The 144,179-nt window shown below is 39.4% G+C and overlaps 2 protein-coding genes across 4 annotated transcripts; one reads left to right on the forward strand and one right to left on the reverse strand.

Annotated features, from left to right (window-relative positions):
- Positions 1 to 23,626: 23,626 nt before the first annotated feature.
- bcam (basal cell adhesion molecule (Lutheran blood group)) lies at positions 23,627 to 109,154 on the forward strand. 3 transcript variants are annotated; one of them, XM_047360980.1, is made up of 17 exons: positions 23,627 to 23,944; positions 79,761 to 79,885; positions 80,008 to 80,224; positions 88,388 to 88,461; positions 91,024 to 91,120; positions 91,212 to 91,400; positions 92,302 to 92,423; positions 92,526 to 92,667; positions 93,187 to 93,302; positions 94,557 to 94,698; positions 96,901 to 97,025; positions 98,344 to 98,485; positions 100,821 to 100,835; positions 101,385 to 101,417; positions 104,262 to 104,400; positions 104,615 to 104,711; positions 106,932 to 109,154. In XM_047360980.1, exons 1-17 carry the CDS (start codon positions 23,881 to 23,883, stop codon positions 106,932 to 106,934), a joined length of 1,842 nt encoding a protein of 613 aa, XP_047216936.1. In that variant the 5' UTR covers positions 23,627 to 23,880; the 3' UTR covers positions 106,935 to 109,154. The 3 variants fall into 3 exon arrangements, with proteins under 3 accessions (XP_047216936.1, XP_047216937.1, XP_047216938.1); XM_047360981.1 differs by lacking the exon at positions 101,385 to 101,417 and having other exon boundaries at positions 23,628 to 23,944; XM_047360982.1 differs by lacking the exons at positions 100,821 to 100,835; positions 101,385 to 101,417 and having other exon boundaries at positions 23,631 to 23,944.
- Positions 109,155 to 133,885: 24,731 nt separating this feature from the next.
- On the reverse strand, positions 133,886 to 143,601 carry LOC124865390 (trypsinogen-like protein 3). The gene is made up of 6 exons (XM_047360412.1): positions 143,248 to 143,601; positions 138,049 to 138,105; positions 137,816 to 137,954; positions 137,269 to 137,522; positions 134,358 to 134,491; positions 133,886 to 134,219 (listed from the first exon to the last, which is right to left on the reverse strand). The coding sequence occupies exons 2-6, from the start codon at positions 138,086 to 138,088 to the stop codon at positions 134,034 to 134,036; spliced, it is 753 nt and encodes a 250-aa protein (XP_047216368.1). The 5' UTR covers positions 138,089 to 138,105; positions 143,248 to 143,601; the 3' UTR covers positions 133,886 to 134,033.
- Between the last annotated feature and the right edge of the window lie 578 nt (positions 143,602 to 144,179).

The raw sequence follows: 144,179 nt of genomic DNA on the forward strand, positions 1-144,179 counted from the left end.
GAGGAATCTGTTTTTACCTCAACAGTGGTTGGTGCAACGACGTGACAGTGATTCAGCAGCACTGTTCTCCAGACCTGGAATCCTTCATCATAAACTGTAAGCCTTTCTATTCCCCCCGTGAGTTCGCTTCGTTCATCCTGGTCGGTGTTTACATCCCACCGCAAGCTAACGTGCAGGTCGCACAGCGCATGCTCGCCGACCAGATACTGAGTGTGGAGCGGACCAACCCGGACTCCTTAGTAATCGTCGCTGGTGACTTTAACAAAGGTAATCTGACCCACGAACTCCCCAAATACAGACAGTTTATAAAATGTCCGACCAGAGAGGACAACATTCTGGATCACTGTTACACCACCATCAGAGACGCTTATCACGCCGTCCCACGTGCTGCACTGGGCCAATCCGACCACATCATGGTCCACCTGATTCCTGCATACAGGCAGAAACTTAAGCTCTGCAAACCTGTTGTGAGGACGACAAGGAAGTGGAGCAGTGAGGCTGTGGAGAATCTCCAGGCGTGTTTAGGCTGTACAGACTGGGATGTGTTCAGGACTACTACCAACAGTCTGGACGAGTACACAGAGGCTGTGACTTCCTACATCAGCTTCTGTGAGGACAGCTGTGTACCATCATGCACCAGGGTGAGTTACAACAACGACAAACCCTGGTTCACAGCTAAACTCAGAAGGTTAAGACTGGATAAGGAAGAGGCCTTCAGGAGTGGGGACAAAGACATATACAGAGAGGCAAAGTACAAGTTTGGCAAGGCAGTGAAAGAGGCCAAACGACTGTACTCTGAGAAGCTCCAAAACCAGTTCTCAGCCAACGACTCTGCGTCTGTCTGGAAAGGGCTCAAGCAAATCACCAACTACAAGCCGAAAGCCCCCCACTCCATCAACGACCGACGCCTCGCCAACGACCTGAACGAGTTCTACTGCCGCTTTGAAAGACAAAGGGACAGTCCTGCAACCATCTCCCACGACGCCCCCCAACAGCTGCAGCCACAATCCACCACCCCCACCTCCCCAACCTCAAGAGGGGCCTTGGCACCTCCAATCCCCACCCTGAAGTTCCCCCCCACCAGCCCCCTACCCACGCCGAGGACGGCTCTTTCCATCCAGGAGAGGGACGTCAACAAACTCTTCAGGAGACAGAACCCCCGGAAAGCTGCTGGTCCGGATTCTGTTTCACCAGCCAGCCTGAAGCACTGCGCTGATCAGCTGTCTCCAGTCTTCACAGACATTTTTAACACCTCACTGGAGACATGTCATGTGCCAGCCTGCTTCAAGTCCTCCACCATCGTCCCTGTTCCCAAGAAGCCAAGGACCACAGGGCTTAATGACTTCAGACCCGTCGCCCTGACCTCTGTGGTGATGAAGTCCTTTGAGCGCCTTGTGCTCTCACACCTAAAAGACATCACCGACCCCCTCCTGGACCCCCTGCAGTTTGCCTACAGAGCCAACAGGTCTGTAGATGATGCAGTCAACCTAGCCCTTCACTTCATCCTCCGGCACCTGGACTCCACAGGAACCTACGCCAGGATCCTGTTTGTGGATTTCAGCTCTGCCTTCAACACCATCGTCCCAGTTCTGCTACAGGAGAAGCTCTCCCAGCTGAGTGTGCCCGACTCCACCTGCAGGTGGATCACTGACTTCCTGTCTGACAGGAAGCAGCGCGTGAGGCTGGGGAAGCACGTCTCTGACTCCCTGACCATCAGCACCGGTTCCCCCCAAGGCTGTGTTCTCTCTCCTCTGCTCTTCTCCCTGTACACCAACAGCTGCACCTCCAGTCACCAGTCTGTCAAGCTTCTGAAGTTTGCGGACGACACCACCCTGATCGGACTCATCTCTGATGGTGACGAGTCCGCATACAGATGGGAGGTGGACCATCTGTTGGACTGGTGCAGCCAGAACAACCTTGAGCTCAACGCTCTAAAGACAGTGGAGATGGTTGTGGACTTCAGGCAGAACCCAGCCCCACCTGCCCCCATCACCCTCTGTGACTCCACAATTGACACTGTGGAATCTTTCCGCTTCCTGGGAACCATCATCTCCCAGGATCTCAAGTGGGAGCCAAACATCAGCTCCCTCATCAAGAAAGCCCAGCAGAGGATGTTCTTCCTGCGGCAGCTGAAGAAATTCAACCTGCCAAAGACTATGATGGTGCACTTCTACACAACCATCATTGAGTCCATCCTCACCTCCTCCATCACCATCTGGTACGCCGCTGCTACAGCCAAGGATAAGGGCAGGCTGCAGCGTGTCATTCGGTCTGCTGAGAAGGTGATTGGCTGCAGTCTACTGTCGCTCCAGGAACTGTACACCTCCAGGACCCTGAAGCGGGCAGGGAAGATTCTGGCTGATCCCTCCCACCCCGGTCACAGACTCTTTGAGACTCTCCCCTCTGGCAGGAGGCTGCGGTCCATCCGGACCAAAACCTCACGCCACAAGAACAGTTTTTTCCCATCTGCCACCAGCCTGGTTAACAAAGCCCGGAAACCACACTGACACTGTCCCTTTCCCCCACACCCCCCCTTTTTTTGCTGACAGGACACCTGTAACCTGTAACTCTATGCGTTACATTAACGCTCAGCTTGGACTCCTGCTTACTTGCACTGCTTTACTTGCACAATGATCACCTGCACTGTTGTATTGCTCTTGCATCTTATACTGCTCTATATTTACTCTCACTCACTTAAAACTGTGCACTTATATTTATATTATATTGTAGATATGTTTGTACTGTTTAATTTGTATTGTATTGCACCGACTACGCCAAAACAAATTCCTTGTATGTCCAAAAACGTACTTGGCAATAAAGCTTTTCTGATTCTGATTCTGATTCTAACACTCTGGTGGTTCTGCACCGTTTGGCTGATGTCAGCATTTCAGAAACTTCATGGATAGGATGGGTGGAGCCTTTGGATTTGTTCAGTGCACTGCTCCTGCAGCAGTTCTGAAGCACATCCTGGACAAAGCATAAGGGCACTCTATTGACCTTTCTCAGCCCCCCTTACTGTCTTCTACAGGACCCTCTTGTCTGTCATAATGCAACTAGAGTAGAACACTGTACTTAGAACCCTAGACTTGGCAACAAATTTGAATCATTGTATTAACACTGCAACTTCGGACAACTTATGACAAGACTACTGCAATCTGCTATGAACCAGTTTAACTTTAAAAAAAGATTTTTCAGCAGTCCTCTGGGGCTTTATTTTTCCAGTATTTCTGAAAGTAGGCAGACAGAAATTAGTGGTGGAGAGAGAAAAGACATGCGGCAAATATCGACAGGCCGGGGCTTAAACCCAGAACGGCCAGGATGGGTCACTGCACCACCAGTGCCACACCTCACTGTCTTTACTTTTAATAACATTTTATGGCACCTCTGCCTATGTAATTTTCCAAGATGAACATTCCTATTCATCTGATAGCTTTTGTTCATCTAGGCAAAGGACACTTTAAAGAAGTTGTTTCATCCTAAGTAAAGCATTTTATTCAATACCTCTTAATAATTCAGAAAGGTGTAGACATGGAGAAATGTGCTTTCCCAGAAATAGATGTTTAAATAACTCAAAGAAAATGATATTTTATTTTAGTAGCACAAAAAGTATAACACAGAGAACAGAAAAATCTAACTTTATTTAGATTACATTTATACAACAGAGGTGAAACAAATATGGTAAGAAATGTTTTCAAAACCAAATGGAAGGTGAAACACACCTAACAATCCTTTAAAAATAAATGTGACAAGAGGAAATCTTTATTTTATGCATCATTTTTTAAAGCTGATCAGGGCATTTAAGAACATCAAATTAGTAATCTTTGATTTCCTGGGGTGTGAATATGATATGACACAGAGGCCCTATTTCCAAAGCCACTAGCCATTTTTTTTAATCTCACCACTTTTGGGGAGATTACAACTCTCCAAAGTTTACTGTTAAAGAACTGCAGCAAAGAGTGGCTTTTTGGGGTCACCAAGTTGCCAACAACCATTAGACGATATCAACATGCTAACTGGTTGTTCGGGAGAGATGGTGTCCCACCATCACAGATATAAACATATGGAGTATGCCAAACTCTACTGGACTTTAACTGGAACTGTTTTATTTGCTTAGATGAGACTAGATTGAATTTTTAGGCAGTAAACACATCAGGTGGGTATAGAATAGAATAGAAATATATTTCATTGTCCCTCAGTGGAGAAATTCAGGTATACAAACAGCAAAAGGAAAGGCAAATGTAAGCATGCAGAAGTGCATTTTAAATAATAATCTGGGATCCTCTGCCAAACAGCCATAAACAGGTCATTACTGGGTCTTTCAGCAGAATAATGATCCAAAACATATGATCAAGAAAAGCCTTAGCAGATACAAACCAGCCTTCTTCTGTGGCCATCTCGGTCCATAGACCTGAATCCCATAAAAAAGTTGTGGCATGAGTTCACAAAAAAGAGAGAGATGTACAAGGCCTCCAGATGATTCGAAAAGATTTGGCAAAGAGGTATGGCGGGGTGCCAACAAATTTGTAATTGTTTTTAGATTATTGAAACTTATTTAATTTAAGTGTTATGTGTAAAAGAGATATCTACACCATTCAGAATCCTTATAACTGTTTCTGTTCATTTTGATTATTATTGGTTACAGCTAATGAAAAGCCAAACTGGTTTCTTAGAAAGCATTTTTTCCTTCCACTTAACCTATTCATTACATGCTTGAATACAGCTCTCAGTGAACAGCCAGGTGTCAATTGACTGTCTGCCACACAGTCTTCTCCATGATTGTATGGACCATAACATAACATTTCAGAACTAAAAATCCTTTTTAATTTATCCTGTTTAATATTCACATTTTCATGCCCACAGGTGAGGGTATGAATGTAGACCACCCGGTAAATTGAGAGCTTCACTTTCGTCATGGGCATGAACTTTGGATCGTGACTGAAAGAACGAAATCCCGGATACAAGTAGCTGAAATTAGCTTTCTCCACACCGGGCACTTCCTTAGTGATAGGATGAGCAGGTCGGCCATCCGGGAGGAGCTCGCAAAAGACCTGCTACTCCTCCACATCGAGAGGGGTCAGCTCAGCTTGCTCAGGCATCTGTTCCAGATACCCCCTGGACGCCCCTCTTGGAAGGAGACCCAGGGGATGGCCTAGAACACTCTGGATGGACTATGGCTCTCAGCTGGCCTGGGATTGCCTTGGGCTTGCTTCAAAAAAACTGGAGAAGGTGTCTGGGGAGAGGGAACTCTGTGGGTCTGCTGAGACTGCTGCCCTCCTGACCTGGTCGCAGATAGGTGGAAGAAGACGAGTACAAGTATTCAAATTTTCTGTAAGACTGAGTTTTGCTTTTTTATTGTTAGCTGTAAACCATAATCATCAAAATAAACTGAATTTAGTCTTAGTATATCACTCATCTAATGAATCCACATCAATGGTCCATGTCAGTCAGTCATTTTCTACCGCTTATTCCATAGTGGGTTGCGGGGGAGCTGGTGCCTATCTCCAGCAGTCTATGGGCTAGAGGCAGGGTACACCCTGGACAGGTCGCCAGTCCATCGCAGGGCAACACACATACAACCATACACACTCATTTATACACCTATGGGCAGTTTAGAGTGACCAATTAACCTAACAGGCATGTCTTTGGACTGTGGGAGGAAGCCGGAGTACCCGGTGAGAACCCACGCATGCACGGGGAGAACATGCAAACTCCATGCAGAAAGACCCCCGGCTGGGAATTGAACCCAGGACCTTCTTGATGCAAGGCAACAGTGCTACCAACTGCGCCACCGTGCAGCCCTCAATGGTCCATGTTTTAAACTGAATTACAGAAAGACATGAACTTTCAATGATTCTTTGATTTAATGAGATGCAGCTGCTTAGAATGGACTTTGAATATGCTGCTTTGCTCCTTTTGTTTTTCTTGTTAGGTTTAAATGAACGCATTCAGAAACATTTCTTGTCTGATTGCATGCCTACATATAACAACTGTGGGAAAGCTAGTTGAGAAGCGAAAACCTTATTAACCACTGAGCTGCCATCAAAGCTTTCTGCGTCTAATTCTCACCGACCATCTCTAGAGAAACTTCTGACTCTGCTTTGCAGCATTAAACAATTTGCAACTACTAACTGAGCCATTTGTGTTACAAAAATATAATTTTCCAATTACACATGGTCTTCTTGGATGTTTGTATTTGCTTCTGGTTGCTTATGTGACTAAATTGGTTCCCGTTTGCCCTTCAGGAGCAACTGAAACTAAGAACTGTGTTCGACTGCTGACAACAATAGAAACTGTATTTTTGACACAGTGGAAATCACAGCAGACCTCAGAGACCTATGTTCTAACAGTGCATTTAATATTGCAGCCAGGTCCAACAGGGTTTGGTGCAACATTCAGCTAACACTGTGCACTCGCCTCAGGGTCTGACCAAAGTGGGCGGTGTAAAAAGCACATACAGCATTTCGCCTGTCTGGCTTCTGCTTTCTCTGTTAAATTATTTCTCCTGAATACAGTTCTCTAACTGTCTTGCCTCATATCGCCGTCCCTTTTTCCCCTTCTGGCCGTTCCAGCTAAGGTTAATACTCGCCACTCTGCTGTGGCACCGGGACGCAGGAATCTCATGAATAGCAATGCAACAAACCCCTAGACCTCTGACATTTGAAAAGTGGGTGTGAAATTTAGGTTCATTTCAATATTCAGATTGTAATCTGAAGAGGATCATCTTTTTTTTTTTTTGCTACCAGTTTTGATAAAATAAACAATTTGCTGAAAATCATTCATGAGTGATTCAGAACCACTCCCACTGAAAATAGTACATTGTTGACAATGTCCTGCAGTTTTGCAGATTTTATTCAACCCAACTTTGCACATGTATCAGACAAGAGATGTATCAGTCTGTTTCGTTGTACACACTGTTACCTACACTCAAGCGCACACAACAAACCAACCTTTTCAGAGTTTGCATATCTGCTCCTTCAGCTGCTCAGGTTCAAGGTCTGGCCATCTCTCAGGCCAGTCTCAGTTTGTTCACATGAATCTTGTCTCGTCCATTAGACCATGTGTGCATGAAGAGCACCTTTGTATCTGTGTGAGACAATCAGAGAAACTACTGATCTAGTTTTTCAGGGATTTAGGCCTGCTTTCCTGATTATCTGCACATACCCAGATCAAATTTCCTCCAACATTCCCTCTCAATCTTTTCTTTTTGGTGCTTACATTTTCTCTCGTCCTTGTTGCCTTTCTTTCTCTGCTTGGCTGGTGTTTCGGCTGGAAGTCCGTGTATGTGTTTGTGTAGTGTTTCCACGCTTTCTCCCCTTCCTTATTTCCATTTCAATCTTTCATTCACAGCTGGAACCAAGATGCTCAGCATGCAGATGAGCAGGAGGTTTCTCTACATTTAGGGAAGTGATGGGGAGGGGCAATGCCCCTCCATCCTCACAAGAATGATCTTTATGATATTTATCTGTGATAAAAAGTAAAGTTTCTGACAGGGGGGGAAATGGATGGAGCTAAATATGGGGCAATCCTGGAAAAAAAAATGTTTTCGAGGGCTCAGTGCTGGGTGTTAAGTGCGGGACCCATATACGGAGGTCTTTGTCCTTGACGCGGCTGTCCTAGGTTCAAGCCCTGCGACATTTGCTGCATGTCTTCCCCCTCTCTCTCCATCCCCATTTCCTCTCTGTCTACTGTCAAAAAAATGAATAAATACTGGGAAAAATAAGGGCCACAAGTGCTGCAATAAAATTCTTTAAAAAAAAGACGTTTTAGAGCCAGCAAAAGAATGGAGATTGTTCCAGAGTTTCACCTTCCAACAGCTATCATGAGCTCTGTAATGACTGACTAAAGCATGCTCCATGATCACACGTAAGTTTCTGTTAGTTTCTCCATCATACAGTGCTCCATCAGCACCCCACACATTTTGAAAGTGATGACAAATAACCACAAGGACATCACTAAATATAATGATGTAGATTACATGTAGATACATTTTTTCTCTCTCAATATGAGTCATACTTAACTCACAAAGTGATTAATATGGGGAACTGTTCGGCCCTGAATGTGATCATGTGTTCTGATAGGAGCATGGGATTTACGGGCCGCGAATTCTGAAACACTCACAAAAACGGGCACTAATTGATGGTTTAGTTGCTGGCTGTGGCCCCTAATGCACTCTTCTTAAGTGGCATACAGCTGACCACTCAGGTTTCAGCTGAATTCCTTACTAGCTGTAACCATCTGCTGCCAATTGATTACAGTAACAAGTATTGATTTAAAAAGACAGCCAACAGTGGCTTTAAGCAACCACCCAGTGCATCTTAACTTAATGCCTTTTAAAATATGTAAAATTTACTAAACTTATCCCCTTTCTGCACAGTTCTGCTAATTATGCCCATGCAGCTGTCTCCTCTTATGTTGTTTAGGCAGTGTGATCTACAACCCAGCCACCAGTGACATTCCCACTGGCACCTCTCTACAGTTGCATTAAATCTCATCATGCCAAACATTTTGCCCAGCCCTTCAAGTCAAGCTAAACAAAGTACACAGCCAGTGGGGGCACGTCTGCTTGCAAGCACTCCCTCTTGCATTTATTGACAAAAACCACCTCTTTCAGCCTTCTTTTTCTTTTCCGCTCTTTCTCTCTATCTCGTGCTCCAAGTTGATTTGCTACTGTCTGAAATACATTAGTGTGCCCCTGTTTCCAGTCAGTCAGTCCTTTCCTGTAGCTGTACTCTGTTATTTTTTATGATATCATCTTCAGGATTTACAACCCATTACTTGGAGAGTGTTTTTTTTTTTTTTTTTCATCTTGTCTCCTGCTCTTCCCTCCACTTGCAAAAATTAACTCACCACACCAAATCTTATTTTGCCCCTGCCTATTCTGATTCCACCCAGCCCTAATGCCCTCCTGCAGTCACAGAAGCATGCAATGATGGCTACCCTCAACCTCAATGTATGATTGTGTGTTGAAGACTGCACTGACCCCTGTCGTGGCTGTAATGCTGTAATTACCCCCGCTTTATGGAGAAGATGGGAAGACAGAGAGAGTTAGTTTCAGCTGAAAAGAGACGAGGACAGAGAATAGGGGATGAGATGGCACAATCGATGAGACAGTCCAGATCGATTGAAAAGAGGGATGAGCGAGGAGGATTATGCAGGAGCGAAGTAAAGGGCGAAATGTTTGACAGTCAGTATGATTTGCAGGAGCTCAACCAGTCTTTTTTTCTTCACCCTGTTGTGGGGGGCAGTGTCAATAAAAATCTATTAGTTCAGGCTTCATTGGACTCACACAGATGGGGCCTTTTGTTGCACTACAATGCACCCATAAACATGTAAAAACTAACTGTTAAGGTAGCCAGTCATAAACTGCTGATTAAATTCTGATAATCAGTTATTGACAATGTATGTTTGTCATTAAAGCATTTTTAATATACTAATTATACACTCATGGGCCACTTTATTAGGCACACCTGTTGAGTTTCTTGTCCATGCAAATAGCGTCTCAGCCTATCACATGAACCCAATCCAGTAAGCCATCTCGACATGCTGAGGTTTAAACCAAGCATCAGAATGGGGGAGAAAGTGGATTTAGTGACTTTGAACAGAGCATGGTTGTTAGTGCCACATGAGTCAATCTAAGTATTTCACTTATAGACTTGCCAATGGACCCCTTTCAGAAGCGTTTCCACTTCTAGTTTGTTTTATAATATCTCAGTTTACTGCACTGTTTACACAACCACTTTTGTGTCTTTTGGGAGAATGTACCCCTCAAAAGTGAATTTAAATGACAGAATAACAATGCTGTGGCTAATCTTAGAAGGCCCAACAAGGAGGCCTCAACATGCAAATAAGAATTTGAGCACATAAATACACCATTTAAATTTGACAGAGGCGGTAACACTTTCATTTTTCAGCTGTAACCGCTGGGGAGGACACAGATAAATTGCACTTGCTTGCAATTCATTCAGTGGCAAAGGATGATTAGTATTCCGTAAAATAGTTTATGAATCCCCATTCAAAGCCTGAGGGTCTAAATATGAGGACGACACCACCGTTGAGTTTGTGTAAGGATGATAAAGTCCACAAAGCCCAGCAGGCATGCCAGATTGTGCGTGTGCGTTAATGCGCAACATAAAGTGCAGCGCTGGATAGACTGGGGACTTTGAAGGCAAAAGAGCTGATTCCTAATTAATTTTCTTCTGAAAACGACATTAACATGCATTGCTGAAAAAGATTTCTGAAGGAATGCCAGCTGTAGTTTTGGAGAGTAAAAGCTGCTTTAATATAACATTTTGAGTTTAATGAAAATTATTTAAATGTTCTCGTTTTCCCCATTTCCATTTCCCTTTTGTTTCCTTTCAACTTATTTTGAATAATAACGCTTTGTCGTATTATATTGCCATTAGTGAGAGAAGATGTCGTTTAATTTTATAATGCAAAAGCTTGTTTGGAGATTTCCCTTTACATTGACAACAAAATTATTTTTTATATCATAACCCTACATTGAGGATGTACAATCTCAGGTAATCAAGTTTATGTGTCGACAGTATATGAGCCGAGTGCTAAATGTAAAAATAGTCCTTAGATTGTTAAATTAAGTGTTATAGATGAGAAAGAAAACAAATGGTCATTTTTCACATAAAAGAAAAACACAAAACAATCTTTTTTTTCCTTAATAATAAAATGGAAAACATGTTTAATAATGTATCAATAATGCCCGTGAAGGAAACAGGTTAGAAAAATAGGTAAACATTATAACAATTGCCCCTTCTTCTGCTGACAGATTCTTAGTAAAGAAAGTGTGATTTGAATATGGTTTAGGTTAGAGGCTCAATTGGAAAATGTGGAACTGAAATGCATCTCAATGGATGGAAATGGTATTTCAAAGTTTACTTATTTCACTAATTCAATTAAAAATGGGAAGGTCATCTATAGATTCATTACACTGTTATTATTAATCTAAGAATATTATTTAATATTTTATCAAATAATATTTCGGTCTGTTAAGGGTGGTCCTGTGAATACCAGCCCAGTAAGGTGATGGTATTAGAATAAAATAGAAAGGTGTGAGACGAGCTCTGACATTATTGAACAGCATAAACTCTGCACATATATGGAATGAATTCACACAATTTCTTAAAATACAAGAATTTATTAACAAAAATAAGTCAACTCAAAGTCAAACATATTTCAATCAACAAACTCTTTACTATGCTAAAACAATTCAACTAACTACCAATTAAAGAATAACGAAGACTAATGGGCTATGTACAATATAAACAAGTTGATTAAAGATTATTGACAACCATGACTGAAGGAGTGATGCAACATTACCATGCAATGTTAGTTATGTTTGAGGACCAAGGATTATCTTGAAGGATCTGGATGTGATGTGAAGTTAGTCTTGGAACTAACTTAGACAACCATTCACAATGCAAGATCAGATCAATTATTTTAATAAAATAATGTTTTAAGAAATGATTTGCTGAATAAAACCAACCTTCTGGATGACCATTTCTCAACGGCGTCTCATTAGCTGCCTTTATTTAGTTAGTCAGTCATTTTCTACCGCTTATTCCATAGTGGGTCGCGGGGAAGCTGGTGATGTAGCACATCTCAGTGTCTGGCTGTAAGTAAAATTAAAAACAAGGTCAGATGTTTTATGTACTTTCTGTGCACTGTAAAGTTTGAACTGAAGAATAATAACTTTGGTGTAGTGTAAATTCATTGTATAAAAATTTTCAATGTAATTCTTTAAGCATTTAAAATAAATATTTCTTATTCACTTTGATACAGAAAGACCTGATATTCTGTCCTATCGGTTATCAAGTTATGAAAGCTATTCACTATAAACAACCTCTTTAATTTGTTTGATTACATGTATTTTATTTGAGGCATTTAGTAGGTTATAAGGTTAGTTCCATCCACCATTAGGTGATTGGTTCCCATTTTCAGCATTTTTGGCAGTGAATGGGTTGTGAAACAAACCTGTAACTGATTCATTGCTTTCCTGCTGGGATTAATTATTTCATTTATCAGACTGCATTTGAGCAGTAGACCTTGGTAAATAATTTTACTAACAACTGTGCTATTGACTTTTTTTAAGTTGTGGCCATGAAGTCCTAAGACTATGGGCGAGAGGCAGGGTACACCCTGGACAGGTCGCCAGTCCGTCGCAGGGCAACACACAAACAACCATGCACACACTCATTCATACACCTAAGGGCAGTTTAGAGTGACCAATTAACCTAACAGGCATGTCTTTGGACTGTGGAAGGAAGCCGGAGTACCCGGTGAGAACCCACGCATGCACGGGAGAACATGCAAACTCCATGCAGAAAGACCCACCGCCCCGGCCGGTGTTACGTCGATTCGCGTTTCCCCATCAGATACGGTTTCCCCAGCGTCTCCTTGCCGCTCATGCGGCAAAAAAGGCGCGTGCTTGTTGCAGGCTCGGAACCGTCGCGCTGTGCTCGCACCACAGGGGAACTACGGTAACACTGAAAGCTCAAATGTCGTGTTTCGGAGAAGTCGATATACATTTGTTTAGCTAGTGTGTTATTAGATAAACTAATATATCTTCATTTTATAGATAGATAGATAGATAGATGTAAATATAACGACATATTTATATACACACACACAGACGTATATATACATAGAGAGAGACTACAGATATCTATACTGTTGTGATCCTATATGGTCCTATAAATGTACTATAAACCCCATCAGATTCCCCCTGTATTAAAAAGGGGGGAACGCATCCTGATGGATCTCCACACCCTGTCAGATACCGTTTCGCCTGTTTAACACAGGGGAAACGGTATCTGATGGCCCTCTAATCTCCATCAGATAGCGTTCCCCCTGTAATAAACAGGGGAAACGGTATCTGATGGCCCTCTAATCTCCATCAGATAGCGTTCCCCCTGTAATAAACAGGGGAAACGCTATCTGATGGCCCTCTAATCTCCATCAGATAGCGTTTCCCCTGTTTATTACAGGGGGAACGCTATCTGACAGGGTGTGGAGATCCATCAGGATGCGTTCCCCCTTTTTAATACAGGGGAAACAGTATCTGACAGGGTGTGGAGATCCATCAGATAGCGTTTCCCCTGTTTAATACAGGGGGAATCTGATGGGGTTTATAGTACATTTATAGGACCATATAGGATCACAACAGTATAGATATCTGTAGTCTCTCTCTTTCTCTCTCTCTCTCTCTCTCTCTATATATATATATATGTACGTCTGTGTGTGTATATAAATATGTTGTTATATTTACATCTATCTATCTATCTATCTATCTATCTATCTATCTATCTATCTATCTATCTATCTATCTATCTATCTATCTATCTATCTATCTATCTATCTATCTATCTATCTATCTATCTATCTATCTATCTATCTATCTATCTATCTATCTATCTATCTATCTATCTATCTATAAAATGAAGATATATTAGTTTATCTAATAACACACTAGCTAAACAAATGTATATCGACTTCTCCGAAACACGACATTTGAGCTTTCAGTGTTACCGTAGTTCCCCTGTGGTGCGAGCACAGCGCGACGGTTCCGAGCCTGCAACAAGCACGCGCCTTTTTTGCGCAAGGAGACGCTGGGGAAACCGTATCTGATGGGGAAACGCGAATCAACGTAACACCGGGAATCGAACCCAGGACCTTCTTGCTGCAAGGCAACAGTGCTACCAACAGTGCTAGAAACTAAACGTTTCTGGACAGCAAGCAACCTTAGCTGTTAGCTGTTGAAGCTAACAAAGGAGGCTGATAGCTTAGCAACAGAATCAAACACACACCTTTAAAAATACCGTCAATATAAGGGTTAAAATGCATAAGCGCAGACAGCGCGTTATGATCAATCTTCTGTGTTTAAAATCACCCTTCAAGTAAAGTTTGTCTTAACTTTAAAAACACAGAACACCAAACTGAACGCGTGTGCTGAGCAGATATTCTGCTAGTACCAAGATAGCTGAGTTCAACACAAACAAAACCAAACTTCATAAAATGAAAAACGTTTAGATCATTTTAATCTAAATCACTTCTATATTATTCTGCCCAAACACTTAACCTCATGAACTGTGTTGAGGAACGTTGTCCAGGGCGGCGAAGTTTTAAGAAACCTCCACAGTCTTTAACCGGTTAGCTATAGCTAACCTCCTTAGCTGTGGGGAGTGGCGGCTGTTCTGTCGTCCGGCCAAACTGCACGTTACCGTAACCATGGTGATGCGGTCTCAGTTGTCCTTCCTTCAGACTGGAAAAACCCTCGGCTTGTAGAGACAGCGTCTCTACTGGGGTCTTCTCTGGGACAGTTTGCTTCTGCAGGCCTCAGAGGGAAAGTAAGCAATGCTTATACCTTAATTTACCCCTTTTATGAATGAATACCGGATTCTTTCAACAGTAATTCATCAGTACTTAACTTGTGCGTATGAACGCGGGATTGTATGACACCCTTGGATCCAGTTGAAGAGTTTATGTCTGTTTGCCAGCAAAAAGACATTAACGTGCTGCCTCTCCTATCCCGATGATCACCGGTATGGAAGAGATCGGACCGTTGGAAAGGTGGGGGGTTTATACGGGCAGTGACATCATGGGAAGTCCGCTGTTGCCCCCAATTCCTAAGTTGTGCCGGAAGTAGGTTAATGCAATTTATTTTGAAAGTTCCAGAAAAAGTCCGCACTGCATTTCCTGTTGTAACTCATGGCTGTGGGTCCCAACAACACAGATGTTTCAAGTGTTTTTTTTTTTTTGTTGTCAATTAAAATCAATTAGAATATTGCATATGACCAATAATACAGTAAAAATTAATAGCTAAAGAAACTAGCTGTTCACAGAGCATTGTATTCAAGCATAATAATGAAAAGTTAAGTGGAAGGAAAAACTGTGGTAGAAAAATCACACACATATGCAGAATACCATTTGCTTGGGGTCCAGCATTAAGTTTTCCACAGTGAATGATGATTTCGATGTTCCATAGTGTTTTCTCAAGTCACAGCCATATGCCAGAAAGTTTTGCAAAACTTCATGCTTTCTCACTGGTGACAATCTTTATGGAGATGCTAATTGCATTTCCCAGCAGGACTTGATACCTGCCCACGCTGTCAAAGTACAACATTCTGGTTTCACGAACATGGTATTACTGTGCTTAATTGGCTGGCAAACTGGCCTGACCTAAACTCAACAGATAATCTGTGAATCATTGTCATGACATATGATGAAAGACACCAGAGCCAACAATGCAAATGTGCTGACTGCCACTATAAAAGCAACCTGGGCTTCCTTCCAGTGGGCTACTGAGTGTTTAGTGCATATGCTATACAGTACATGGACATACAGGCTGACATTTCTGGATTAAAATAATTTTTATTGGATTTATGTAATATTCAAATTTTCCAAGAAACAAAATGTGTGTGTTTTTTTAGCCATAATTATTTTCATTATTGAGCCATAATCATCAATAATTGCTAAAATATGTGGTTGGAATATATCCCTTTGTACGCAAAGAACTGATATAAAATGAGTTTCACTTTTTCAATTGTATTACTGAAATAAATCAACTCTTTGATGATATTTTATTATTCATATATTCTAATGAATAAGAACCACTTAACCACAAAGATGACCTTAACCTGTAGGCACAGAGTCAGTGGTGAAGCTCTCATATTCTTCTGTACATTCCTTTGAAAATGACAGATCCACCAATAGAGCCACTGTGGGAGTGGGTGGTCTCGTGAGAGGCGTACAGTCCACCGTGACACTTTTCAGGAAAAATACAAAGCTGTGTCATTAAAACCATGCTGTTGTTGCTTCTGTTGCAGGAAATGAAACCATATTGCATTTTAGATAAAAAGAAAAAAAAAATGATGCTGTGGTGAATCATATTAGGTTCATTTCAGAGAAAACACTGTTGGCTGTACAGATCATCAATGCCAGTTAGCAGGAAAGCCAAGTAATGCCACAAGAATGAGCGTGTAATGCTGAGTTCTCAGAGAAAAGATCCTCCACTGTGCATTGTCTGTCATTATGACTCAGGCTTCACGTGACTCAGTCCACTGTGTATCAGTGCCCGGAAAATTGATGATTTTGTTTGTTACCCTGCCAAGAAGGTAGAGAGAGTGGAAAACGCATAGAAGAGAAAAAGCAAGGGAAACAAAGGGTGAGATCAAAGCATCATGGGGGAAGTGAATGATGGAGCCTCAGCATGTCATTTTTTGCCACAATGTTGGGACATGAGAATTAATATGAGATTACAGCTACCTTCACATTTCATCTTTCCTCTTCTTATTTCTCTCTGCTTTTATTCCCCTGGGCTACATGTTACCCATCTTCTGACTTTGGAATTAAAACTCTCTCTTCCTCGTCCTCTTCTAATCTGTTCTCTTCATTATTCTTTCATTACACATTCCTGTTCCCTTTGTAGCTCCTCCATGTCTCTATTTCTCTTTATCCTCTTGCTTTAGGGCTGAGGTGTCAAATATTCTCTCTGTCAGGTAGCCTCATTTCTGACAAGGGTTTTGGGTGGAAATCACATTAAACAAGGGACTAAAAAGTAGACTGATTTGTAATTTTGAGGGCGCAACACTCAACTTACACTTAGGTTCAATACACGTCAAACCGTCTTGACAAGTCTCAGTGTTGGTAGAACTGCCACATATTGTGATCTTCTGCATGTCATCATTTTAGTGAAAGCAATATAGATAAAGCACATCTCCACAGAGAAAGAAAGATAGGCATAGAATGGACCTGCCCTTCATTGTCATTCTAACAAGTTGCTCTTTAGCTCTGTAGTGCTGATCTATTCCACTACGGCTTGGTTATTTTTAAAGAAAATTGCACAATTCTGTATTTTTGTCATTGATCTGTTCACCTGAAAGAGGAAGATAAAACAAGGGCTATTTATCAGACTAGAATGGCTCAAAATATTTTTCTTATTTTCCATTTCCAACTTGGAGTTCTAACTGGAGGTTTACATCATCATCACCATGAATGTCATATTAATTGTGCACAGTTTGGAGGCAGAATGATTTTTTGACACACAACTCTGGTGATTTTTCTAAGCAAGTTGGGTAAACAGTTTTATTTAATGATTATACATAAAGGCTATACAATACTATCATATACAATTACTAAACAGACAGCTACAGAATAACCATACACTTTCTGCAGCCTTTAACTAACTTATGGCATACTTGTGGCTATTTGACCGCTCTTTTTTATAAAAAATATAGAATCTCACCTAAATTAGTTGGTTTCCTGAAACAGACCCAACTTGTAAAGAATAATGTATAACTTGGCTTACTCCAGAAGTTTAATGTTCACCTGATTTTCAAACACATTTTTGATATGTGTATGGGATGACTGTCCTGTCAGAACACCAAGTTGTGTCCTAGTTTTAACCAACAACTTTTTGATTTCAGGAAAATTTGAAGAATTTGAAAGTGGTCTTTCCTCTTCATCATCTCACCCACTTTGCACCAGAAACAGTGGAAGTGAAACACGTTTTCTGTCTGATGCTATCACCACTGTGCTTCACAGCTGCTATAATACTAGGTTGGAAAGGATAAACTGGAGTCCTTCAAACAGACCTCTTCTGATTGTGTTCAAATTGCTCAGTCTCCTCTTACCATAAAACCTTTCTCCAGAAGGCATTTATGTTGTCGTCTTGGACAGCAACAAATTTCAGTGTTTTTTCGAGCAGGGGCTTCTTTCTTTGCTGGTCCCCTCTAAATCCCTGATGATCTCCAACATGCAGTTGTTCTTCCAAACCATAACAAAATTAATTTATTATGAGGGTTACAGTTTGAATCCGATGATAGAAACTTGGATGCAGTCGGATGTTCTAACAGGAGAATAATCCCAAACACATCAAACATTAAACCTCTGGAATGGAGCTCTTGAAGCCTGAGATTACCCTTACTGAAAATGCCTGGAATATGCTGAAAAACTGGGTCAACATCAACCTGCCATTTGATTGAAATTTCAGCCTAGATAATGTCAGAAGTTTGTTATTAGCTACAAAGTGTGAAGTTGAGGTGGAACGTGCCAAGAGACATTTACCCAAATAATACTAAAGCTATTTTTACATTTCTGAGCCTGTTTGCATAATATTGACCATGTGTAAATTCAAGATCCACAAAAAATTCAAACTTCTATAACCAAATCTTGTTTTCAAAAAATCATTGAACTTGCTTGCTGCATAATCGTTCCATACAGGAAAAAGAGTGATTAAAATAGATTGTTAAAAGCAGAAATTAAATGTGATAGTCATGTTTACAATGAATGTAAACTGCTGACTGCAATGCAATGAAGTTAAGCAGAGGCATGGAGAAAACCTGTAAGACTGTAGCTGAATATGAAGCAACTGGGTGCAAACACCCTCAGTGCCCATTATGTATTTTTGAGATTTAGAGTATTTTCTCCTCTGTTTGGAAGCCCCAGGAGAGGGACATCAAATACCTCATAGTCTTACTCATCAGTGATGGGAAGATGAAGTTTGAAATTTACAAGCAAGTTGTTGTGACTTTAGTACTGATGCAATGCACCTCACTGTTTTGCAAAAAGCCTCAGTTGAAGCTAAAGGAAAAACCTTTAATCGTTCAGCCAATCTGCATTCTAAACAAGTCCATCCTATGAATATGAACTCCGGAGAAAAAAACACAAGATGATCTACTAGCCAAACTAGGTCAAATTTCTTCCAAAGAGAGAGTAGCCTGAACATACAGCACTTTGAACAGTATAGATACTTTTCCATATTAGAAAATGTAAGCTGCAGAGACATGTGATTGAAACCAGAATGCCCTCTGGATTCACCTCAACTGGAGATATTCTGGACATGTCTGTTTGAAGGAAACTGAGGTGATTAAATTCCACCTGCCCTGGGAACATACCAAGGTAGAGAGAAAGTGTAATGGCTCAGTGTGGTTCAGCTGCAACCTGGTTCTGTGTCAGCAGCAGAGAAATGAATAGATTAAAGAACAAAACAGAACGTATGTTACTTTTAGGGACAAAGGAACCTGGTTTGGTTTAAAAGGCACAAAGAAGGCAAAGGTGTGCATACTTTTGATTCATAGTTGTGGAAGTTAAAAGCAGCGTTAGGTTATCTAAACATCTCAAGCTTTAAATATCTTACTTAGCACTCTTCATCTTCTGAAAATAGAAGAGATGACACAGTTGCAAATCTACCAAGATATGGCCGGGTGGGCAAGAAGAGCTTTAATCAGAGAAGCAGTCAAGAAGTCCATGGTAGCAGAGGAGGAGCTGCAGAGATCCCCAGCTCATGTGGTGCAATCTTTCCGCAGGACAATATTAGTTGTGTAATCTACAAATCTGGCCTTTATAAAAGAGTGCCAAGTCAAATAAAACCATTAAAAGTCCAGTTTGCTATTTGCCAAAATCCATGTGGGACTAGGTACTTTGGTCAGATAGGACAGAAGGAGCCTTGCCAGTGAAAACCTCACACTGGACTTCAAGCAAAGTGGAAAGAGGCCTTTCCTATGCCTCTCCACTCTTCCTCCAGAATCTGGGACCTTGATTTTCATATGAAATGCTAACTTTTCTATCATCTGAAAAGAGAACTTTTCACTGAGCAACAGTCCAGTTTTCTCCTTAGCTCAGGTATGATGCTTCTTATATTGTCTCTGGTTAAGGATAGGGTACATCTGTCCGTAGTGACTATTGATGTACTGACTGCTGCGACAGTCCACTCCTTGTGAAGCTGCTCAAATTCTTCCATAGATTTTGCTTGACAATACTCTCAAGGCTATGGTTATCCCTGTTGCATCTTTTCCTACCACACTTTTTCCTTCCACTCAACTTTCTACGAATATGCTTGGATACAGAACTCTGTGAACCACCAGCTTCTTTAGCAATGACTTTTAGTGGCTTACCCTCCTTGTGGAGGGTGTCAATAACTGCCTTCTGCACATCTGCCAAGCCAGCAGTCTTCCCCATGATTGTGTAGCTTACCGATTCAGACTGAGACTAGGATGTGACACTAAAAGTTTCCAGTATTTTACTTTTTCACAATATTCTAATTTTCTGAGGCACTGATTTTTTGGTTTTTAATATCTGTTAGAAATAGTTATAAAAATTACAAAAAATAAAGTCTTGGAATATCTCTGTGTAATGAAACCATATAATACATGAGTTTTACTTTCTGAAACGAGTGACAAAAATCTTGTGCCTCTATAATTTCCTATCCACTTCACATGTATGTTTTAATTTCTGTTGACGGAACACATAAAATCCCCCAGAACTATGCTGACGTTTGTGGTTGCAACATGAAAAATTGTGTGAAGATTTGAAGGGTATTAATACTTTTACAAGGCCCAGTAAGCAAATAGCACTTTCCTTGAAGAAGGATGCCATGTGCCACTATGAAATGTCACATGACTGACGTAATCAACTTATTAGCTTCTTCCTTTTCATGTCTAAACTTTCCTTTACGTACCTCATCAGAAAAGCCTGAGAAACTGACTTGGAACGCCCATGTTTACTCACCTCTCTTAATCCATTTATATCCTTTATTATTGTATACATTTTCCCTTCATTTTTCCTTTGCTGTGACATCTACAATCCCATTCCCCCCCCTACTCTGTCCTCATCACTCCTCTCCTCTACTGCAGATCCATTAGGTAATGAACCAGCTCAGTAAATCACAGCTACTGTACGTATGACTAAAAGCCTTAAAAAAAAGGAAGAAAATCTCCCATGCATGGGTAAATCAGCATTCTCCACAGCAATGCAGCATAATACAGGGGCTACGTAAGACAGAAAAAGGACCATGCTGTGCTAAGTCCTTCACCACAGGACAGGAGACTTGTTAGTGACCCACTCATGTCTCAACAGCATGGAGAGACGGTTATGAGTGGGTCAATATCAGGAATTAGCTGTATTGATGTTCGAAGGCTGCTGGGAAGACTTTTCCCCTTGTCCTGCTGTTATATCCAAGAATAGATGGAATGAACAAGTTTTAGAGAAAGAAAGGGTTTTATGTGCTCCTCTTCTCTAAGTCCCACTAAACTCTCAGTAGATTTATACCCTCCTACCTGTGTCCACTTCGTGAAGTGGAGCTGTAAGTGTGCATTCTTGTAAGTTCAGCTATCACATCCTATCCTAAGTTGTGACTGCTGTGTGCGTTTGGTGACATGGAAAGGGTTGCTGGTATAACATTTCTTCAAACAGGGCTGAGAAAATATTAACCAGCTGTTACGGACCTACTATGTTTGGAATGCATGTCTTTCAATACAGCTGCTCTGTGGGGGACTTTCATAACCTGAAGGATATGTTGATCCTTTAGTACTTCATAGTCTCCAGTTGACAGCAACTACTATGAGGTAGATGTTTACGTTGTCCACTGAAGTTTACAATGATTTTATTACACAGGGTGATGCTGGACATATTGTCACACATTTTTGTTCCATCCCAAGCTTGTATGATTCGTTATACTGCAGTTTTATGAGTCAAATTATACCCAGTTCAAGCACTGAGACCTGAATACAGCATAGTAAAAAAGATAAACTACAGTTGTTGGGCCTTCTGGACTAAGTTGTAAATTATGAGAGCCATACCCTGTAAATACCCACACAAATACTCACACAGAGGAATTATGTGTCTAGGAATGAATAGTATGTCTGACAATGACTTAACATGCTTCAGTGAGCTTTGAGTCTAGTTTATTCAAAAGTTAAAATCAGTATGAATAGCATCTGGGTATGAGAATGGTCAATGTCAAAGTGTGACCAAAACAGGAAATGTTTTGTGGGGTAAAATAATTCAAAATGAACTGGTTGTTATACCAAATATTTAATTTTTAGATATGATCAAACCCACTGTTAGAATTCCCGACAAATTAATTCACCAACCGTTATTAGAGGGAGATAATTTCCCATGTGAACAGGTGCAAAATGGCCCTTTTAACAATTTCATACTTAATCAACAGTTAATTGGTCCACATCTCCATTTATAATCAAGTTAATTTGGAAGTTTTTCCACTTCGTTGCAGTGCTATTACAAAAATAAGTTTGAAGTTAAACATATAATACAAAATAAGAAATAAACTATAGAAATATATCATATAAAGTAGTAATATAATTATAGGCTGATTCTAGCAGTACTACACCATCATTAGACTTTTATGACCTTATATCATGAGGATTTTGAAATATTTCTCTACTGCTTGACTCCAGGGATCCAATGTTAGCAGTAGCACCCTCTAATGGTATCACCTAAATACTTTTTTACTTTATGAAACATATCATGAAAATCCCACCGTCATGCTTTACTTTAAGGCCTATGGCTGCACATGTTATTTTTTTGCACTCATGATGGAAAATGTCACCAACTGCCACCTCCATGCATTGCTTTAATTTGGCTAGGGCAGTCCTTTATATTTGTTTTGCAGCTGACTGCTTAACAGACATGCTGCTCCTAGTTTCCCAACGGTAGTTGTTGAACAGCATTACCTTAATGAGATTCAGTTTCTTCAGCCTTACCTTTCATTGTGTTCTTCATAATCAGTTATATTTCCAAACAGCCAACTTTTTGTCTTTCTTGGTAGCAAAGGAAAAGTGTTGTTTTAACAAGCTGACCAGCAATGTGCAGCAACATGTGGGAGAGAGCTACCTTACTCTATGCAACTCACAGCCATATACGACAGTCAAGGCATAGAGGGGAACTCAAAATATGATGATTGGGGGTTATTTGTGTGGCACTTTCTAATTCATTTATGACAATGATACTTACTCTAGTTGAACAAAATGGTTGGAAGTTGGAATTTTGCATTGACTCCGTAATACCTGAATTTATATCAGTTATTTTATAGTTTATTTATGTAGCCCTTAGTTACAACAAATGTCATCTCCAGGCACTTTAGAGAAAAAGCAAAACAGAAACAACTCACATCCAAGATAAATTAATCAGAGATTGTTTATTTGAATATTGTGTACATTTAGGTATGAGGCTAATTAGTGACATTGGGTGCATAAGGAATAGAATAGTTTTTCCAACTTCAACTATCTATATCATTTTATTGATGCACAGTTTTTCAAATGCAGCTAAATAATTATTTAAATATATAAATCAAAGAGCTGACAGGCATTTTCTCAAGGTGGATGTTAAGCTAATATTATGTTTATTATCCCTATCTTATATCTTGGGAAAATTGTGCGTGAGTAATAGGTGAACATGGGGTCCCTCCAAGACACAAGATCCAGAATGTCATGCTTTGCTCCTGCATATTTACGAGGGGCCATTTCAGGGCGTCATTCATGTATGAATATCCTTTTCTTCTACGTTTTATCTGAATGTTATGTTAAAATGTTTTTTTTGAGCAGTAAATAACTAATTTCTGGTTTATACCATCAAGATCGTCTCGAAGAAACTTAGTTATTAATATTTTATGCGCAGCTACGGTTTTAGGTTTTGCTATGAGTCACTGAGCCTCATGATAAAATCACTTTTAACTTTCTTTAAAGCAGTCCCGCGGGCCCCCAGCAGACCTACGCGATTAGTCAACCAGCCAAATCTTTTCAATGCAACTGAGGTGGTGAGCTAGGCAAAGGAGAAGGGAGGGAGGAAGAGAGAGGAGTGGGCTGTATTTGGAGGAGAGGGGTCACCTTTTGTGCAAATATATCAGCCAAGTAGACTGCCACTCGCGTCAGGTTTCTGAGAGAGAGAGAGAGAGAGAGAGAGAGAGAGAGAGGCGTTCATTTCGCAGAGAGAGAGAGATACGGAGAGGGAAATCAGCGTTGGAGCATTGAAAGAAGAGGAAGACTTACTACTGGGCCACATTTCAAGATTTTGCTCTTGAAAATAAAAACAAAGTTACCACTTTTTCTTTGAAAAAAAGTTGAAGACGCGGTCATGACCGGCATAACGTTGGAACGCACGTCGCTCCTGTGCACCTTGCTCCTCTGGATATTTCAAGGTAAGTCCGCAAATTTTTAAAACATTGCACATAATTAACAGAAGTTTAATCAGCTGTGAACTGGTGCAGGTTGGATTTTCGTGCCTGCGGGCTGTAAGTTTTCTTCCCCCTGCTCCGCTGACTCTGACTTCCTGAGCGACACTAGTCCTGTCTCTGCATGTCGCGGCTTGTGCCAACTTCTTTCCACTCACTGTGGTTTGGTCGAGTCCCAGTTCTTCGCCGATAGCAACCTGTTCAATTTTGAATTTTACACAAAAGAAACCAGGAACAGGTGGAATGGCAGATTTACTTGAAAAGATGCCGTGAACGGGATTTATTTGTTACAGCTGGAAGTGGGAATTAAAAAAATCCCTTCGGTTGCGCAGCCGCTGTAGATACAATGATTGGTTCAAGTGTGAAAGGTGACAGTGGAGGGGCTTGGAGTTTTCGCATTTTACTCCCGCAACTTCAGAGGGCTTCAGCCAATAAATACATTCCCCGTGGAGTCAAAATAATGATAAAAAACCGTCCTAGTTGAATTTTTTTTTACCATTAAACCCCTCATAATGTTTAATTGCTGAAAAAATACCACAGACCTATAAAGAAAATACTTCGAAATCCTAAAATCTCCCCAGTAAATCTCTCCCTTAGGATTGAAAAGTCCCTTTTATTGTGAAGACCATACTTCTAGATCGAGATCAGGCTGCAATTTTTTCAACGCTTTGATGTCTGATCTTTGGGATTTATGTCTCCTGTGCTGGCACTGAGCCTCCACCATCAGCTCTCCTTTGGTGCTGCCAGAAACACTGAGCCGTTCTAAAAGCAACCTGTTTTTCTCCTTATATGATCTGTATTGAAGACAATTTTATCATGATTTACTCTAGAGCACTATTTAAGGAGTTGCTGTGCTGCTCTTTGTGCAGTGTTTGATGCTTGTTTTCATTGGTCTGGTTTTCGAATTTAATTTGGTGTCTTTTCATTCTGGGAAATTTAATTTCCCTGTTTTTTCTAATGACAACATTCCTAAATCTCTGTATCCACACTGCCTAATACCATTTGTAATATCTTGAAATACACACACACACACACGCACACACACACACACACACCAACACACGCATACACACTAATGCACTGCCTTTTACCTTTTTAGAGGGAGGAGGTGAAGGGTGGGGCCCGAGTGGTGGTTATTCCCCATGGCCTTTTTTACATTTCGTAGAATTTGTTGGGATTTTGTGTGACAGATCAAACACAAGTTGGCACATAATTGTGACGCAGTTTTCAACATTTTCACTGAAAAAAATCTGAAAAGTATGGGGTGCATTTAGACAGTTACAGTTACAGTATTGGAGTATGTCATTGCCAACTAGTGATTGACATTTTCCCCATTCGTCTTTGAAGAGCATCTGTTCACATAAAGTCTTGCTATAGATTCTGGACAACATTCTTGTTAGGACTTTGACTTGGCCATTCTTACACGTGAAAATGCTTTGACTGAAGCAATTCCACTGTAGCTCTTGTTGTATGTATTGCTGGAAGATGAACGTCCCAGTCTCTTGATGTCTCCAATAAGTTTTTTTTTTCCCAGGTATGTCCTGTATTTAGCTCCATCTGTCTTCCCATCAACTCTGACCAGCTCCCCTTTCCCTAGTGAAGAAAAAGATCCCAACAGTATGATTTTGCCACCACTGTATCCCCTACATTGCTTGTGGGAAACTGCAAAACTGGACTTGTTATGACTTTATTTAAACAATGGATTGCTTTTTGGCAAGATAATAGTTGTGCTATCAACAGATTCTCCCACCTGAGCTGTGGATCTCTGCAGTTCCTCCAGAACTGCCATGGGCCACTTGTCTGCCATTCTGTGTTTTAATAGGTTTCTATTTGTTAGATTCTCTTTACTTTTTTAAATGGACTGAACAGTGATCCTAAAATGTTCACAACTTAGGATATTGTTTTATAACAAGGGAATTGGCTATTATTATATTGTTATCGGCAACAAAAAAAGATTGTCAAATTAATTAATTAATTTTATCTTTTTAATTGATGCCTTTTGCAAACTCCCAAAAATGGATGTATGGTTGAAGATGTTGCTTTTGTGGCTTGAACAATTTTTTTTTCTCTTTTGGCTCCATTAAAACATCAAAACATATGAGTCAGTCATGTGACAATAAGTCAGTCGTGACAAATATAAATATTTGTGAATAAAGTTACTCTGTGCTGTTTAGCAGTACAGTTGCACTACTTAATGTAACTGATATATATATTGAATACACAGATGAATTTTTAATCGTTTTTATTGTTACTTTTATCTAAATTGTAATAAATATAAAAAAATATGATGAATAAATCTGAAGGCCATATTGCCCATCCCTATTTATAACCAAACCCTTTTTCACAGGTTCCCACAACCTGTTCCCACCCCTTGGTTTTCATGTTGCTGTTTGGTCACTAATGTTTTCTAACAAACCTCTGAATTCTTTACCGAACAGTGACATTTTTACTGTGATTAAATTACACACAGGTCTGCTCTGTTTACCAATTAGGTCATTTCAGAATGTGGTTGGTTGCACCATTTACAATTGTAAAACATATTGAAAACCATGGATCATGTTCCTTCCACTTCACCCATTCTGCCCAACTTGTATTGGTCTATTACACACAATCACAATCAAATGTACTGAAGTTTATGGTTGTTATGTCACAAAATGTGCAAAAAGTTAACTGTTTAAATATGTTTTAAGACACCGTAGTAGAAATGAAAAAGGTGATTAATGACGGCTGCATTCCACATGGGGGAATTTTCACCAGACAAAGGCATAGAAGTTGAATGCAGCCCTCAGCAGTATACCTGAGCTAGATCAATTAGTTCTTGTCAAATTGACACGGTTCTTCCATTCTGTTTATTTGTACTTCCTCACTCAAACTTGGTTTTGAGTTTCCTAGTTTTTCATCCTTTTTCTTTCTAGCATTTGTCAGTATCCTGGCTAGACTTGCAGGTTTGCAGTGACACAGTTATTATGCTTTGCTGTTTCCCCACCTTTAGCCTTCGCACCAGCCTAAAACATGCCCTGTAATTGATAGAATTGGGTGTAGTGTGTAACGTATCACACAGCTGTGCCGTGCTGATTAAAAGACTTCGTTCCAGGTGCAGAGCTTACCACCGCCCACCACCCCCATCCCCACTGTTCCACACCCTGGAAATGTTGCTCTAAAGAAAAAAACAACAGATTTTTATCTTTTTTTCGGAGCTCATATTTTTCAGGCTCCCTTGAGCATCATTTTGTCTAACTATATCAGCTCTTGTTTATTTTTAGTGGAATTGTGTCTACTAGACCTACTTTTTTTTAGATTGCTGGTGCTACTTCTAACTGTGTCAGTGTTGAGTACAGATGAGAACTAAATACATACACAGACCACCCAGATGTTTATTGTCACTTAAGTGTATCAGAGACTGTACTGCAGTTAAAATTGAAGGTTTCATGAGTTTATGAAAGCAGGTATTTTATTACCTAAAGTCATAGTTGTTCATTAAAGCACCCATTAATGGCTGCTGAAGGCCAGCCATTACAACATGCATGTTCCAAGTAGGCATGAGAGGACCTAAAATTCATTAGGTATGGATAAAAACATCACAATTCCATGGTGTCCACATAATAATTTAAAACAAAAACATATAAGATGATCTAATTTCTTTTATTTGAAGCTGAAAAGCAACAATTGTCCCTACTGCTGCTAAAATAATATAATTTTTTTTTTTAGCTATATTAATGTTATCTATAACATTGATGTATCAGTCAATTAGCCAGAGATTAGAGTCATACGGTTTTTCCTTTAATCAACTCCAATCAGTGATCTGTCACATAATACTGTACTGAAAAACCAAAAACTTTTTTTTATACTCATAAAATGCATTAAAACTTCCACCATTCTATGAATCACATCAATGATCAAATGTCTTTTGATGCACCTTTTTAAGTTGAATAAAAATTAAATAATGGTTAGGACAATATGCATTGTTGCATAGATTTAGAGAAATCTTGTAACTCTTTACTTTTCTGTGACAATAAACCGGCTGCATATTTTTACATGGTATAATCTTCAGAATAAAACAAAATCACAATAGGTCAAAGTTGGCAGGTCAGACCTCAAAGAAATCAATAAATTGGTATTAGCCAGGAAAGGCTAGAACAGTGCCTGTCTATTCCATAACATTTAATAGTTGTTTATTCATTTTGATGCATACTAAATTTACGCATAAATATAGAGGTTTAGTAGTAGATTTTAAGAGTTTTGTGGAGAATACACATTTTTTGTTATTCTGCTCTTTACAAGTAACACAAGAATAATGGGTGGCACCCCTTTCCACACTCGGAGAGTGACCAGAAAATTACAAAATTGTTTAAAACATCTTTCTTGAAAGTAAAAGAAAATAAGGTAGCCTTCTTTTGGCCAGCTGAATGGCAGTGTGCAGCAGGAAGTTCCACAGGGGTCGTGCTGTGCTACTCCAGGTTCCATCCAGACAGAGAAACTTGGCCCTTAATTGTCTGTAACCACATATGTGACATGCCCAGTCCAAAATATCCTCTTTCTTTTTCTCATTGCTGCATGTACTATTGGCCACTATAAGTGAAGTATAAAACTAGAGAAAAACATTTGCTACATCAGAAAATACAATCTACTTCAAAACCTTAATGTTTTTGGAAGGTATTCATAGGATTCAAGTTTATGAACGGGTTTTTACAAAAGTAATCATTTAGACAAGCCTCCATTCAAATCAAGGTATTGGCCTTTGACACATAGAGTTGGCCTTTTTGTCTGTGGCCACATTCATTCCCCACACTCATTTCCTCACTTTTTAATTTCTGTACCCCCTGCCAGTGTTGCATCAGAAGCACACCCCCTACAGCCCCTGGTAATTATTATGGTATTAGGCCAGAAAAAGAGCCATTTAAGCGATGAGAAGATAAAATTCAGTGGACCTCCTTTAACAGCTTTCCTGAGGCACTTTGTCAGGTTTGTAAAGCCACACATTGAGGAATGCACAGATGTCATCTACTTAGTGATCCACAACTGTGCAGGCACGCAACCTGTAATTGTCAGATAACCACATATAATGACTCTCACAGCAGGGATTCCTGATGTTGTGCAACACCTGAAACCTTGTAGCTGAATTGTTAGTGGCACATTGGTTGGGAATGCACACACAGTTTGCCCCCTCTCTCATTTCAATGGCATCACAAAAACATTCACACCCCTTGAACCTTTTTAACAGTTTGTCACATAATTATACAAGTAAACTTCAAAATATTTTTATGACTGTTATGTGGTCAACATGTATAAAGTAATAGTGAAGTGAAGGGTAACTGTGAAGTGTAAGAGAAACTACAATGCTCAAAAAAATAAAGGGAACACTCAAATAACACATCCTAGATCTGAATGAATGAAATATTCTCATTGAATACTTTGTTCTGTGCCATGTTGAATGTGCTGACAACAAAATCACACAAATCATCAATGGAAATCAAATTTATGAACCGATGGAGGCCTGGATTTGGAGTCACGCACAAAATTAAAGTGAGAAAACAGACTACAGGCTGATCCAACTTTGATGTAATGTCTTTAAAACAAGTCATAATGAGGCTCAGTATTGTGTGTGGCCTCCACGTGCTTGTATGACCTCCCTCCCGGATTCAGGTCTGGGGAACAGGTGGGCCAGTCCATAGCTTCAATGTCTTCATCTTGCAGGAACTGCTGACACACTCCAGCCACATGAGGTCTAGCATTGTCCTGCATTAGGAGGAACCCAGGGCCAACCGCACCAGCATATGGCCTCACAAGGGGTCTGAGGATCTCATCTCGGTACCTAATGGCAGTCAGGCTACCTCTGGCGAGCTCATGGAGGGCCATGCGGCCCTCCAAAGAAATGCCACCCCACACCATTACTGACCCACTGCCATACCGGTCATGCTGAATGATGATGCAGGCAGCAGATCGCTCTCCACGGTGTCTGCAGACTCTGTCACGTCTGTCACATGTGCTCAGTCTGAACCTGCTTCTGCTTTCATCTGTAAAGAGCACAGGGCGCCAGTGGCGAATTTGCCAATCCTGGTGTTCTCTGGTAAATGCCAAGCGTCCTGCGTGGTGTTGGGCTGTGAGCACAACCCTCATTTGTGGACGTTGGGCCCTCATACCATCCCCATGGAGTCGGTTTCTAACCGTTTGTGCAGACACATGCACATTTGTGGCCTGCTGGAGGTCATTTTGCAGGGCTCTGGCAGTGCTCCTTCTGTTCCTCCTTGCACAAAGGCGGAGGTAGCGGTCCTGCTGCTGGGTTGTTGCCCTCCTACGGCCTCCTACACGTCTCCTGGTGTACTGGCCTGTCTCCTGGTAGCGCCTCCAGGCTTTGGACACTACGCTGACAGACACAGCAAACCTTCTTGCCACAGCTTGCATTGATGCTCTACTCTGCCGGACAGGACACGGTAAAAAAAAAAAAAAATTTAAAAAAGGAAATGGAAGCACATGCTTGCTCCCTCTGTCATTTAGTTCTCTAGGGGGAGTGGGCATTGAAACAGAGGGCTCAGAATGGTTGTGTTTGGAGATGTGTGTGACTGTGAGATAATGACTGAGTAAATCACTGAGTTGGAATAAGTGGGATTCCTCTGAACATGCTGTTACCTGCCATGTAATGTGTGTTTTAGTTTGTCATCACCTTAAATTCTACAGAAAAAGGACTTCTTTTCTCACTTTAAAGCCGTTTTAACAACAATTCTCAGAGAGTAATCTGCACACAAACAAGCAGCCACAAAGCGCTGTTTGTTACCCCCATAGAGGTGGTATTTCAGGTAAGAGAGTGGAGTCTGTTTTTTAAGTAAGGTTTAAAATACTTCTGGGCACAATTAGGTTATTTTTTGCTCTGAAGTCCATCCAACATGCCCAGTGCAGTTTATTATTCTCTGAACACCATGTTAAACCATTGCAACAATGTGACATGGCGCTGATGTTGGCGGGTGAGCTGGCAGGAAGCCCCAGACAACTGGGCATCAGCACATGGTACACTGCACACACGTGGTTAATTAAGTTGGTTAATTGGCTGAATGTGGTTCAAAAAGTTTTTCCCCTTATTTTTTTCTCGTTATACATTCTCAGAAGCTTAAAGAAGTAACTACACAAGCCTCCACAGGTTTAAACTAAAGGTGGATTTCACCAGATGAACTGTTTTTGTCTATGTTCGCAATCAGTCTCATCATCCCATCTGATTTCTCCCTTCGTTATCTTTGTTATCCATGTTGTTTCCATTACAATGAGGGATTTAGTGCGCTCATCTTTTCCAGTACTACGTCTGATTGCTTGCTGTGATTTAACATGTTGCCTTTGCCTGTACAAACTGCCCTGCTTTAATGTGTGGCTAACAGTTAATGACCCCGCCAAGCTTCAGGATGACAGCCTGTTGTTCTTTAAAGGGCGAGGGCTCTGTTTGCCTTTACATCCATCCCTGGAGCCCTCTTACAAAGGATTTATGGACCACTATTAATGATTTTTCAAATAAGACTGACCATCCTCCCCCCACTTGACCTCTTTGCTAGTTTTTCATTATCAAAAGCACTTTCTCTCCTTTTATATCTGTCACCGCCATGGTTTGTATTTGAACTGGGTTTTTACCACACATATTTTATTGTGTTTTAGAGTAAAAAAAAAAAAAACAACCAAAAAACCTTTAAACTTTGAAACATAAATACATCATAGTCAACCTTTCCAGTGGTTTCTAAGGCATATATGCTATTTTAAAATACAATTTCTGAAATGAAAACAGCTTTTTCAGTCATGCCCACTAAAAAAGGCACCATATATAGATGTTAGCTGGCTGTCTGAAACCTTACATTGGGAATTACCTCACGTTGACAAATTACTTTCTTGGAAAAGACATTATCTTTTTAATGGGTATATTTGAAATGGGTTTGTGTCTGCTCTTTGGATGTAGCAAATATATTTGCAACAAAGACCGTCTATGCAGGTAACAAGGTTTATCTGAAAGTAAATTACAAGTAGGAATAATGGATTTCTCCTCATCTACTAAAAATAACCTCTCTGTGGGAAACACTTTTTGCCCCAAGAGGATAAAACAATAAAAAATTGAAACCTCGAACTTAAGAAAAGGAACAACCCAAGCCTGAGGAAAGAAGACACAACACAATTTATGCCTCAGCCACTACAGATAGCTCAAGCAAAGTCAGAAGAGACTGCAGCTGTTGTTTATGATCATAAAAAAGATCCCAGGTTTAAGCCCAATGAAGGAGAAAAAACATTTTACCACAGATCCTGACTGAGGATTTTAATTCCCAACCACCAGATGAGTAGATTTAGCTTGAAGTTACTTTCAGAGTAAAATTACATGTTATGGCTAAACTAATAAGGTTTTGACACACACATTACTGTCAAAGAGTTAAACTATCATGAGCCATTAACCATTAACCGATTATGTGGAGAAAGGTGAGACTTATACAGTCACTGCATGGATTACTAATATAATGTAGGATACTTTGGTGATTGTTGTTTGGAGAAATATGATGTTAAAGTGTTTGTGGGCATCAAAGTATCAGTGCAGGTCAGAACTGGAGCAAAAAATTGCAACATCTAACCTCATTGCTTCCAGAATTTCAGTGTTTCATATTAGAGTTTTGGTCCCATGCGGCCATTCCCCACTGTGCTGAATTGCAGCTGGACTAGAGCACAGGGTGCTGGTTTTATGAATCTCTAAACTACCGCCCTCAGACAAAACTTGTTCTAACTATATCATCCCTTCTGGATAAATCACCATTTAAATCCTCACTTCATGAACACAAATTTGAGCTGAATACTTTGCTGTCACTACTTTTGTCTCGGGTGGCCAAAGTTAGGCATCAGTATACTTTGTATACTTTGGAGTTCCAGATGTGACATCATCACTCTTTAGCAACTAAAGCTGTGTTCTTGGCTAACTTGTGCTGGTTTTATCCCCCCTTGCTTTTTTTTAATGAACATAACTATTGTGAGCTACAAACCTGAAAAGGAGAAGTTGGAACAATGCTGATATATGCTCTTTAATTGCGTTAAAAGTAAAGTGCATTGCTTAAAAATGAAAAATTGAATAGTAACGGTAAAAAGGAGTCTTCAAAACTTGCTGAGGCCTGGTCTTCTACTTTGAGGCTGTGCTGCCGTGAAATTAGTGGGAGTTGTAAGGAGGGAAGGAAGGAAACAGGGTGGAAGGGATGGATATGGCTACATCAAGAAGTGAGATGAGAAAGTGATTAGAGCAGAGCATTGCACTGCCACTGTGTTCTTTTGTTTTCCTTATCTCTGGGGAGGAAGTTGATGTTGATGTGTATTTTCAAATGCAGCCTTGAAAAGAGGCTCCATGTCTTTGTATGCGCGTCCTTGCTGCTGCAGTTGGCAAATTGGGTTGGGGGGTGGGCGGTGCAGCTTGGGTTGGAACAAAATTGAAAATTCACAAAGCTCTTTCAGGAGAGGAGGTTAAGAGCCGGTCCATTTAGACAGAGCATGCAGTAGACAGATGAGAGTAAGAACCTCTTTGCCTTGGTCCATTTTTCGTTGGAATAAACAAAGAAAGGCTGGATTTGCTAGAGCTCTTTCAACAATTTAACATTTAAACTCATAGATAAACTATGATAATTTGGTTAGGATCTTTAGTACTTAATTTATGTCATTCCATTTATTTTAATCAAATATTTAAAAAACATTCTGTGGCAGCAGGAATAAAGATATGACAGGCTGAATAAAGTCAGGATTGAGGATTAATTAAGAATAGGGAATGCCATGCAAAAGCTTGGATCTGTGGCCAAAGAGATAATTTTCCTGGCAAGTGGAGAAGAAATCCTAACCCCTGTGCCCCTCCAACCCTAAACCCACCATCTGACTGCTGGCTTGGAGAGGGCCCTCTGGGAGCCCCGCAAGCTGTTGCCTCTCAGACATCAACAGTTGCCTCAGCAGCAGTTGTTGAATGCACCCTTCCAATGAAGCTATACTACAGCCACTTTCTTTCTGCACATACAGAAACACACACCGGGGTTTCATTAGCACCTTCTGTCTTTCCACATTGCTGCTTTAGACTTCTTTGTAAAAGGGATGGCATCTAAATGCATAATTCTAATTCTGCCCAATTTTACTGAGCTTTCCTTCTCGGCATCAATAAAAATACAGGGAAATACTATCATTTCTATTATAATCTAGAGTGGCAACATCACATTTATTTCTCTTTCTTTTACACAATTCTTCATGGCCACCTTTCCAAATGTCAGAGGATTTCTGATGGGCCCTTAACTTTAATCTAGTTAATGGTTAAGCTGCTGTGTTAACCTCCCCAGCGAGGCTGGTCACTGTTTGACAATGAGATCTTATTGCCTTAACTGGGCCTGGGGGACCTGGGAGACAGGCAAGGCAACATTAATCCTCCGCAATAGGAAGAAGGAGGACGAGGGGAGTGCTAGTTGTAGGGAACAGAGGTGATATATATGTGTGCTGCATCACCTGCATAACATTGTTTATTTTTGGAGTTTCACTGTTTCGTGTGACTTGATATGCGTGTAAGTCAGGGAGGGGTTACTCCTGAGGTCACGTGAGAACAAGTCTGCGTTAGCAGTGACCAAATCCAGTATCGGTTTTCAGGGCCTTGAGTCAGTCCCGTAGCCTGAGGAGATAACTCGCCTTTGTTTTATGGATTTTCTTTTCTTACTAGACCCACTCTAAAACTATAGCCAAAGATGTTACTTTGCTGCTTTCTGCTTGTGTGAACTTGACTTTGAAACGGAAGAGCAGAGTTACCATGCTCTGACTGTTAATTTTCTCAAGTCACATGGTGTTCCTAAATCTAAGTCTTTTTTTTTCTCAGGAATTTTTTCAGTCTCCAAACCTCACTTTATGCTGTTCTCTGCAAATCATAATTTTAAACTGATGCAGCAATTGGCCACTTTTGTAAAGCCATTTCTGATTTCATTTTAAGAACTATGATATAAGAAAATATAAGAAGCGTAATCAAAAAAATTTCAAGCTGTGATTGATCATTAATTACGTCTATTGGAAGCAGATGGGACATCATTGTGTGTGTGAGAGAGTAGTTTCTGTTAAACAGGGTTTATACAATTTTGAAACAACAGCAAAATTATTACGGAGGTCACATTTTTAACTCTCTTTAGTATCTTATATTACGATTGCCTAGTAAGGCCAGCATTAATAAAAGTGCAGTCTGGATGTGTATTTTGTAGAGAAATGATTTACAAAAGACTGCCAATATTTCTGTATCCAGCATGTTGTATGAAACACACAGGTTGAAAACTTAAAAGGATGAAGCAAAACTTCCTTTATCTCCTCTAAGTCTTGCTCTCTTACTGTGTTGCAGCTTAGACAAACCCCAGACATAACATACTATAGCTTCTTGCAACATTCATGCTTCTTCTGAATTTATTTTTGAACACTTGACTGATTCTTAAAAATAGCTAACTGGATCTTCTCAATACTAGTGTCCACACTGAAGACTGTTGTTGTTAGTGCGACCCGTTATTGAATACATGCAATATGTTTACTGATTGAAAAAGATTTTTACATTGCCTGCTTTCCAATCAGGGCTGATCAAGCTGACAATCAGCCAGTTCCAGTCGACAGACAGCATCTCTGTGCATCTCTAACATTTTCTTTTTTCCCTTCTGTTAAAACCAGATCGAGTATGATTCATACCTTGCATTATTTGAATATCGCTCACTCAAAAAAGTGATTCAAGTCAAAACATTTCATTTTGATTTACTCCACCTAAATGTAACACTTCAGCTTTACATTAATTTGAATCTAAAATATTTACTTTCAAAACAGTTTTTGTTACACGAACACAAAATTATTTCGTTTTATAACGGTCCGCCCTCTTTGGACATTCTTGCAGAATGTCCAGTTGGTGGTGGTAATGCACCCGGCAACAAAGATAATAATAAGAAGACTAACGTCTGCAAACATGTGATATGCATATGTTCATAAGTAAATTATGTTGAGTTGATCAAAAGATTAATTTGTCATTAGGTTATTTAAATTTTATGAGTTAGTTGAACAAAAATAACTTAATTCAAAGCAGGGCCAAATCACTCAAAAAAAGAAAACTGGGTGTCTGTTGCCTTATCTTAAGTCGAACATGTAGCTTTTACTTAATAAAATCATGTTTTGTGTTTGAACATATTTAAAACATGTAGTTTTAGCTTAAAATACAACTATGCAAAATGTACTATGTTAAAACAACTTAATTCTATTGGGTTAAGATTGCAAATCATTTCTGCTTACACCTCCAAAACAGTAGTACAGTAATGTGTGATATATATTGTAAACTGATTTCTCAATAGCAAATTGAGCTTTTTTGGCTACCTGATCAGAATCCAGGAATCCAGTCTTAAGAAATGTTCATAGGTGTTTTTCTTTAAACAAACATAATGTACACACTATTGGACACTGAAGTTTTAGTCTGTATTCTTTATTGTAGCATACCGCTGCAGGTAACTGTCCGTCACATGATTTGGGAAAAGGATTATGGGTAGGGTTCAAGTTCATTGTTAATCATTTGGTAGCTTGTTTAGCAATATTCTTTAGTGTGTTAGTCTGTTGTTGTTTCCCATCTTTATGTGTTCATTATGTGTTGTCAGACTGTTCCGCTTAGAAACCATTAGTGAGGAAGGTAGTTGGTATGAAGACTTGTTGGGTTTACTCTGTATTAAAAACCTAAAATAATAAAGATGCCACTTTGTGAAAAATATCTGTTGAACAGCAGAAACCATAATTGTGTTAGCAGTCCTTGATGAGTTCTTCCTAGAGTATAAGTGCTAGAAATTTAGCACAATTAAACTGTGCACTATATATTTTTTTAAAAGCCACTGCAACTACCTCATAAAATTAAGTAACTCACAAGTATATCATATACGTTTAAATGGGTTGAGGAAATTACGTTAGTTCATAAAATTTACACTTACACATTGGGTTGGATTGAACCTTAGTGTTTATGTTACAGTAACGCAAATACATCATGTTTGCCCAACATAAATACATTGAGGTCACTAAACATAATTGTTCCTTGTATTTTATTTATGTGGAAATTCTTACCATATTTTTATTATGCTCTGTGAACAAATCATTTTTTGAGCGTAGCTCAACAGAATGACATTATTTTGCGATCCACCAACCAAAATTATTCACAATTGGTGTATGTGATTATTTGATTTTAAAGGTATTAGAACAAAATTTGTTTAACTGACTCAATTAAATTACACTGTGCACATGTATGTGGATTTGGTTCAGCTAGCAAAATTTTATTGGATGGAAACACTGCCATCAATTAAATTGAGTTAATCCAATGAGTCATTTCTATCAGTGTAGTGTAAACAGGAGCAAAAAGAGACTCGTTCCTTTAATTGCTCAGAAAAAAAGGTGTTTGACCCACTGACATTTCCAGCTAATGTTGAGTTTACTGTATTTATAAAATTGAGTCTATTAGCCTAAGAAGCACATTGCGTATAATGTTTTATTTAAATGTTTTTGTATCATTTGTGCTAATATTCCTGTCACAGAAGTCAAGTCAAATTTCTTCCCATAATTGTTTTTAGCTCATTTAGTAAAAAATAGTACAAGCTTCTATTGGGCCTATATGAATATTTCATTCAAAATTAATAGTTTTCAATTGGGTTATGACTCCATCAGACTAAATAACTCTGAATTACATGTCTGCAATGCAGGATAACACATTTGAAGAATAGTTATTGTTACAACTACAAAGTGCTTAACTGGTTTAGAGACTTGTTATTAGGGACTAATGTAATTACTACTCAAATCTTTGCCTTGAGAGCATCTTGCATTTTGCCTCTGCAGGCTTGTTGCAACTTTATGATAAAATTTTCTAAACAAGATTAGAATGTTTTTTAAATGGAAGTGATCTGATCCTATGTTGTTGCGCTTGTGAATGATGAGAAAGGCTTGTGCTGACTGCCATATTGAGTACTGAGAGATGTGTAAAGGTTCAGGACAGCCGAGTGGATCCCTTTGATCCAGTTCCTTGCTCACTTACAAACACATTTTGAAGGCTGTGTCTGTGGAGAATAATGAACGATGCACCAACTACTCATGCCAATTAGCAGTCCAGGCGTGCGCACTGCTCATTGTGTCACTCAGTGTCCATGTGAATTGAAAGCAGTGTATGATTGGGGGTGGGGATGAGGACTGGGTAATGGCATAGGCAGAGAGGACATACATTAAATAATAAGTCCCGACAAAGGGGGACAAGCACAGGGAGGGTTTGCAGCAGGTTGGGAGGATGATGGGAGCATTGGACATGTCACTGCTTTTCATTATCTCTCACTTCTTATTAGGGCCGGAAATCAATATGAGGAATTTGTAGGACAGAAGTAACCACCCCACCAGAAAAGTTTGCATTTTACTCTTTAAATGCAGCGTGAAGGATGAAAGGCCAATTTGGAAGCTATGTTGAAGGACCTAAACTAAGGCAAAAAGACTATCTGAACAATAAAAAGTAATATATGAACATATAAGAAGAGCAAAAAATTTTAAATGTAATGTATTAAAAACTGGGCTGCACGGTGGCGCAGTTGGTAGCACTGTTGCCTTGTAGCAAGAAGGTCCTGGGTTCAATTCCCGGCCTGGGATCTTTCTGCATGGAGTTTGCATGTTCTCCCCGTGCATGTGTGGGTTCTCACCGGGTACTCCGGCTTCCTCCCACGGTCCAAAGACATGCCTGTTAGGTTAGTTGGTCTCTCTAAATTGCCCTTAGTTGTATGAATGAGTGTGTGCATGGTTGTTTGTCTGTTGCCCTGCGATGGACTGGCGACCTGTCCAGGGTGTACCCTGCCTCTCGCCCATAGACTGCTGGAGATAGGCACCAGCTCTCCCGCGACCCACTATGGAATAAGCGGTAGAAGATGACTGACTGACTGTATAAAAACTAGATAGAAGCATACAAAAGAGGCTTAAACTGAACCAGAACACTGCTGAAGATGCTGAACTTAAGCTGAAACACTTGTTGAAGAGTACAAGTTAGCTGACAGATTGGAAGAGCTTATTCTTTTAAAGAAATTTGCAGACGAAAAAAGGCAGTTGTTCCTAACCTGTTCTGTTGAAAGTAGTTGAGCTGAAAAATCAGGACATCAGCATTAGAGACATCAGCAGACAAACTGAAAGCCCAAAAGGTTACATCCATTGACAAACAGTTTAAACAGTTTAGGAAGTAAAAAGGTGTGCTTGACCTAGAAAACCTACAAGTGTAACCTAATGTTAAAATTTGTTTAAAATGCTAACACCCAAATGGTAGCATTTACCTAAAAGTAGCTAAACTTAACCCTATATTAATAGCATTTAAGTCATGTGGTATGCTATTGTTTGCTCAAATGCTAATATGCTAACTCTAGCATGTTGGATAACATGTTGGACAACAGGTTAGCTAACTTTAACTCAACTACTTTGCAGGCACCATGAATCTTATTATTTGTTAAAAGGCTAATGAAGGAATTTGGAAGCTTCTATAGGAACAAATAGCAAAGAGAAGAGCAATTACACTACTGTATGGGTTAATACACCAAGACATTTTATATGGGGTAAGAACGCTGTCAAAAACAATGTGTATGTAAACACGGAAATGTGTACATATTAGTCAATAGTTGTGCATAAGTAAAATCCAAAAGAGGTATTGTATATTTTCTCTATAAGAATACAAAATAAAATGTTACAGCTTCAAGAAATTACAAATACAAAGTTCAAGTTTACAGTTGTGGTTTATTCTTTATGAATACAATATGCTATAACAGTTTGTGTCTTTGAGAATACGAATTTACATCAGCGACTTGGTGTCACGTGATCTCATGCTCAGAATATAGTGGGTGGAGTTATACAATGATGTACAGTAGGTGGCAGTATGCACCTCTGAATTTGTTGCGAACCGCCAGCAGAACAAGAGAGGAAGAAGAAGAAGAAGCAGCACTAGTGCCAAAAGAACGGACCGAGAAACTACGGTACAAAGCCAGGTAATGTTAAAAAGTTTATATATGTCTTAATGTCGTTAATATATGCTCTTGGTCCGTCATCTTGGCACTAGTGCTGCTGCTTCTTCTTCTTCCTCTCTTCTTCTGCTGGCGTTTCGCTACAAATTCAGATGTGTATACTGCCACCTACTGTACATCATTGTATAACTCCACCCACTATATTCTGAGCATGAGATCACATGACACCAAGTCGCTGATGTAAATTCGTATTCTCATAGAAAAGAAATCGTATTCACAAACTGTTATAGCATATTGTATTCATAAAGAATAAACTACAACTGTAAACTTGAACTTTGTGTTTGTAATTTCTTGAAGCTGTAACATTTTATTTTGTATTCTTATAGAGAATATATACAATACCTCTTTTGGATTTTACTTACGCACAACTATTGACTAATAGGCACACATTTCCGTCTTTACATACACATTGTTTTTGACAGCGTTCTTTCCCCATAATTTTGCTTTTATGAGTAGACCTGCAATCCAGCAAAGACCTGACAGTACCTGAGAGATGCATCAGCCGTCAGGTGATCATTTGTAATCTTAATTAGGGACAGCTGAAACCCAAAACTCAATTTCTTACTCTTCATATTTAATGTATATGAGTTTCACTTTTTGCATTACATTACTGAAATGCACTCACTTTTGATTATATTCTCATTTATTTAGATGCCTCTGCATGTTTCAAAATATACTTTTTTCTGTGGGACTCCTTGCAGCACTTTTTCTAGGTATATCTTCAGTGAGGTCCTCTGTTTGCACCTGAACAATGCTACATTGTAAAAACATTCCTGCAGGCTGTTGGAATGCAGGTATTAAAACTGGGCTGATTACACACATAGCAGAGAGACGGGGGTGGTAGGGGAGACACAGAAAGAAAGGAGAGAAGAGGTGCAGGAAGAAGGGAGTGAAGGAGGGCAGCTTGAAAGGGAGAGACAGATGAAAGATTTTACTTGGTAATACTTCATGTGCAATTATGCTCACATGGTTGAATACCTGCATCCATGTATGAACGTGTGTGTGAACAGATACGTAGCTGGAGGTGTCTTGTTTTGCAATGTGTGCTTGGAATGTTGACTACATTAACTTAACTAACACTTAACATGTATGTGTATGTGTGAATGTGTGTGTGTGTGTGTGAGAGAGAGAGAGACAGAGAGACAAAGGGGAGTGTTAGCAGTTGTTGTGGAAGCAGACTTTGCTGCGTGTGTGGGCATTCGTCACTTGGGGCAGTCAGGGCTGTTAAAAGCATGTGAACATTACTGGAACCCCAACACAACCTGGAATCTGGACTTAACAGAGGTTATAAATAAGTGTGGTGTGTGTGTGTGTGTGTGTGTGTGTGTGTTCGTGTGTCCAATCCCACTTCAAGGGAGTACCAGCTGGTGATGGGACAGCACTGGGTTTGCTCTAAAGCCAATTCTTTGCTGACAGGGCTGCACAGGGAACTGACCGACCACCTTTTTCCTTTCCCTTGATTTGCTTACCTCATTCTGTCTCATTGGATTTATTTGTCTCTGTCCTAAGCATTGCCTCATTCCCTACTTTAATTTTTTAAAACTAGTCCCCATTAAAAAGTTTGATTTCAAATACATTATTTTGCATTTTCCTTTTTTTAATAAGATGCACCAGTTTAGATTAGCTTAGTACCTGGTTGCTAAATTGCCTGTTTGCTGGTGGCATACTGTATCCTTGAAATTGTGGCTTTTCACTTAACAGCTGGTGATACATAATTCAGGCTGTCAGAGTTAAACCTGTTCTCCTTGGCAAGGATGTTAATGTGAAGTAAAGCTAGCAACAAAATCTACCATCTACCAACACAGCCTTTTCTGGAGACCTTCACGCACACACACCACATTGGCCCATCTGTTTGTGGGAGTGTGTGCAAACGTGTGTGTGTTTGGCTCTGGTTTACAGGGCAGTTGGTGCAACGGTTGAGGATAGCACTGAAGCCAGACCCACCATCGGCATGGCAGCGCAAAAGGCACTCAAAAGTCAGCATGTTGCAAAAACGCCAAGCCTATGCTAACTCTACACTCAGATTACTTGAAAGGTGCTTCCTGCTCAGACTGCTTGGAAGAGAAGTGGACCTTATGGTTACACTGATAACTTGCTGTGCACCTGTTCTTCTCTGACCTTGCTTTGGTTGTATTATTCTGTCTTTAAGCAAATACATTCTTCTTTAACCCACCCACCAGTACCATCATGAATTTCCTCTTCTGTATTCACTCTAAAAACTGTTGGATAATTTATTTTACCCAGGTGTTTGGTTTATCCTGTTAGAACAAAGGTTAGCTACACTAAGTAGTAATTATGTACATTTAACTGAATAAGACTTCCCAGCACATGTCTTATGACACTTTTTAACTGTTATTTTATTTTCTTGCTCTTCACACAAGTTGGAGGACCTGAAGTCTTAAAGAGTTGGACGGTTACAGAAATATACATATATATAAATTACTCAGAATATAATGTACAGAGAAGGCTATAAATTCTGCTTGCCATGAAAGTAGAATTTGGAGCAGACAAGTTCATATAAGCAAGGAGAATCATTCATGGCCCAAAGGTCCACCTTTCTGCATGTTTCTTTTCTTCAGTGCAATAGATCTAACTTAAAGAGTCATCTGCCGAAGCTGATAACATATAAAAATGATTAAAAATATTTAACCCACAAGTGTTGCTACAGGACACTATAAAACATGCAGAACAGTAACACTAAGGACAAGGTTTGGGCACAACATGCAGAATAACATTTAAATATTGTTCAAATTCTTCCACTGGAAGTTTTGAGGTAGCTTGGCCAGACACAGACTTCCCCTCTGGTAGGCTGCCTTTACAAAGAAGGACTTCAGCATGAAACTTAAATTCTTCTTTGTTTCATTTCCCATATCTCCATTACTGTATGCCTGCATGTAGTTTGATCTAGAGAGGCAATATTTTAGTGTTATACACTTAGTATATAACTCGCATCCAATTTAAACTGTTTGAAAAAATGTCATATCAGATATAATATGTTATTTCCTTCATTTGGATTGATCTGGTTATTTTTCAATTCAATTCTATTCAATTCAGTTTTTTAAATACATAATCTAACTTAAAACATTTTTAAAACACTCAAAACACAACATTTTACCAAACCCTGTTGTGTTAAATGGATCCATGACTGGATTTGTGACCCATTACTAGGTTTAACAAAATAACCCAAACTGAGTTGGTTTTATCTCATAAGTTTTAGAGTGTTGATTCCTCTGCTGTTTGTACATCTTTGTTTGCATTTGATTTCATGTCATTTCACAACCCATTGCCAGTTGCTCTTTTTGCAGTTTCTTTATTCAAGCCTCCCTGTGCTCTCACTTGACTATGTGGTCAGAGCCCCTGCTGTGGATTATCAGTCAGTCGACTAGCAGAGGGCAGACCAAGCTTCCAGTACAAACATGAGACAGTATCCAAATCATAGGCCACTTGGCTCTATATTGTGGAAACAAGTAAACATATCAGACTGAGCCAGGCTTAGTCCATGGACCATATTAGTCAGTGATACTATACACTGTTGTGCCTCTGTTTGTTTGCATCAGCTGGTGTTTAGTGCATCACTGTCCAAAATGGAACATATCACCAGAAGCTATTACTTGTTGTTTAACATGTGGGTGTTAAGAGGAGTTTGACTTGCAGAAACATTGTTATGTAACATTAATAAACTTGAATCCCTAAAAGCTCCTGCTCAGATTTATTTTTTCAGTAGTTGGTAATGGGCCAAAACAATAATCCAGTACAGCCAGTTTTACTTTTACCTCCGTTTGAAAATATCTCCTTATGCATATTTAATTTTTTTAATTGTTACAATTTGTTCACACTGTGCAAACATTAGCCTCAGTCATGGCTATTCACTGCTGTAGACTCACACAAAACACGTATGCAATGCTTATCTCCACGTTCTGGCTGGAACTACTCTCCATCCATCCATTCATTGTCTAAACCCACCTATCAGTACAAGGTTGCGGGATGGCCAGTCCATCAAAGGACAACTGGAACTACTTTACAAACTTTTTTTTGCAGATCGATTAAAACGGCAATAGTTTTTTCTCAGACCTGGAAGTGGCATCAAACCCGAGTTGAGAGTGTTTTTTTTTTTACAAGCTGGAAAACAGTGGGATTGGTTCATATTTGTGGTGCTAGCTGCTAGCAATGCAAGCCGATAATGTATTTCTTTCTATTTTATACATTGAAACAGTAAAGGAACCTGTTGAGGTTGCACAGAGAACTAGGAAACTGAAACTTATGAAATGTATGGCTAAACACAAACTATGAGAAAAACAGAAAAAAACTGTACAGACAGAAAACACAACCTAACCCAGCACAAGAATGACTCAAGGTAATGAAACCAAAATATGACCAAAATAATCAATAACAACAGTCACTGATAAAAAGGGACAAAAATAAAACACAGTACACAAAGAAATTGCACTATACCAATAAAAATTATAGCTAAGGTTTATCAATAACTTCTTGAAGTCTACATTCTAAAACAAAAATTTAACCAAAACTTTAACCTATATTGTAATAACAGATTACTTATTTTATATACTTATATTTATGTATATTCCTATGATTTTTTGCATGTTTTATTAGGTCTACAAGTCAAACACCATCAAGTTCTTATAATGTATTGCTCCAAAAGATCACATTTTAACCACCACTGAGTTAGTTTACTTGACTGTATGTCCATTTTTTATTCAAGTAATTCTTTCCATGCACTTTCTGGGGCATAGCTTCTAAATATAGCCAAATGCTGTATTTGTGAAACCTTTTAGATGGAACGAGCACTTGGTGTGATTTATAACAGATACTGAGCCTCAAGATGCTGGTATGCTGAACCAGTACAGAAAATCCTCTTTAATCATGGGACACATTTGCCCCAATCCGCAGGTTCTTCCTGCCTTCACCTGTGCATGGGTAAAGCTCAAGTTTCAGCGTTTCTTTCAAGCAGTCTTCCTTCCATCTCCACCCCTGGTCCATAGCTCATTATAGAGACATGGGGTTGGCCTTTCTGCCCTGCAGCAACATATCTACTTAAAGATGGAGTGTTGGAGTCATGGAACAATCTGGAGCTGCCAGTGACATAGAGTTTCCACATCTCGTGTCCATCAACTTGGTGACTTCTTTTTACTTTCCTCTGGTGACACTTCGTCAGCCATCTCATATCTTCCAGGTTTTGACAGATTCCCCCCCTCATTCCACTTCCTTTTGTGCTCTCATTCTCCCCATCGGATACTTAAATGGACAAGTTTTAGCCTGCCTCTTCTAACCTCTAGAAAACACTGTTTTGCCCTCTTCACCATAAATGTCAAAGTTTGCCCCGGGCCCGCTAGTCTACCTGCAAAATGGGTCTAAATCTAACTTAAGCTGTACAGAAGCAATGTGTTTCTAAATGACATTTTGTATCATACAGACTTAAAAACTCTTTGAAGAACATGGGTGAGTCATGTTATACCAATGAAAAAAAAAATGTAAGTCAGTTTGTGATCTAAGAATATTCCTTTAAGATCTTCTATGAATAATGCGATTTTGCACACAGTAGGAAGACCATTATATGATGCAGGTTCATCTAATTGATTCAAACTCAATAGTGTCATGTTGGCTTACTTTTCTTTCTTATTTCTCCTCATCTCTCTACTCCCATCTACTCCTTTTTGTTTGCTTAGTGAACAGCAAAAGCCAAACAGCTATGAATTTTCATAAGACTAGACAGTACATGAATGGTAATGTATAGGAGCTCTTCAGCTTGTTATTTTAATGTAGACAGTTCTAGTTAACTTTATTTTTGTCTTTTCTCTCTTTATTTTTCTGTGGTTTTCTCAAGTCCACCAACCTGTTTAACCATATCTTTCCTTACTTCAGTATTACTTCCCTCCTCCACTTCCTCCTCCTCATTCTCCTACCACATATCTTCTCTCACCTCACCTCTAGCATGATGCTTTACTGTTTCCCCATTATCTCCCGATTTTTGGAGATGTAGGAGGTTGATAAGATGGTGCCAGGCTAGTCAAGGCTTCGATACTTATGCTTCATCAACCGAGACAAAAAAAAAATAAACTCCCCCTCTGACGGAAGATATACATACAAACACAAGCAGCCATTCTTTTTGGCTCCCAACCATAAGATGAGTCTTTCCCCGTCTCTGTTCTGGTAAACAAACAGCTTTTGCAATGCCTACCTGGGCTTCGGTAAACAACCACAGCAAGACTTATCTGCAAGGTCACAAAGCAGGAGGTTTTTCTTGAAAATACAACAAAACAAATCTAGGAATTTTATGTTTTAGCTCTGATGTTTACTGCTCTACAGAGTACAGCATGTGTATATAAGCATGACAAGTTATAGACCTGAGTTTACATTCATTTATCACGAGTCATTAATGTGGTCTTTCAGGGGTGGATTCTAATTATTCTTTTCCAGGGTGAAATGATGAGACAGCAAACAGTTCAATGATTTTTATAAATTAGATTGGGTGCAAAAATGTGAATTTATTATCAGTTTTCTCTAAAACACATTGGTATAGCCGCCTTAATTTTTTAGATTTTCTAAAAAAACCTTGTGAAAGTTTCACTCATCTGAATCCAAAATATGACCTGCAAGGAAATACAATTGGCCTGGGATATGCTGGAACGCCGGTGTGACTGTCCAGTGGAGCATGTTGAGATCAACATGGACTGAAAGGATGATATCCAAGAAACAAGCGTCTCAGAAAACCAATTCAAATGAGCTCTGCTTTTTCTAAAAAGGAGGGAGGACAAATACCCTGGCAGAAAAGTGTGTGGTTTGTCTGCAACTTGCTATCAGACATACAGCTATGGGCTATATGTATATAGTTGAGCCTTTGTGAATAAATTTATAGTGATTAGAAAAAGTCCACAAGAAATTAAGACTTGTGCACCAATGTTTTTTTTTAGGTTTCAATAGTTGTTTTTTGTAAGAAGAACAATTTAAATGTATCATCAAAAACCCCAAATTAATGGGACATTAATGCCGATGATGAGTGACTGTAAACGTCTGCTGGCATTGTAAGTTTCTGCATGTAAATGAATTCAAATTTAAGCTAAAGCCAGAATATAATATAGAGGAATACACATCCATCACTGACAGATTCGCATTTAATTATTTGCAATTGTTCCCAAGACCAGTAAGGCCTTGATACATTTTTGAACAAAACCCCCTGCACACTGTGCCTCCGTGGTATGCAGGAGCTACAACTGAAGTGGTACAAGGACACGATGACATGCTTCTTTCCCATGCTTCATCTTTTCTTTCATCTTAGTGTGCCTGCATTTGGCTTTGTGTCTTGCTGCCAGTATTGTCACTTGCATTCATTTCTTTTTACACTCTACCCCCTTAGTGTCTGTTTCGCCTCTGATCTGTAATCACTAGACTCTATCAATCTTCAATTCTATTTTTTAGACTTTGTAAATGCATTGTTTCCATTGTTATGGTATCTTCACAAGACATCAGTTTTTCTGACTGATAAATCATTATCTTCTGACACTGGCATCTTTAACAAGCACTCATCAGACTGACATTTTTAATGGACTTTGCTCTGATCAATCAGTCCATACAAAATGTGTCAACATGTTGACATAAACATTTTAAAACATTTAATTTAATATCAGGAAATAATGCACATCAGAATCAGAATCAACTTTATTGCCAAGTTCGTACATACAAACAAGGAATTTGACTCCGGTACACTTTGCTTTTTGGTTTTGTTTTTGCATTACAGAATATATATATTTACAATGTACAATATACAATATACACATATATAAATAAAAAAGGTGCATTTGCAACATCTGTATGCTGTTCAGTATTAATTGCGAAAGCTTCTAGTTTTTCAAATGAGCCTTTTCTGTTTAGAAAAGACTAAATAAGAAAATGACATGCCTTTTTCAGGGAATGTTCTAGAAGTTTAAAAGAGTGAATTTTTGGATTTGAAAGTGCTCTTTTGTAGGCCTGTATTTACCGCAGGTTGGAATGACAATTTTTGCTCCATTTCTTACAGCTATAGTTTGTTGACCTCTTTCAAACAGCTGTCTCCAGATAACTTTATATTAGGGAGTCATGTAGTCTTTGTGCAAGTTTAGATTTTCTCTACATAATAATTTTTTTTACTCACGAGGGTTTCACTGCACCACAGTAATGCAGCTCTGAAAATATTATTTCAAAGACACTGGCCATCACACCCTTCGAACTCTATCAGTCCATTTTCAGTTGGTTCGTCATTTTAGGCCCTAAACTGTCCCTTCAAGCTAATGTTACTGGTGGATAGAAGGGAAGTTAAAGGTGGCAGATACAGCTGGTAGCTCTGGGTACTACCAAGGATGCTGTAAAAACAGTGACTAAGTTTACTAAAGTCTGTTCTGAAAGTGTAGATGTTTAATATCTGATAAAATAGCAAATATAAACTATCCCTTTAACATGCTTAATTAAAGAGGCATAACCTCGGCTTTCTGAGGGCAGCACAATGGGAAATTTTCATGAACCTGTATTGACAAAATGTCAGTGCAAAATGTGAACATTGCAGAAGGGTGTATTTATTTTCTTTTGTTCATCAGGATGAATATTGTGCATGTGTGGGTGCAAATACAAGCATAATTGAAAGAGTCACAGGCCAATCTGTGCTGGGATCTCAGGGGAGACCACATGTGAGCATATGGCCTGAGTTTGCACTCCTTCAGGGGTGAAAAAAATTATTGATAGTATTTTTGTTATCCTTTGCTTTTGCAAACAAAACATGTGTGCTGTTTGAGCAGTAAGCAAGAGGTAATTGACTCATACCTTATGTGATCACTTTAAAAGGAACTGCAGAAGTTTGTTGGTTCCAAGGATTTGAATTTATCCTGTTATAATAATGCCTTAGACCTTCTCAACCCCTGCCTTCACTCCTCATTGTCTCTTTCTCAAAGCATGGCGACACCCCACTGCTTGTCTTCCACCAACCCTTGCAGACATCACCTGCAACACCTCCCCCATCACATACCACAAATCTTTCTTACCCTCCCTCCCCAACACCACTAAGGTATCTCTATCATTGCTTCTCCTGTAGCTGCACGTCAGAGCAGGTTGGGTGTGTGATGTATTGTCTCTTAGGTTTCACACATTCCAGATAATATCTCCAGGTTCCAGTTAGCATGTCTGATAGCCATCTTGATAGGCGTGTAGTCAGTCACCCAGCAGGGGGTGACGCATGTTGCCCTGCGAGTCAGGACAATGTAAATCCACTCCTCAGACGTGGCCTTGTCATGTAGGGGCATACATGTGGTTATCTTTTCAGCTGGCCTCTCATCCCTATTAGATATATCATATCCAATGTGTGTGGACTCCCCAGACATGTGTCCCTGAAATCGGTTAAAATGAAACTGAACATTGAATATTTATATCTTAGCTTCATTTGCCTAATTATTTCATCTGTTGTCTTCCCTTTCTTTCTAATATCTTCATCTGCCGTGCTATGAATAATGATTAAATGAAGCATTAATGAATGAAGAAAATGTTCTGGGGTAGCAGATTGGAATTTTATGAGGCCTGGAATAATGTACCTTTGGAAATGTCTCTGGTGGGCCTTGATGTTTTAATGAATAAGACATTGGAATATCAAAATTGTTGAATTTATAAGAAAGTGGCTTCATGAAGAATCAAAGTGTGGAGCTGAAATGTTCCACGTTTGGCATTTCCTTCTGTTAGACTGTGCCATTTTCTGTTTCATGCTTCGTCTTTACCTTTATTTTATCAGGTAACGGGCAGACAGTGATCTCAGTGTCCGTTTATTTTTTGCTTCCCTCTCTCTCTCTATTGGTTTGAGAGGTATGTATCCACATCTAATCCAGCACTGGGTAGCTTCTGTCTCCTGCAGGCTCAGTGTCAGCAGCTTGACTTTGATGTCAAGCCACAATTTATTCCACTGTCTCTGTGGACTCCCATGTTGTCCTCATAATGTCTGGCAATCAATAATAATGTGACCCAAAGAGCCATAGCCTGCTCACCCGCTGCTTTAGTTATTCGCCCCCTGGCTTTCAATATTCCAATGTCTGACCCGCCTATGCCCCTGAAAGGACCCTCTCCTCCCCAGTTATTCCTACTTTTACAAAGTCTAAAGTCTGTCTAGCTGATAATAACCTCTATGTCTGTTACTGTGGTAACATACAGTCCACAGAAGCAAAACATTTGCCAGTGCCTGTAATGGTTTCATAAAGTAAGAAAAGAAATAAAGGGCAGTATGTATCAGCTATTAATCCCTGTAAAAGTTTACTTTACTTTTCAGACTGTGTTTCTGGGCCTTGCAAATGTATTAATGCCTCTAGAACCTTTTTACATTTTGCTACAGTTTTTTACATTTTGCCTAGATTTTATGTGTTAGACCAACACAAAGTAGTGCAGAATTGTGAAATAGAAGCTTTAAACATCTTACGGACCAATACATGATCTGTTCAATGCATGATCTGAAATTGGAAAGAGTATGGTACAAATAAAAAGCCTGCTTGGAAATGACCATTTATGTAAACTGATATGAGGTCACGGGCCCTGTGTGCCTTCAGATCATAATCCTTCGATCACAGAATCAAAGGTGCGTGGCTTACAACTAGCAGCCTTCATCTGCTGAAGATTACCCTTGGGAGATTTCCCTAGTGCTGGGTTCTGTGTCACCATCCTCACGTATGCTGTCCAAATGTATTTAGTGATTTAAATACAAGCAAAGGTATTATCCTCATCAGGTTCTGCTGATCCACATATTTTTCCAATTAGATGGACACTAAAGGACATGATGGCTTCAATCTGTGTGCACCCTCAGACTGTCAGTCGTTCCTCGATCCTGTATCACCCCTTACAGAACTGTGTGGATTTTCAAGGTTTATTGCTACCTCCTGAAGTGGATCAGGGGCGTAATATTGGTGCGTCAATTTCACCCCCCATTCGGTGTCAGGACCTTTTAACTGATCGCCAGGCATAATACTAATACACATATCTGAATGTTAGGAAGAAAGAATGACCTGAAATTGGCTAGAACAGAAGCCAAGAGGCCCATGGTAACTCTAGAGGTGCTGCGGAAATCCACAGCTCAGGTGGCAGAATTTGTCATCAGGAAAGCCATGAATCATGTACCTGACCAATCTGGCCATAATTTCCATAAAGGGAAAGGGGCCACAGGGCCAACCCCAACCAGGACACAGATATCAAGCACATGTCCCCGAACCCAAACGGCATGAATCCCCTCCTCACTGGAGTACACCCCCCACAGGTAAGCGCCATCCCCGAAAATCCGACAAATACACACCCACACATCCCTGCTGAATCCTGCCCCTCACCCCACAGCACGCCGCGACGGCAAGACAAGGGCCCGCGCATTGCCACCCCAGCGTCCGCCCACAGGCGCAACAGAGCAGCCACCACCGAGCACCGTGCCCACAACGGAACCCCCGACCCCACACCAAGATGGGACAAACTCACCCAGCAAGAGGTTCCCGGCCAGCGGCAAGCACCCGGGGCCGGCGTCCCCCACCATGCCCCCCGCAACCACACAAACACACCACATCAACGCCACTGCAACGATAGTCCAGGGAGAAACATCTGTTTGCAGTGTGATGCAAGTGGTGACATAGCCAATATGTCGACAAAGAAGTTGGGTTAGATGAGTCAATAACTTTTTGACCTTTGTGCAAAATACAAGTGCTGGAAAACTACAACTGCACATTAGCCTGAAAACATCATCCCCACAGTAAAAGTTGATTAATTCTAGATGAAAACCTTTTAGAGGACTAAAACACTTAAGACTGGGATGAAGGTTCACCTTCCAGCAGGCCAACAACCCAATACTGACCAATCAAAACATAATCATGTCTTAAGGTACCAGTCAAACACTAGGCCTAAATTAATTTAAGATTCTGTGACCAGAATTCCTTATCATCTGTTTTAGCCTGAAATATTTAACAAAAAATTACTCTCTCTTACGGTGCAAAAAACTACTCTCTAAATAGAGACATGCCGGAAAAGTCTTGCAGTTATAATAGCAGGAAAAGGTGGTTCAGTAAAGTACTGATTCATGGACCTGGATACTAATGTATGTATACTTTTAAGATGTATTATTTTCCCATCAGTTCACAATTATTCACTTTTTTGTTTTAGTCTAATCCTGGTACAATAGATTAAAGTTTGTGTTTGTAACAAAACAAATGTGCAAAAAGTCAAGCGGTATGCATACTTCTGCAAGGCACTCTAATTGAGATAAGGAGAAGCCAGGTGTTCCATTATGTTGCAGATTATCAAGAATGCTGGAAGGTTATATCAAGTGTGCATTTGTGTGTGCTAGTGCACCTATTACCTTGAGTGTGTCTATAAAGTATGTGTCTATACCATGTGATGCACATGCAGATTTATGTTTTAAATATGATGAATGGTTGTAAAAATATGTTAATTATGTGCAACTTCTTTTTTGTCTCCTCACCCTGTATATGTATATATGTATATGTATATATGCAAGAGTTATACCCCAGTACTATCTGTTTCCTCATCTCCATCTTATGTTCTTACTTGTCTTGAAGTCTCGGTGCAGAAGATTGAAACAGGGAGGTGGAAATGAATTATTTTTTCATTTCCTTGCTTATACAACAAAATAACAAGACACAGGAGATAATGCAGTGCAATAAGAGTAAAGATTCAGCAAACCTTCTGTTTTAAAATTGGTTCAGTTAGAAAGTAGCTTTATTCGTTTAATGAGCTAGTATCTGCAGAGGAATACCGCTGGCATCAGTTTGAGGCAGAAACGTTTTTTGAAAGCACACCCTGCATACAAATGAGAGTGCGGCAACTGTGTCTACAGCTATGAATGTTGGTTGCTTGTGCACATATTTTTCACTTTACAGCTAGCATCTCACAGTGTGGTGGTTGTTAGTGGGTCTCTCCAGTCCTCTGCCTCTCAGCCAGTCTTACCAGCAAGTCAACCATCCATGTGGTGCCTCTCTCTACTCTAATTAAACTCTCAGTGGTTTCCAAACTCCAACCAGAAAGACACAACCTCAATGCCAGACTTAGCAATTGCCTTCTGCCAACACCCTCTACGTTGGCTTGTGTGGGTGTGTGTGTGTGTTTGTCAGAAGGCAGGAATTGAGTGGGAGTGAGGGCCCTTAACCATATTTGCTTCTCATTTCACTCACTGAAGACAAAGTGTAGAAGAGTCTGCCAAGGCACAAGGCGAGCAGCAGGGGGAAAATAAATACAAATGTAGAGCCGAGACAAAGATGGATCTACAGTAGACTGCATATTTGAACGGTTGCCTCACGGATGAAAGAGGGACTTTAGTGGATTTAGAAATCAAGCAGAAAAAGAAGGACAAAGCAGGAGAATAGTAATTAACTCTGAATTATTCTATCTCTGAGGAATCAGGGGGATTATTAAAGGATTTGGTTTTGATTCTTCACCTTTCTCTCTGTTGTGGCATGGCAGTCTGGTTCCCGTTGCGTAAACCCACGTGTGTGTGTGTGTGTGTGCTAATGTCCGCATGTGTCTCGCCATAGTCCAGAAGGCTCCATGTGTCTATGCCAGCAGTCCTGTGACCATATCTGCCTGCCTGCCTGTCTGCCAGCCAGCGATGGTGGGGGTGAATCGAGGTGTGACTTTGCACCCCCCACTTACTGAAGTTCATCCAAGCATTACAAGTTAATCCGCCATAATAAGGCAAAAAGGCAGAGCTTGGGGGTAGCAGTAGGTGGGCAGGAAGGAACTGATGGTGGGATGAAGAGTATCAAAAGGTATCTTTGCATGTGTTATAGTCTGAAGGGTGTTCTGTAGGGCAGTCAGGAGAACATGGATTTAGGATCTACAATCTGCCTTAAATATTGGTGCAGAAAGTGTTTATAGCCATAAAGTCAGCTCATGTGACTGAGATTAGATCTCAGCTTTGGCTGTATGTCTTTATGCCCTAAATATAAATCTTTTCATGTATAATAAGGGAATACTGATTTAGAAAGAAACTTGGCAATAAATCGACGAAAAAGTGAGGGAGGTTAGTTGCAAAAGGCCATGGATCTTTGCGCATGGAGACAAAAATAGGCAATTGTGTTTAGTGCCTTTCAAGTATTTTTAACTTTTTGTCATGTTAAAGCAATTTAATTCTATGTATTTTGTGTGACTGACCAACACAAAGTAGTGCATGATTGTGAAGTGGAAAGAAAATGTAGATTTCAAATGTTCTACAAATAAAAATGTGAGGGTGCATTTCTATTCAGCCCTCCTAAGTCAAAGCTCTATAATAGCACCTTTCACAAGGGTAGGGTTGCACAATATCAGAAAAACATGTCATTACACTATTACAGAACATTGCAATGACAATGTTGATTACAATTGAGCTACATTTAAGTGATTCTTTGCTTTCTTTGACTTCATGGATTGAGGGCAGTGAATGTCTATCCAAAAGTTACAAATATTACTGGCCTGCAGAATTCGCTTGAATAGCGCTTGATAAATGATATCCCACCAAAAACTGCATCCAGGAAGTCTGTTGGGGTTCTCATATTGCACACATTGATATTATGATGAAAATTAGCCAAAGAGATAAATGATCTAAAAAAAAAAGAAGCTATTCACTTTATTGTGTTGTATTGTATTGTATTGGTTTATTTGTCATATGCAGGTAAACACACAGTCAACATTGCAATAAAATGCTTGGGATAAGAAGAACCGTTTAACTCACCTTAAAAAAAACAAAAGTCTTTACCAGCTTTGCACATCTGCACAGACTGACACTTTTGCAAATTATTCTTTACAGAAGCTCAGTTAGGTTGAACATAAATGTTCAAGTCTTGCCACAGATTATCAAATGGATATAGGTGTGAACTTTGACTGGGACATTCCAAAACATTAATGCATTGATCTAAATAGTACAGCTTGATCTCTTGGGGTTGTTGTCCAGCTGAACCATGAATCTCACCAGTCTTAAATATTTTGCAGCCTCTTGGTTATTTTCCAGAATTCAGCTGGTTTTTGCCTTGTATTTACACTACTGGTCAAAAGTTTTAGTTAGCCTTTCTCACTTTATGGGTTTACATTGTAGATCCTCACTAAAGGCAACAAAACTATGAATGAACACACTGACGAAATCTGAAAACGTTCAAGCCACTGCTGGTGTCAAAAGCTGAAAGTCATCTTTCTAGCAAACAATGAACAGGTTCAGTCTTTAGCAGGAATTTCCTCTATCTCTCTACCTTCCACTGAGTGTTGCTTCTGTCAACATTGTAAAGATCTGATTGGGCTCAGCAGAAGGAGCTGTAGGTAAGAGAGATGCAAGGGCGGGGGGCAAGATGCAGTGGTAATCTCTGATGTCTGAGGATTGAAGGTTAGCTTTGCTCAGCCTGCATGGAGGTATTGACCTACATAGTATACCATTTGTGTCTATCACTTGATTACCCATGTCCCCCATTCTTTGAATTTAAGATTTCCAAGCTCTTATCATGCACTAGAGTATATTTCCACAAATGCACACACATAAAGGAGCATGCTCCTTCTCAAGCTCTAATTTTCACACTCCTGTGCCCTTGTCTTTCCCCTTCACCCTATCTTCCTACCAGTGGCTTTACCCATTGCTCTTTATCCCTCTATCTGTCCCTTACACACAGGCTTTACCAGCCTGCTGAGCACGATGGCCTGTTTTGAAAAAATAGAGCAATGGGTGGATAAGAAAACAGCAAAAGGATAAGGGATGTAGAGAAAGAAAAGAAAGGAGGAATGAATCAAGGCGTACACCAGTGGCCTGTTATCTCATTACAGCGGCACTGGCTTGTCATGCCCGACTGACTAGGCCCCTAAGGAGCACCCTCACCCCTTATAAGACCCTCTTTATTCAGCATGCGCTCTCGCATTTCAGCTTGGGCACAAAGAAGGGCAATTCTCTCTGGTTTCTGAGCTGTCCACACCAGACTTGTGTATCCTAGTCTAACCGAGATGCACAATTGAACCTACAACACTGGCACAGGCACATCCACTGCAGCTTTGTTAGTCCATAGTTATGAAATGATGCTTGCAGATAATGGAGGCTAATGGGGAGGAGTGGATATCCATTTGTTCCACCATTTTCCCCCTATTTCAGCTCTCTAACATAATCTCATGTGGGCTATAGAAAATGAACTCAAGAGGGAACTGCTGTCAGCTGAAGAAGTGAAAATGGGCTTCCTCTCTCTGCCTTTTCTCCATTTTCTGTCAAACAGAAGCTTCATTAGACAAAAAGGGAGGGCTGCTTCTAAATGGGATGGGCAGAGTGCTATTCTGCACTGCAACAGACAGTGAATGAGAGACAAGCAATGGGAGGAGAAAGACACTGGAAGAGAATTCAACAGATACAGAAAATGCAGACAGAGCAATTCTAACTGAAGTGGAACCAAAATGATTTATGAGATTTTAATTAGGGCAAAGGTGGGTAGAATTATGCTAAATAGCATCATTTTGAATCTTGCTTGTGAAAAAAGGCGTAACGTTCATCTTCTCTGCCCTTAGCAAAAACCCTAGATTATAGTAAAACTGAAAATCTAAAGAAGAGCTTAATATCCATAAACAGTGAAACTGTTGGACAGTTGGCAGTGTTTTACCTGTGTTACCCTCCACAAAGAGGGTTAGCCTGCAAACTCATGTTGTTAGAGAAACTGCATTTTGGGTTTCCATTAGCTGTAAGCCATTATCATCACAATTAGCAGAAATAAATGCTTGATTTTTATCACTTCAATCTTTACGAGTTTCACCTTTTGAATTAATATAATAAATAATATAATAAATCATTTGATAATGATCTAATACATTAAAATGCACCTGCAGGTGTTAAAACTGAGTTTTCCTGTTGCACTACCATGCTAATTATATCATAAGTTATTTATCTTGAGCTTATAGCCACAGCTTAGTCTGTGTTTAGGAGATTTGCAGTTGCAACTTAAAAGTCTTTTTCATTACCAGCTACTTCATCCTGTCTTGTGAGACCAGCATTGATGAATCGTTACAGCTTCATCTGATGTAAACATGATTGATCACACGGAGAATGAGAAGAAACAGGAAGCAGTCACCTTTACAGTGCTGTCATATTGCGTCCCGCTCCATGTCCCAAGACAGCCACAGTGTCTTATTATTTTCGTATAGGCCCTCACTATGTTTACCTCATCTCGCACTGTTTGTCTAACCTATCTGTGGAGGGAGAGACCCCTTTGTCCGACCAGGTAAACACATAGGTGCTGCAATTCAGCATTAGATGAGAGTTGGGAAAAAAAAAGATGATAGATGGAGAGTGTGTTTGAGAAATAGAGATGTTGAAATGTGAAAAGCAGACGTGTGTTTATGTTTTAGCTCTTTGTGGTTGGATCACTATGGGCTGGTAAATAGGTTACTGTAAATATAACCTGAGATATTCATCTCCAGTCTGATCCGTATTAAAATACACTGGGAATTGGCAGCACAGTCAGTGATATTCTACCTACCGACAAACATGCTGGAGCACTTTCACTATTTCCCCCACTCCACTGCCTATCGCAAATCTTACTTCCTCTATCACAGTGTCTGCCTTTTGTTCTTTTAATTTTTATTTTCAGTCTAACACAACTTGAGCTATAGTATTTTTAGAAACACACACACTCACATGTAGATATCCACTAATGGAGTAGGTTTTTTATTACACCAAATGGACTAAAGAGCTATTTTAATGCAGAGTATTTATCTGCAGAGCATGTTTGGAAGTGGTTTGCGGAATTAATTGATTCAAAGATAGATCTACTGGGGAAGCGAGAGCGACGGCAGAGGCAGCAGCACTTTGTCCTAACCCTTTTAGTGAGATTAGCTGTAATGTCTCCCCATTCATTTCTATTAAGTCTGCTTTGCTATCCTTTTTATCCTTCCTTATTTCAGGGCTCTTTCTGTACTTCTAGCTCAAATCTGTTTTTTTGGTAGTCTGAGGTTGTATACTAACTAGCTTTTAAAAGTCAGACAAGGCAAAATAGAAGCGAAGGAGAATGCAAATTAAACCCAATCTTTGCAGATTGCATCCAAAACCTGTTAAAGTTTTCAAAAACAAGTGATTTGAGTTTTTTTTTGTGTGTGCGTGGTTTGTGTGCATAGTCTGTTGCACATGCTGAAACTGGGTTTTAAAGTTTGTTTTGCATCTTTATAATGTCTTGTATCACTTTCAATGTCATTCTTACTCAAATTAAGACTGATAACAAAGTGGAATCAAAACAGCAACTGGCAAAGTGGTATGAAGACTTGTGTTGAACCTATTCATTTGAACCACTAGTCTAGATGTGTAGCTTCTGTTCTGACCCCACATAGTTACCACTGAAACCACATTGGCGGCTGCACTGCTCTGCGATTAGCTGATGGTAGCAAAGTGATGTATTATCTCTAAGCTGCATCTGATCAGTTAAAAATAGAACAGCCAAACTCTTTACCAAGTTGTAGGCATAGGTGTCAGTTTTCAATTTCACGGATTGGGATCATTGCTCACTGAGAGTGGGAAACTGAATTATGATGATTGTTCATTTAAGTTCAGACTCTTAAGTAAGGCAAGATAAAGATAACTATATTTCTTATTTTAATTTGTCTCAGAAAAAATAGACTGAATCAGAAAATAATGTATATTTTGAGGATTCTGGAGGGTTTCTAGCTTTAGAGACTGATAATTGTTGGTTGAAGTAGGGAACAGATGGTTTTCCAGTGTGTGGGCAGTAGAGAACTGGAAGCCAGTACATTTATATGCAGTAAAGGACAGTTTCACTGAAAGGTTCCTACCGTTTTTAGCTGCTCAGGACAATTTCTCCTCTAATCTGAGCACTCCGGTAACTTGTCTATTAGGTCACCCCTGTTGGCCCAGAATAAAAACTTATCCAATATCTAACATCCTAACTTTTATAGATTTACTCAAAGGTTATTCTTCTAGAAGAGTTTGGGTACTGGCTTAGCACATAAATACATTCAAGATTTATTTTTATTGTATCATCCTCCTAGACTACTCAGGTCTTCTGGTTCAAGTCTACTCTGCAGACCCAGAACCGGAACCAAACATAGAGAAGCAGCATTCAGTTCTTATGTCCCACTTATCTAGAACCAAGTCCCTCCCAGAAGACTGTAAAAATGCAGAAACACAGTTCTTTTAAATCAAGGTTAAGACGCATTTGTTTAGAGTTGCCTTTGTCTGTTCTATTTAAAATGTCAAGAGAAACAGTAGATTTAGTTTGTAGTCCAACTTTATTATATATTATACAGTGTACTTCTCTGTACCTGTTTCTCTTTTCTTAGGTTTTATTCATGTTAAGCACTATCTTTGTCAGAATTGTCTTATTACTGTAATGTGCTATAAAAATAACTTGCCTTGTATTGCCTGGCCTAATAAAGCTCTTTCTCTTATCTTATCCATTTAACCAAAACTTAAAGTCATTAAAAGATTGAGCTTGGAACAAATCTCAGAAACTACACTTGAAATATTCCACATTAAACAGAAGTATTAAGAGAAGGCTGTGAAAAAAAGGTTATTTTTTCTACGTATAACATTGGATCTAGCAGTAAATACAGTTTGGTCCAGTGTAGAACCTATTTCTACCACAACCATACATAGAAAATATTGTCTTAAGGCACTTAAGACAGAATCAGATCCAGTTCATGTGTAGTTCTATATATTCCAATTCAGTCCAAATGCAAACCAAAGTATTCCAATTATTTTCAAAACAATACTATCATGAATCACTTAGGTAGTCAAAGTAGAACAAACCAGAGGATGAAAACAGACTCAACACACAGGATATAGACGGTAAGTGAGGTTTATTTCTAGGGTAGGCTTGCCTAGGAAACTAAGTTGGAGTAGTTCAGGAACCAGGGGAGGAAGCCGGATTCCAGGAATCCAAGGAGAGAGTGCTGATGGTGAGTATATTTACAGTGCAGTCCTTAGGAGGGAATATTACCAGGTGCAGGCAAGCAGGCAGGCAGGTAGAAAGATAGGCAGTCCACATAACAGAGGTTATGTTCCAGCAAAGGCCTGTACCAGTAGCTGCCTTAAGAAGCCCCGTGAGCTCATCAGGAGATGAGTGGCAGCTGCTGATAACGAGCTGCCAGAACCAACCAGGAGGAGAGGAGCTGAGATCCTACAAATACAATCTGATCATATATCAGCTTCTGATCAAATTAAATACAGGCTAACTGAACTATAACTATTTACTATATACTGGGGGATTATGGGAAAAAAAGACACATGGTGCTGTGTCTCCTTCCATGAAAGAGACATAACTAAACATAAAAGCACTGAACGCAGGTGTACATTCTATATAAAGAAAAAACAGAGAACATCTGCCAGCGATATATGCAAATAATGCATAAATGGAAAGCTTCTGGGGAAAATAACAAAGTCAGTTAAAGTGGTAGATATATACTGCAGCCTGAGCATATAACAGCATAACTAAAGAAAAAGCTAAAATAGTTTAGCGGATGTTTCTTAATTATTCAGTATACTTACTCAATCACAGGGTTTCTACCGTTTTTTTCTCAAAATGTGAGACCAATAAATAAACAAATTTTGATTATCAATTCCTTCCTCCATCATCTTCCCTGTGCTGTCTCATCTTTTATTCTGGTCCTGTGGGCAATTTATAGTGTTTTCTGCCTTCTCCTTAACTGAATGCAACTCATTAGGACAGCCCATTATAGGCACTGGCAAGATTAGCGGCAACATATGCAAGCAGATTACCTCTGCCAAACACTGCATATTATTGTGGCCCATTAAGGCAAGTCATTTACTTTGATAAATGGGTAGAGGGAGAGTGGAATTGAAAACGCACGAGGGACTCTCTCATTCTCTCACTTCATCTTCCTCCTCATTTGTTTCAGCTTTAAGTTCTTATTTCTCTTCTGCATATGTTTTCAGTCTTTCAAGACCTTTTGGCTACCTTAACTTGTTCTCACCTAAGAAAAAACACTGTTCAACAAACTAATCCTGTCATTTTTTCTCTCCATCGAATCTGTTCCTTGCAACTTTCTTGTCCTACTTCTGAATTCTTCTTTTTTTGCCATTGGCTATGTTTCAAGGAAGGAGGGTAGTAATGAGAAAGACTAAGAGAGAGATAGTGGGGTAAGAACAGGACAGGGTATGTTAATTGGAGGGCCTGCGGCAAGAGTGAGAGGAGGCCCTGATTCTGGGGCTCCCGAAACATTAAATATTAACACATTTTTCTCATCTCTGCCCCTTTAGTGACATCCACTGATTGGGTTCTCTCTAGGTCGGTCAGGACACACAAATGCACACACACACATTTTTTTTTCCTTTTCAATCTTTTTCCAAATTGAGTTCCCTCTAAAAATGAAAAGCAGCCAAGACTAGATGGTTGGCTGTAATTGCAGACCCTCTATGTTTAGCCCCTTTGATTTATAAAGTCATAAAATTCTGGTTTATGTTTTTATCCAGTATTGTATATTATTTACCTTTATTCAGTCACCAGCCACTTTATTTGGTACAACTTACTCATATTGGGTAGTATACCCCTTTTCATTCAGAATTGCCTTAATTCAGAGGAACAAATACAAAAAGGTGTGTGAAACAACAAAGTGTCTGAAACATTGCTCAGATTTCATTTTGTTTCATATTGTCTCAATGGCAATGTGCAGTTTTGGTCCAGCACATGCCAGAGATGCTTGGACTGAGATCTAGTGACTGTGGAGGTCATTGGGTTGTTGGTTCTACGTGGCCTGAAGTGCGTCCAGAAAATATCCTCCACACCATAACACTGCTGTCATCTGTACTGAAAATAATAGTTAAAATGCATCCATTCTTTCTTTGCAGTTGTTGCTGCTGAAATTGAGACTCACCAGACCATGGAACTTTTAATTTAATTTGTTGTCTGATTTAGGAGACCATGGGCAGATTGTAGCTTCAGCTTATTTTCATAGCTGACAGAAGTGGCACAAATTGTGGTCTCCTGCTGCTGTAGCCCATCTAGTTTTATAGGTATAAATATATAGAATAAAAAGCTGAGTGATGGTTGTGCTTGTGGATCCCAGTAGATCAGCAGTTTCTGAAATACACAGACAAGCTTATTTGGCACCAACAGCCATGTCACATTCAAAGTCACTCAAATCCCCTTTGGTCCTCATTCTGATCGTCAGTTTGAACTTCTGATAGACATGTTACATATGTATAGACAAGGAATTAAATAGGTGTACCTATAAAGTGGCCAGTCAGTGTGTTATTATAATCTTTTCCTTCTTTTACCTTTTTGGCTTTACTCTTATGTAACAGAAACCAGACAATGGCTGTTGTCTGTTCTTACTCACTGCTAAAGAAGAGTTAATGGCACCAGAGTGTATGCTAAACATTGGCTTTATGAATCAATTAGAAATTCTGTGTGAAAGATGAGGATGGTTTTATTTAGCTTATTCTAATAATGAAGGACACTTTGGTCTACCACTAAGGTAATATATCAAAGGAACTTTTCCAGGAGTGCTTACACAGCACTAAAATTCCCCACACTCATACATTCTTCGCTCTATTTTTATCTTACTTGGCTGTAATACTTTTTTTTTTTATGTTTACAGCTATTGCTTGCTACAGGGAGGACACTAGACTCCAATGTCAGCAGGCAGATTAATATTCTTCTTGTGGACTCTTTCTTTCTGTTGTCAATCTCTACTTGTCCAGACTTTCTCTTTCCAACTTGCACGCTTATGTCCGAAGAGAACAAATTCACCCTCTCCCACGCATTTACAAATCCTCTTATTTACTGCATGGCTCTAAACTCCCCTGTTTGAATGGAGTTGACTTCTCACCCCGTTGCCAGGGAAACATGACTGATGAGGGGGAATTTCTTAGTGGACAAAAGGGTGCATGACGAGCTGACCTTGTAGCCCACTTCACACTGTTTGTCTTGAGCTTCTAAACCGGTGTGAGATGATACAGCACACACAGTCATAAAGCTGTGATTTATTTGTCACAGTGACATGCACACTGTGATCTTACCGCTTTGCCCTCTACTCCAGCACAGCAGACACAGGGGCTATCCCTGTTTCCTAAAGGAAACAAAAAATAGTCTTAAATTATGTCACTGAAGTCAGAATTCAGATCTGGGAATGATGTTTTCACAATACTCACAATATTTCAGGAACAATTTGTAAAACAAGCAGGATTTACTTTTTGTTATGCTGAGTGATCAGTACTGCACTTTATGCAAACAACATTCCTAGTAATAGAAATTGCACAGTACTGTGCGACTCAGTTACTAAAACTTTAACTGACAGCAGAGCATATACAGTACACTGACAAACGTATTTGTCTACTTTTGCCTGTACATCAAAGGTTGCACTAGCCTTTTTAGTATTAGTTTAGTCCTCCAATTAACATACCCTGTTGAAAAAAATCCTGTCTTCCTCCCACTGAACTCTGTGCTCCTGCCTAACCTCCTTGGTGCTGCTTGCTCACTCCGTAGTTGCTGAGGGCTAATTACTTGTTTGTTCTTCATCTTCCACTGCATCAGTCCCTCTTTTTTCACTTCTTTAATCAACACCATCATCATTATTGGGCTTTTTGAAGAAACTTCGGACGCTCAGCTGCCGAGACATTTTTCCGAGTGAAGCCAACAAGGTCTTGCATCAAGTGAGAAAACGACTAATTAATTTGTTAACTCGCCATCAAGAGGTCAGGGCTGTGAATTGCAATAATTCAAAATAACAGATGACCTTTACATTTGTCTGTCACTGTTTAAAAAACCGGTCAAAAACTGAAAATATTAAGTTAAAACAATGCCTAATGTACATGAAATTGGAAGACATTCTACTCTAAATCTATAAGGTCCAATTTGTTGATGGACCCACCCCTGCCAGCAATGGGCACTTTAACTATTCTGTGAACATTTTTCACAAGGTTTGAATTATCCCAAAGGTGTTCACGAAGGTTGAGGTCAGAATTCTGTGCAGGCCTGTCAAGTTCCTTCACACCGCACTTTATCCACCTGCAGCCATGGAAGTGATTGTAACACCGGAATTCATTGATTTGTTGATGTAACCCAATACTTTTGGCAATATAGTGTATATTTGTTATGGCTACTACTAACAGTGCTTTGTTTGCCCCAGACAGGAATGTTTGATTTTGAGCTTGGGACTAAAGAACCTTGGGGATTCCAACCTTTCCAGTTGATTTCTTGGGGGTAAATTTACAAATTCTGACTTGAGTTCTGGAGCTTTACTCCAAAAAAGAGACAGACAAGTCCTATAAGACGCTTGTTGGGTTCTCCGTGAAGTAAAAGTATTGGTCCAGTGCAGATGCATGATTGGATTGAGATCTGGAAAATTTTGGCAAACATTGCTTAAAGCATCAAACTGTCTCTGCCAGGTTGCCTTCTTCTCACAGTACAGAGGTCTGCAACCTTTACAGTCCCAAGGGCCATTTTTGCACTCAGTCCAGCTAAACAAAACTTCTTTAGAGCTATTAATGTTACATGACATTTTGAAAAACAACAACCTACCAGGATAGATACATTGTCCTCTATGGGATGTTATTTGTGGAAAACGATGTAAAAAAAAGCACATAGTTTCAAACTTTTCTTTGTCAAATTTATTAAGAGCCATTGTGGAAGGTCCAAAGACCTCAGGAGGCACAGATACCAGACTCCTGCCATAGTGCATGTATGCCCCAGTTAAGTGATAGACCATCTGTGTGATGTAAAAGAAAACATGATTCGACAGACCAGGCCACTTTCTTCCATTTCTCCTTGGTCAATGTCTCATGCTTACATGCTTTTCGGCAGTGAACAGGGGCCAGCATAGGGCATTCTGATTGGTCTGTGGTTATACCACCTCATATTTTATAAACTGTAATGAACTTTTTAATTTGACAACAGCCATAACATTTTTCAGCAATGTGAGCTATTCAAGCTTGTCTTTTGGATTGGACCACACAGGACAGCCTTTGCACCCCTTGTTCATCAAATATAATTATTGGGTCTGGTTTACCACTGTTCCTTCCTTGGACTACTTTTGATAAATAATGACCGTCTCTAACCAGCAACTCTAACGAACTGCATTTTCAAAAATGCTCTGCCCCAGTTGTCTAGCCATCACAAATTGGCCCTTTGTCTAACTTGAACAAATCCTGACATCACTTTTTCCTGCTTCTAACTCACCAACTTTGGGGACCAGATGTTTACTTACTGCTTAATATATCCCAGCCACTGACAGGTGGCATAATGAAGAGACAATGAGTGTTATTTACTTCACCTGTCAGTAGTCATATTGTGATGCATGATCAGTGTATATGATTGTTGTCAGTGTTTTGCATATATTAAGTGTCCTCTTTGCACATTGCGGAGTTGCACTGTTAATACTTCTATAGCATCCTGTCATTGTTTTACATGACAGTAAAACAATGACAGGACTTTTGGAAAACACCCTGGATTGCAGACATGTGAAAAGGATGCATAACAGATCTGTCAGGAACTTTTGTGTTTTTAGTAAAGGTTTGAGCCTTTACTCAGCTACTGGGGATATTTTAAAATCTACGTGCCTTATGGGGTCCCTTATCGGGGTACTGCTGGTCACACTTTTGCAGTCATCAAACGTTGCATTCACTTGTCGCCCTGCATTTACAGCATTGATGCAGATGTGGAAATCATGGAGCCTTGGCAGTAGAGGGGGCTGATGCAATCCCAGCCCATTGCTAATTGGCTTGTGTTTGACTCAGCTGCATTATGTCAACATCAAGTCCCCGAGAAGATTCGACCTTCCAAACGCATTTCCGTTTTCCCTCCCTCCTGCCCCATCCTCTGCCTCGTTTTACCTTTTTAAAAGGAGGCTCGACCTCTAAATCCAAATAAAGTGAAATGTGTTTTAAGTGCTAATCAAATCAGAGCCATTGAAGGTGTGTTTTGCACTTCAGACACATAGGATGAAAGAGATTTTAACCATGGGGGTTGATCTAAGAGCTATAAACCTGCAGCCTGAAAAGGGAGATAAATTAGGATAACACTAAACCCTCACATTAAAAGGTTACTGAAACCTTAACCTTATGTGAGATTGAATCTTCAGTCATATCAGGTTTTATCTCCTGTGTTAGTGAAGACATAGCATAGCCACTTCTTTTAATATCAATGAACAAAGAAAGGGATAAAAAAAATCTGATAAAATTTACAGGGGTTGGACAATGAAACTGAAACACCTGTCATTTTAGTGTGGGAGGTTTCATGGCTAAATTGGACCAGCCTGGTAGCCAGTCTTCATTGATTGCACATTGCACCACTAAGAGCAGAGTGTGAAGGTTCAATTAGCAGGGTAAGAGCACAGTTTTGCTCAAAATATTGAAATGCACACAAGATTATGGGTGACATACCAGAGTTCAAAAGAGGACAAATTGTTGGTGCACGTCTTGCTGGCGCATCTGTGACCAAGACAGCAAGTCTTTGTGATGTATCAAGTGCCACGGTATCCAGGGTAATGTCAGCATACCACCAAGAAGGACGAACCACATCCAACAGGATTAACTGTGGACGCAAGAGGAAGCTGTCTGAAAGGGATGTTCGGGTGCTAACCCGGATTGTATCCAAAAAACATAAAACCACGGCTGCCCAAATCACGGCAGAATTAAATGTGCACCTCAACTCTCCTGTTTCCACCAGAACTGTCCGTCGGGAGCTCCACAGGGTCAATATACACGGCCAGGCTGCTATAGCCAAACCTTTGGTCACTCATGCCAATGCCAAACGTCGGTTTCAATGGTGCAAGGAGCGCAAATCTTGGGCTGTGGACAATGTGAAACATGTATTGTTCTCTGATGAGTCCACCTTTACTGTTTTCCCCACATCCGGGAGAGTTATGGTGTGGAGAAGCCACAAAAAAGCGTACCACCCAGACTGTTGCATGCCCAGAGTAAAGCATGGGGGTGGATCAGTGATGGTTTGGGCTGCCATATCATGGCATTCCCTTGGCCCAATACTTGTGCTAGATGGGCGCGTCACTGCCAAGGACTACCGAACCATTCTTGAGGACCATGTGGATCCAATGGTTCAAACATTGTACCCTGAAGGCGGTGCCTTCTATCAGGATGACAATGCACCAATACACACAGCAAGACTGGTGAAATATTGGTTTGATAAACATGAAAGTGAAGTTGAACATCTCCCATGGCCTGCACAGTCACCAGATCTAGGCGAGTCAGGAAACGTTTTCCTCCACCAGTATCACATAGTGACCTGGCCACTATCCTGCAAGAAGAATGGCTTAAAATCCCTCTGACCACTGTGCAGGACTTGTATATGTCATTCCCAAGACGAATTGATGCTGTATTGGCCACAAAAGGAGGCCCTACACCATACTAATAAATTATTGTGGTCTAAAACCAGGTGTTTCAGTTTCATTGTCCAACCCCTATAGCTATAACTGTGAAATCTGTGTGAATTTGTGTGTGACTGCAGGGTCCCAGGTGTGAACTTTAATTTCTACTTGAGTACAGCATCGGTACAAGCACAGACAGGAAGACAAGCAGACCGTCATTTATCCTGTAATTGCAAGAGGGGTTAGCAGGTGGCATCAGAGTAATAGCCAGGATCCTTTTATCTCACCTTTAATCAACAGTGCTGCTTCCGAAGACAGACGGATATGACACCTCACCCTCATAAAATACAGGAAATCCACTGAAGTTGAGGGTACCAGCTTTCAACATGCGAGAACTAAACATGTAATCCTGTTTGACTCCAATTAGATGCCCAGATATCACCTGTGACGTAGATTAAATATCTGCCATCCAGTCAAAGTTATGAGAGTGCCTTTTAAAGGGCCTGTGGATATCAGCTAAGATTTATAACGCTGAGGCTGAATTTCAGATTGCTGTAATTGGGACTTTAGAGCACTGCTGTCAATCCTATACTTAGGAAAGATCTTTGAAAAAAGTTTTCACCTCTGGGAACTCTTCTGAAGATCACTTACTTTAATCCGTGGGTGTGCACATGTTTATAAGATTTACTGAATCTTCAGACAGTCTGAACATTCACGGCAACACATCTCTACTGTTGCCGTGTGAACGGAGATTTCACTTTCATTTTTCAATTTATTTATATAGCGCCTATTCAGAACACATGTCGTCTCAAGGCACTTCACAAAAGTCAGGTACATACATTCCAATTAATCCTAATCATTGAACAGTGCAGTCGGATTCAGTTTTTTATTGAAATTACAGATTGTAATTAAAATGTTGTCATGTTGTGTTAACAGAAATGGACAACAAAATTAAATGGATCATTGTTATGCAAACAGAGCCTTGTCATACAGTAGGAAAACAGCTATGTGTCCTTTTATAAAGTGTATGTGTCTGGTTAGAGGTATGAAAAAATCTGGTTTCAACTGTGGAAATTAAGGGGAAGGTTTGTAAGGGGCTCTTGTATAAAAAAACTTTGAATGTCTTTTTCTTTAGAAACAATAATACTCGCCCACAACAGGAGGGGTGCTCGTCATGTTACCACATTTGCCATTACAGACTTTTGCCAATTTTGATCTTTTTTATTCAACTTTTTCTAGTATAGAAATGAGCTATATGCCATAGAGCATTTATTATCTAGTGTGACTCCATTAATTAATATCTAGCTTAGAGTTTTTTTGGTTTGATTAGTATTCACATTTCAAAAGTCATCTAAGCCAAATAGAGATGATCAATCAGAGGAAAGAGGATGTAATATAAACCTACAGAAGATAATATCCATCCATATATTGCTTTACCCGCTCATCCTTGAAGGATCATTGGTTCCTATCGCTAGCACTCATTGGATGAGAGGCAGGTTATACCCTGGACAGGTCGCCAGCCCATCACAGGTGAACATACAACACAGGACAAACAACCATGCATACATACACTCAATTTAGAGTACAAGTTAACCTAACAGTCATATATCTTTGTTCTGATTGATGATGGCAGAGTACCCAGTGAGACCCATGCATTCACAGGGAGAACATTCAAACTCAGTGCAGAAAGAGCCCAAGCCTTTGAATTAAACCCAATACCTTACTGCTGTAAGATGAGACTGCTATTAATTTTGTCACTGTGCAGCCAAAATGATACATAGCTATAAATTTAAATTTATTATATATAGTTATTAATTATAATTTATCAAAATACTTAAGTAAACTGATAAGCAAGGGCTGACTACATGGGTACAAAATTATGTGTTTACTAGTTGAAAATGGGAACAGGTGTGTATGCAATAGGCACACAGCTGGAAAAGGGGCTAATTGATCCAGAGCCTACAAGGAGTATACACATTGCAAACAGTTGTCACTGCAGTCACAGCCACCATGAATGTCAGCCAAAAAAGGGGAAATTTATTTTACTGTTTATTGTGCATGTGATCTAAGTGGTCCTGGAGTGTGTTGCAGGCCTTTTACCCCAACAACTGGGTGCCTCCAGGTGACAAAATCACTCACATACACCCACTCAACACAAACACACTTACATGTACGCTAATCCGCCCACACATACATACACGCACATATACACACACACAAACACACTGACACACAAATAATCCAAAAGGTCATACAAACACAGGCTACTGTTACAGCAATGAGGCCTGCCTACTTTAACGATGGATAAAGTTTTGTTTTAATAAAAAGTGAACAATGCAATTAGAATTGAGATATCCTGTCAAGTTCCTAGAGTGAAACAACCCTGGCTCGTGTAGGCAGTCAGCTTCTCTATATGGTATGCCTGAGATTCAAAGACAAGACATGTAAAAAAAAAAAAAAACTTTCTTTCATAAAAATCATCCCCAGTTATACAGAATGTAATTCTGCCACAACTGATTTCAAATTTGTCCAGTTCAAAATACAGTACAGTCTAATTCAGTTGATCATTTAATGCTCATTTGTAAAAAAAACTATCTATCTAGTAAGCACACGGCAACAGTGGAGGGTAACCACTCTTTTTGACAGGAAGAAACCTTCCACAGAACAGAAATGATAGAAAGGACACTGTGTAAACCCAGAAGCACTGATCCAGAAGTGTGTTTATAGGAAAGACAAAGAAAGTACACAAGGTTAATGGCAGCAATGGATACAAAACTAATCCAGTAACTTGCATGTTGGAGTAGTGTTTTCAGTTTGTTTGAAATGCAAACAAACGTGGTGGCAGAGCACAGCAGTTGATCAGTTGCGTTTTTGTTTCAGTTTGACAGATAAAAAAAAAAGCCTTCCTAATGTCAGCGGACTACATATCCATCCATCCATCTGCTAACTACTGTAGCTTCTATGTTATGTTTATCATCGCTTGCACCTTTGTGTGATCCATAGCTACTCCAAACAAAGAGGCACTGATCAAGGAATACTTTCTATGGGCAAGGACAACATAGTCTATTATTAATAAATTCCAAGTTCAACCGTTTAAATTGTTTAGCGTGAAAAGACAAAATCTGACATTTTCATTTGTGATTAACAAATTTAACTCATAACCAATAATTATACCTATTTTCTTGTTTGTCATTTTAAATCCAGACCATGAATTTGGTGAACTTTTGTGCAATTCTAAATATAGTTACCAGTCATTTTATCTTAGAGGTCAACATTTAGCAAGTAGACAACAGTCATCTGTGCATGTATCGTATTGGGATGCAATTAACTTTACACCTTTCCAAGGGGACAGATGTCTAACTTGTTTTTATTTGCTGTGTTTTTTTTTTTTTTGTCTCCTTGGTCACTAAAAGCTTTACTTCTCCAAATGGTATGACATTTTTTTTTGTCACCTTACTTCCCCTCTCTCTGGTTGTCTGTCATCACTGTGGTTCGAGGTTTCTCACTCTCTTCCAAGCTGCTCTCTATGTGGCCTTCATTGTTGGTTTGCGGGTTGTGAGTCTGGTGCTTGCAGCTTGCAGCAGCTGCCTTTCCCCGCGCTGCACCTGTTCTTGCCTCATCACTCAGGCGTTGATGGACTCCATGCCTTACAAGGTCCCACCCTGACACAGACAGTTTGCCTCAGCAGGGCTGACCCCCCCTACACACACACACACACATGCCATGTGGTGTAATCCCATGCTTATTTTCGTCTCAAATTGTCACTCACCCAGACTGTAGGGGCTTTAAGAGGACATAATTGTTAAAAAAGTTGTAATCTTTTTCAGGATACTAAACATTACACTACAGCTGTGCCTTCTTTATTTTTTCTTCTGTAAATACAGTCAACCACCTACAGGATGCAGCAACTTGCAACTTGAAGACATATCATCACCTTTATTTTGAGAAAAAACAGGAACAAATTCTTATTTATTTTACTCCATTAGAGCTCTACCTTTGAGGTATATTTATGAGATAGATCAAGTTTGGCTCCCAAAATGAAACTCCCATAACACATTGATTTTCAAACTGCTCTGATCTGGCATGGCATCAGATTTGTACTTGGTGAAGGAGGCCCATAAAAACAAGACTTTAATCTAACCCCAGTCTGTAATATTTACAAGAAATTGTTAGTGCTAGCAAGGTAAGGGGAACCTGACCTTCTCCTTAGCTAAAATGATTTGTGCTTACAAGCTATGTTAGCAATTTTTATTTAGTGGAAGTGAAACTGCATTGTGTTTCTGATACTTTCTTTGTTAGGGTGAACAGATAGAGTGGCAATCAATCTCATCCCCTGATGGCTTAAAATCTGAATATTGTAGTCTTTCTAGCTAAAAGATAAGTTTGTGAAATGTGTTTCATCTTAGTTCCAACTGAATGCGCTCTAAATATTAGTTTTTATGTGAATAATTTAACTTGGCAAATCTGTTTAAATGAAAAGGGAAAGACGGCTAATTACAGCTGTGAAAACTACATGACATGCATACCAAAAAAGGGAAAAGATGCTAAGTTACAACATTGAAGAACTTAAAGCAAAGAAAACTCAGTGAAATGTAGAAGAAACTGCCGCAATGTCATGGAGAGCTCAGTGAATTTCAGCATGTGGTAATCAGAAAAGCATGATGCAACTTCCAGTACTTCCAGGAACACTTTTGACTGATCAGCAGCTCTTTCAATATATTTAGATCCAATTGAAAATTTGGGGCAAGACCTCAAATGTGGTTCTGCAAAGTATTGACTTAGTGGTGATAAATACGGAGCATAATTAAGCAGCATTTTGTTTGGATCTATCATATAATATCCCAATACAATACACTGAAATTTGTGGTTGACGTTAAGTGAAAAACATAAAGGGCTGGGAAATATTTTATAAAGCACTGTATGATCTACATAAGAAGGAAGTTGCTTGTGTTTTTGCTGTTAGTTTGATTACCTCATACTGTAGGTGATTAAGTCCTTCATGACATTGAAGCAGTGTCTCCTAGCACTGTTTGCTTTGCCAACATTCAAACCCACTAATCCTGCCTGAGTTTTAGACCACACTCACACACAAACACCTACTGACATTCATCGGTCATCAGGTAGCACACTGTGTGCGTGCTGCCATTCCCCATGTTTGGCTCATAGTAATTTTCTGTAAACCTCTCAGGCAGTATTAACGCAGGGTTTTATGATCCATCATTATAATGTACGCAGTCTGAAGTCCAAGTTCCCTCTCCTGGACCCCTCGCTGTATCATGCAGAGGTATAAAGTGCTCCGGGTTACCCAGATGATCCATCACTTTTCACAAGAGCTGTGTTTGGGTTAGCAAGACAGACATGTGGGTAATATCAATAAAATAAAGAGTATATGGTGGCTTCACAAAAGCTTTTGTTATAGTTGACTGTCACACAACACAGGGCTTTTCTTTTCCTCGTTATATCCATCTCCCTTTCTTCTTTGGTTTATTGCATGGCTAACTTACAAATCCTTAGCTTCTTTTGTAAATAAAAGACTTGAGAACTGGGTATTAAAATATGCTCTTTGAGATAGAGGGATAAAAGAAGGCATGCCAAAGAGAAATATGGATCCCAGTATGATGTCCAGAATACAACAGTAGGTGAGGCAAAAACAAGAGAAGAAAAGGAGGACAAGAGAATGAGAGGATCCAGCTGACTCTTTCCATAATGAGAGGCACCCTCTTCTCTTTCTATGTGTGTGTGTGTGTATTTCAGGGGGAAAAGAAAGAGATGCAGCAGAGAGACGAGGCAGACAGGAGGGTTTTAAAGTTGGTTTCACATTAACTTTTCAGTAGATTGGGGACTGACGCAACCCTCTGGGTCTCCTCTCTGCTGCTGCTGCAGACTTTAGATGCTTTTCCACGCACAATGTACTTAGCCAGAGCTTTTTTAGAGGAGTTAGGATGCTCATAAATATTCCATGCATTATAGATGTACTGTAAGATCATGTGTGTGTGTGTTTTACATAGGTGTGTACAGGTCACAGTCTGACCATCATGTTCCCATCTGTCTTTCTGCCCGGTCAAACCCACCTCAGACACACTTTCCCTCGCTTTGGCAAAATCCGATTATCAGCCTGCATCAGCTAATGAGGCCCATCCACCACCACACACACACACCCCTCCATACACTCCAGTGGCCCCCACTGCTCCTCCTTTTTTTTTTGTCTCTCTCACACAAACCAATAGCCATCAGCCTGTTTCTGTAAATACACAAACACTGTAGCACACACCCACATGCTGCTCCAGGCTCAGATTGGATGGAGGACTCCCTAATTATTCTTTAATTGCCTGTCTCTGTCTGTCCAGCTGCCCCGTGTTTATGAAACACAGAGTGGCGGCCTGATTGATCACTCCTGACTCAACATATTGTGAATGACACCAAAAGATGCATTTGACAGGGAGGACAAAAAGAGAGTAAGATAGCAAATAAAATAAAGGAACAGCAATTTGGCAAAAAAGCAGGATGTGGTGCATATGGACTCTGCTGGTTTATATTTTGATGCCATATTATTGCCTCCCACCAGACGTCAGCACCACCAAATCATCCTCAGTGGATTGTTTGTTCTGTGAATTATGCAATTCTCAAACCGAATGTCTTAACTAGTAACAGTTTTGAATCATTATACAGTAAAATAAAAAAGAGGGCTTTAACACTTCAGGAAGTGAGAGTGGAGCAGTTTTAAACCCATTATTTCAGGCAAATTTGAGCAGTGGTTGAAAAATTTACTCATTGTGTGATGCAAGAATGAGACACAGATGTTACTGTTTTTCCTCGTGAGGTGAAATAGAAATGCTTTAGTTTGACCTGCATGGCTAAAAATTAACTGTCAGCCAATGTGATTTATTTATTTCACTTTTACTCAATTTATTCTGCTCATGTAGCAGCAGTAACACTTAAAAATACAAAAATAGTCAGAACAAAGCCATGCAGTCTCTGTTCTCAGAGATAGGTTAAGCATTTGAGAGGGAAAATAAAAATTTCATTGGTTGCAGGGTTGAGTGGTATCCAGTCCTTAAGTTACTTAAAATATACTAAGGTATTACACCTGCTTATCAAGGTTTGTGTGTTGTCTTACTGTGTGTAAAATAGGGAATTTTTATTCTTTGCAATATATTATTTTAACCTGGTTTAAAGATTAAAGTTGGTACTATTTTTATACTGCTAAGTTCAGGTATAACTAGAGATGAACCAATTAGAATTTTGTCTGATTTTCTTGTAATGAGTTCCATAATAAGAAGAAATAAAAACAGTGTTCAAAACATGTTTGAAGCTTTCCTGTTGTGATGGGTAATTAATTATTTACATTAGAAGCAAACGGCATTATGCTGTGTGTGAGAGAGAGTATGTGGTATAAAATAGGATTCTAATTTATTTTTAAAGCAAAGACAAACAAATTACAGAGTTAGGAATGTCCCCTGGATTTAGAATTATTCATTTGCAATCAGTTCTGTTAGCACAGCTATAGTATAAGTACTAACATTGCAGTCTCTATATTCTAGAGAAAGTCAATGCTTACCCCAACTCTGTGATTTCCAAATCTCATAATGCTCCAGGACAGACAGAAGCTGAAAGCTTGAAAAGATAAACTAGTGCACCTTTGCTGTACTAACTTCAGCCTTTTTGTTCCTTGTTGAACGTCTCACTCTCTCTCACGTTCTTGCTGTCTGAGTGAGCTATAGACATGCCTCAAAATGTATGTGGGGATGTAAAAGTAGCTATGTACATCCCCACTGCCTCTTTTTTCATTTTACTGACAGGCCGATCACCAATCAAGATCAATTCCAGTCACCAGTCAATATTCTGGTGCATCTGTAATTCTAGTATTGCGAAGGTGAATTCATTCCCTCTAAAGATTATTTTTGTTGTCTGAAATCATTCGGTGATCGTTTTTGTCGTGTCATGTCTGAGCCAGGAATGCAGCAGAGCTCTGAAGACCTAATTGGAAGGTTTGTCTGCAGCACACCTGCAAGGAAGGAGGTGTTATACAGGTCCTTCTCAAAATATTAGCATATTGTGATAAAGTTCATTATTTTCCATAATGTCATGATGAAAATTTAACATTCATATATTTTAGATTCATTGCACACTGACTGAAATATTTCAAGTCTTTTATTGTCTTAATACGGATGATTTTGGCATACAGCTCATGAAAACCCAAAATTCCTATCTCACAAGATTAGCATATTTCATCCGACCAATAAAAGAAAAGTGTTTTTAATACAAAAAACGTCAACCTTCAAATAATCATCTACAGTTATGCACTCAATACTTGGTTGGGAATCCTTTTGCAGAAATGACTGCTTTAATGCGGCGTGGCATGGAGGCAATCAGCCTGTGGCACTGCTGAGGTCTTATGGAGGCCCAGGATGCTTCGATAGCGGCCTTTAGCTCATCCAGAGTGTTGGGTCTTGAGTCTCTCAACGTTCTCTTCACAATATCCCACAGATTCTCTATGGGGTTCAGGTCAGGAGAGTTGGCAGGCCAATTGAGCACAGTGATACCATGGTCAGTAAACCATTTACCAGTGGTTTTGGCACTGTGAGCAGGTGCCAGGTTGTTCTGAAAAATGAAATCTTCATCTCCATAAAGCTTTTCAGCAGATGGAAGCATGAAGTGCTCCAAAATCTCCTGATAGCTAGCTGCATTGACCCTGCCCTTGATAAAACACAGTGGACCAACATCAGCAGCTGACACGGCACCCCAGACCATCACTGACTGTGGGTACTTGACACTGGACTTCTGGCATTTTGGCATTTCCTTCTCCCCAGTCTTCCTCCAGACTCTGGCACCTTGATTTCCGATTGACATGCAGAATTTGCTTTCATCTGAAAAAAGTACTTTGGACCACTGAGCAACAGTCCAGTGCTGCTTCTCTGTAGCCCAGGTCAGGCGCTTCTGCCGCTGTTTCTGGTTCAAAAGTGGCTTGACCTGGGGAATGCGGCACCTGTAGCCCATTTCCTGCACACGCCTGTGCACGGTGGCTCTGGATGTTTCTACTCCAGACTCAGTCCACTGCTTCCGCAGGTCCCCCAAGGTCTGGAATCGGCCCTTCTCCACAATCTTCCTCAGGGTCCGGTCACCTCTTCTCGTTGTGCAGCGTTTTCTGCCACACTTTTTCCTTCCCACAGACTTCCCACTGAGGTGCCTTGATACAGCACTCTGGGAACAGCCTATTCGTTCAGAAATTTCTTTCTGTGTCTTACCCTCTTGCTTGAGGGTGTCAATAGTGGCCTTCTGGACAGCAGTCAGGTCGGCAGTCTTACCCATGATTGGGGTTTTGAGTGATGAACCAGGCTGGGAGTTTTAAAGGCCTCAGTAATCTTTTGCAGGTGTTTAGAGTTAACTCGTTGATTCAGATGATTAGGTTCATAGCTCGTTTAGAGACCCTTTTAATGATATGCTAATTTTGTGAGATAGGAATTTTGGGTTTTCATGAGCTGTATGCCAAAATCATCCGTATTAAGACAATAAAAGACCTGAAATATTTCCGTTAGTGTGCAATGAATCTAAAATATGTGAATGTTAAATTTTCATCATGACATTATGGAAAATAATGAACTTTATCACAATATGCAAATTTTTTGAGAAGGACCTGTACTTCCACAGGGAGCTCTTCTACTGCCTATTTGTGAATAGTGTGCCCTACTGCTTCTTGCAAATAATTTTTCTATTAAAATTCCCTGTCTAGCATTAACGTCTTTGCTGTTTTTCTTGGCCTTGTGCATCTTCCTCCTTTTTTGTCAGATTCTGTTTTAAACAGTAAAAATAGTCTTACAGAAAGTAGAATCTTTATTTACAAACCTAATTACACAGTTTGAACTTATCTCCAACAGTCAAAGAAATGCTGTTTTTGGATCCCCTTACCATCTTACTACCCAGGCCTACTTGCTGGTATCAAGCAGAGCATGAAACTAGCTTAAAAAGTCACAGCTGTTAATTTTAAAGGGTCACTTCATTACTTTACGTTCAACATCAGTTTTGACAGAGCCGTAGTGAAAACCTAAAAGAAATCTAATTATCTCACCATGTAAAGAGTTGAACTTCCTGTCCATGTGCCAGAAAGACATTTTGTTTTAACGCTGAGTATGTGACAATGTGTATTTTTCCCATGTAGTACTTAATGGGACACTTAAACCCTAAGTGCTTTTAAAAAGCTCTGCGCTTCATTTGTTCAAACATTCCCGTACATGTGCTTGGCTGCCTTGCTGTTTGTTTTGGCATAAAAAACTGAATATTTTTAGCGGCTTTCCTCCTTCACAAACATAGACGGTGTATCAGTTTGTAAAACCAGCTGTCTTAAGATTGGATAATTTCATGAGGAGTGGAAAAAAGAGAACCAAGATAGAGGCAAGAGAAGTGAGAAGGTAACCAAGCGAAATAAGTAAGAGAGTAAAATGTTGGACATCTTTTCATCAAATGTCAGCACATCACTGATCTTTGACTCCCTCTGTGGTTTGTGGGTTGTGGTGAATCACTGCATCTGGCCACAGTGAAATGTGTCTCACTAACAACACAAAGCTAAAGTAGTGTTTAATTTTGACAGCACACCCTATTATCTCCTCCCATTTTTTATGCTCTGTGTCTTTCCTTCCATTCTTAAACTAATAACAAGACATCCATTTCTCTGTTCTTCTCATCTCTCTGTAGACATTTTAGAAAAGCTCTCTTTCATCCTCCTCATCTCCATTTCTCTGCCTTCTTAATAAAACTGCCCCGTCGAATAGCTGCGTTTCCCAGAACTCTATATTCTCCCCACTCATGGCAGATTTTCACAACCACTAAATTATTCAGCGGTGGATTTTGATCATACAGAATATTGCGTCCATGTATTTTGTTAGCTGTATGGATGCCTGCTGTTTAAATATTAACTTCAGTTTTGATTTCTTGTTTTTCATAAGGATGTTTTTGAAACGTTTTAGATTAGTTACTTTGCTGTATTCATGGTTAGATGCTTTGTTATATCAGAAATGGGAATCACTTCCGAGGAAATTGTAATTTATTTACTTACATGATGAATACGTTTAACATACTGTAAGTAGTATTGGCAAGCCTGGAAATTGTGCATCCAAATTGGGAATGACAAAAGCTCCTTGTGTTTATCAACAACTATCTTAACCCTTTGTAATGCTGTCCTTTGCCTGCAGCTTTTAGTCATTTTGATTCAAAACATTTCCATTTCCAACCTTGAATGTGCTAGTAGAATTTGGGCTATTTTTCTTCCCCCAGCTCTCCATCTTTCTCTGTTTTTCAGCATCTCCTATTTGTAATCCAGTCTACTTGCCTATTTTCTAGCACGTTTTCTACAAACTCAACATCCCAGTGCATTTCAGACCTTACCAAACTCTCAGTCAGAGGTTGGTTCATCCAAAAGACCAAATACTCAAACACAAACTGGTGTATGCAGTCCAATGCCTCTCCAGAGACGCATGGCTCAACACAGGAGAGCCATCTCCTCAGGATAAGACTCAGCTGTGCACCTACACCTCCAGGATAAGGGACACTCTTTTGCGGATGTTTATATTTTGAACAGAGGAGATAGATGGTTTGAGAGAGGAGGTAAACACATAAAAAATAAGTCTAAAGGGGGATTTCAGAAACATACAGTACAGCATTAAGCCTGATGCTGAGTCAGTTTCAAACCAATTCACAACTTCTTGCATGTGACCAAACATCTCTCAGTGATCCAGGCTAACAACAGCACTAACAACGTCCTATTGTTAGTGGAGTCCAATCTGCATGTGAATTTAGATGTGCAGAACAGCACATCCCAAACACCAAAGCTTGGAGCGTCTCTCTCACTAGCGTTGAATTGAGAAAGCCCTTCACATGAAAGGTGAAACGTCTTCAACTACAAAAGCTGAAGTCCATTTGTATTGTTTTTTGTTTAAGATTTGGGGGATTTTTCTTGGGAATAGGTTAGTTTTATAGGTAGATTTGCAAGAAGTTTAGAGAACTATTGTGTTGTCTGTCCCTGGAGAAACAAGCTGATTCCCATTCTGTTCCTCAGCTGCATAGTCCTGCATAAAAATCTGGGACACTGGGTGCATCCTAATGTCTGTTGAAATGGGAGCACACCAGTCCCAAGGGCTCCATTGGTGCTCCAGGGGTACCTTAATATTGTGAATGTGCTAATCTTGGACTGTTCTTGCTGTTCTAGGACTACATCAAGAACTGATGTAGTAATATTCTAATCTTAAATGCTGTGTTTTCATTAGCTGTAAGCAAAACATCATCCCAATTAACAGAAGTAAAGACTTGAAAACATCAATCTGAGCTTAGGCTATTTAATGTGTTTCTCTTAGTAAACTGAGTTAATGAATTCAATAAACTTTTAAATAATATTCACATTTATTGAATGGGTCTGTATTAATGTGGGATAACACATTTAATATACTTTTTTGCTTTGACTTATTGTTTTCCAGTTTGCAGTGGGGCTATAACTGTGAAGGTGACTCCTAAGGTGGAGGTGAACAAAGGCGAAACAGCCAAACTGCCCTGTACCTACACTGGCATAAATTTACAAGATGTTGTTGTTGAATGGTACATTGTAAGTAGATTTTCTGCTATATCATAAGAATTACACATTAAAAAACATGTATTTTTCTGCATTGTCAGAGATTCTCCCAGTTGTTTTCAACATGTTTTTTTTAATCTTGTTTTTTAATTTAGGAGAGTCAGGGACTAAGAACACGAGTGGGTTTTCGTGAAAATTCTGGAAAGCAAATGAGCGACCCTGGCACTCCTCTTACCGGTCGAGTCAATATTGAAGAGAACCTCACCTTGAACATAATGTCTGTGAAACCCTCTGATGAGCTTACCTACTACTGCCAGGTCACTGCTGGCAAGGATGGATCTGGAGAGGGTAGCACTAAGCTTGAAGTCTTTGGTATGTAAACCAGTGCGCTTTTATCTGCTTATATGGCACCTCCAAATCACACACGACCTTTCTAGTTGATTTCAGAGTAATCTATAACTTGAGTTTTTTGTGTCACTTCCAATAAAGTCTCAGAACTGTGAGAACTGTGTGTGTGTGTGTGTGCATGTATTCATGCATGCATTAGCTTAATCACACTTAATGCATGTTGTTGATTTGATTTCACACATGTATACATTGACACCACACTTACGTGTTGCAATAGTCTGCACCTTTTAAGAACTAAAATATTATGATGATGTTTTTACTTCATATTGTGTAAGAATCTTAAGCTTTTTTTGATCCCTAAGGTTACCATATACTCCTTTGAAAAGTTCTTTAGAGGTCAATTAATCACAGTTTAATGGCTCGAGACATAATTGATGAATAGTTCAATCACATGTGTCAACTCTCATATATCTCTTCCTAATAAGAGTCAAGATTTATCACCATCATGCAAAGACTTGACCCTGGTGCAGACTGGTGTTTCCTTGCCCCTTCCATGACACGTAGTCTTAAATAAGAGGCACTTATTTGTATCTTGTATTGGACTCTCAATTTTTACTTAAAGGGAAGAATTTTATTTTCAAGTTTGTTGCCAAAGGAATCTGGTTATGAAAATAAACAATTAGTTTGCGAATAGGCATGGTGTATGAGATACTGAGAGTATGATAAACGTGATTAAAAATATCATGGCTTCATTTTTTAATTTATAATAAATTTATATCTTTGTCAGCTCCAGAGCTACTAAATCTGCATACAGATAACTGAAATGAAGAAGCGGACAGATGAGTACAAGGACCTCAGATCATAACATAGTTTAAAAAAGGTTTTGCTTAAAAATCTGTGACTTTAGTATGGTGTAGTAAAATTTGGGTAAAATGGTTTCAAAAGCCACTATATCCAGCAATCTGTAACAGTGTGAAACTGTGTTTCTACTCGAGAATTTGAGAGAAATAATGCCAAACTGCTCAATAAAAGCGTAGTTTCCAATTTCTAGAAAAACAAAGTCAAGAAGGTTTGATAATGACATGTAAGCATTTTCTTTAATATCGTTTATTAGAGGTTAGTACTGTTAGTGTCACTAACTATGACTGTAACAACCCAATACAACCTCCACCACTCTAGATGTTGGCACAAAACACTCACAGATAGATGCCAGATAGGTGCCATTTCTTTTCCTTTTCAAATATCTCCAAAGAAAGTGATGCTGAACAGCACAGTACCTAAGTCAAAATATGACCTTCAACAACTTAGGAGCATGCTTAATTGGCTAATGGATTGAAGGCCTCAGCCATGAATGACGTCAGTACTGACCTAATGCCAGTTTTGGAACACATTGAGTCCACCTTTTTATTGTACTTTTAATCTAGATTTATGCAAAACACATAATAAGCACCCACTAAATTTAGTTTTAGGTACCTTTTTGTACCTTTTGCAATTATTTATAGAGTCACACTATTATAAAACAGTATTAATTAATGAGTAAGAATGCTATCAATGTCACTATTACTGATGTAATTCTAAAAGGCTTAGTGAAATATAGTCAACAAACCCTATAGTGTGAATTTTTAAGATGTAGTCTACCCTCCCAGAGGATTCTTGCACAAGTTAGCTGACAGACAGACTGTATTTCTGTAAAATAAATAAAATAGTTTGCTCCCTTATGAGACTATTGTGAAACTGTAGATACACAAAGAAGCAGTTTAATATTATCACTCTCACAACATAGCTAGGATGTAGAAAGTAATTACAAGGTTCCTACCAAGAACGCTTGCTTAATAGTAGCCTCTATAGAAAATCCTATTCATTGTTAATGATTAGCAATGGTGCCAGAATAATTGACTTAAGCAGAAATTGTTGCTTTTTCACTGCTGTTTTGGAATTTCAACACTATAAACAAGCTTGTACGGCAATACAATTAGGTCAAAATTGTTTCAAACCCACTAGATAGATGGAAAGTACCATTGCATCATACCTAAAAGGCTGACTGCAGATCTGATCATATATCAACTCTTAGTTCTGTTCTAGTAACAGTACATTACCACATTCAGTTCAAAAACCTGCTTCTCACTTTCAAGTCTATCCATAACCTGGCTCCTTCTTATCTCTCAAAACTTCTTCATCTCACCACACACTCCTGCTTCCTTAGGTCCTCCTCCTTCACCCGTTTTACGGTCCCTCCTGCTAGTCTTTGCAACATTGGGAGTAGGGCCTTCAGGTGCTCTGCTGCCAATCTTTGGAACAAACTCCTCCCTGACCTCCGTAACATTCCATAGCTTCAACCTTCAAATCCAGACTTAAGACACACCTCGTCAGAATTGCTTATTTCAACAGACATTTCTCTAAGATTATTTTAATTTTATTTCTGTTGTCCTTGAGTGTCTAGAACGGTGCCTTAAAAACATTAATTGTTATTAAATGAAACATTATTGGTTTGCTGATAGAGAGGTCCTGGGAAAGGTATTTATCATACTATGTGGTGAATATTTTTGCATGCAGACAAAAAGCTGGTATCAGCCTTAAAACTCAGTGTCTTAAGGGCAGCTCATTAATTTCTTGCCTGTCATTGGCAGAATAAAGCTTCTAAATTGGATAACATTTTGCTCTGCCATCTGAGTTTATTGACAATTCAATTCAGTTTTATTTATATAGCGCCAATTCACAACACATGTTGTCTCAAGGCACTTCACAACAGTCAGACACATACTTTCCAATTAATCGTAACCATTGAACAGTGCAGTCAGAGTTAGTTATTTATTCCAATTGGATAACAAGTTTTTCTGTCTAAGGAAACCCAGCAGATTGCATCCAGTCAGTGACTTGCAGCATTCCCTCCTCCCGGATGAGCATGTAGAGACAGTGGACAGTCACTGGCGTTGACTTTGCAGCAATCCCTCATACTGAGCATGCATGTAGCGACAGTGGACAGGAAAAACTCCCTTTTAACAGGAAGAAACCTCCAGCAGAACCAGGCTCAGTGTGAGCGGCTATCTGCCACGACCGACTGGTGGTTTGAGAGAACAGAGCAGAGACACAAAAAGAACACAGAAGCACTGATTCAGGGGTACTTTCTATAGGAAGGAAAAGTCAATATTAATGGATGTAACTCCTTTAGTCATTTCACCTAGAAAGAAAGAACAGATAAACTCTGAGCCAGTTTTCAAGGTTAGAGTCTGGAAAAGAGCACATATAATTAGTTACAATAAAGCTCAGTCAATCGCCATGTCTAGGAGAGAGAAAGGGTTAAAAACTAAAAGACAGGGCCATGTGTATCATCGGTAGAGGGTGAGCATTAAGTTGTTGCCAGCAGAAGCTCGGACGATGCCCCTCTCCAGAAAGGTGTCACAGGTAGACACAGAGTCAGGCCAGTTGTAGCTTCTAGGAAGAGAAAAGAGAGAACAAAGTTAAAAGCTGAAATAACAGCAAATAATGCAAAATTGGAGAGTAGTATGAGAATGTAGCGAAGAGGGTGAAAGTGGTCATTATGTCCTCCAGCAGCCTAAGCCTATAGCAGCATAACTACACAGATAGTTTCAGTTCAAACTGTTTAGTTAAACGGCGCTTATTTACAACAATGTCGTCACAAGGCACCCCACAAAGGGTCCCACTGATGGTCATTGTTATACTAAAAACCACAAGGATTGGGATACCTCCCTCTGTCAGACTGATTATAACCATTGGAAAAGAGAAGGGGTCATACAAGTAGCAGAAATGGAGGGTGTGTTTGCACCTCAACCATAACTGAGCCGGACTGACAATCTTTTACATTTTAAAATTGATCTGCTCTTAATTCTGTTTTGACTTTAATTCTCTTTTCTGCAAATGTTCTGGAAGTACTTGTACTCGTACTCGTCGTCTTCCGGGACCGGGTCGCGGGGGCAGCAGACTCAGCAGAGACGCCCAGATGTCCCTCTCCCCAGACACCTCCTCCAGCTCCTCCGGGGGGAGCCCAAGGCGTTCCCAGGCCAGCCAAGAGACATAGTCCCTCCAGCGTGTCCTGGGCCATCCCCTGGGCCTCCTCCCGGTTGGACGTGCCTAGAACACCTCCAGTGGAAGGCGTCCAGGAGGCATCCGGTATAGATGCCCAAGCCACCTCAACTGGCTCCTCTCGATGTGGAGGAGCAGCGGCTCTACTTCGAGCCCCTCCCGGATGGCTGAGCTCCTCACCCTATCTCTAAGGGAGTGCCCGGCCACCCTACGGAGGAAGCTCATTTCAGCCGCTTGTATCTGGGATCTCGTTCTTTCGGTGATGACCCAAAGTTCATGGCCATAGGAAAGGGTAGGAACGTAGACCGACCGGTAAATTGAGAGCTTCGCTTTGCGGCTCAGCTCTCTCTTCACCACAATGGACTGGCACATTGCTCCCATTACTGCGACAGCCGCACCGATCCATCTGTCAATCTCCCGCTCCATTCTTCCCTCACTCGTGAACAAGACCCCGAGATACTTAAACTCCTCCACTTGAGGCAGGAACTCCCCTCCAACCTGAAGAGGACAAGCCACCCTTTTCCGGTCGAGAACCTTGACCTCGGTCTTGGAGGAGCTGATCCTCACCTCAGCCGTTTCACACTTGGCTGCGAACCCAGCGCATGCTGTAGGTCTTGGCTAGAGGGGGCCAGCAGGACCATGTCATCTGCAAAAAGAAGAGACGAAATCCACTGGTTCCCAAACCAGACCCCCTCCGGCCTTTGGGTGTGCCTGGAAATCCTCTCCATGAAAGTTATGAACAGGACCGGTGACAAAGGGCAGCCCTGCCGGAGTCCAACATGCACCGGGAACAGGTCCGACTTAGTGCCGGCAATGCAAACCAAACTACTGCTCTGCTTGTACAGAGACTGGTAAAGGACCCCCGATTCTATACTCCTGGAGCAACCCCGACAGGGCATCACAAGGGAAACACTTAAATGCTTTCTCCAGGTCCACTAAACACATGTGGACCAGTTGGGCAAACTCCCATGAACCCTCGAGTACCCTGTAGAGGGTATAGAGCTGGTCCAGTGTTCCACGGCCGGGACAAAAACCACACTGCTCCTCCTGAAGCCGAGGTTCGACTATCGGTCGGACTCTCCTCTCCAATACCCTGGCGTAGGCCTTACCAGGGAGGCTGAGGAGTGTGATCCCCCTGTAGTTGGAACACACCCTCCAGTCACCCTTCTTATGAAAGGGGACCACCACCCCAGTCTGCCAGTCCAGAGGCACTGTCCCCGACCGCCACGCATTGTTGAAGAGCTGTGTAAACCATGACAGCCCCACATCATCCAGAGACTTGAGGTACTCAGGGCAGATCTCATCCACCCCCGAAGTCCTGCCACCGCGGAGCTTTTTAACCACCTCAGTGACTTCAGCCGGGGTGATGATAGAGTCCAACCCCGAGTCCCCAGCCTCTGTTTCCACCAGGGAATGCGTGATGGCAGAATTGTGGAGATCCTCGAAGTACTCCTTCCACCGCCCGATAATGTCCCCAGTCAAGGTCAGCAGCTCCCCACCAGACTGTAAACAGTGTTGGCGAAGCACTGCTTCCCCCTCCTGAGGTGCCGGACGGTTTGCCAGAATCGCTTCGAGGCCAACCGGTAGTCCTTCTCCATGGCCTCACCGAACTACTCCCAGGCCAGAGTTTTTGCCTCTGCCACCACCCGGGCCGTAGCACGCTTGGCCTCACAGTACAGTCCCACAAGCCAACCACAGCTGATAGGAGTCCTTCTTCAGCTTGACAGCGTCCCTTACTGCCGGTGTCCACCACAGGGTTCGGGGATTGCCGCCGCGACAGGCACCGCAGACCTTACGGCCACAGCTACGGGCGGCAGTATCGGCAATAGATGCGGAGAACATGGTCCACTCGGACTCTATGTCTCCAACATCCCTCGGAATCTGGTCAAAGCTCTTCCAGAGGTGAGAGTTGAATACATCCCTGGCCAAGGGCTCCCCCAGACTTTCCCAGCAGACCCTCACTATGCACTTGGGCCTGCCAAGTCTGTCCGGCTTTCTCCTCCTCCAGCGGATCCAACTCACCGCCAGGTGGTGATCAGTGGACAGCTCAGCCCCTCTCTTCTCCCGAGTGTCCAAAACATGCGGCCGAAGGTCTGATGATACGACAACAAAGTCGATCATTGACCTCCTGCCTAGGGTGTCCTGGTGCCAAGTGCACTGATGGACACCCTTATGTTTGAACATGGTGTTCATTATGGACAATCCGTGACTAGCACAGAAGTCCAATAACAAAACACCACTCGGATTCAGATCGGGGAGGCCATTCCTCCCGATCACGCCTCTCCAGGTGTACCTGTCGTTTCCCACGTGGGCGTTGAAGTCCCCCAGCAGAATAATGGAGTCCCCGTAAGGGGCACTATCCAGCACCCCCGGCAGGGACACCAACAAAGCCGGGTACTCCGCACTCCGCAGAGACCTGTCCCCAACCCGAAGGCGCAGGGATGCGACCCTCTCATCCACTGGGGTAAACCCCAACACGAGACGGCTGAGCTGCGGGGCAACAAGCAAACCCACCCCAGCCCGCCGTCTCTCCCCGTGGGCCACTCCAGAGTAGAAGAGAGTCCAGCCTCTCTCGAAGAGATGGGTTCCAGAGCCCACGTTGTGCGTGGAGGCGAGCCCAACTATTTGTAGTCGATATCTCTCGTCCTCCCGCACAAGCTCAGGCTCCTTCCCCCCAGCGAGGTGACATTCCACGTCCCTAGAGCCAGGCTAAGCATCCGGGGATCGGGCCGCCGAGGTCTCCACCTCCGTCCGGCGCCCAATTCTCTTTGCACCGGTCCCTCACGGTTCCCCCTGCAGGTGGTGGACCCACTGGGGGATGGCCTCGCGTCTCTCGTTCGGGCTTTGTCCCTCAAGGAGCAACCCAGCCACCAGACACTCTCTGACGAGTCCCGACCCCAGGCCTGGCTCCATGGTGGAACCCCGGCTCCACCCCATCACATGCCTCGATTTAGTAGTTGTCATGAGGGGTTCTTGAACTGCTCTTTGTCTGACCCATCACCTAGAGCCTGTTTGCCATGGGAGACCCTACCAGGGGCATTTAAGCCCCAGACAACATAGCCTCTAGGATCAATTGAGCACTCAAACACCTCCACCATGATAAGGTGGCGGTTCAAAATATCCTGTTCTGGAAGTTTTAGGATATTTTTTTATCAAGCTAAAAATAATCCTATGAGAAATATGAGGTTATGCTGCTTCAATAACAAGCTGATACTGTTAGATGGTTGTATAGCTGGGTCAGCCTGCTATCAGCTGTTTAGTGGACATGTTGCTTATAGTTTCCTTGTTTCCACACAACAGATATCTGTGTTTTTTGTTACTGGAAATATTTCCAAACTGACAAATTAGTCATTGTTGGAATCAAGGGCAGAGTCTAGTATTCGCCCACAGAACACACACAATTAACATTCATCATTTTTGCCAGAAACAATAGTTTATATGTGGGAGGAGAGAAGATACATTTAGTTACTCTCCTTTTGTCCAGAATATAAACAGTCCTCAAGGACATTTGAAACTGCGTTCCAAAGCAAAAACAATTCCCAGTTTCCCATTCACTTGGCCTGGAGCTACTTTTGGAGAGTCCTTGAAATGGTAGAGGTCCTTCACCATAGAGCTACGAAGGACCGAGGTTACATCTGGAGGGCTTAGTTTCTCAGAAAATAGTCCCGTTTCTCTCCAAACGCTGAAATCAAACACTGGGTTAGGTTGAAGTGTGACGAAGGAGGGGATTTGAAAATGATTTTTCAGTGAAAGTTTGAGACATAGAAATACCCGTCTACTGTTTATTTGTATACACAGTAAATGATCTCAAACAAGTAATCTTGGGAATAAGGCAGAAAAACAAATGGGATCACTCACACCTGTGGCTGAATGTGCTTGTTTTTTTTGTGGGAAGCAAGAAGTAGGAAGCAGGAGTATTTTTATCAGTTTGACCCTTATCTGCTCAGATGAACTAGGTCATTAAGGAATACTCTGAAGGAGGTAATTTACTACTAGATTTAGTTAACATGGTCAGAGAGTGTGTGCCTTGAAATACAAAGGCACACACTCCAGGAAGTCAGTGATAGTTATCCCTTCATATCACATTTAAAAACATTTTACTCTTAATGAAGCATAATGATTAATATTGTTTCTTTTCAATCTCAGTTGCTCCCCAGAAGCCAGAAATCAAGAAACCATCTTCTCAGGCCATCTCAGTGGGAAACTCCGAGAGCTCAGAGGTTTGGATTTTATGTTGTGTGTTTGCATGTTATTGGATTCTGAAGTTTCATTTGGAGATGTGAAAACATTCAGATCTCTGGTTTTTATTAAACTCTGATCTGTTGATGACCATATCAGCCAATTCAGGCATTACACGTGATATTCTCTGATTAATGACCTGTGGTTCTTAAACTAGGTTTGGTTAAATTACTTAACAAAGTGCAAATACTATTTTTAGAATGTTTCAAACAGTATGAATCAACAACATTAACAAAATGTGCTTTAATGAATTCAGTGTGGGTCACTGATTAATCCTTATTTGACAAACACAGAGTAGAGTAAATTTTGGAAGAAGTCCGATCAACTGAGTCTAGGTGCCCAAAAAACAGTCAAATGGTCTTACTACACTACACCGAAAATCAGAAGTAAATTTTAACAATATGTTGTTTTATGCTTTTATGAAGCCAACAAACTGACTATTATCCAAGATGTTTAAGGTTAATTTCTACTCAAATGAATATGAAACTGTAGGAAATAAAACTATTTTTGAGTCTGGTGAAAGTATGAAATTTTAAAATACAAAATGTGTAGATACCTTGAATATTTTTACTGGAGGGTTAGGTCAGTTTCTTTCTTTGTTTAGAGACAGTAGCCATTGTTAATTTTTAAATTACAAAATGGCTTCAGGAACACAAATTTCTTGTTTCTAAGTGGCCATCCAGAAAAGTCTAATCTCAGTCACATAGAAAATGTGTGGACAGAGCTGAAGGAAAGGTATGTGTGAACAAGGTAGCTTACAAACGTGACTCACACACCAGTTCTGTCAGGAGGAATGGGCCAAAAATCTGTTAAACTATTTTAAGAGGCTTGTGAAAGGATACCCAAAGCATATGACCCAAGTCATATAGCTTAAAATTAAGAATTGAATCTCTTTTATTACTCTATAATCCTAACTGACCCAAAACAGGAAACGTTTAATCTGATATATTTCCAGACTGAGAAAAAAATGCCATGTCTTTTTATGTACAACCCCGATTCCAGTGAAGTTGGGACATTGTGTAAAACATAAATAAAAACAGAATACAATGATTTGAAAAACCTGTTTAACCTGTCTGCAATTGAAAACACAAAAAAGACAAGATATTCAATGTTCAAACTGATAAACGTTATCGTTTTATTTTGTGCAAATATTCACTCATTTTGAATTTGATGCTTGCAACACATTCCACAAAAGCTGGGAGAGGGGCAAAAAACAGACTGGGAAAGTTGAAGAATGCTCAAAAAACACCTGTTTGGAACATTTTACAGGTGAACGGGTCAACTGGTAACAGGTGAGTGTCATGATTTGGTTTAAACAAAGCATCCCTGAAAAACTCAGTCGTTCACAAGCAAACATGGGATGCGGTTTACCACTTTGTGAACACTTGCATGAGCAAAAACTTCCATGTTTAAGAACAATGCTTCTCAACAAACAATTGCGAGGAATTTAGGGATTTCATAATCTACAGTCCATAATATCATCAAAAGAGAATCTGGAGAAATCTCTGCACATAAGCAGCAAGCCGGAAAACCAACATTGAATGCCCATGACGTTTGATTAATAAAGTTTATCAGTTTCAACATTAAATATTTTGTTTTTGTAGTGTATTCAATTGCATATAAGTTTAACGGGATTTAGAAATCATTGTATTCTGTTTTACAAAACGTCTCGATTTCATTAGAAGTGGGGTTCTATGTAACTATCTGGTTCCATCAGCATATATTTTAGCCACCAGATGTTTGGTTGTTTCTTGAGTGGGCATCCATGGAATGTTGTTAAAGACTCCCATCAAGAGAAGGTTGTCAACATTTCAAAATCTGGCATGTTCATTGACAGTGGTTGACGCTGAGAGTTAAATATGATAAAAACAGAGCAACTTTGCTGTAAAATGTTCAGACTTCATTATATCTGCCGAGGTTTTTCACTCCTTCTCCGTTTCAAATAGGCGTCCCCAATCAGTGGCGCAAAACAAAATACAAATGGTCTATGATAGGTTTTTGTGTACTTCCTTTTATACAGTAATAGTACAACATCATAGTATTTTTTATTTATTTTGGTGTGCCACCCTGAGATTTCTAATGGCCCCTTGTGAAAATGTCTAGGGGGTCCCCACTGTCTCCAAGTCAATCACAGAATGACATTCTACAGCAAACAGCCACATTTCATATACTGAAAAGTTCACAAATTTAATGACCAGCACTTGTTGAAGTGTAGCTCTTTGTTATAGTGTTTAGAATAAAGACCTGACACACCTTGGTAGAAGCACTTTGAATAGCTTCTTGTTTTTGTTTTCTAACATCTCACCGATACAGAAAATAGTTAATTCTGTGGTTTCTTCATACAGTAAGAACTTCAACAACGAAGAGTGTTGTTGTCAGTGCAGAATGTTAGCGCTTCAAACATCTCAAACCGTCTTTCACTTGTCAGAGCTGGACAAGCTGAAAAACTACCAAATCCGGTCAGCAGCTGGTTTCTCGTTCCATCTCTACTTTCATTTTATCTTATATCATTTGTACTTTCTGTTTTCTCTCACTTAAATTAGATCGGCACCTGCACGACAATGAATGGATTTCCTGCTCCAAGGATCATCTGGTTCAAAGACAATCAGCCCCTTCCTGAGGTCAAAGACAAAGGCGAGAGTATGTGTACACTGGATGATGATGCTTTTTTGTGAAAGTTTCACTTAAAGGCAATAATATGATAATTCATGGTCCTACCTTTCTCTGTCAGAGACCTACATGGTTCCCTCTACGGTCAGGGAGGCTTCGGGCCTGTACACCATAAAGAGTGTCCTGTACATGCAGCCCACGAAGGCAGACAAGGACTCTCTGTTTCATTGTACTGTAGAGTACAGCTTGGCTGGAGAGCAGAACAAGAACATCCAGATGACATCTGAACCCATGAAAATTGAACTTTACTGTGAGTAGAGATCTGGGAGCAGAAGGGCTGGGTGAATACAGGCAGAAAGACTTTTATTGTTAAATGGGCTTGTTATTATTAATTTGATAAAAACAGAGAACAATGCAAATTTTCAGTAAACTTTGATTTAGTAGCTAACCTAACATGATTGCATTTGGACTTGTAAGTTTAGGACACTCATACACTCACAGACAGAACGTGTAAACTTAACACAACAAAACAATTTTACAAATCAGATAACCTGAAGGCAGCTTTTCAAGCAACCTGGGCTTTCCTGAATACTTCAGCACCTGATCTCCTCCATGCCATTCTGCATTGATGCAGTGATTCACACAAAAAGAACCCTGATCAAGTACTGAATGCAGAGACTGTGCAGCACATGGACATACTTTTCAATTTTCTGACAATTCTGTATTAATTTTTTTTAAGTTGCTCTTATGTGTTATTCCAGTTTTCTGAAAAGTTTGATTATCATTTATGTTATCTACAAGTCATAATCGTTGGAATTAACAGAAATAAACACTTGAAAAACATCGCTCGGGGTGTAATTAAGTTTTATGTGAGTTTCATTTTTTGAATTGAATTAGTAAAATGAATGAACTGTTGCACCCACACTACACATTATAAACTCATACTAGTACTGGATTGCCTCTTTGATGGTTGTATGATGCCCAAAAACACAATACAGCCATTCCCAATACTTAGGTTCTGTTTCACACAGAAATGATCTCAACTCTATTAGAATGGGTTTTGTAGCTAAAGAACATTGACACCCATTAAAAGAGGAGGTGCAGGGAAGGAGGTTCATCTGGAATGCAGCACTCATCTTTGATTGCTTAAGTACAGTATAATAGTGTTGAAAGCATTTTTACCTGTTCCACATCTGCTCTTGTTCATTCAGATCCTTCTGAAAAAGTGATGTTTGATCTTTTAAACGCTACTAAGGTCAAAGAGGGTGATGATGTCACCATAAAATGTGAGACCGATGGAAACCCACAGCCTTCGTTTGAGTTTCTTAAAGATGTACGTGAGCACATCAAGACTATCAATTTTTCACATACAAAACCAACATCATAAGTTTCCACCTTCATCGCTCAGGCATTAAATGTGTGATTCTATTTACAGGACAAACCCCTCAATGGTAAGGACGGTCTTCTGACACTGAAATCAGTCAAGCGTACAGATTCTGGTAGATATTTCTGCACAGCCTTCGACTTCGACCACTTGGATATAGAGCTGAAAGCTGAAAAGGTCCTTGATGTCAACTGTGAGTGACACACTCATGCACACACACAAAAATACACACAGAAACTGCACATCAATGGTCTGATACATTAAGAATAATTTACCCTTTGTCTGTGGATTTTCACCTTGACAATAAACCATTCTTTTAATATTTTTTCTGAGTCATAAATACTAAAATTAATAAGGTTAGTGTGGGATTAGCTGTAACAGAATCCTTTCAGTGGCTCAATATATGCTTTACTTTTTCACATCTCATCTGCTACTTTAATGCTGTCCCAACCATAGTGTCTAATTTGATCTTATCAAACACATTAAGCTTTGATAACCTTGAAAAAGTTCTAACTTGGGCATCAGAATTGGATTAAATTCAGAGTAAGTGTAAGATTTAATATTCAGTTATGTAGTGTAATTTCTGGAGTCTTATTACATGGTTGTTAAACAGATGAGTGTTTTTTTGATATTTGGATTTCTCCGTACCTCTATGCCCATCAAACCTCACGTTTCCAGGATTTTCCCTTCATGTCTGTTTTCTTTTCTTCAGACATTGACCAAATGAGCGTGACCCCGATTGGGCTTCAAGTTGTCATGCTAGGAAACAAAGTGGAGTGGCAGTGTAAGACCAAGGCGTCTAAATCCCACACTGTACAATGGAAAAAGGTACATTAAGTCTTTAATAACCTTCTTCCTTTTTGGTGTAAGAATCCCGCATGACTCTTCATGACACTATTTTTTTAAATGTCTGAATTGTCAAAACAGAAAGGGGTTAAAGGGCCACAGAATTTTTCTGAACACTGTCTTGTTTCACTCTTTAGCTGGGTTCACTTCATAAGCTTGTGATAGGTTAATTATGAAGATTTGAGTTAAAAGGAAACACATGCAGATGTGTTTTAAAGCAACACAATAAACACACTGCTTCCTTGGGTCACATGGTGTAACAGTTAAAAGAAATCTGGTGAGATATCAGGATGAGGACTATAGACCTATTGAAATGTTCAGCTATTATGTTGTTCAGGAAGCATACAGGCTTTGTGCAACAGAGAAGAAAGTGTGCATATTAATGCCAGAACAAAACATAAGAGCTTGTGAAGAGGCTGGCTGATAGTGTGTCATAAACAACACTGAAACACCATATGATTGCCGTTTGCAAATTCACTCAAGACTAACGACCTAAACCTTTGAAGACATGTTTTGTGGTCTGATGATACTAAATTAATGAATTGGAGGAAAATGGTTGAAGTTTGCAACCCTGAAAACACCATTCCAGCTGATGTACTGTTAAAAAACAAAAAATAAGTATTTATTTTTATTGTTGCAGGTCATATAATCATTGTGATGATCACCAACTGTATCACATATAACATAATTTTTCTGATGTCATGTAGCCCTAGACAGAATCACATCACTTTGTTTGTTTTGTTTTCACACAGTTTTTTTCAGTAATTATTATCTGAGACTAGCATACTGAAATCATTTGCCTTTTCTTACACTATTTGAAACAATCTGTTCGGGTAATATATAACTACATACTATGATATTTTAATGTTCTGCTATTTATCCCTGATTTTTGTCTTGTTATGTGTGTGATGTTTCTGCAGTGTTAGACCTGTTGTTATAGTCTTATTATCTTTTGTTGTGTCTCCTGGGTGTGATAGAAACTGTGTTGGGAATATATTGTTCCATGTTGGAAGGTTTCCTATGAGAAGAAAAGGAGAAGAATTGCAAACGAAAGGTTTATCACTGAGGATGATCTGTTATCACTGCAGCTTTCCCAGCACACCACCAAGCCTTCTGTCTAGATATTCTTTGTGCTGTTTTGCTCTCAATTTTAAACTGAGGGAGCAGAACGAAAGAACGAAAGGGATGATAGTGTGAGTCCAAGCGGTTTCATTACAGCATTTCTCTATTCCTCAGGGCTCCACTGTGCTTTCTCAAGATGGCACTCTATCAATTGAAAGTGTTACCTATGATAACGCTGGAGGGTATTTGTGTGTTGGAGCTGTTCCAGACGTCCCAGGACTAACAGCCCAGGCCAGTGTAAACCTGACTGTGAAAGGTAACACACTCAGAGGATTTATAAATATGCATCTTAACCTTGTGCACTCTATCTGAGAAAAAAAACGTCTATTCACTCTCTGTGTTTAAGACGTTTCGAGGAAAGTTATGTAAACTACCTAACTGACTCAGCAGTCTGCTACACCTGTTACATCCATCCTTCCTTCTGTCCTATCCTCACCCTATATATAAGGGCTCGGCCACCCCACAGAAGAAGCTAATTTCAACTGCTTTTAGCCTGGATCTAATTATTTTGGTCAGGACCCGTATCGGTTGACTATGTGTCAGAGCTAGACCAGAGACAGACCAGCAATTTCTGAGCTTTGTTATTTTGATCAACTCTTGAGCAGTGCTCACATGATGTCAGAGGAGGTCCCGATCTGTCTATCCATCTCCCACTCCATCCTACCATCACTCAACAAGACAAGATATGCCAAGATACTTGAACTGCTTTGCTTGAGGCCACAAACTCCAGGTGGAGCAATCCACCTTTGTTGAGTTAAGGAACATGACCTCAGACTTAGATGAGTTAAAACTTGGCTGCAACCTGCATCAGAGGTTGCTGGAGAGCAACATAGCCACATCATCTGCAAAAAACAATGTTCAGATCATGACGCACCTACATCAGGCACTTCTCGAGGTCCTGTCCATGAACACCATATTCAGAATTGCTGACAAGTGGCAGCTCTAACAATTTGTGTCAGGATTTTGGAGATAGCTCTGGCGTTGTTTATACAAGGTCTGCATGACCCTTCATAGCATCTCCATCACCCTTTACTACTGCAGCACCTACCTCAAAATGCCTCGAGTTTACTTTTTTCTGGATCCACGCAACACATGTGAAGAGGACAACCAAACTCACACAACCCCCCTCAGCATTGAGGGTGAAGATCTGGTCCACTGTTCCACAGATAGGAAACAAGCCTCAGTGCTCCTCCTGAAGTTGGACAATTGTTTTTAGTCTCTTTTTCCCATACCTTAGAGTCAGCTTGATGATCCTTTAATAGTTGGAATACAATCTCAGGTCTTCAACATTGGAATCACCATGCCCTCTGTGGTGTGGCTGACCGGCCACACCACAGATGTCGTGAAAATTCTCCCTGCCACATTGAGGAGGCCTGTTAACCAAGACAGGCTGACAATGTTTAGACGTCAGCATCTCTACTTGAATCTCTTCCACCAGCAGTTAACAACCTCTGCCATACTAATAGATTCACCTTCCTGCATGTCCTTACTTTGGCTCTTCCGCAGGCGACGTAATAACTGGATTAAGGAGATCCTTAAAGTGCTCCTTTCACTTCCCGACAATATGCTCAGTCTGGGTCCGCAGTCATCCAACCATTTAGAACATTATGTCACTGGAACTATCAAGCAAAAGTCCCTAACAAAACTATCCATACCCCTTAAACAATTTTCACAGAAAGGCATACATTTTAATGTATTTTATTGGGATTTTATATGACAGACCAACACAAAGTTGTTCATTTATGAAGTGGAAGGAAAATGATAATGGTTTTAGATCTTTATAAGAAGTATAAATCTGATAACTGTGACACATATTTGTTCAGCCCCCAATACTATAAATCGCTAAATAAAGTCCAGTCCAAGCAATTGCCTTCTGATGTCCCCTAATCAGTTAATTGAGACCAACTGTGTGTAATTTAACCTTATTTTACAGTCAGCTGTTCTGTGAAGGCCTGAGGGATTTGTTAGAAAACCCCTCAGGCCTTAGTGAACAAACACCATCATGAAGACCAAAAACACAGCAGACAGGTCACGGATAAAGTAACTTAAAGACATTTAAAGAAGGGTTAGGTTATAAAACAAAGACAGAGCATCTTATGGAACACTGACCATTTACTAAACTGATTGGCTGGACAAGGAGAGCATTGATTAGAATAGCAGCCAAGAAGTCCATGGCAATTCTTAAGGATTTTTATAGATGGGACAGGACAATTACTAGTCTTGCACTCCACATATGTGGACTTCATGGAAAGAGTGGCAATACGAAAACTATAAAAGGCTGCATCGTGCTCTGTGGATGCTTTTGCTCAACAAAGTTAAGTTTGGTTAAAGTGTTTGGTGGAAGCAGTGTAGAGCAAACATTTCTAATTTTTTTAAGATTAAACCGTGTCCGCTTGGTTGGGTACGTTGCTTTATCGTTTGCTTTATTTAATCACAAACTTTCTCTCACCCTGCCCAGGAAAGCCACAGATTGAGCATCCTGAAGATGGGAAGGTGACAAAAGAGGGAGACGAAGTGACTCTGAAGTGTTCGGCCTATGGTTTCCCCACCCCTCAGTTTACTTGGACGCCCTCAGGAAAAGAGGTAACCATGCCAAGACAGGCAGAAATGAAATCATATGTTTACCCTTTACTTTCTGTTGAATCACTTAGAAATCTGAAAACACAGCTGGTTTCCTGGAAGTAATAACAATTCTTTTTTCCTCCTTGTGTCACTGGAATTTTAAAGGGTGCTATTTTTGTAACTTCCTCACATTTGTATGCATGACTGCTCTGAAAAATCAAATATAACAAAGACAATATCTCACATAAATCAGCTGAAAAATCTGCTCAGGGAGTTTAGCCTCATTATTAAAATATGACATGAAGTAATGAAAACAGATCAAATTTTAATGATCCTTTTGAAAAACTGGATAATTTAAGGTACAAATAAGGATGCATGTTAGGTCAAAGTTGTTAGAAAGTTTAATTTGCTTAAGTGAACATTTGTAAGAGCAGATGCATTGGAGAAATGGAGAGGAATAAGCAATTATGCTCTGGTATTTTTTCCATTTAATTAGCAGGACTTAATTCAGTTTACCTCATTTTATTATCAAGGCTTGGTCAGAGGTTCTCAAACATATAAAACTAAAGTCCTGCATGTTTTTTATGTTTCACCTAAATTAAATTACTAGTTTACTACCAGGCCTCTGCAGAACTTGATGACATGTGAAGCAGGAAATTCAGCTGAGAAGCGTAAAAAAAACAAGCAGGACACGAGCATTTGGGGATTGGGGTTGCCCCCAATTTATGGAGAAGGGTTTTGGAGGCATTCCTGTAGATAATGTCACCATAATCTAGAATAGAAATAATTTATTAATTGAATTAATCTGGAATTGGAAGTGTTAGCCAAAGTAAAAAATTATGTTGTTTTGCACCTCTGACAATTTGTACCTTCTCAAATGAGTCCCACACATTGTGCTATTAAACCGGCTTTTATCAACATGTAGGCACTGTGTTTGAAGGTAAAAAATGCAGGAAAAATAAATCGCTGGTTGCATGTACTGCTAATAGCTGTTAGCCTGGTCATTAATTATGTCACTTAGCAAATTCCACACGTTTTTTTAACCTAGAACTGGAACAAAGTTATCTTTGGTTTGATATCATTCCCACATCCAGATTTGGACTGCAGCGTAAGTAGCCATTAGCACTTGTTCCTGCTTCTCTTTCCTGAACTAAATAACCAGTTAGTAGTATTTACCTTGCAAATTACCATTTTTATTTCGGAGGACCTCTAAAGACACCCCAAGTACCACCAGTGGTACCATAATTTGGGAACCAAGGGGCTAGATAAAACAATTACTTTAGTTTAGTAACAAATTTGCTCTTATTATTTTCTTCCTTCCATTTATTTCTCCTGCTAGTCCATCTCAGTGGAAGATAACAAGGTGGTAAGCACTGTGACTCTCCAAGCCACGCCTGACATCATGAAGGATGGTGTGACCTGCGAGGTCTCCAACGAGCATGGAAAAGATAGCAAGACCCTCCTTGTATCTGTCAAACGAGGTCAGTATGAAAACTCTCCCCTCCAACACAAAGTTTTTATAGTGAGGTGATAAATAATTTCATTCCATCACAGTGAAAATGTGATTTTTGCAGTTTAAAAAAAAAACTTTTAGTGTAGAAAACAAAAACTGAAAGCAGTTGCACAAGCTCTTTGAAAATAAGTTTTAACCTTATCATTAATGTAAGAACAATTTGGCAAAAAAGCCAAATTGATATCAGCTAGCCTCTTTACACTTAATCCAATTACACGAATATGGACTGCAGCAGTACCTGATGACAACTTTCAGCTGGTGAACATTATTGATCCATATTACATATTACATTCCAAAAAAATTTTTATTTCAAGTGTGTAAAATGCAATGCAAGTGAAGAGCAAGCAAGCAATTGTTTTTTGTGTTTTATTTGACAGGGTGCTCTTTATTTTGCCCCGTCTCCTTTTCATACTGTGTAGTTTTGGTCATTTCATACCCAGCTTTTATTAGGCCATTTCATACCAACCATTAATTTGTACCCACCATAGAGGCCCTTACCCACTTTGGCAACTGATGATTTTTTTCAGTATTCTCATCATAGTCTACTGAAAGGAAACATAGATATATGACTCCAATTGATAATACCAGGAGGTTTCTCAGAATTAAATTGGAATAATTAGGGATCATAATCTGTCACATTTCATAAATCATCTGGCTAAAACAGGGATAAGAACCAAAATAAACGAGGAATATAACGGAAATATAGTGTAATACAGTTTATGTACAGTATAATGTACAATCTAGTTATATATAAGATTTTTCCTTATTATGAGCATTTCTCCACATAATTAATAAAAATATCATAACTATGAACAAAAATAAACTGATTCAAAGTGATTTAAGTACATATGTAGGAAATGGTTGGTATGTTGGTATGAAATAGAAGTAGGAGGGGATGAAATGGCAAAGCGAAAGAGGTCGGATTTGGTGAAGACATGACTTGATCTGAAGCCTAACTCACAACATGCCTTGGAGATGTTTACAATCAAAACTGGGCAACCAAGGTTTTAAATATGGATTTACTACATAGATAGCTTTAACATGTATACTCTGCACGCGTAGAGAGCAGAGTGTACATTAATTTTACAGTACCACTAATTTCCCGTCGCCTGTATAGTAGATGGAAAAATAATGTGAAATTCTAAACACCACTAAAAATGGCCGACTCACTTCATAAAGATTAAACTCTATTATGTTAGCTAGGGTTGCCACATTTCATCTTGAAAAGTAAAGAAGGCCTAATGGGTCGGGGCCTATTTTTGCTCCAGTTGGAGCCACAATCACAATGTATCAAGCATTTTACCAGTGTTGGAACCTTTCTAACAATATTAGGAAGGCTAAAAAAAACAGCAACACTTCAGAGTCTAGAGCTAAGAACTTTAAATACAGATGAGAGTGTCATTCCACAGCAATGTATGAAAGACTCATTGGTTGTTATCAAAAATGCTTGACAGCAGTGAGGAGAAATTGCATTTTAACAGACCAAGTTGGTTTGTACGATGGAGTAATATGGCCAGACTAAGGGAATTAGTTCTTTTATTTACAAGAACAAAGTCATAATATGTTGCGTATTAAGTCATAATATTACCAGGATAAAGTCTTAATAATACAAGAAAAAAGTCGTTTTAATGAGAAGCAAGCTTGGATATAATTATCAAGGTCTGAGGTGACCAGCTCAACAAAACAGCATCCAGCCTGAGCCCACCAGTTGTTGTTCTCATCCATATTTTTTTCTTGTAATATTAAGACTTTATTCTCATAATGTTACAAGTTTTTCCTGTATTATTACAATTTAATTCTCATTATGTTGCGACTTTATTCTTGTAATGTCATGATTATTCTTTTAGACCCAATATTATGACTTTATTCTCATAATTTCCAACCAAAAACTGAAATGTAAATTAGTTTGATATGAAACATTTAAGTGTCATGAGAAAACAAATTAATAAATAAAAATAAATAAACCTGTAAGACAGCAAATAATTTTCACAGCATTGTAAATAAAATACTACTACTAATAATGGGTCAATGTTGGCTTAAATGTGGCAACTAAAATGTATTTTCTGGGTGTCTGCATTGCTTCTGCAGTGAGGGTGTAACTTCTGCAAGTGTTAACAGAATATGTATTAACCCAGCTTCTTTCCTCCACTTTATCACTTGTGGCATTTCTGTATCTAAAATCCAGCAATTTTTCTTAAACACTGGAGTTGGTTTACTAACAGTTGCTGCCACCTACTTATAGTTAGCCATGTTGCAGCAGCATAACTTCGAACTTTTCCTCTGTTTCTTTTTCTCTCTTGCAGCAAACACAGCTGAAGGTAGAGCCTTCTCCCTCCTTCTCCTCCTCTCCTCAGTCCTTCTCTCAGGACTCTTTGTTGTACAGACCCTGTAATTTAGAAACCTTCCATCCATCCATCTCCTCTTGCCCTAGACCCTCCATCTTTCACAAACATACACACACACGCACTCAGAATACACATCTTCCTCTGCCGTACTGTAATCTTGTATATTTGCTCTCTTGCTACCGAACACTGTGGATATTGTATATTGTTATTTTTCTTCTGTTGTCACCTTTGTATGATGTCTGTCCTATATTTTCTGGATGCTAAGTTTTTGTGGCCCCTTGGGGACAATAAAGAATTTTATTCTATTCTATTCCTTCCATTCCTCTCTTTGTTTCCTGACTGTGTCTTTTTAGTCACCCCTTTTTTCCAACTGCACGCATATTTTCCTGCTTTTCTCCTTTTCCTGGTGCTGTATGTAGATATAGTAACTTTGGCTTTTTTGTGTGAATGCTGTCAGTGGTGTGTGTGTTTTGGTTGTTGCTCTGCTATGCAATGAGACTGAAAACTTTCTTTCTTTCAAAGTGCTGCTCTCTGGAAACCCTGTGCTTACGTCAGGTCTGTATGGCTAACCCTTCTGACATGTCGTGTTAATGGTGTTCGTCTAGAGCTGCAAGTTACTGTGTGTGTATTGATGTCCGTTTACACACACAGGTTAATGTATTTATGTTTAGAACAGTTGATGTTTTTGTGTATCTGTAGCCTATTTGTTTTACTGTAGTTGCGAGGACAATGGAAATTGGACATTAAACTGATTGATAAATTCATTTTTGCTAGTATAATGTACAGCTTGAAGTTGAATCATAAATTCACCTTTAGCTTAATTAGCCTATGATATAGTCATGCAGACAAAATTGCATTGTTTAAAAAAACAGTAGTTTCCTTTTTTTTGACTGCCACAAATGCAGTCTTAAAATCAAAGAATCAAAAGTTAATGAGAATGGTTTTATATAATTATTATTCATTTTTTAATATTTCTGATTTTTTTTTATTAACAAACTGCATTAGTATTATATTACAAAGGTTAAATAAAGTTATATAAAATCCTGTCAAAACCAAAGTAAGACTGAAAACTATGGTTTTGATCTTCAAAGATTCCAAATAAGAAGTGCTAAATTGCTTGTGTTATAAAAGCAACAAATTGCACGTGCAATAAGTGGGCGTGTTGCGGGTGATCTACAAAGATTGGATAACACATTGGATAACAGGTGCAAAACCGGTTTGGACCGCCCTATTTAAATGAGGTAAATGCGTGTGCTGCTGGCTGTCGCCATGGAGTGTCGGAGAGCAGAGCAGTCATAAAAGAATGATGAAGTTTGGAGCAATGGAGTTGGAGGTAATAATAATAACAAATATAATACTAACAATAAATTGCATTTTTATAAGGATCTGAAAGTGCTACAAAACAACAGTAAAACATTTAAAAACATAAAAAAATACTAAAAGCTACAGTTAAACCATGAAATATCCACGAGTCTCAACTAAAAGTGTGTTTCCACTGCAGGAAACACAGTTTTTTGTGCAATTTTTTTGGCCCATCATTAACACTGAACCAATGCTAAATCAGATTAGAAATGTACACAAAAAACTGCCTGGGAAGGGCGGTAGTAATTTATGGATGAAATTATATGCATAGGTGAAGTTTTGGGTAAGAGGATGCTGAACATTTCTTACTGGTTAATGTTTTCAGTCATTTCTGTTTGATTCCTGTAAAGTTTATATTTTTTTACTTTAAATAACACAATAGGATTAATTTGTATTCTAGTTTGCTAAAATTATTCAAATCTAGCCACATTTGAATATTTACACTGTTTTGCAGTGCAAGCATTAAAATATATTAGCAAAGTTAGCTAACCTTAGTGCAAGTATTAGTTAAATGATGTGTGTACTCCCGCTTTCAGCTATCTGTGGAGGCAGAGGACTAACACTCTTGTCAAAGCCATTTTAGGGATTTTAACAGGTAACGTTACCCTGTTTTGCAGCGTGTATGTACGGAGATACATATTGTTAAAAAAATCACAACTTTCAGAATTGTGTATCATTAGGAGAGTTTAAGGTTGAAAGACTCAGGCATCCCGTATCTGCTGCTTGGAGAGATTTCACTTAAACCAACTGTTGTGAAATATTCTGGTTTTAATGAGGTATTAGTCTGATTTCACTATTTATAATCATATTCTGGACTAGCTTTGTGGTTGGTGGATGTAATTTACATAAACAGCCTGGTTTTAGAACCCACAGTGGAAATGCACACAGTTGATTGCAAGGTTAAAATAAATGTTCTGAGAAAAATATGTCTAGGTCTCCTAGCCAAAATACACTTTATAAGCCACATTTTCTTTGTTTTGACTATTCCTTTCAGCAGACAGTAATACAGAAATAAGCTCCCAAACTGACAGTTGTCCTGTAGTCATATTTATTCCCTTTACTCGTGATATGTTACTAACTTCATTAGTTAAGAATTAAAAACAGATTTAATTCTTCTAACAACAATCAGCCAAAATGTTGTCTAAAAATATTATTTTGTAAATGCAGCTAACTTGTCTCTGATTTGCTGGTGAGAGAAAATTGTACAAAGCTTTCCTGACCGAGTATTTACTTTAGGAAAGCCCACAGAACCTAATAAAGAGTCTCATAATGTTTCACAACCAGAAGCAGAAATTTTGCTGGAGTCTTGTCTTTAAAGTGTGGTTGCCAGGCAAACAGATGAGATGCCAGAATGTCAGCGCTGCAAGCCAAGAAACAGTCCCCTATAAAATCATTCCATAAAAGAAAGCAGTTTCTTAATTTATCTAGAGAAGCTAATAATTACGACAAAAATCCATTTTAGCTTTTGCCAACACAGTTCAAATCAATAATGTCATGCCACTTCATGTCTTGTCCTCAAAATTATAGTAATACAAGTGTAAACCAATAGGTGAGTATGCTCAGTGTTGTTTTCTGGCTCTGGTCAGCTGTGTGTTTTTACCCTTGAGGAACCAGGGCCTGTGTTTGGGTCCCATCACATTTCAGAAAATGCATTCAGAAGTTAGTCTAACTCCACATCCCAATCCCCACCCTCTTATTATCTCCACCCTCCCCACCCATCCACCTATTAACACTTTTCATCTGGATCCCTACACCCCCATCCTTTTCCTTTCAATACATCCCAAATCAAATCAACCCAATCTTCACCCTCGTCACCCCCTACCCCCTTTTCGCTTTGCCCCATCAACTCACAAATCAAACACTCCTCATGCTACTTCCCTCCCCCTGCGAATCAAAATCTCCCCCTTTTTTATCCCCACCTTCTTTACTTTGATCATCTCTCCATTCTCCCCCTCTCCTACCTCAAATCTGCTCCCCACTGCTCCCCTCCTCCCCACTATCCACCCCCCCATCATTCCCTCTATTATGGCTCTGTAGCCGACAAGCAGCAGGCAGGCTCCAGCACTGTGGTGGTGGCTGTGGTGGTCTGCGTTCTACTTCTTCTGCTGCTGGTTGCACTCATCTACTTTGTGAGCAAGAAGACCACGTTTTGCAGCAAGAAGGACAAGAAGGAAGCGTGAGTAAATGGCAGGAAAGAACAGATGGAAGAAATGATGACAGTAATTATCTCATGTTTTGTCTGCCTTGTGATCAAGATAAATTTCAGTCTTATACATTCATTATATTTATATGGGATTTTAAAACGCAAATTGCTTTTTCCAGTCATGTCATTTCCCCAACCAACGACTTATACTGTGCTTTTCCCTGCTGTTTCAATTTTTTCTGTTCAGGTCCACTGGACAGGTGAACAACATTGTGGTGGAGATGAAGACAGAAAAGGCCAATGAAGAGGCTGGTCTTCTCAACAAAAAAGTGAACACAGAACAGGTTAGACCAGGAAGGGACTAGAGTGATCAAGGCTCATGTATTTGACATACAGTACCGTTTTCATTTATTGGTTCTCCTGGTAAAGATACGTAAAAAGCCTTAAAATAAGGAAATTTAGGTTATCCCTTTATTTTCTGCAGTGACTTCTCAGAAGGTTGTAAGCACACAGAGCAAGGGATCAAAGAGACCATTCCTCTTTGCAAAGTCTCTTTAGATCGTCCAGAGTCCAAGGTGGGCGAATTGCAAGACTGAGAGAGAAGGCATTAAGGTGGCTGTGCTCAAAATGTATAGTTACAACACACACTAAGCACCATCAAGGGCTGTACAAGCTGCCTGCAGCTTAAATTTATCCTGTTTCATACCATGTTTTCAGGCTAAATGTAAGATTTTTTTATTTGTCAGTGTCTGGTTTTACTTTTATAATAAAAGAGGAATCAGTCTTTAGACTTTTTAGGAATTTTCCCAGCTGTAACAATAAATGCAGCCGACACTTAGTTTAGCAGATAACTGCATTGCACGTTGTTTTTCTACTTTGAGAGCATGAGCCTTACAGCTGTTGGGAACAGATAATCACCACAAACATTTCATCCTAAACATAAAGTTGAGTTCAATTTAACAAAGCTTTGATGAGTCTTATCTCATTTGAACCGCTGACATCAAACTGATTTTAATACATACAAAGAGATTACAGACACATTTTTCCCTGCTTTTTATAAAAGCATGGCTTTGCAAACAAGACTATGTGATGTTTCTTTGCATAAGTGTCATTTAAAGGAAAATAAATCAATCATCTGTTTTCTTAAAGCTGCCAGAATAAGCAGATGTGTCATTTTCTTTTAATGCCGGTGACTTTATAAAGTCTTAAAGACAGAAAGTTGTCCCTACTCTGATTGCACTTGCTAGTCTGCTCCTCCAACATTGACATACAAATGGAAACAATCTGGACTGGTACTGCACTCACCTTAAGATGAAAGTACCAGAGAACATCCCTGAGAAGGACGTTTTTTCAAACGTCTGTACCTCTGAGTTTCGATGGCTGGCTTTAGAAACACTTAAACATTTTTTTAAATAATACTTGAAAAGTATACACTTTGTTTGGCTAGGATTTTTAAAGCAAATACAAATTACAATGTACAACCTCTGAGATGTTTATAAACAAGAATTAGTTGCAAAAATTTGAATTTACTGTGGATTCACTCGAACTCACACATGGTCAAAATTATACAAGACTGTAGGCTCAAATATGTAGATATACGCCCTCCGATATTTTGTGTAAAGTTGTACGATTACTTCATTTTTGTAGCCATCAACAATTTCGAGGCATCATTCAGGTTGGATAGTCAACCACTTATCATGGCAGAATTGGTTGAGTACATTTAAATTGGTCTGTTTCCTGCCATGGACCTGACCTTGAAGAGTTTTTAAGGGTAGTGTACAAACTATCAACAAGGCTTATGACAGGGCCATTGCAGATGTTTAGAGTCACCCTACTGTATACATTTTAAACCAAAATGTGTCAACCTCCCAACTATCTGAACAATGTTGTACCTCTCAGATGAAAGGAAATTCTTTAGATTGTTCATGAGCAATCAAGTAATAACCAAGTGTCTCAGTCCACAGTGAAGCCAGTTTGATGTCAGCATCAAATGAAAAATATCAAAAAGACACAATTGGCCACAATATTAAGAAGAAGATTTGGAAGGGTCAAGTTAAAGCTTTTGAACCTAAGAACAATGGAAAAACTGGTGGTGGCAGCATCATGCTGATGGGTCTGCTTCATTATTAGTGGTGATGGGGCTTCGCACGAAGCTAGACTGTTGAAACTTGAACCCAACTTGGTGTTCTGTCAAGACAAACACCAATCAGACAATTTTATACCAACATTCTTAGAAGTGTGTGTAAACCTCTGAATAGAAGTGTATGTTTTTTTCTGTTTTACTACATTGACAAGTTACCCATTCATAAGTTTGTATGTTCTGGCCTTTAACATATTTCCTGGGACATGAAAGGAAAACGTTGGGATTTTCTTTTACAACAATTCATTCAACAAACACCAAGAACAACCAATACCAAAAAGTAAATTTTTAAGAAAAATATGAAAAAGTCAAACCACTCTTTGTTTAGTTTGTAATTGTTTTTTTTTGTTTTTTTAATATTGGAGAAAAAAAGCCCATACATACTTCAAATAATCGTATTTCTTACTTGTATTATTCTTTTCAGTAATCAAACCGGATGACTGAAATAACTCTGAGGGACGAAGGAAAAAGGATGACAGTTCTGAGGACAACAGAACTTTTTTGGTTTCTGATTCGTGGTTGTGATGGGGACAACAATCGGTGATGCTGGGAGATGGGTGCGTGTTCATAGCTTCAAGGATCCCAATGATTAACTTTAGCTATGCTTGTTTTCCAACCTGGACTAGAACTGCTGGGTGGAGATTCTTTCCTTTTTTGCTAAATAAAATTGTTGAAGAACTCCATCCAAGTCACAGCTTCAAAAAGGCACATACAAAAACACAATGCTTCACTGGATAACATGATTCCTCTTTTTAATCACAATGTTTCATTACCCACTGTGTTTTGTTCTGTTTTGTGTCTTCATTCAATGATTACACTGTTAAGCTTCTCTACTTTGGAGTGTGCGCTTAAATTATTTTCTGTCTGCTGGGGATATTGGATAAAAGTATAACCTACTATCTTGTTCACCTCAATAGAAAAGTTCCACTCACATAATGTAATCCTTCAAGCGCACCATTTGTCTGTTAAATCTTTGCTTAAGAGTCTGTGTATTTGCTTTACTGTTGTTTTACAGTGTTGTTGCCACCTGGTTATGTTTTGTATTTGTGTTTGATATTCATGCATAGCTTTTAAGAGAAACAGGCCAGGTATTTAATAACTCTCTTTAGAATCAATTAATGCGTTAAATTCAATTCAGCTGACACCAAACAAGTTAGCATTTAGGTTGTACAAATTAGTTTTTCTTTACCATTTCTATCACATCTATGTATATTAAGTCAGTTTTCTGTTTTGTTTTGGGCTTTGTTTTGTTTTCTTTTGTTTTTTTGCTTTGCTATTATCCCTCCCTGTAAGTTCAAAGCATTTTTCTAGTCAGAGAACTTGGTGAAATTGGTTACTAACCTTATGTTTCATTTTTCTCGAAATCTGGGACAGGCGTCACTCCAAAGTTGAGTGAGTTCTAGTTGCAAGTCAGAAAAACTGTGGAATTAGCTTGGAAATGTTGTGCTCAGTGACTAGGCTAACTACATTTAACGGTAGGTACAAGCTGATAAAAATTTGTTTTTTGTCTTCTATTTAAAGCATTTAATCAGAAAGAGGCTCACAAATCATACAAATACAGTAGTTCCACTAGTTCAATGAAATATAAGGTGTCAGAAGTGAAAAACAGCTACTCCCACAGATTTAGCTATGTTTTATTTATGTGCAGCAACTGTTTTGAATATGAGCTCAGGATTGGCTATGAACTTCTGGCTTTCCAAGTCAAATCCAACTTTAAGGAATGTTCAACAATATTTGTGTTAAACTAAATATTGTGATTTCAGAGTACAAATAGCTGCTGGTCATGATTTGTTGGAATCGGTGTCTTTTTTTAGATGCCAAAAAATCATTCTCATATCTTAATTTTTTCCACACTTTGAACTCCAAAATTCTGTCAGACAGTGTAAAACTCTAGCTTGTTCTTTTTCTATTGCAGCAAAATGGGATTTTTAGGTGTTGCAGCACTCTAGCCATGACTTCACCTGTTAAAAGGAAAATGAGTTTTATACAAGCAGGGAAGATAAAAAATAAGTGAGAGGGAATGGGGTTGTTTTTAGAATATCATGTTGTCAGTGTTTAGGTACGTAACTCAGACATCTTTCTTTCACTCTCAGCAGGCCAAAAAAGGTTGGATAGTTAAATCTGTATATTTTTTACTTTGTTATACACTGAAACTGATAACCTTAATAGTTTTCCTTAAAAAACACTGGAACTGATAACCTTAATAGTTTTCCTTAAAAAATGTCACATCAAACCACTATCTGTGGCCAGAAGCATTTTTATTTTTCTGATGTCTGTTGTAATTGTTCGGCAGACCTGAGACTTTGATCACTGTCTTTATTATTTTTTTTTCTTGCCATGTTTTATATATTAATGCTGTGGTATATTATTTGTTTTTTTGGAAAGGGGATTTTTAAGTTTGGAACTACTGAATTTTGTTTTTACACTTTTTCACTTGCTGAGAAATTACTTGTTTGGGACTTTTTTTAATTAATATTCTCAGTGCTTTACTTCTCTCTCTTTTTATTGTATACTGTATATTTTGTGGTATATTGTTTGTGATCATTGTGGTGTGTTGATGTATCTTGTTTTTTATTTTTGTTTCAGCTGTTTAGAATTTATAATGAAACAGAAAAGAAAACCCTCAAGAAAACAAATTACATCCCAAGAGTTTGTGGTATTATTTCGCTTTCCAACCTTTAGTTGATTGCAGTTCTCATAATAACTACTGAAAGATTTATATACAAATTCAGTAATACAGGTGCATATTAATACATTATGGCCATATACAGGTCCTTCTCAAAATATTAGCATATTGTGATAAAGTTCATTATTTTCCATAATGTCATGATGAAAATTTAACATTCATATATTTTAGATTCATGGCACACTAACTGAAATATTTCAGGTCTTTTATTGTCTTAATATGGATGATTTTGGCATACAGCTCATGAAAACCCAAAATTCCTATCTCACAAAATTAGCATATTTCATCCGACCAATAAAAGAAAAGTGTTTTTAATACAAAAAACGTCAACCTTCAAATAATCATGTACAGTTATGCACTCAATACTTGGTCAGGAATCCTTTGGCAGAAATGATTGCTTCCATGCGGCGTGGCATGGAGGTAATCAGCCTGTGGCACTGCTGAGGTCTTATGGAGGCCCAGGATGCTTCGATAGCGGCCTTTAGCTCATCCAGAGTGTTGGGTCTTGAGTCTCTCAACGTTCTCTTCACAATATCCCACAGATTCTCTATGGGGTTCAGGTCAGGAGAGTTGGCAGGCCAATTGAGCACATTGATACCATGGTCAGTAAACCATTTACCAGTGGTTTTGGCACTGTGAGCAGGTACCAGGTCGTGCTGAAAAATGAAATCTTCATCTCCATAAAGCTTTTCAGCAGATGGAAGCATGAAGTGCTCCAAAATCTCCTGATAGCTAGCTGCATTGACCCTGCCCTTGATAAAACACAGTGGACCAACACCAGCAGCTGACACGGCACCCCAGACCATCACTGACTGTGGGTACTTGACACTGGACTTCTGGCATTTTGGCATTTCCTTCTCCCCAGTCTTCCTCCAGACTCTGGCACCTTGATTTCTGAATGACATGCAGAATTTGCTTTCATCCGAAAAAAGTACTTTGGACCACTGAGCAACAGTCCAGTGCTGCTTCTCTGTAGCCCAGGTCTGGGGAATGCGGCACCTGTAGCCCATTTCCTGCACACGCCTGTGCACGGTGGCTCTGGATGTTTCTACTCCACACTCAGTCCACTGCTTCCGCAGGTCCCCCAAGGTCTGAAATCGGCCCTTCTCCACAATCTTCCTCAGGGTCCGGTCACCTCTTCTCGTTGTGCACCGTTTTCTGCCACACTTTTTCCTTCCCACAGACTTCCCACTGAGGTGCCTTGATACAGCACTCTGGGAACAGCCTATTGGTTCAGACATTTCTTTCTGTGTCTTACCCTCTTGCTTGAGGGTGTCAATAGTGGCCTTCTGGACAGCAGTCAGGTCGGCAGTCTTATCCATGATTGGGGTTTTGAGTGATGAACCAGGCTGGGAGTTTTAAAGACCTCAGGAATCTTTTGCAGGTGTTTAGAGTTAACTCGTTGATTCAGATGATTAGGTTCATAGCTCGTTTAGAGACCCTTTTAATGATATGCTAATTTTGTGAGATAGGAATTTTGGGTTTTCATGAGCTGTATGCCAAAATCATCCGTATTAAGACAATAAAAGACCTAAAATATTTCAGTTAGTGTTGCAATGAATCTAAAATATATGAATGTTAAATTTTCATCATGACATTATTGAAAATAATGAACTTTATCACAATATGCTAATATTTTGAGAAGGACCAGTATATATTGATTACTCACAAAGTAACACAGATATTACATCTGGTAATTTCTGTTATTTTTTATAATAGTTACAGATAATGAAAACAACCAAATTATCTCTTAAAGTTAGAATAATACAATAAAAGACCATTTAAAAATATACTAAATTATAGGAATATTTCCTACTAAAAGGTAAAGGTGTGTATTGTACAATATATTCACTCAATGTTATCCCTGGTAAATGTGCACATTTATTTACCAAACTTTCTTCCTTCCATTTAACTTTCCATTAAAATGCAACACTCAGTGAACAGCCCGCTTCATTCGCACATACATTTTGTGGCGTACCCTCCTTGTGAAGGATACACTAACTGTCTGATATCAAATCTGGAGTGTTCCCCATAACTAAGTAGGCCAAAAAAAAAAACGTTTCTAAATGAAAAATTATTTTTATTTGTCTTAGTTCATTAGTTGGTTTTCATTAGTTGTTAGCCACAATCATCCAAATTTACATAGGTAAAAAGTTAAAGTTTATTACACTTAATCTAAACGAGTTTCAATTTGTTGTTTTTAATTGCGGAAAGAAAATTAGTTACAATGATGTGCTCTTATGGAGATGCACCTGTATATTCACATGACAGCAATAAAATCCCTCTTAATGTAATTCAGTTTTTTTTCTTTCATTTCTAGAAAAATATATCTAAAATGATTTACATCATTCACCAAATTTAAATATCTCTGATTTAACCACATTATGCAAATCTTTACCTTCATTGACTGATCCCATGATTTATTCTGACAGAGCGGATAAATGGAAGAACACATTTTGCATCCGTAATGCTTTTATGGATTTTCTCGCTTCTAAATTTTATAGACGCAGGCTTCTTTCATCGCACCAATGTTTCCAGAAATTAGTTCCATCAATCATGAGCAAATTGTTCTGTTGCTTTGTGCACAGACCAGTAAGAGACAGCAGAATGATTTTTTGGCTACAATGACTTAATTCTTCTATCAAAAGCAGCAGTAGACAAATGAGCAAAATCTGAAGAGTCTTGAAATTATGGATGATTCTCTACCTCTGATTTCACATTACAGCTTCTAACTTTATACCAGGACAGTAAGGTTTACCCAACACCCCTATATACTGTTCTAGTCACATGTATTACATACTCCCATCACAGGCAAATATTTTTATTTTAGACTTTATTTAAACCGTTCTTTTTTAGGATGAAACGGATAATGCAATAAACAAGTTCAATACATTTTAAATTAAGTCAAGTCAAGTTTATTTATATAGCGGTTTTCAGCAACAAGGCACTCAAGGCGCTGTACTTACGGAAAAAACATTACAATGATACAAAAAATCAAACAGGTAATTAAAAATAAAATAAAGAAAATAGAATGATGGATAAGAAAATGAAAGGAAAATTGGACTGAAAGCTTTACTAATAATGTTTAGGTAACACAGTCAAAGGCCACTCTAAACAAATAAGTTTTTAATCTTGATTTAAATCAACTTAGGGTTTCAGCGCTTTTACAGTTTTCTGGGAGTTTATTCCAGATTATTGGAGCATAAGAACTAAAAGCTGCTTCTCCATGTTTGGTTCTGGTTCTGGGTGTGCAGAGTAGATTTGAGCCGGAAGACCTGAGAGGTCTGGGTGGTTGATACACTGACAACCATTCAGTGATTTATAGACTAACAAAAGTATTTTAAAGTATTTTCTCTGAGCTACAGGGAGCCAGCGTAGGGACTTTAGAACCGGGGTGATGTGCTCCACTTTCTTAGTTCTAGTGAGGACGCGGGCAGCGGCGTTCTGGATCAACTGCAGCTGTCTGATCAACTTTTTAGGCAGACCTGTGAAGACACCGTTGCAGTAATCAATTCTACTAAAGATGAACGCATGAATTAGTTTTTTAAGGTCCTGATGAGACATTAGTCCTTTAATCTTGGAGATGTTCTTCAGGTGATAGAAGGCCAACCTTGTTTACTGTCTTTATGTGCCTCTGAAGGTTCAGGTCTGAGTCCATCACTACACCCAGGTTTCGAGCATGACTGGTGGTTTCTCGCTGTATTAACTGAAGCTGTGTGCTAACTTTTAACCGCTCTTCCTTTGGTCCAAAGATTATTACTTCAGTTTTGTTTTGATTCAACTGAAGAACATTTTGTGCCCATCCATGTTTTGATTTCTTCTAAGCATTTACCCAGCGCTTGAATGGGTTCATAGTCACCTGGTGACATCGTAACGTATAGCTGTGTGTCGTCTGCATAGTTATGATAACTTACATTGTTGTTTATTAAAATTTGAGTTAGGGGGAGCATGTAGATATTGAATAGGAGGAGCCCTAAGATGGACCCTTGGGGAACGCTACATGTGATTTTTGTGGTCTCTGGTGTAAAGTTACCTACTGACACAAAAAAGTCCCTGTCCTTCAAGTAGGATTTAAACCAACTGAGTGCTGTACCAGAAAGGCCGACCCAGTTTTCCAGGCGCTCTAATAAAATGGAGTGATCAACAGTGTTGAATGCTGCACTAAGGTCCAATAATACCAGCACTGTGGTTCTTCCACAGTCTGCATTATGCGGATGTCATTGAACACCTTGACAAGAGCAGTCTCTGTACTGTGGTGAGCATGGAAGCCTGACTGGAAGACAAATAGAAGAATTTAGTCCACAAGGTCAAAATATTACTTCCAAGCTGAAATATATATACACACTAATACTTGGAAGAATCCCCCATGGAGAAACTATTATTTCTTTGTTACCATCATCAAGGTTCTTCCATAATTCTGGATAAATATTTTACCAATTTTTCTGGCAAGTCCCTTGAATCAGTTGATTTCTATGCACTGGTCTAACTCTAAAGGAGACTGTGCAAATTTTAAACAGGGTTGAGGACAGGGCAGAGAAAGCCACATAAGAAGCCTAATGTTAGCCTTTTAAAACCAGTTATGATGCATGTTTGATATCTTCTTCCTGTTGCAACACCAAATTGTGTTTTAAGTATGTGACACTAACAATCAACCTCAAATGAAACAAACTTGGGTAGAATTACCAGAGACAACCCATAAGCCACCAAAACCAAAGCTTTTGATAAACTGAAAAATGTTTGAATTGCATCACTATTGACTGAAAGGCTGCTGACAAAAAGAAGCCCCTGCTCCAAAGTCATCCTGTTCAATCTTACCTGTGGTTATGGGCAAACTAAATACATTCTGTTGAACAATTCCATGGTCAGACAAGACAAAGATGAAGTCAATGACAAGATGCATGTTTGAAGACGTTGAGATAAGCTTTCAAACTAAAGAGCATTGTGCCCTAGTAGTGGCGGCATCATGTTGAAGGAATCGGAGAGACATTAAACTAAATATTAGTGGTGTTTGCACATAGTCAATTCGGTATGGGTTACAGAAAACCCAGAAACAAAATCTAACCTCCTTGTGAAAATCAGTTCAAATAAATAGTAAAAACAAAAGATCTTGTGCTGATGATGTGTGTGAAAAGCTCTGACCAGAAGAGTACACTGCCTTTCTGGTAATTGTAACAACACACGCCCACTGTCCTGCTGGTGTTCCATTAGGAAATTAAAACTCTCCTGTCAATGTGACCCAGTCAAATCAATCTATGCTGTGAATACAAAGTAGCAAAAAAAATGGAAGCAAGCAGCCAAAGACTGAATAGACACAAGTGGTTTATCAAAAATACCACATGTGACTGCACCTTCTCGTACTGTGGCTGTGTTGGTGAGGTTACATGTCCTCTTTATGGCCTGTTTTTTGCAATTATTTAATTAACAGTGGTCATTTTGGAAAGGTGTTGGTTAATAAAAATTAGCATCAGAATTTAAAAACTATTTTTAACAAGAATTAAGAGCTTCCTATGTTTTCTTTTAACAATTAAAATGTTAACATTTAAGAGGCAATACCTCACTTAAAGCTCTGCAGTGTAGGAGAATGTAACAATACTTCGGAAATGTGATATAAATAAAGAGAGTATGTGTTTGTGGGCATAAGATCTTCTCAAGCTTTGTTTTAGAAAGAATGAGAGGATCAGTGCTTTTTCAAACGTCCCAACAATGACAGGGATTACTGTCATTCTTTCCAAAATCCTTTCCTTCTTCCCTCTCCCTGCTGGGAGTCTTCCTTCTCCCTTCAATGAGTTTTAGCAGGAATAGCTTTAAACTTATTTAGCCATTTTGTGTCTGCCTATTGAGGAATGACAGCCACTGTCTGTCCCCTTCTTGCTCTTCAGCCCACGTCCGGTCATTACACAGCAGCTCTTGGTTCATCCTCTCTAACAGGGAGAAGCAGAGCTGCACTGATGAAAGTAACAGTAAGAATTTAACTAAGAAAAATAATGTAAAATGTTCATGTAAATACCTTTTCAAACTCAAACAAAATGTGAACATTTTAAAATAGAATTACTCTCTTTCAATCTGCTCTAATAAGGTGGCATGTAAGCTTTGTTTCCATGACAACCACCGCTATAATATGCTATTTATTGGCATAGTTGCCTCAAAGTTAAAAAGCTCAGGTTTTTAGCATGTTTGACCTTAACATAAGCACTGCCACTAAACTGTAATCACATGAAAACTTTTTAAATCTATTCTGACAAAGTGGCATGTAAGCTTTGTTTCCATAACAACCACACACTGAGCAATTTTAGGCTATGTGTTTACCTCAGTAAGAAATAACTCAGATCCAATCTGGATGTAACCCAGAATTAGATGCAGATATTTAATCTACATCTAGACCATATTTAGACCGCTCAGAAACGTTCATGAAGAAAACAAAGAATATGTGCCACAAAGCACGGAGTTTAAATTATTCCAAAAAAAAGTCAGCGTGCTTTTAGTTGATAGGTCCCAGCACATTACCCTTTTTTAGTTTGCTGGTTTTATATGCTTGTCAATTTTTGCTACATGTTTACATTTAGACAACTAATAAACATCTAAAAACTTGATCTATATGTCTAAAATAGTTTCAATTTCAGAACAAGTACCTCCCAACTTTGGCCTAGATGTTGATTGAAAAATTAGACATTGTTTAAATACATTTTCAGCTTTAGAATGATTGCCATTCATTGGCAACAACTGCATATGGCTTGAAGCTTGTAGCTTGCTGGCAAGTGTGACTTTAGCAAATGCAATGTCACACTATTTTATCCATCATCACTTTCATTCTATTGCCTACACCTACTTGTCCTTGCAGGGTCCCAGGGGAGCTGGTCATTAGGCGAGAGGCAGGATACCCCCTAGACAGTCCACCACAGGGCGACACAGAGAAACTCAGAGAAACAACCATGCATGCACACACTCATACCTAAGACAATTTTGAAAGACATTTTAACCTAACAGTCTTTTTGGACTGTGGGAGGAAGATTGAGAACCTATTCTAATAAGGTGGTATGTGAACATTTTATATACTGACAAAGACAGCTAATTACTGATGATTCCCTCTGGCATAAAAAGCTTGATTTGTTAGAGCATCAGCACTGTTGCTAAAGTAGGTAAAGCCCTCAATTCCCTGAACAAACGATAAATTCTAATCAAAATATTTAGGATTTTGTATCAAAATACAGTAGCTAAATTTGCTAGAATTCAACCATTATTAAGCCTTGCATTTATAAACTAATCTGCACAAAATTATACAAAATATAAATAATTACATGGCCAGCATTTGGTATTCTGTAGAATAGATTTTTATAGTGCACTAAACCTAATGTGCATTGGGATGGAGATGGTTCCATGTTGGACTCTATGCGTTACATCATCCTGCATAATGAGCAGCACACAAAACATCAGTGAACAAACAAGGCAAGATAAAGATCAGCATGTTTGTAGAGATTAATAACCGGATGCTTATGTCAAGGGAAGAATATTATTGATGCAAAGACTATTAAAAAAGTAGCCATCCAAGAAGGGAAGGGAAGTTTTATGTGAAGGGAGGAACCTGTCAGGATGGCAGGAAATGAAAGTAGTGATTGTTGTTTAATATTTGTTAATGTGTCATAAATCTGCTTTACATAAATACAGACTGGGGAGGAAGATGGATGGAGAAAGGGAGAGACGGGAGATGTGTTAAATGGAGATAAAGAATGAAAGAACCTGTGATAAATGTGTTTACCTGCTTGGCGCTTTAGATTTCATTTCCTATGTGGCCCAACTGTATTTGCTGCCTGGATATAGTTATGAAACAGAACAAAGAAGCTGGTGTATGTATATCTCGTGTTTGTATTTCTTATATCTATCTTATGGAGATTTGTTATATCACCAAGTTTGTAGGTAAGGCAAGCAGCGTCTGATCTCCTGCAGCCAGAGTTTCATCAAGCGGGTGAGTGGGTGTCACTCAGGAGTTCCAGGCCACCTGTGGGATGTTTGGTTATTAAGGCACAGCTGGGTGTTCTTTCATTTTAATTGGCTATGTTATATTGTGTTGTGTCTGAAGGAATGAGAAAGAAATGCAGGGGATGAAGATAAATTTGCAGAAGGGGCTCAAAGACAAAAGCAATAAAAATGTAAAAATGTTTTGCCAGTAACCTGGAAAACTATAAAATATGGCTATGTTTAACAGTGCTTTGAAGTGCATGCCCAGTGTATTTATGCCACTTTAACATTTTCAAAGTTTGTTACATTACATCCACAGGCTATGATGTATTTTATTGAGATATCATCAGACAGACCAACACATAGTATCTAACTGTGAGGTAAAGGGGGTAAAGAGTTTTTTTAAACAGTGTCACACATTGTTATTTTTGCCCCTTTACTCTGATACCCCTAAATAAAACCCAGCGCAACCAATGACCTTTAGAAGTCAGCTAATTTGTAGAGTCCACCTTTAAATAATGTGATCTCAGTATCAATACTACTGTTCTGTGAGGCTCTCCGAGGTTTGTTAGATAACATTTACAGATAACAAATTTACAGATTTATAGATTTACAGATAACAAATACATTTATAAGGAGTCCATTTAAAGTGTTACAAAAGCCATGTAGAGGACAAATCAAAAATATAGAAGAATGTACCCTGGTCAGATGAGACCAAAATTAAGCTTTTGGCCTACATTCAAAATGTTATTTGAGGTAGAAAACAAGCAATCTGAAACGCAAAACTGGAAGGTGGCAGCATCATGCTGTGGGAACAGTCAAAGTCCAGACCTAAATCCAACTGAGAATCTGTTGAAAAACCAATGTTTGCAGATGCTTGAGTCAGGCTGGATTGAGAGGGTCAGCAAACATCTAATCCAGCCTGACTGAGTTTTAGATATTTTGCAAAGAAGATCAAGCAAAACGATCATTCTATAGAGGTGCAAAGCTGGTAGAGTTGCCCCAAAAGACCTGCAGCTGTAATTGCAGCTAAATATGGTTTTGCAAAGTGTTGATTTTAGGCGGCGGATACAAATGCTTACAGATTTTTATTTGTAGTAAAAATTTGAAATCCATGTTTCCCTTTACTTTTACTTCACCATATTGTGTTCTTTGACATGAAATCCCAATAAAATTCTCTGATGCTTGTGGTTGAAACATGAGTAAATGTGATAAAGTGCAGCCAGGGGTATGAATACTGTTGCAAAGCAGTTTGGAAGGTTGCTCTAAGTGCTGGTCCACTCACAAAGGTAAAAGGTCAAATAATTTCTCATGAGGATGTCAGGCCAAAATTATGGCAATTCCATTTTTGTCAAAGAGCACAGAATTACCAGCCATTGCAAACAGAACAGAACAGATCTTTTTTTTTTATTGAAAAGTTTATATTGGTTATAAGAGATTTTAAAACCCTTTAGAGCAAAGTACAACTACTTCCCCCGCGACCCACTATGGAATAAGCGGTAGAAAATGACTGACTGACTGACAACTACTTCATAAAAAAGAAACTTAAATTTATTTAGTCATTCAAACCTGCTGTTCCGCCTACCAGGTCCTGTATAGTTGCATGACATTGAAGCTTTAAAATCATGTTCACAACATACAAATTCATACACTACTTATATGGGGAAGCTGGTGCCCATCTCCAGCAGTGTATGGATGGGATGCGGGGTAAACCTGGACAGGTCACCAGTCCAACAGTTAATGTTAGAAGGTAAATTAATCCATCTAGGGTTAGCCTGCATCAGCTGTCATAACTTTTATTTAGTTTAACAAGTTGGATGGTAGAACGTGGAAGGACTCTCCAGGCAAATTAACCAGTATGACAAAAAAGAGTCAAAACCTAAAGATACTTATATGTAATAAAAGGCAAACTGAAACAAATCAAGAAACCTCTAAAAACACACGAAACAAGAACCAACCAAAATCAAGATTACCACATAATAAGTAAATAAATAAATAAAAAGGCAGAAAAATGTTAAAAACAACAAAGAATATTACAAAATTGGCACTGGATTAATTTGCACTCATATTTCATAACCACATGTTGCCATTTTACCCCAGCCTAATTCCATTTCTTATTTATAAAACCAAGCCATCATGTACCATTGTAATTAGACACTGCATGTTTTTCTCTTTCTCTTGTTAGTCATGTTGATTATAGCGATAAATCATCGTACTGACGGCCAAATCTTACACCATTTCTTTTGATTATAGTTCTGATCCCTGTTTTGGTCTATTTTCTGTTGAAACAGGGGAGATTATGGCACCTGGCCAAACCAAAATACCTTCTACCATTGGATATCATGAATCACAGAACCACACTCCCCTACAATAGACTGCAAGAAGATTATAGAATCTGGAGACCTTTTCATGAGGCATCAGTGCCAGCCACCACACCACTTGGTCCCCATGATTTGTACAAGCAAATCGTTTCAAGCAAATACTTTTACATTCTCTTTCAAAAGAAATAAAGCTCCAAGTGAAACAATAATGGCATCTCTGGCAGAGTAGCAATTGTAAACATGTCTCAAAATTTATAATGGGGTACCTCAAAAAGTACAGGATGAGTGTTTCTTGTGGTAGTTACAGCTCCCTGACCCAAAATCATTGAAAATCTGAAACAGACGTCAAAAGCCTTGTGCATCAAAGGCTTGCGAATTTCACTGAAAATGAAGAAAAAGTGAATATCCACTAGAGCATGGTTATGAAGTGGAAGGAAAAGGATTCATGGTTTTCAGATTTTCTAACTCATAAAAACAAAATATTATGGATTGAAAATCCTAAAATGTAGCTGACCAGATCACCTGTTGCTCTGTCAGATTTGTAGGGGACTAACAGTTTTCCTGTTGACTTCTGAAGGTAATAGGCTGAGCTGGATGTAGGGGTATCAGAACAAAGGGGGCTGTTACATCTTTTAAACATTTATTTAGATAGAAATATGAAAACCATGTATCTTTTGCCTTTCACATAACAAGTATGCACTATTTTGTGTTGGTCTATCAGATAAAATACAAATAACACACAAAATGTAAAAAGGTTGGGGTGTGAATACTTTTGGAAGCCATTCGCTGAAAAATGTTTGCGAACTTTCTGGGGACTTATCGCCCTCTCAAAACATTATTGGGTATTTCGACTCTGCTCATCAACTGCAATAAAGATTTGAAAACCAGCAAAATTATAAAATGTGGAATAAAATACTCAGATTGCTCTCATATTTGCAGACATCCTGAGCTGGATTTAAAAACGCCCCGCCAGAAGCAAAAAAAAAAAAAAAAAATCAATTCCCTGGGGTCTGGAAGAAAGATAGTGAGAAACAGGATCAGAGAAGAAAGTTGGTGTTAAAAGAGAAGAAATGAGCAGGAGAAAAAAGCCTGCAGGAATGAAGAGCAGCTGCTGAGCGTTGCTCCCTCCTCTGAGAATTTCTATACATGCTACTGGCTCCTCCAACTGGCTAACGTTACATTACAGCAGCTGTCTGAATAAAACACGCTTTCACAGTCATATCTTTGTTGATTATCCACACTTTTAAACACATTATCCACACGTAAAAAAAACACCTCTGCTCCTGTCTTTAACATACAGTATATGATAAATCAAGATGAATGAAAATGGTACGCATAGCTGGAAGCATGTTGAGCTCTGCAACATTATGAAAGGATATAGAACATTCTTTGCACTTGACCTTTGTTGCACAACTCTCACAGTGAAAAATACATCTTAAAGCATGTCTAACTGCCTGAGGTTAGATACGCACAGGTGCCAGAACAAACATGTTTACATCAGGCAGCGATGCTTGCTCATATCCCTCCTACGCTTCTCTATGTCCATCTTTCTTCTGTATGCTCCCTCGTGTATTGTAACAATAATAGCAGTGACAGTGAGAGCAACTTAGAGACATCCCAGGAGTGCGTCTGATAATTACTATCTTATGCTCCACTAATTTACTAATAGGGCTTTGCCATTGTAGCCCAGTTTGTCCTCTTTTTTCTTTTTCTCTCACTCAGGTATTCACTCCCTTCTTTCCAGCTGATGGGGTAAACAGGATATGAGGTGCTTTTCCTATGTTTTGTTTAACAAGGACAAGCAGATGTGGAGAGATTTCTTCTACTTTTTTTACCTCTTCTTCAATTTTATGCCACTACTCTACTCTGCGAGAAAATGATAATGATGACTATTATGAGGTCAGCAGGATCATCATTTGCTGTAATAAGAAATGCACAATTGCAGCTTCTGAGCATATCAGCCTTCTGACTATTTATGTGTGAGGAAGGAGTTCTGGTACTTCTCTCAGCCAGATCCTTATTGGCCTATCAGGCCTGTCCACTTTATTTGATGCAAGATCTGAGAGCCTAGCTCTGCAAAACATCTCTCACACACATATAGGATGAAAATTGTAAGAGCATGCAAGCATGAGAAAGAGCAAGTGTATCTTTCCATATTCTCAGCTACTTTAATTATTTACCTCCATAACTCCCCTTCTGCCTCTCTGCACTGACTGGCTGCATCTGTCTTACATCCCAGAACCGTATCAAACAGTGAGTTGCAAAAGTATTTGTAATTCAGTATATTTTACTGGGAATTTATATAATGGACCAATGCAAAGTAATGCATAATTGTGAAGTGGAGGGAAAAGAAATCATAGTTTTGTTATATTTTGTTACAAATGAAAATGTAAAAAGTTTGATTTACATTTGTATTCACAGGGTCAATACGGTGCAGAACCACCTTTTGTTGCAGTTACAAGTTACAGTTGTTGCAAGCCTTTTAGAGTATGTCTCTACCAGCAGCTCTGCAGACAAGGGAGACATTTTCACCCATTCTTCTTTGCAAGCAAGCTCAAGCTGTGTCAAATTGCAGACAAATTGTTTGTGAATGTTCAAATCTTGAACAGAGTAAGCTGAGTCGAGCTGAGAATCCGACGTCAGTAAGATTTAAAGTCACAGAACCTACTAAGAGAGACTGTAGCCTCTTTTTCCTCTATTTTTCTTCCAGTGCCCATCCAGTGGTAGATGGTAAGGCAAGGATACGTTTTCACAAAGGGTTGAGGAAAAGTCAACTTTTAGAGCTTGAATTAGTCAACTCATAAGTTGCTGGATGTTTAGTCATGATTTGGTCTAAAGCCATTTAAATTCTGGTCAGTAGAATTACATTTTGTTTTCTGTTTTACATTATGTTTCTTTGTTTTTGTTATTCCTGTTTGTTGCGTATGTTGCTTGCCAATAAATAACTGTAAAAATAAAATTTGTTTGACTCAGAATAAAGTTTTACTTTGATTAAGGTAGTGTCTCCTGCTATTTTTTCTCCTAGGCCTTGAGTGACATGGCCTTATCTCTGACAAAAACAAGTTACAGTGAAATAGATGAAGTCCTGGTCTTTTTAAACGTAGCATAATTGATCGTTCAATGGGAAAGGAAAATAAGTAACATCATTGCAACAAATGAATACAATGTTATCATTTAATTAATGTTGAAACACTTGAGATTATTTATTTAGCAGTGTAATTCAATCTGTACAACACTCTACAGATATTTATTTGTAGATCATTTAGAAAGCGATGTTCCTTCTCCTTTCTACTTCAGTTATGCACTACTTTGTGTTCTTAACACAAAATATCCGAAAAATATAGAAATTTCTGTTTGTAATCTCACAACATGGGAAAAAACGCTATAAATATTTTTGCATAGCACTGTACATGTATGTTTCTCCAGCTCTGAACTGTAGACTGAATTGTCATTTTTAAATGGATGCTGAGTTGAGTTAGAGGTTGGAGAGGGGAGCTAACATTCCTTACTAATTGTATATGCCCTACATCCCACTCTTCTTCCAGCATGTGCATGTATGTATGCATCACTGTGTTGAATAGTTTGGAAAAGTGCCACCAAGACATGCATATGGGAAGCTGACCTTTGCCATGCAGGGGTCAGAGCTGGGGTTACGTTTTTTGTTACAAAGTTTAGCTGTTTAGCTACATCTACAGTCTCTGAGGGGCTCTCTTTTATGCACTGCACATACTGAAAAAAATAAACTCAGTATTGATTTAATCTTTTTTCACATTAAAATGATTTTACTTTTGTTTCCTAGCCTGCAGAAAATCAAGCCCTGGGGAGCAAAAGCCTGTTGTACAGGAAATTATCCATATTATGCTTGTAGCAACAGCACTGCACTCTAAGCTGGCATTTTCTTAATTCAGAAACAACAAAAAGGTCATAGAAAATGGCAGTCCAAGAATGCAAATATGCAAAGATGACAAGTTATGCTTTATGTGCATGATGTAATAAATAAAGACCTTCTACATACATTGGAGTAGTTCACATCCAAGTGTGAAATGGCCAGGAAAAGAATAAGCTCCTCTAAGTCTGAGACCATAGCTCTCAACCTCATAAAGGTGAATAGCTCCCTCCAGGTCAGAGATCAGTCTTCACTTCAAGTGAGAAGTTCAACTTTATAGTTGTCTTGTTCACAAGAGATGCCATAATGGAGCTAGAGAGGAATGGACCCATTTGGGTCTCATCTGTAGTAATGAGGGTACTGCTCTGACCTGTCGTGCTGAAGAAAGAGTTTGGCCAAAAAGCAAAGCTCTTGATGTACCTGTCCATCTACATTCTGATCCTCACCTCTGGTCATGACCCATGGATCATGAATGACAGAACAAGATCCTGGATACAAAAGGCTGAAATACACATATTCCTTAAAGTAGTGAAGTCAAACCGTAGAGATATGTTGAGGAGCTAAATAAAGCTATGTCACAAAGCAGGTCTTGTTGCTCAACTCCGATCTTTAGCTGAAATCCAACTGTGTTTCCGTGGTGGTTCACACTACTTCAGTCTGAGTAGTTCACGATCCCAAAGCGACCCACGTGCGCACAAGGAGAATATTGACATCACACAGCAGCACACTGTTTACGGAAGTAAAAATGGATGTTGGTTTATCTTGTCTTTTTTAACTTGCATATTATGACTACTTTATAACAAGACTAAGAAATAAAGAAAAAAGAGAGCACAGGTCTAAACAATGGCCTTTTGTGGAGCAGTGAATGCTACTTCTATGGAGAAGTCTGTGAGGATGTGTAGTCGAAGCCAGGATAATGACGTAAGACTCAGATGAAACATGACATGACCGTTCAGACTGCAGACACTTTGAACATCGAGATAAACCGCAGTGAGAGGCAGTGAGCTCACATTATTCAACTACTTATTGGACGTCTTCATTTCTTAAGCTGTTTTTTACTTACATTTGGAAGATTAAAAACTAAAATAACTCAACTTTAAACATGGCCATCATCAGATTTTGGTAAGTTGTTGGCTTCCTTTCATCAGGAGCCCTTAGTGGCTCTTTCCTCTGAGCCAACTTCAGTTGGAACCAGGGTAGCACCAGTTTATCAGAGACATATTCAGAGTTTGCAGATGAAGAAACTAGTATTAAGCAATTAAACAACTCTGTTTTTTTTAATCCAAATTCTTTGGGATTAAATTTAAAATGCTTAAAAGGCAGCAGCAGGACCATGAAGGTGAACGTGATTTAGAGGCTTTTTCAGTAAATCAGTTTCTCACTGCACAGAGTGAATTATTTCTTTTAATGTGTTTTTGTTATTTTCTGAGCAAGATGATCCAAAATAATTGAATATTTATGCATCTGTGTCAAATCCTTTCTCACAGCAGAACTGCTGAGATTAAATAAGCATTGACTGACTAAACATTCAACTATTGTTGCTACGGTTGGCTCTCAGATAAGTAAAACAGTTTGTGGTGTCATTTCCAGTCTTTTGTGGGCATTTTTTTCTGCAGGTGGGGACTTTTCAGGTTTGCAGCGATATATGAGTCGACTGCTGTGTGACAGACCTATCAGTGAGTCCCAGCTCAGCTTGGGGAGAGTTTGTCAGGCTCCCCTGGTGTCAGCTGTGGGACATATCATTCTGCACGAGCCAGAGATGATTTGTGTGTTTGAGCATGAAAGACATGCATCAGACTCTGTGTGATCTCTGCGTTAAGCACCAGTATTTTATGTGTGTTTAGATAGCATCATTGGCTGTTGTTTTTCTGTGTCGAAGGTGTAAAGTATTCCCACCAGGTAATGTTTCGAAATGTCATTCTGATTACACAAACTCACGCATTTTCAAAGACACAACACGTTTTTTCATACAAGAAGCAACATGTAGGGTTTAGAATGCTTGATATTAAACATATCTGAACTGGAACAATTTCAACATAAAAAAGAACAAGTGAGTTCTCAAGCATGCATGGCAGTGGCACCTGTCTATGAAAAGCATAACAGAGATCTTAAAGGAAACCAAATGTCATCCCTCTGGGGTCACATCTTTGAGTCTGTAGCTAGAGCTAGGATTACTATGAATAAATGTATGCTTGTACTTCTCTGCTTGTTTGATAGTACCTTCACTAACAATGCAGGATCAGAGAACAGTGTTGTCTCATTGTTCCGTCTGATTCACCTGAAATTGTCAGATGGCAATCCACTGCAATCCACTTACGTTGCAAATAAGTAACACAAATCTCTGTGGGATTTATGTTGCAGACAACCTTCTTCAGGTTAAATTGCTCTTGTACTGGAAAAACATTGTGTTTAAAAATTGTTTCTCCTTAAATGAAAAGATGAGGAACAGATTATAAAACAAACGTTCCATGTGTGCGCTCATTCATGTAACAGAGATCCCACAGACTGGCACAAGAATGATTCTCAATGAAAACAAACAACCTCAAATTACCCCCCTTGTCATTTGTAATCAGTTAGTGACTTTGACTCTGGATTGTAGGGTGGTTTTGTAACAGTTTTATCCTTCTTTTCAGTTCATTTGCACGTTTTTACATCTCTCTGGGGTCCTTTTCAACACACTTAGATGGTGATTCATTTGTTGGCTCTTGTTTTCGTGTGTTTTAGGGCTCATATCTTTACTATTACTTCTCTTTTGTATAGTCTCTTTATGGTCATTTTGTCTTTTTTAATATACAAACAAAGATCATTAAGGAATCTGCAAGACTAAGAAGACAGAAATATGCTTGCTTGTATCAAAAGGTTGCCCGTTTGAATCTCTTTCCTGAATGGATTTTCCATTTTCTCTCAATCCATGTAGTCAAAGCATGTTTCTGTAGTTCATTGATAACCTAAAATTAGTTTTTGGTATAAATGCACATAAATGCAAACATTAATCTACTTTAATGGGCTTTTTGTTTGGTCATTAGCAGCATCATGAAGAAAAATGAAGACAACAGACAGTTAAGAAATTAAGTTGTGGAAAATATTTGAGTAGGACCAAAATGCAGACATGAACTTGAAACAAGCATGGGTAATAATTAAATGATAACACAGAAAACGTACAGAACTGGAACAAGGTAAACAGGACATGGAGCTCAGACAGAGTAATGGGAGGAACCAGTAAAAAACAATGAAAACCAATGAGCTTATATACTGAGGGAACAATGGAGTCAGGTGAGCTAATCAGGGGAATGTCGAACAGCTGGAAGAGGAGAGTGCTGAGCAGGGAAACTGAGGGAAGGAGACTAATTAACATAGAGTGAACTTAAGTAGACACAAAGCAAACTATAAGCCAAGGGGAAAAACACAAATACTGACCTAAGAGGAAAAAAAAAGAATAAACAGAAAAAACCAGAACACAAGAAATAACCAAGAAACTAAACATGAACGAATGAATTAAAACGGCAAGACCTTTGTAACAACAATAAAGAACTCTAAAGTGATCAAAATGAAATCATATGAAAACCAAAACCCAAACACCCAAGATCATACCAGGGTTAGGTTATAAAAAGGTATGCCAAGCTCTGAGCATCAAGAGAGCACTCTTCAATACTTCCTCTGAAAATGGTAAGAGTATGGTACAAGAGCAAACCTACTGAGAAAGAGGAGAAGAAAACATTAATCGGAGAAGCAGCCAAGAGGCTCATGGTGTCTTTGGAGGAGCTGCTAACTACGGTGGCAGAATCTGTTGACAGGACAATTGTTAGTCATAAAATGTATTAATCTGTGGCAAGGTAATTGAAAGAAAACAAAAGAAGTCCCCTCGGAAGTTTGCGAAAAGCCATGAGTGGGAAAAAGCAAATGTGTGAAAGTAGGTGCTCTGATCAGATGACATAAAAATTTAACATTTTGACTTCCATGGAAAATGCTATGAGGTTTGTGGTAATGTGGCAAAACTTGGAAATGTTTTGTTGGTAAAGGATTTTAAGAGGCACTGCACATATGCACATACATCCATATACACTCACCGGCCACTTTATGAAGTACACTTGTCCAAGTGCTCGTTAACTCAAATTTCTAATTCAATTCAATTCAATTTTATTTATATAGCGCCAATTCACAACACATGTTGTCTCAAGACACTTCACAACAGTCAGGTACATACCTTCCAATTAATCCTAACCATTGAACAGTACAGTCAGAGTTAGTTATTTATTGAAATTGGATAAAAAGTTTTTCTGTCTAAGGAAACCCAGCAGATTGCATCCAGTCAGTGACTTGCAGCATTCACTCCTCCCGGATGAGCATGTAGAGACAGTGGACAGTCACTGGCGTTGACTTTGCAACAATCCCTCATACTAATCAGCCAATTACATGGCAGCAATTCAATGCATTTAACCATGTAGACATGGTCAAGACGATCTGCTGCAGTTCAAACTGAGCATCAGAATGGGGAAGAAAGGTGATTTAAGTGACTTTGAATGTTGGATGGTGCCAGACGGGCTGGTCTGAGTATTTCAGAAACTGCTGATCTACTGGGATTTTCACACACTACCATCTCTAGGGTTTACAGAGAATGGTCTGAAAAAGAGAAAATATCCAGTGAGCGGCGGTTCTGTGGGCGCAAATGCCTTGTTGATGCCAGAGGACAGAGGAGAATGGCCAGACTGGTTTGAGCTGATAGAAAGGCAACAGTAACTCAAATAACCACTAATTACAACCAAGGCATGCAGAAGAGCATCTATGAATGCACCGAACCTTGAGGCGGATGGGCTACAGCAGCAGAAGACCACACCGGGTGCCACTCCTGTCATCTAAGAACAAGAAACTGAGGCAAAAATTCACACAGGCTCACCAAAATTGGTCCATAGAAGATTGGAAAAACGTTGCCTGGTCTGATGAGTCTTGATTTCTGCTGCAACATTCGGATGGTAGGGTTAGAATTTGGCGTCAACAACGTGAAAGCTCGGATCCATCCTGCCTTGTATCAACAGTTCAGGCTGGTGGTGGTGGTGTAATGGTGTGGGTGATATTTTCTTGGCACACTTTGAGCCCCTTAGTACCAATTGAACATCGTGTCAACGCCACAGCTTACCTGAGTATTTTTGCTGACCATGTCCATCCCTTTATGACCATATTGTACCCATCTTCTGATGGTTACTTCCAGCAGGATAACGCACCATGTCATAAAGCACGAATCATCTCAGACTGGTTTCTTGAACTTGACAATGTGTTCACTGCACTCAAATGCCTCCACAGTCACCAGATCTCAATCCAATAGAGCACCTTTGGAATGTGTGGAATGGGAGATTTGCATCATGGATGAGCAGCCGACAAATCTGCAGCATCTGTGTGATGCTATCATGTCAATATGGACCAAACTCTCAGAGGAATGTTTCTAGTACCGTGTTCAATCTATGCCACGAAGGATTAAGGCAGTTCTGAAGGCAAAAGGGGGTCCAACCCGGTACTAGCAAGGTGTACCTAATAAAGTGGCCAGTGAGTGTATATTCATGTAAGCACACACACTTAAACACTAATAAAACTAAAATAAATGTTTTTATGAAAAACTAATGTTGATTTAGTCAGTCAAAAGTATGGCTTTTAAAATTGTGTATTTTACATTGTTTTTAGCAAGACGATCTGTCTTGTGGCTTGTTGTCTTTGACGAGAGGATTTCTGTACAGAATGAAGAGTATGGAGCAGTCTGTGCCTTCCAAGCCAGAGTCTTGATGACAGATGAAAGTCTATTGTTAATCCAACCATGTTAAAAATGTCATTTCTGTTGTCCAACATGATGCTGTGGTTCAACCTGAACCTGCACAGACATCAGATTCACTTGAAACATCTCCAGAATCTCTTTGGTTCCTATTTGGTTGGATGATTTCTGAAGACAATTTTCATCTTTAAAGAACATTTTGTATTCAGCAGATTCAGTTCTATCACATTTGGAAGGATCCATGAAAATATAAGGGATATTTTATGAATTTACAATCTACATTGTTTTATTTGAGATTCAGATTCCTTAATAATCTTTGATTTTTGTCTTCACTAATTTTGTTGAATAAATTATAATTATCAGTAGCAAATGTTACACGCTTTACTATTTTTTGGATTCCATGTTATTCAATTTGAATTTTAAGAAAACAGCTTAAAAATTATGAGAGAATACATAAATGCCACTCTTTTTTTTTTCATTCTTAAAAGCCATAAAGTGACTCAAGGCAACAGTGTGCTTTGCAACAATATCTACTAAACTGCTTGTCTCCGGCAAAGTGCACATGCTTATTTGAATTCACAGCAAGTTTCATTATGAGTGGATAATCCAACCCTCTGAACCTCTATATTTTTCCTTCTGTCCCAATTGCTGTGTTTCTGCGGTTTTGTGTCAAGGTTGCACTGTGCAGGAGGCATCAGCAAATGAAGGGCTCCCTGCTAAGGAGCCAGGGAGCTGCAAGACTTTTCTGTGTGTTTCTGCAAATGTGTGGGTTGGAGCTTCATCGGCCCAGCGTTCATTATCTCATCAGCTTAAATATTATCACTTTCTGAATGCATGCACCCACCCACACACACACACACACACACACACACACACAAACACACACACACACACACACACACACACACACACATAAATGCATGTATTTACAAGCCGGGATTTGAATCACTTATTCGCTTACTCACCACCTTTCAGAGATGCATCCCACATCTGTGCTCTCATCGGATACATGCACATACACACTACTGCCTCTCAGTGTGCTCTCGTAGCTATTAGGCGAGTATCATTAAAGCTTTTCAGACTAATTATCTCCCCTGATGAGCCGAGGGTCTCAATGGGACGATAGGGAGAGATCCAGCATGATTGACTTGGCCTGTGCTATCCTCAATGAGCCTAATGCAGTAAAACACAGACATATACACATGCATCAGCTAATGTACTGTAAGTCAGCTTGCCCTATAAATTTTCATCTGTGTGAGAAATACCTATCAGTTTTTAGGGAAGAGAAAGCATTTTATGGCAGAATGTTGCTGTGAAAGTGTTTCTGCTTTGTGCACGTTTGCCTGGTTTGAGCGCTTGTTTGCTGCTTTTCTCCCCTCATGAGCCAGGTGCCATGGCGGAATGTCGGGAATGTAAGCTGTCAGTGAGTGATGGTGACAGTTTGCCAAAGAAATGGAGTGATGAAGGGACATGGAAGAATGGAGGAAGAAGCCCTGAGTTTGCTTTGCAGAAATTGTACCCATGCACTACTGATAAGCACTGTCACAACCTAAGAAAAAGATTTCCTCCATTTGGTCATCATTCACTTTAATTCCCTCATTCATCAGTTTTTTTTTTTACTAAGGGGGATTGGACAAATGAGGGTGATATTTGTTTTCGCTCTAAGCCAGGCTTTTACGTCTGAGTTATAGCTGCCAAAAGGCAGAAGAGGAGGCTGGGAGGACCTTTAGAAACTTTGCTACAATCTATAATTTCTTACTTTAAAGGGAGTGTAAAGGGAATGAAAAGAGCAAAAGTTAATCATTAGTAAAGGTCAACATGTTAAGTCTAACAAGACTAAGAGATATTATTGTAAAATGTGTCACCCAAAGACATGCCTGTGTGTGCAACCACGTCTTAAAGCAAATTGTGAATTAGCATTTCGGAATTCAAAAGAAACATCCACAACACTTCATGAAGACCAAAATAAAACGGCATCGGGGATAAAATTGTGGAGTTAAAAGCAGAATTAGGTGAACATCTCAAGGGGCACAGTTCAATCTATCTTTTAAAAATGAAAAGGACTTAGGACATTTTCAAACCTACCAAAAGATGGTTGTCCACCTAAACTGACAGGTTGGGTCAGGGGAGCATTAATCAGATGAGCAGCTGAGAGGCACATTGTGGCTTTGGATGACCTGCAGAGATTGACGGCCCGTGATCTCAAATAGAAAGCTATAGGTCATTAAGTCTACAAGTCTGGAAGTGCTTTTGGAAGTTTGGCAAGAAGTCATTGTTTGAAGAAAGTCTTAAGTCCTGTTTGCAGTTTGCCACAGGCCCTGTAGGGGATACATCAGATATGGAAAAAGGTGTTCTGTTTAAATGGGAAACAAATTTAAACGTTTTCACCCACTTGTAAAATGCTTTGTGTGGAGGAAGACTAACATTGTCCGTTACCCTGAACACACCATCTCCAATGTGAAACATGGTGCTGGCAGCATTATGCTGGGGGCTGTCTGAATTAAGCTCGGACAGGGAAGCTTCAATTGAATGGTTTAGATGAAAACATATTTATGTAAGGATGGCCCAGTCAAAGTCCAGATCTAAATCAAATCAAGAATTCATGGGACATTTTTTAAGTTGCTGTTTAGAAACCATCTCATTCAATCTGACAGATGTTTTGCCAAGACGTGGAGGTGCATAGCAGAAACATGCTCAAATAGACATTCACCTCTAACACAAGAAAAGGTGGTTCTGCAAACATTTTTACTCAGGGGGGCTGATTACAAATGCATAGACAACTTTGAATAGGAGTCCAATTTGAGATACAGGGTAAAGAAAATATATTATTTAAAGCTCAATAAGAAGTTCACCATTACAGAAAAAAAACTTGTAGATCTCTCTGGACTTTAAAACTTACAAGCCATGCCCCCATTTTAGAAAAGCACCAGAAAGGTCATGGATGAAGTTTATAAAAGCTTATAAAAATGGATTGTTGGAAACTCATTCCAGATTTCTGACCAGTTTTCTTTGGAATATTGTGTAAAGGAATAAATAACTCTTGATGCTAGTAAAGGCTATCAGATAGTGACATAGTAACAATAACTTTCAGTTATATCCTTTAATTGTGGAGAGGGCTTTTTTTAAATTGAAAGAAAAAAGAGAAACAGAAAAATGCTTCAAACCACCACACCAATTAATATCACACTGATTTCTAAAGTGACATCCTAGTTACCCCTCAGTTTGCTTTCTGTCTCCCACTGAGGTGCAAAAAAAGCAATAGAGGGGGTGTGGAACGGGAGACAAATGCTTAGAGCAGATGGCAGAGTTGTTCCTCTGTTTAGGGTAATTATGGACACAGCTGTCAGTCACTTTGCATGTATGTGTCTATTTGATTTTGTGTGTTTGCGTGTGAAACTCAGACTTACCCCATGTGTTCAACTGTTTGCTTGTATCTTTGTAATATTAGATCACTTCCACGTGTTTATGGCTGTAACATTCTTTTGCAAATGCCTGGGTGTGTTTGTAGATCTCAAAAAAACCTTAAAAATGTAGAATTTCCATCACCTGTTCACGCTCCCTCTTACTCCCAAATCTCTGAGTCTGTACTATTAGGCGTTACCTCCCTCTAGTTGTACTTTATATTATTGCAACCTTTTCAAGCCATAATAATTTACAGACAACTCTTTGCCAATGACTGAACAGACCTTTGAGAAACCTTATCAGATACAATAACATTCAGCAATCTACCAGAAATCCCTGTAATATCTCCTGGAGAGTATTTTTTGATTTTATCCTTTTCAGTCACTGGAAGTCTTGAGGTTTAACAATTGCTTTCTCTGAAGAACAATTTCGTTTTTTGGTCAGTTAGGACAAAAATAAAATTATGACCACCTTCCAAATAGTGTTATTTTTTCCCACTTTTGCTGGTGAAACAGTCCTGACCCTTCGAGGCATGGATTTCATTAGAGCAGAAGTCTGCAACCTGCAGCTCTGGAGACACTAAAAGAACCAATAATATTTGTTTTAGATTTTTTTTTCTGTGTTATGGAAACTACATACTTTTTAAATTTTATTTAATTTTCCACAAATATCAACATCCCATAGAAGATAATGTATCCATCCTCTTTCTGCAAAATTAATATCAAACGATCCAGGTGTGTTGGAGCAATGAGGCCACCAAACGTTGCAGAACAGTGGCACTCAAGGACTGGAGTTGTACAAATGCAAAGAGAGATTTAGGAAGGATTTGAGAAGCATAGTAAAGAGTTTGAAGTGTTGACTCTGTATTCAAAATCCCCAGATCCTAGATCAAATTAGCTGGCCCCACCTCACAACTCACAGAACCCACAGCATGGGTTCATGCCTCAATGGGCAGGGCTGTTTTGGCACCAAATGGGGGACCAACACACCATTAGGCATAATAGGTCATAATGTTGGCCCTGATCAGTGTATGCCTCTTTCACCAGAGGAGACACTCCCACCCAGAATGAGCTAGAGACTATCGATAGGAAAAAGGATGCCTGGGTTTCTCTTGTTACCTTGTGATCCAACCTCTGCTAAGCAAAATACGAAAGATGGATGGAATGTGAGCCACTTCTTTTAGATGAATCTCTGCTGATCCGTTGTGCGTATTGTTTTTTAGATATTTTAGATTTTATTTTACATAACTTAATGGTTTTAGTATTCAGCTTGCGATGCAAAACAAGTAGAAGCCTTTATGACTCAGATTGGAGAAAAAGTTTGTTGGAAGCAGCCAGATGTGGAAATTATTGAGGAAAAACACAACAGTAGAAAACTTCTAAGTGCCTTTTATTAACACCATATATAACCTTGTTACATCTAAGCAAACTGAATAGGGAAGAAATATCTGCAGTTGTGGGGAGTGACCTTTAAAAAAATGTCTCCTTATATTTAGTGCAGATACAGGTGCTCATGCTGCTTTAAGTCGTCAAGTGGGGAGGGCTTGGAGTCAGGACAGTATACCGGTCCATCACAGCTTTGATCCAGCGGGTGTATTCACACATCTTGGTGTAAACTGTGGGGTGAGTTGGATCCTCGCAGCCGTTATTGAACCACTTCAAACCCTGCAGTTCACCAGCACACACCATCACGTTGCTACTACCAGTCTATAAAAAAGAGACACAATATAGTACTTTGTTAAAATAAAGTGTAACTAATGGAAGACAGTACTGGATGCGTGAGACAGATGGGAACTGGAACAGAAATAATCAACATCAGTTTCTCTGCTTTATGTCCATGCTCACCAGGCAGTTATCTGTTGTATTTTGACCAGCACAGACCATGACACCCCAGAACAGAAATGGAGGGAAGGTTTCCAGGCAAGCCAGATCATCCACCACAGGCACAGTTAGACACTTCAGGCGCTGGGAGGAGTCAGCTGATTTAAATAGAGGGAAGGAAAGTTGTTACTTTGATTTATTTTAAATGGTTCAATTCATACAGCAGTCTTATCTTTGTTTTAAATAGTTGCTACCTATTACAGTTGTTTAACAAAGTGATCTTTCGTTCTACACAGGATTTCACAGATTATATGGAGCATGAAGACCTAATCCTTTAGTAAATCCTGTTTTCAGAGTCTACCTCTTTTAATTAGTTCTGATCACTGACTGGGTGTTCTGGCAGGTAATTAGAAACTGATTAAAAATGGAAATGATTAAAACAAATTTTCATTCCCCTTTGGGAGCTCCAGTGACAAGAATAAAAATGAGCTTCACTGTGAATATGTTTGTATATTTAGATGACGTCCACTTTTAACTAAACTCTCCACATCCAGAATGAACTGAAGAGTATCGCTGGGTAGAAGGATGTCTGGGTTTCCCTCGTGAGCTGGTTACTTTTGCGATCCAGTCTTAAAAAACTAATGACTCTGAGCCAATTCTTTGACATTACAACCTTGTATCTCTATAGCAAAACTCCGAAAAATACAAATCTGAGTACCATTTTCACATTCTCAATTCTAACATTAATCTTTTTCCAAATAAGAGTCATTGCTAAAGTAAAGTCTTATCTTCGTTTAAGCTCTTGAGAAGGTCATTCATGATTTTATCACTTATTATCTTTTGTAACCCTCTGTATCTTGATCCAGATTAGATATCCTTGCTGCATTTATAGACTTATAGTCAGAAAGCTGCAGCATATATTTTAACTGGTACTAAAAAGTATGAACACATAACAGTTTCTTCCATTGTGGGTCGCAGGGAAGCTGGTGCCTATCTCTGCCAGTCTATGGGCGGGAGGCAGAGTACACCCTTGGACCGGTTACCAGTCCATTAAAGGGCTCTTTCCATTGGTTTACTATCAATTTTCACATTAACTTGAAAATTTTACTAATGACTTGCAAACCTTTAAATAGCCTGGCTCCATCCTATTTATGTGATCTCCTCTCAATCCACTGCACCTTTAGGAGCAATCCTGTCAACACCCAGTTTCTCCTGGGTATTCAGAGATCCAAATTAATATTTTGGAAGAGCTAGCAGTACAAATACACACTGCTCGACCAGATACATGCAAATGTCTGGTAAAACTATTATTTTATTAGGGTTTTGACTTGAGTATAGTCTGCGATCCTAAATAGTTTTATATAAAGTTGAAAATATTGTGTGCAGACTTTTTAGGTCAGTTATAACAACCCCTTAGCACACGCAGATGATGTCCTCAGTCTTCAAATTATAAATATTTCCTGATCCTAAAAGCGTTATGCTCAAAGTATCTTGTCTAAATATCTGTCAATGTCAGTTTTCACATCAGCAAATCAGTCACCATCATTCTGCTGATTCAGAAATTCTTAAATGCTTTTGAAATTATCCAAGATTAGTAAACCTGTCTTTTTATTCAATAAAGTGATTATGTGTTTGAAACCTTAAACGGGAAAGCAACCATAGTTATGAAATAGTTTTATAAACAAGTGTAGTTTGGTTTTTGATAGTGTGTTTTTGGTGAAGTTGCAGCATAGATATTTGCTTCATTATTCCTCCACTCCTTGGATGTCTTTAGCTTCAGCCATTAACTGTCTGTAGCAGCATCACCTGGACCAATAAACAGCACCAAAAGGCACCACCTTTCAGAAAAAAAACACAGCAAACATCTTTGCTGAAAAATCTTTAATTGGATCCTAAACGTATTGTCCTTCTGAGAAAAGGTCAGAGACAAGTGAGGGAGGTAACAGATATGATAATCCTTGAGTCGAAGCTGAAGTTGGTTACAGAAAAAAAACCAAAAAACTTATTGTCAGATAGCTAAGTCGGTACCACTATGTTTCTGCTCTGTTGTGGTGGGTCTTGTTTGAGAAGCTGACAGGTCAAAGATGATTCAGGAACTCTGCATTCCTCTTTTTTTCTTTTTTCCTGTGGCCAACTTTTCCCCTTACTGTGTATTACCATTAGACTTCCAGGCTGTGAAACTCTTTTCTTTAAATTCCTGAGAACCTAGATCTTCAATCTCAATCATCAAATACAAATTTGAACATTTCCTATTCTCAGAAATTTTATTGTTACTTGTTGCAGCAGAGCTGAATTAGTGACATATGTTTTTGTCTATTCATTTGTCTTTGTGTAACTTTTTATTTAAATTAAATCATTAGGAAATAGGCATTTGTGTCAGTTGTTGATTAGAATCAATATTAGCTTCCTGGTGTGGTTTTCTTCAAATCAGTAATTGCCATGTAATAATCCTACTCTAAGAAATATGCCAAAATCTCCTTGCATCCTTAAAATTGTGAGACAGATCATTGAAAGGGAATTAAAAGGATTGATGCTCAGACAAATCTGACAAAATATGAGACTGATGAAGACTGGTTAGGTTTTGTACATCATTGTCGTTTAATATGGCTTATCAACACTACAGTTTGTGTGGCTATTTCAGTCCTTTAATTGTGTTTTCCCTACCTTTTTATTCAGTTTTTATTTTTATTTATTTAACTAAATTGTAACAAACCTTTTTTCAGCTTTTTTAAATAAAAACATTCTATACAAATTAATCTGAGGTTTAATCCATTTTGCCTAGTGGCCTTCAGGGGTAACCCTTACGAGGATCTGACCCGGAAGAGCTTTGGTTTGCTAATAAAGTTGGTTTCTCAATATTACACTTGATACTGGAGTCCTTACCTGCTAAGATAATTAGGTTGAAATCTACATGAAAACCTTTAAATCCACTTACATTGGTTTTTGTCTGTGGAGCCCCAGCCACTGACAGAGCAGATCTCTCCTGTCTGTGGGCAGCGAGTGGGCAGCGGGATAGGCTGGACGTGCTGGTTAAAGTTGGCAGGCGCAGACAGGCGCACCATGGTGAGGCTGTGAAGAGGTGAGCGGTAGGGGTTGTGTCGGATCGCATCAGAAACTAAGATGTGCTGCTCAGTGCCTTCTTCCACACTTTCGTCATGTTCCCCAAGAGAAGCAACAGTCTTATAAGGTCTGCAGAAAACGAGGAGAGCCTTCTAATTTATCAAACTCAGACAGTGAAACAGCCATTGAAAGAGAAAGTATGTCTTAGCCAGATGTGATCAGGATTTTCATTAATGGTCTGCAATTAAGCTGGAACGTAACCGAGATTCTCAACAAAGTCAGGTTTAGGTTTTCTTGGTCTGACTACCCGAATGACTGAAACAATATCTCCACGTTTTTCCCAAAATAAAGCCATGCAATATAATGTAAATTTTCTAAAAGCTGATTGTTGCGTTTCAGTGCCATTATTCGCTGACACTTACGTGGGTTGACAGTGAAATGAAGTCACTATCCACCATTTGTCAATCAGAGCTGCGCTACATGACACTGAACCATGCAGCCTCACATGCCAAGGTCTTGAATGAGGCTGGCACTCCTTCTGATCTTCCAGAGGGTATGCTCCTACAAGCAACCAATGATAACAAAGCGATACCATAAGTATCGGCTCAAATCTTTGCATTTTCTTTTATGCTTTGAGCATGTTCAATTAGCCTACCTGCAAACCCAAAGGTGAAAGCCAGGAGGAGAAGATTCATTGTGTTTCTCTGGAGTCCTTCCAAAGCAAAAATAATGCATACAACACAAGAAATCTCTATGCTTTATATTTGTGAGAATTTTAAAGAGGGAGGAGCAGTTTTCTTATTAATATTCAGCGTCATTTCCTCTTTAGTCTTGTCCCCTTCGTATCTTATCAAAGCAATAAGCAATATCCAACACCTTCATTGCGCAACTTGATTCTTTAGAGTAGCACACCTTGTTTCCTCTAAAGTTTTCTCCTGAGAACAAAGAAACCCGAGCAGCACATATATACACCCCCCCCCCCATTTATTGGCACCTCAGGTATGTGTAAAAAGGCTTAAAATAAATAGATCCTTAATTGCAGTAGCATTGTCTCACAGAGAAAATTTAGGAAACAATCCAGCCTTTTTTTGAGTGCAGTTATTCAGAGGGAAAAAAATCAGATTTAAGAATAAAAAGTCAGTCAGTCAGTCAGTCATTTTCTACCGCTTATTCCATAGTGGGTCGCGGGGGAGCTGGTGCCCATCTCCAGCAGTCTATGGGCGAGAGGCGGGGTACAATCATCAGTGTCACACTTGTCAGCAGCCCTGCTTTTACACTTTAGAAAACAATTTTTACCAAAAGGAAAACACTTTCCCTTCCTCTATAACATTCCACCAAACTGGAGCTTACAAAGAGAGAGAGAGATCTTTTACTATTGCTATTTGTGCAATCTCTCTAGATGACCCAGAGTCCTGGGTCCTCCCTTTTATTCTCTTCTCTTCAGCACATCCCACAGATTTTCTATAGGATTTAAGTCTGGGGACTGAGATGGCCATGAAAAAGGTTTTTTTTTCATGGCTTATAGGCCATTTTAATGTGCATATGGTCTGGATCATTATCCTGCTGAAAGACCTATTATTAGTTTATTGGTGGCGAAAATCCACTGGTATTTCAAATACTTCATAGACCCCCAACAAGGGCCTTTGGATGAAAAACCTTTTGCTCAGTTTAAGTACAAAGATAAATATTAACAATTTGTGGAATAATTAATTGTTTCCTCATGAGAAAATCACAGAACCTTTAACTAAAAAAGGTACAGGCAAAAAAAAAAATTAAAAATGCTTCAGTAACATTTATTTTGTACAAATTATTAAATACGAAAAATGTTATTGAATTGATTGATTTCTTTTTTTTTTTTTTTACCGTATCCTGTCCGGCAGCACTCAGACTTGTCTGAGTGCCAGGAAAAAGCCCAACAGATTTACTTTAACAAGTGGAGCATTACAGCTAATGCTTTAAAGCTCAGCTTGATATTTATAAAAGAAACTTTGTAAGAAACTGCTTTGGAATAAGTTTAATTGTTACGGACACGGAGGCAGAAATGAAAAGGGAAAAAAAATTAAGAAGCACGAAAGAGGGAGAGGTGGTGCAAAACGCAAAGGGGAGGGAAGAAGAAAGGAAAGAAAGAATGATGTAGAGAATACAATATAACACCCTGCTTGTATCTACACCTGCAGAAATGGTCATATTAACAGCTTTTATACCAAAACGTGCACAGTACTAATGAACGCAAGATGAATTCACTGGTAAATGCGGCTCAATATATAACATTTGTGTGTCTGTTAACACCTGAATCTAAACACCTGTGGGTCTGAGTGTGAGCGCATTAGTGCATAGAAGGTTTCTCCAGAAAAATATGCAATAGCGAGTGTGAGGAGCCACAGACTTGCCCCCCTGGACCTGGGACAGATATGAAGGAGATCTGAGTCAGAGACATCCAAAGGCCCCCCAGAGCACGGGAGCCCCAGGAGAACCACTGCCAGGACTACCGCAACCCCCCCGGAGAAGAGCAATTGAGAGTCCCAGGGGAACCACCCAGCAGCAATAGTGCAGAAACCCATATGAGTTTCCCCCCAGGGCCTCCCCCAACCAGGGCTCTGATATCGAACACATGCCCCCAAACCCAAACGCATTGAATCCCCTCCCCACAGCACAGGGGCACACCCCCACAGGTGAGCTTCATCCCCAAAAAGCCGACGGAGTCACACCCACACAGCGCAAGCTCCACAAACAGCCCCGCTCCAAGCACCCCCGCAGCATCCTGCCCCCACCACACAACGCGCTGCGACGGCAAGGCAAGGGCCCCACGCAACGTTACCCCAGCCCCCGCCCACAGGCACAACAGGGCAGACACAATCAAGCACCGTGCCCACAACAGAACACCCGACCCCACACCAAGACGGGACAAACTCACCTGGCAAGAGGTCCCCGGCCAGTGGCAAGCACTCAGGGCCGGCATCCCCCATCATGCCCCACAACCACACGATGACACCACACTACTGCCACTGCAACAATAGCCGACGGAGAAACACTATCCAGCTCAGCTCTACCACCACTCAACCGGGTAACTTGCTGTTGCGTGTTTCTTATGATAGGATTTTTCTCATGATAGGATTCTTTTGCCCACTGAATACATGTAGTCAAATTTAAAATTGGATTTTCATTTTCACATTTTCATTGTAAGATTACATCAGGGCACAAAAAAAAAAAAAAAGAAGATTTAGTTAAAGGCTTTTTGCATGTCTTTTCTCTGGTTCAAATGAACATGAAGTGTGCTGTTTATAGAACATCAAATAGAGCAGCTCATTAGCCTGACACCTGGTGTTTCTTTTCAGTTTTGTGTGTGATTCTAATGCTTTTTTCAGTGGTGTAAAGTTAGGCACAGACTAATCTCACTTTTATTAAACCGCTTTTATGGGTCGTTTGTCACTATGTGCTCTCCAAAACAGATTTTAGTGTCCTAGATAAATGAACAAAGGTTTTGTGCAAATCCAGCAAGTAATAATAAAGTAGATAAGAGTTGGGACATGACTCACGTGTCTCTTTATGAAGTTAACCTTTCACCATGTTGCAACTGATTTAGAAATCATAACATGGGATGGGGGGGGGGGGGGGGGAGTTAGCCCTGCGCTGCCTGAAAAGCTATTATTTAGCGGCTCAGCTAACACCTCCCCTTAACATATGCAATCTATAATTTTCAGCAAAATGGAAAGGCAGAATGTGCTATGTCACCCATGATACCACTACAAGCCATTGAAAATGTTAGCAAATTGAGAATACTCCTTGGGGAGGAGACGAATCCATGGTTGGGCTTATTTCTTGACATATGGAACGACATTATATCAAAATATGGGTTCACAGAGCAAAGTAGAGTACTGAGTTGGATTGCACATGAATCAGATTTCAAACCTAATGTTTCAGACAAAACATTTAGTAAATGGGAAAAGGGTCAGAGGATATTTGGGGAGGTGGTTAAGAAAAATACTGTATGAAGCTTTGAGGAAATGAAGAACAAATATGGTTTAAATAATAAAGACTTCTTCAGGTACTTACAATTAAGGAACAATACTGAGGAACTATTAAAAAAGATTAATTTAGTTGAGCTGGAATCTGGGATATTTAAGATGTTTATGCTAGCAAATGAATCAAATGTGTGTGTGTGGGGGGGGGATTATTTCCAAATTGTATACAGGTTTGGAAAATTTGAAAGGAAGCAACACAATATACATAAAAGTGAAATGGGAAAAAGAAGCTAACTGGAGGCTTTTAAAGGAGAATTGGGAGAAGATATGTAGGCAACAGTGGAAAACCTCTTGTTCCCTCTCATGGAGAGAGTTTGGCTGGAAGAATATTGTAAGATATTTCATTACACCAGCACAAAGAAAATACCAAGATACAAGATGTTGGAGGAAATGTGGTGAAGGTAGAGCTAGTCACTTCCATGTGTTCTGGGATTGCTCCAACATAGTTCCCTATAGGCAGGATTTAAAGAATTGTATAGATAAAGTGCTGGGGGTGAGTACTCCATTCACATTTGAGTCTCTGTACATGGGAAGAAGGGTGGATACGTTAACAAGATCTGCTGATAAATATTTATCATGTTAGTAGCTAGTAAAAAAAGCCATTACTAGGAAGTGGCTGAAGGCAGAAGCTCCTAAAAGGGAAGATTGGGTTGATGTAATGCATAATATATATATACACGATGGAGAGGCTGACCTTTTCCATCAGATTAAAATCTGGCAAATTTAAGAAGTATTGGAAAAATTGGATGGATTTTATTTCGCCTTTGAGATCAGATTTTGTAAAATAATTTTGGGTTTGGGGGTACCCTTATAGTGCTACAGAATGTAAATAGTTTGTTTGCAGGTAATTCTTAGTGAGAAGACCTTGAGGAGAAGAACGGACAAGAAAACCTAATTGTTGTTTGGAAAAGTGCTGGGAAAGGAGGTGTAATATAAAAAGGATGGCAAAGTTGGTTTTGTCCATAATACAAATAGAATATGTCTACAGCTTCTTACGGTTGGTGTCTACGGGATGTTTAAAAAAAATGGAAAAAGGTTTGGATGTACACCTGTTAGGAAAATAATTTCAATAAAAAAAAAAAAGAAAAAAAAAAAAGAAATCATAACATGTTGTGGTAGAGCATGTGACCCATATACAGTATGGAGGCTTCAGTCCTTGACACAGCTGACCAGGTTGAGTCCTTGCCCCGGAGAAAAATATAACACATTTGAAACAATAAAAATGGACCATAGTACTGAGCAGAGCTAAACAACAAAGTAATAGATAATATTTAGTAATTAAGATAAAGCAAATCTATAAAATAATATTCAAGGCAGTCCACAATAATACAACAGCAAGTATACTTGGGTAAAAAAAGACTAAAATAAAATAAAATAAAAAACTCTGGGTGAGACCCTCACCGCACACTACCAAACGCAAAAAAAAAACATGTAACTTGTGAGAACAATTAAGAACTAAAAATTATATTTCTCACAGTGGTTTATTTTGACACAAGATTGTTTTAAACAACATTTTAAGAAAACGAAGACACGAATCTCTCTCCTTTTTTCACAGATTTTACGACATAAACACTGATTTTCATGTCTTGTAACATCCAAAAACACTGCAGAATAATTCAGTCACAGATAGCCAGTCACCAATAGTATAAAGATTTCATAAATATAAAAACTCATTGTTTAATGAAAGGTTTATAAAGTTTATAGAATTTTCTTTTTGTATTTAGTTTTATCTTTCACCATTTTACTCTATTATCTCTCTTCACTTGCCGGTTCTAACAGAAGAAAACTTTTAGAAACTCTTTAAGGAGTAACCTGTGGAGAATGCAGCTCACCTCTGGCTGCAGCAGCAGGTGGGAACTTTTCCTCAGGCGAACTTCTCAGACGGAGGAAACGAACCTTCTTATAACCGCGGGACTACAGAGCTCCAGCCGCATGTGCGCAATTTACCTCTTTTTGGGCTTTGAAGCGATAATTTCAGGTTTGTAAAGAGGAAACTGACTGTGTGATCTTGCATCTGTATAAATACAGATGTAATGCAAACACAATGCCTTGTTTCCGTAAATAAATTTATGGAATTCTAATGGCATCTTAGGGGCTAGATTCTGAATTTATATTTGAATTGTATTTTTAAATGTTCCTCATGAGACCCGGGCCTACGGACGCCTATGTTCACAAATCGAAACAGTGCGAACCGTGACTAGCAACGGTTGCTAAGTTGTTGACGCATGTTGTGGGCGGGGTAAGTCTTTTGATGTTTGTTACATCATCGATAACGTACTTATATGAAAGGCAAGTATTTTCAATTATTTTCCATTCCACTGGAACTGGTACTGCAGGTGTTACAATTGGCTTGTTCTCTTTGTAGCAGTTGATTTAGATTCCTGAGCAAAACTAATCCAAACTTGCATCAGCCATGATTAGTGCAAGAAACTTAAGCGCAGAAAATATGTTAAACCTTGAGATCCTTAGACAGAATATTTCAACCTTTCTCAGCAAATTGTCAGAGGACCAGTGGAAACATCTGGCATCAAGTGAGTGTGACAAGGAGATAGAGAAAATGATAATAGAATTTGTAGCTCCCCTTGTTGATTCTCTTGGGACCAACTTGTCTGACTGTATGCCCCAAAAACCTAAATCAGTCTCTGTGGAGAATCCCCCTTCCCCAGATACTGGAGATTTTGGAGGTCTAACGACTGACCAGGAAAGCGGTGAGGTGAACCCAAAGACCAAATCCACTCCAGTCTTTGTGGAGGACATTTCCCCC

Source organism: Girardinichthys multiradiatus, chromosome 3 (genome assembly GCF_021462225.1).
Source record: "Girardinichthys multiradiatus isolate DD_20200921_A chromosome 3, DD_fGirMul_XY1, whole genome shotgun sequence".
NCBI classification, from domain to species: Eukaryota; Metazoa; Chordata; class Actinopteri; order Cyprinodontiformes; family Goodeidae; genus Girardinichthys; species Girardinichthys multiradiatus.

Excerpts from the sequence above, each read along its gene's own strand:
- bcam (XM_047360980.1), top strand. The coding sequence starts at position 23,881 with ATGACCGGCATAACGTTGGAACGCACGTCGCTCCTGTGCACCTTGCTC. Across the intron at positions 80,225-88,387 it reads CACTAAGCTTGAAGTCTTTG|TTGCTCCCCAGAAGCCAGAA; the intron begins GTATGTAAACCA and ends TTTCAATCTCAG. Across the intron at positions 101,418-104,261 it reads AAACCCTGTGCTTACGTCAG|CCGACAAGCAGCAGGCAGGC; the intron begins GTCTGTATGGCT and ends ATGGCTCTGTAG.
- LOC124865390 (XM_047360412.1), bottom strand. The coding sequence starts at position 138,088 with ATGAATCTTCTCCTCCTGGCTTTCACCTTTGGGTTTGCAG. Across the intron at positions 137,523-137,815 it reads TCATTTCACTGTCAACCCAC|ACCTTATAAGACTGTTGCTT; the intron begins GTAAGTGTCAGC and ends CGTTTTCTGCAG. Across the intron at positions 134,220-134,357 it reads ATACAACAGATAACTGCCTG|ACTGGTAGTAGCAACGTGAT; the intron begins GTGAGCATGGAC and ends TCTTTTTTATAG.